The sequence below is a fragment of the Folsomia candida genome, unplaced genomic scaffold (genome assembly GCF_002217175.1).
Source record: "Folsomia candida strain VU population unplaced genomic scaffold, ASM221717v1 Fcan01_Sc002, whole genome shotgun sequence".
NCBI lineage: Eukaryota > Metazoa > Arthropoda > Collembola > Entomobryomorpha > Isotomidae > Folsomia > Folsomia candida.
Window position 1 is genome coordinate 13,729,781 of NW_019091194.1, and position 121,896 is coordinate 13,851,676.

Below are 121,896 nucleotides of genomic sequence, written 5' to 3' on the forward strand. Positions count from 1 at the left end.
CGAATACTTCCAATCCAATACTTGCAAGTGGGAAACAATGCAGCAGCTTTCCCTGGCTCCCCAACAATTCCACATCACATCCATTCCAGTAGTGTGAAAAGTGTAAATGTACATAGCACGCATATGAGTCTTATAGTACGTACATAGATGTACATAGATGGGAAAGGTCCTGGTTGGTGACATTGACATTGGCAATCGCCTGCTCTTTTTTCTAACTGGTGGCATTCCCTTCAAACCAATTTTATCCCTCGAAACTTGGCTATTCCCAACATCAACTTCTTTAAATTGACTCGACTCTGGATTTTCATTTGATTTTTATTTCCTTTGGCCCTCAGTCTTCAGCATTCGCCCTCTTTCCAATATTTTATTTAACCGTATTAGCATCTGGTACTTCCAGGAGGGGTTATGTGAGTCTCAACTTTCTCCTTGAATGGCATGTGCCATGAAAGCACGTTTTTTGAACGGCGATGTAAAAACCATTTATTATTCTTATCACTCTTGAAACTGCATGCACATGCAGAATCCATGTCAGTCCACGTCGAGTTGCATAACATTTTATCAGCTGAACCAATTTACTACCTTTCATATGTATGCCAAGTGAATTAATGCACATGCATCCCTAATCTAATCCCATCACTACTTAAAATTCAAACCATATATAAATTCTAGTGACGTTGATTGACTTAAAGGAAACACTAATTCCATACGTACATCGTACATGTATTTATGCACATTTATATTTGTGCATGTCATTGCTCTATAATCTATTCACAACATATCGAAATGTGTGGAATAAAACAATACACGTTATTTCATTACCTACGATTCCTTTGTTAGTCACTCTCGAGTCATTGGTTCTAAATATGTATGTGCGTAGATACATACATGTCATGATCAAATTCCCTTTCACGACATTCACTGCGCTCCTCGTTTAGCACACAAAATATGTTACAATAGAATAATCATCATTAGATATAAATAAATATATCATATCATTTGACACATACATATATTTGCATATTCTTAGTACTGCCGAATATTTTGTTGCAGCATAAGGCAAATTATTACACAGAATTATTATACACAAAGAGTATATGAACTTACACCACTAGTAACGAGGGAACTCAAATTGGTATTACTTATAAATTTCTATTTATTTTTGTAGCTCTATGCGCCTTCCTCGAAAAGAGTTTACTCAATAGAAAAATTCAATTCAAATTTAAAAATATAAATTACAAAAACTAACGACGCAGCGGACTGAACTCATTTATTCACACTTTGTGATACAAGGGATTTTGTGTTCACCCTTTTGTGTTCACGTGGAAGAAAGTTGGTTGAAAAGGTTTGAAACGATAAACCCACCAGCACCACCAGGTTGTGGTTTTATGACCCTTCTTCCACTACAAATAATGGAACTGGGAGAGAAAATAAAGAAAGCAAGTGAGCAACGATGCGAGGTGGTGGTCGGTCGGAGGGGAGAGCTGGTTGGCAAGTGAGAGTTAGCGTTTCAGTTTTCAGAATTATCGGGAGATTTGAGAAATTCAATTAAAAGTTTTCTACATCCCTTCCGGTCAGATAAAGTAGGAAATAGTCGGGAGGAGAGCGGGAGCTAAAAAATTCAACCCTTGTGCTATAAACAAGTGACATAAGTTATGGCCTTGTACCGAACCATGCAAAGGGGAGTCTAACCAAATCCTCATCCGTAGTCTCAGAGCTCAACCACTGGAAGAATAAGATGAGGCTGACCACGATGTGCCTGCCTATATATCTCCCTACGTACTTGCTTAGGTCCATATGTATGTATGTACATAGGTACGATAACTCTGCGGAATAACAGGTCTGTAGAGCTTGGATGGAGGAAAGAGTTGGTGATGGTTGGTGGTGCAGGGGTCGGAGGGTTAAATGGCACTTTCCTGTCCAGAAGTGCTGCCTTCAAGAATAAGAATTACGAGAACTATCACTGCTGCAAGAGAGAGGGGAGCGAACGATTCTTGCTTGACAAATGTCTCCAGGAATTTTTCCACTCAGAAATTACCCACTTCAACGAAATGTCGACGGAACTGGAGAGAGAGAGAGAGAGCGGAGAAAGATTCGTTGGTTCATACAATGCATGTATACTACGCAGTGCTGGACGGCGTGTCTGGTGGGACAGTTATAGAAAGTGCAGTCCTGGCAATATAAGACAATAGATCAGTCAGGAACTAAATAAAGACCAACTCTGAACGAAGCCATTCGAACTAGATTTACGCAACCGTTTTGTACCTTGAATTATTTTCTGTTGAACGGCCTACCTCTAACAAGTCAGTGATGTTTGCTTATTACGACTTGATTCAGTTCGGGCGACTCGGTATTTTTAAACGGCGTGTCACCAAAGTAAAATTTTTAAATTGTTGAACAATCTGTAGTCAGAATTTTGAACACTGTTCATATTCTGACAATTCTATACGACATTTGGATTCATTCTATTACAAGTGTAAAATGTCGGCCACGGGCAGACTTTCACTTGGGGTGACGGGTTATATCACGCTGACCTGTCACAATGAAAAGTAAATAGAAAAAGAGAGACCGTTTATGTTTTTTGCCAAGTTGGCATCATTTTTCCCCTTCTATTCGGCACGATGTTCTCATAAATTTGCTTTCTTTGCAGGTTGCGACTCACGATCAGCTCCTTTGGTAAAAGTAGTAGTAGTGTGATATATTTCCCCTATCGAAAATTCACCCCAGACTGAAATCTACCAGCAAGCAGCAACCAGTCTTAAAATCCATAGATCAGATCAGATCAAAACCAGAAAGGCTCTTTATCGCTCATCATGATATGATATGGAGTTGGGGAAGGAAGAGGGTTGTTACGCCAACTTGCTACAGATCTATATGCACACACTCTCATATATTTTACAATAAAATTTACTGCCCCCAAGATTGAACTTGCTCCAGCAAGGTGAAGTCTTCGAATTGATACATGGCGATTTTACTCTGAAGGTAATATACTGGATTTTACAAAAGGCGTTAGGTGATGGTTTTGACGAATTCGCGGGTGAATATCTCTGGCAGGGAGTAGAATTTTGAAGTGATTTTTGGTAGACTGCAAGATAATACTCTCAAAAAGGTATTTCCAAAATTTTAAGGTGATAGCTTCAAAAATGACACCTCCAGTGTCCTCAGAGTTGGAGGGTGCCGTAAAAACACTTTCCAAACTTAAGTACTCGTATAGCATAATAACCTAAGAGGTCAGAGGTGAATTATTCTTAATATTATAACCCTAGATAATCATTGCATGTAATAATAAAAGAATCCACAATGAATTACATAACGTTGGCCTTCCATTGTCAATGAAATTTTTCCATGAAAAGTGATAAATCGGACCGTGCACGGGAAAATTGACCTGCTGACCTTGAATGCAGACCCACTGGGTCAAATGAAGATTGAGGGTAAAGCTGGAAGTGTCCTGAGTAATATTAAACAAAATAGTTAAGATTTTGAGTAAACAGTCTTGGAGAAGGACCCAAGCTAATCAGCTGACGGGGAATCATAAAAAACTCGTAAACTAATTTGGAAAATTAATGGTCAAATTTTGTTGAAAATAAATTTTAATAACGTTTTTGTGTCCCCTGCTACAGAACTATTTTACCTACAAGGTACAAGTGACAAAATAATAAAATTACCAAGTTTTGGTTAGTTAAATTATTTTTGAAGTTCAACCTTGATGACGACGGAAACTTTTCCAAAAATTTTATTGGGTTTGATGAAAACTCATTTCGTGGGGTGTAACCACTTATCAAAATTTAATCAAAAATATTTACAGTGCAATATACTATATGTACCTTGGATAAAAACAACGTTAGGGATTTTTAGAATCAAAGTCCTAAAATGTGGGGGCCTTAAAAGTCGAGGAGTTGCGTTAACGAGAGCATTCCATTAGGACAAGTATGAAGCTAGACTACAAAAGTGACTTAAAAGATAAGCATGAGACAAAAATGGTTTTATATAGTGAAAAGTATGCTAAGTCTCTTGATAATACTCGCAAAGACGATTTTTGCATCAGGACCTAAGAAAAAAATCTTTTGTTCAACGCCATTTTATAAGAACACTGGTTTGGAAAACTAAAAAAGGACACCTCTCTATATTTGACCTTCCCTCATTTCGCAGAGTACACAAAACCGGAAGCCAGACATGTTTACCTATAGTTTGAGACACGGGCTTTCACATAAAAAATGTTAGAAATCTCTACAACTAAAAAACATCCCGCAATTAAAATATGAATTCGTCAAAACCATGTCCTAACGCCTTTTGTATTGGTAGATATACTGGTATAAAGTTAGTTGATAAAGACAATAAGTTTTGTATGGTATCCAACAATTTTTCCGTGTAAAATTCATATGCACTGGAAATTAATTTTGAGACAAATGTTAACAAATGCAGAGTTCATCATAGTTTTGAAGATGAATTAGCTCCATATTAGATACATATGACTTTTCCATTGAGTGCGTGGAAATCGGAGACGTAGTATTTAAATGACTGTTAGCAAATGATACACAAAGGTTACGCACCCCTAACAAACTAATGCTCGTAAGTATGTACGTAGCTTCCGTGTAAATAAGCATGTGCCTATTTTGCTGCTGTCACTTGTATTCTTTTTGGCTGAAAGGGATAATTAGATTATCGGGACGTGTTTGACTTGAAGGAGGTGGGGAAAGCGAGGAGAAAGCGCGGACACCATGCATGCACGAACGACCCGTGGAACCAACCACCAGGGATTATTATTATTGGGAAGATGCCGGCATGGCCAGCAGCCAAGTTAACACCACTTATAACGATCCACTCATCTCATGTGTCAAGACGAGAAATGACCGTGAATGAACGTGTCAGCTGCTGTCTCTTACTCCTCTCAACTCGTCGTAATTAAATTACATTAGGTGAGTCTAGTTCCCGGTGGACATCAACGACGAACATGGATAAATAGTGACCCTTCCGTGCAAACGATGATATTGGACCTTGAGCTCGGAGCGGTCTGCTTCTTTTTATCCGAGAAATGAAGTTGGTGAGGTGTCGGTCGATGTTAATGTCACGTTGCATTGGGCCTGGTCGAAATTGCAGATTCATCAAAGCGTTAAATTAGTCTCCGACTGGTCCGCAAAGGTAAAACTTGGCGGAATACTATTACAATGATTCTCAAACTTTACTGAATCTTCTACCTTGGCCAGACATCATTAATTCGGGTAACAAATTTATTTATGTAACGGTTATATAGTTCGTCGCATTCGATAACCCACACGCAGACAAAATAACATTATTTATGATGAATAAGTTCTTCTAACAAGACATGCTGTAAGCAATCATAATTCTGAAAAGTCTGAATAAGCAAATAGAGTGATGTAACACATACTTTGAACAATATAGTTTTGAACTAAATTTGAGATCATTACAGACAGCACAACAGCCAGAGCCCTTAAGAGTTTATGTACGTATGTGTACCACAAGTCCTCCTTCCCTTCCTACTTCAAGTTTAAATAACATTCCCACTAATCTTTTCCTACATAAGTCGGCTTATTAACTTCCATTGCCTTTTGTGCAACTCCACAGGACAAATGTAACAAAGAAACTGAAGCACCTCTAAAACTTTTCAGGTTTCTCCAACTCTGAATACATTTGCAGGAGATTTATCATTAAAATCTCGTCTTGAAGCTATTCATGCAAAGAGAGGATGAAAAGATAAAGTCAGACTTAATTAGGATGTTCTTTGGCAAAATGCAGTCTCGACGCTCGCTCGCTCCTGCCCACCTCTCATCTCGCGTGAAGTGAAAATGAGGGTGAGATGTATGTCCGTAGGTACACAAAGTTATAACTTCAGTACGTAATAAGTGTACACCAGCATGGGTATACATACACAAATAAAATAAGCTTGCCCTCAGCACCAACCTCATACAATCATCATCATCGACTATTAATTCCCTCTTCTTCCATTCCCCATATAATTTTGGACTTGACTTTTCTGATCTCCACAACAAGGCTTGAGAGGAATGAAATATCTGTTCTGCATTTATTACACACACGGGAACATAAATATCCCGATGAGCCTTTGCTGATGAGCTTGCACGCCTCCTTAGTTGCCTGCATGATTTTAAATTCCACGTTTCAAATCATAAGGGAGGTAAAGAGGAAGATAACGTATGTTTGTGGAGGGTTGGAGGTATCAGGATATTTTGACATGACACGTATCCCCTTACGGCACTTTATTCTGTTAATGGCACCGTGTGTTCATCCATTTTGCATATGCGCATATTTATGTATGGACAAAATTACGACCAAGACTTGATACAGTTACATCACACCTGTGCTGCACTAAATTTATTATTAGTGCTTGTTGTTGATTAAAAAAGCTCATTTGTTTACACTCTGAAATGTGGAGCCGCATGGGAAAATCACATGGTCTCGAACGTCTCATTAACGACATTGCTTTTTATGACTGACTTTTAGCCAGCCGGCAGAATGCTTCCCCAGTCAGTTCGTATTATGAAAATGCGAATAAAGTGGCGACTAAACATAACAGGACATTAATCGTGGGTTGTAGATTTTCCAGTAAACTCGAAATGACATAGCCATACAGCTTTCTATAGCGCATTAAAGTCTGGGGCATTGCATTTATCCCTGGTATCACTGTACACATGTAGAACAACAACGGGCTGCGTGCCACTCTCGGTCGTTTTATTGTGTGGATAAAGAGCGAGGGAGACTTGCAAGGCCGGATTCGGTACTTGATTTCAATATCATGGCTACCTTGGCTTGATTAGAACTTTAAATGAGATGACGACAACACACTAATGTTCGGCGTAGAAGGGGAGAAAGTGCTTTGGGATAAATTAAACCATATTGCGAGTGGCTTGTACATATAACAGGTTAGCCAAAAATCAACCCATGTGTACCGGGTACAACCCATATGTAAGTGTATACGCGTACCTACACATCCTACGTGGCCCATGTCCAAGGCGAGTACGTAGAGTAAAAGGTAAAACTACCACTGCATGGTCTTATGTGATGTGTAAACGAATGTGAGTGAATAAGGAACAAAGCCCGCACCGAACGCCGTTTAGTTGGCGAGTTAGAGTTGAATTTCATTTCTGAACATCACAAATAAACCTGTTCCCCGAGGACGTCGTTTGCACCGCTGTTACACTTTGCACGAATTTCATTACTAGTTACGCTCTCCTTTTGGTCCAGACTTTGGACCAAATGCCCTAATCGAAATGCTCCATCCTTCCCTGCATCTGCGACCAAACACAAAAACGTATTTCAGTGGTCGGGTCCATTGTACATTGTGTATAATAAGAAGAACGTGTGTTTTTCTCTCTCCTGCGACTTGGCAGGGAACACACAGTAGTCCGGCAAAGAATAAACGGACATTGTATTATAAACTGCATTGGGGCATTTGCTGAATGTGTTGGCGACAATGACAATTATCAAAGTGTCACTGCACAATTGTGAAAATTGTTATGAGGGAAATTAATTGCAGAGACGTTGCCGTTACTTTGATCATTTCATTGCATCCTGCATAGCCCTTCCTCTCCGTGCACCACATTCTGCTTGCCTAGAAAGCTGAACTTTCCAACTTGATTTTCGGAATTGGTCCACAGAAGAAAACATTTTGATATTTGCCTATACTTCATTTGAACTTTGAAGTTCGTTGAAATCTTATTATTTCATGAGTTTTATTATTTTTTTCCAAGTTCTTTTTTGTAATACATACCGAAAAATTTAATGGTGTATTCGCATGTCAAACACTCAAGTCATACAGGTTGACGTATATAAAAACTTTCCCATCTTGTACACAGTAAATATGTCCCTATGTTAAATTCAAAACGTCCTCAGGCATGGATGGAATATAAATGAAAGGCAAACACGGTGAATTTAATGCAATATTTACCCAACAGTTAGTTTCGAATCAAAATGAATTGTTTGTTGGTTATACGGTGGCTAATTTATAACAATTTTTGGTCAGCTGTCCATTTCATATCAATCTGAAGGCATGCGTTGGACGGATTAGAATTTTTAATAATACTAATTATGAATAACATGCCTAGAACGTTGTACGCTGTACCAACAAATATTTGTGTATTTTTACGTACATCACGTGAAGTAAGAAGACTGAAGTTACGTACAAGAGCGATATCAGAGCACCCATCTCGTTCCGACGTGAATGGAAAGAATAGGTGATAATCATAACTACGTGTGTCCCAATCTGTCTTCATTCGAGTTTGATTTATTGAGGTTTATGCATAACTTTAGTGCGTCAAATCTCAGCAGCGATGAAAACAACAACTCGTAATAATTTACCAATCTTGCGTCTTACGTGAAAATATTTATCTTCAACAAAATCAAACCTGAAAATCTCATGTAAATCAAACGCAAAAATAGCCTTCACATTATAAGCACTTGCACAAGCCAAACATTTATTGTAAACCATTGCTCACTTACAAATCATTTGAAACAATTTTCAATCTACACATGAAAGCAAAAAAATGAACCAATGGATGTAATCTTTCTTTGATTATGGGCAATCCGACGTCAGAAAGCCAGCAGGGTGGCTGGTTCATCAGACATGTTTCAGACAAGAACACCTATGCGCTCTGAGAAAAATCTGTTTAATTTGAGGGTCTCTGCTTGAAAGGAAGGCAAGGAAGAAACAACTGAAGCCTTGGCCTGAAGGGCTGCACTGAATTATTTTCCTGTACCTGGTGCCATTACAATCAAGTTAAAATTTTATTGGGAGGATGTGAGAATATATTCCATCGCTTCACCCAAAGGACCATCATTAATTCTCAGTTGGCTGACGGAAAATAGTCGAATGCTCACTAATTTTCTCCCTCGTTTTTAACTGCAACGATGAGAGAGGAATGTTTGCACCCAATAGAGAGAGGTGAGCTTAGACGTTGTTCCCTCAAAAATTTCAAAGAAAAAAAATAATAGAAATTCATAGAGGAACGCACTTTTAATTTGTGACTGCGTTTTAGATTGTCATGCGTATTTTATTTAAAAGCATTTTACATGATAACGCAAATAGTGAATGGTCAACCTTACAATCTTATTCAAACAAATAAAAATCCAAGTCAAAAATTGATATGATGATTGGCTGTGCAAGTCATACAGCAAAGTACTCGTAAACATGCATACATACAATGAAGACATTATTATCATTGTGAAGTTGTGGTTTTAGGTAGTTGAATAAAACCACATTTTTCAATTTGTTCCTGCACATCGTGTGAATATTGCAAAAAATAAATCATATGCGAATCATGATTATCAGGGGATAAGTGCTTGAAGCATTTCAGGAAAATTGGAAAACAAAATTGTGACATAGAATTGCTATATAGATTCATAATCCACATTTATGCATGTAAACGAATTCGTGCGTTTCAGCGAGAGTAACTCATGACACATGAGTTAAAGCTTTGCGTCGGAGATAAGTCAGTGTCAGAGTAAAATTCTGTCATTTTACAATAATCTGGAATTTTCTAAAATCCTATAAAGTGAACAAACCGACAGTTTTTGATGGATTAATGTTGTCCAGCAACCTCCATCAATGTGAAGGTTGTAGTTTAGGCCCAATTTGACACTTGTTAGTTGTACCCACCACACCTTATAACTATACCCTCATTCTGTTTGTAGCACGACACAGCATATGAACCTTCAGTGCAGGTAGTCTGCAGTACTGTTTGAGCTGACGGGTTAAGCAGGATTTAAATGCTTTTATTTTCACATTGTTCACGTCAGAATTTACGAAGGTCTAAAATGAGACACACATTTCTATAAAGGTTACAGATCGTAGCTTTAGATACTTACCAGCCAAAAACAACTCGGGTGGTACATACATACTTCGTCGATGAAAGTGACAATCTGCAATCTGAACTCACGCCCTGTCAAAATGACAAATCCTTCAAATTGGTCTATTTAAGCATTACTTGCAGTAAATAGAGAATCACACTGAACTCCGTTGTTGTTGGTTATACCTTTTTTCTCATTCTCCACCTCGGGCAGACGGGATGTCAAGATGGAACGGATGAGATTCTTTTCCGTGAAGAGTATTCCAGTTTCCAGTGCTTTATACTAAATAGGATGGCGATGGAATATGTATACAACTTAATGTCTTGCGGTTGAGAATTTCACACAGTTAACACATATCCAGACACGACATGCAACAAAAACTAGTTGTTTCATAGTGAAATTGGAGTTTATATTTTGTATTTTCGGTAGGAGAGATATTTTCCTCGGCAGGCGTGTAAACATGGCATAATTCCAAAATTCTCTAGTAATCCTTGAACACGTTTTACGTCGTCGCCGAAACATTGAGGACTCCAAGTAAAAGTTATTAGTTATAAACCAACTCCTTTATTAACCAATTCACACGTATTACGTTTGATCATTGACGGTTGTTCGCTTTTATTAAATAACGATTTTTCTTTTTAATTACCATAAACATTTGCAGATCCGAGCAGTTTATTTCGTAATTAATAGGGAAACATGACACATGATGACAGATAATGGGCAGGTTTGAATTCGTATGTGAACTTTAGTTGGAATTTCATATTTATAGGTATGAAGAAATACAACTGTAAAATCAAGGAAATGCATGAAATAATCGCATTTTTTAGTCATGCAGTAGGCAAACACATAAATAAAGAGAATGCAGCGAGAAGAAAAGCTACTGTTCACAAATGAATCGAATTAAAAACGCCAATCATAATAAATTATGTCTGCTACTCCCTTCTTGTCGTGAGTCATGATGTATGTGCATATCTACCAATGATAGACTACCGCGATCATATTATGTACAGTTTAGTCCGACGCTGTGTATGGGTGTACATAAAAACCAGTAACAATGCAGATGCTAATAATAAGATGAATTATTATAACTTGCTTTTTGATTCTTTTTGCCTCTACCATTACCGTATTAATTACTGCTACTAATCCTAAACGATTTTCAGGAGGTAAATACAATTCATGCAATAAGTTGGAACCAACGTGCTTAAAAGAGTCATAAAATACTGTGATATTGACCCTTGTGTAATCTAACCGTACATACGTATTTACGTATGGGACTCGTAGTTACAGGCTGGCCACTAATTCATTGTATAATGCTCATTAATTAGGCAGTTCTGTCGGTGATGGAGTTCCTTTTGCTTAAATGAATGTTGTTTCTATTTGATTAATTACCACACAATAATCATCTAAAATCTAAAAAACATTAAAGTAACAAACGAGTGTACTGGTCTATGCATATTGAGAAGACTGACGTAAAAAGCCTCTGGAATTTTTAATCTGTTTCAGCTTAAACTCGTGATATCCCAGGTTGAATAAGTTGTAATCATTATTATTATTTCTTCATCCTGCCGCAAACAAACCTGATTTTAGTCCCAGAATTCAAGGACAGATTGTTAATAAGATGACCACATGGAGCTGGCTACTGAATTATGGTAGCTTGAATTGTCTGGTGGTTATATACTTGATCCCTGCAGATATTAGTTTATGCGGGACAGTTGAAGTGAGGGTGGAAAGGCGAGTTGTATCCCAGTAGGAATCTGTACGATAAACAAAGGAAGAAACATGTTTCCATTACTCGCAGCAAACCAAATTGAGATAAGACAGTAGTGCGATGTTATCTAATTAATTTAATATTTTATGAGCAGTGCGCTACCTAATATCTCCTTTGCTCCTTTGCATGACTATCCGGGCACAAGTTGCTTAATTTTCTAAGCGTCACTCAAGTAGACTCTCTCTCTCTCCCTCTAACATGAAGAATTTAACGGCCTCATGTAGATAATTTCTCCCCGTATAGTTTACACGGCGACTATGTAAATACATTTTATGTTGGATTTCAAACTAAATAAAGTTTCACACATAAATTTTACGAGGAGACATGATAATTCAAATTCTGCTCCTGTTATACAACTGCTTGTTATATCAAATTCTTTGAATATTTATATTTGAATTAATTATTCAAACCTTGTGAATGTAGTGCATTGCATTTTAATAAACCGTCGTCAGAATTTGATGCACAGGGGAATACGACATCCGTGACAAAGAGAAATAGAATCTAATTTAAGAACTATTTGAAATTAAGTTCATGCGTGCAGCCAGTGCAGGTTGCAGACTGAGACTTGCTTACAAGTAAAGTAGATGAATGTGTGTCTAAGAATATTTGAGATTTATGCTTAGAGTATTTAATAATAATAACTAGAGTAGAAAAGCCCCCAAAATCAACAACTTTTTCTGTTCCGATACAGACAAAAATAAGGGTGCAATAATTTTTTGTATGACAACAATGTCACATAGTTTCATAAAAAATCATTCAAAACTTTGGATTTTGAATGAAATTCTATTTTTCGCCCTTTTCCACACATTACTTTTACGCTCAAAATGGGGAGAAAATTATTTTTTTTGAAACTATATGACATTATAGTTGTTATACAAAAATTATTGCACCCTTATTTTTGTCTGCATCGGAACAAAAAAATTTGTTATTTTCAAAATTTACCATGGGTTTTTCCACTCTAGATATTATTATTAAATACTCTAAGGATTTATGTACATATGTAAAATTACTTCACATTTTTTATTAGGATTGCCTTACTTGAAAATTGAACAAATTGCGAAAAATCTAGACTTGATTGTCAGGAGTAATTATTATCTTCTTCTTTGGATGACAGTGCCGTATATTTTTTAAAAATTGCATTTAAATGGAAATACGCCGAGACTTAAATGGACATTAACACCATGCATAATAAATGCAGCGTACATTATGACATTGCAACACATACATTGCGAGTGAAATGAGTGCAGTTTTTTCTAGTGATTGTACATTTCCTGCCACACAGGTAGAAGGCATCAAAGCACAAAATGTCAAGGGTCAAATTATGTTCGTGTGCATGTGGTCGGAAGGATTATTTGAATCCATTTCTAAACCTTCTTACTTGTCGCTTGTTTACAACAACGAGCTGAAATCGGATTGAGAAACTGAGATCGCGTGTTTGTTCAGATAAGATGTACACACCTTGTGTTTCGTGCCAGCGATTAGTGTTGGACGTTGTAAACGAAGTTGGATGGAAATCTGGAATGTTGTGTTTTATTATTTAGAAAATAACAGGATGAATCTAATAATTCTTTGCTTGCATGTAAACCAGGCCTTATTTGCTTTACTGCGTACTTTTTTTCTAAATTTTGTTGACGATTTTTGAGCCAATTTATTTACACAGATTTAACAAGTTGGGCCATTTTTATTAATGCAAGCTATTTAAAATGTGAGAAAGTTGGCGACGAATAATAATAATATTTACGGTGGTGGTGCCATTCTTTCCTTAACCCCTTCAATTCCCTTCTTTTTCATGGTGTTAAAAGGAGACTCCAAATAACAGCATTTGCTTTACAGTTACAGTTTTATTTTAAGAAAATATTGCCCTTCAGTACAAAATAGCCATTTAGTAATACATCCAACCCCAACAAACAACATGTTCAAATTAATTTTTGCCTTCGCAATTTTTGCCTCGCTTAATTCAAGTGTTCAGAGGTAATTTAAATCACAAAATACTTATCATACCAAATTTTTAAAAGTGTTTCTAATAATAAAAATAAATGTATACAAATTCAACAGCCTCACGAAAGAGTACAGCTCGTATCGTCCATTACCATTGTGCCGACCTTCAGATTTCGTTCGCTATCCTGAAACGATTCAAGACGTACAAAGCATTGTGCTGGAAGCTATTGCCAGAAACATCACAGTCAAAGTTTTCGGTGCTCGGCACTCGCAAACAGACATCATTTGCACGGAGGGGATTCCAGTTCAAAACATTGGTTTGAAATATTTTCAAATAAATGCTGACCAAACAGCAACATTCGGTTCGGGTGTCAGCTTGTATGAAGCCAATGAATTTCTTAGAGCAAATAACAGAGGGCTTAAAACAACGCCGGCTTTTGGCAACATAACACTCGGTGGCGCAATTGGTACAGGATCACATGGCTCAACAATTAAACATTATTCGTCCATCTCTTCGCAAGTTATTTCATTAGTTGTTGTGGATGGATTGGGTAAACTTGTCCAAATAACGGACGAAGCGGAGCTCAGATCATTTAGGATAAATTTAGGCCTTTTAGGCATCGTTGTGAGGATTACTCTGCTAACACAACCACTCTATAAAGTCATCGCACATAATTATGTCACCAGTGAGGACGTGTTGACAGATGGTACAGCGATCCAATGGGCAAGAGATGCTGATCAAATGTCAATCTACTGGTTTCCAAGTGCAAGAGAAGTGATCATTGCCAACTCTTTTTTAGATCTATGTATATACACTGTATTTATATATTGCATTATATATTGCATTATAGTAATAATAAAAACTAACATTTCAAGAAAGGAAACAAAGCAATTAAATTAGAACATTAAGTTCATCTTGCCATACGAGTCGCTACTTCGAACTGCATGTCTGGAATTTGCCATATGCTTATTGTAATATGTAAGAGTGGGATATTCAAGATTACATGGCAAGCAAGCATATCCTTTCAAATTGTGAATGGTCGCATGTGCATTAGTTGCAAGGTGTCTGTTATGTTCGATAGACTTATTTGTTGCATAGTTACATGGTGCGCAGCGAAATCTACCGAATGTATTTTTGTCCCTACAATAAGGAACATGAACATCGTACAACGTCTGATTGTATGTATTGAACATACAATGCGGGCATTTTTTTAGAATTATTGGCCCGTTACATCCTGGTTCATGTTTGTTCCCATCATGTACACTCCGGAATCTAGCACCACATTCTTTGGAGCAAGAGAAAGGTCTTTCACCTGTGTGGGACCGAATGTGAAGAATTAATGCATATGGGCTTTGAGAATTTGTGTGGCAGTATGGGCATTCATTATTGCGATCCACAATAAAAGGTGGACTGCATATCATTTTTGGTGAATCTTTGATGCTTGGATAATCTGGTGATGCAATTTGATTTGAACATTTAATATTAACGTGATCGCTAAGTGCCATATTCATAGTATACATAGGTTCTGCAGTCTGATTAAACTGCTGCATTTTCTTGGAAATAAATACGTAATCTAGTCTGCTTGATATCATACCATCAACGAAACCGGAAAAACCGTACCGGGTGTAAACATTATCAGGCCATAATTTCTCCATGACATTTAGAAATCCATGATTTTTTAGTGTTTTATCCAGTTTGTCGTACATTAAAGACCGTCCATCTGGTTTAGCATCCGATTTCAGTTTTTGCATATTAAAATCACCCAGCCAAACAACAAAGTAGTCAGCAAGTTTGGTCGACAAAGCATCAATCGTGGACGCCCAATTTTCTCGTTCAGCTGAGCGTCCAGGTTTCGAGGATTGACATGGAAAATAAAGATTGAGAAAAATAATTTCTGCATTCATCAAATTGCTTCTTACTTTCACCATCATTAATCTCTCAGGATTGATTGGAGATTTAATATCTGGAAAAGCTTTCTTTATATCAATATGCTCCACTGCCAAGTTTTTGTAGAACATACATGTACCATAATTCCACCATAAGTTGTTTGTAGGAGAAACCGTTGCGGCGTTGAATATACAATTAAAACCGTGTTTATTCAGTAATTCCTCAAACAACGACTCTTTAGTATGATCTAGTTTGGTTTCCTGAATAAAAACCAGATCGCTACTGATCCAGAAAGGTATCATGGATTCAACTTTAATTTTATTCAAACCATCACTATTCCAAAAAAAGTAATTCAATGAATTAGTATTGTCAGAATCTGACATTTTCATCTTTTTTTCCATTTTGAGGAAGGACACAAAGTCCTTACCTTTAACCGCACAAAGCAGTAAAGTTCTGAACCGCACAAAGCAGTAAAGTTCTGAACCGCACAAAGCAGCTTTATTAAAGAATAACAATAAATAAATAATTATTAAAATCTAAATTAAAAAAATAAAATCGAAGAAAAACGCAGCAGACGCCGATGCACCAATTGAAAAATAAGAATTCTGCAAAAAAACAAATCAGACGGTAAGATTAATTAATTTTTGTTAACCTAGCTTTATTATTAAATAATATGTTCATTACCCTATACTGCCGTTGAATATTAATGCCCCAAACGTTGATCCTTACCAGCATCCAAAAGAAACAAATGCGAAAACTCGAAGAAAAGCGACGACAAATCAGATAAACGGATCCCTATATAAATAATAAATTAATCCCAACTTTGCTAACCTAGCTTTAATTCATTTAAATGAATTTAACTTACCTTGGAGGGCACGACGTAGAAACGGAGACGATGGGGGGAAGCACGAAGTCGAATATTATGGTGATATTAACTAAATGTATAGAATACACGAATAATAATTATTATTAGGAGCTCATCAATTGATAATTAGCAAATAAATTACCAAATTACCAACTTTATCTTTGGAGTGAAAAGAAACGTCGACCCTGAATGCTCGTCCAGAAGAAATGAGTGAGTGAGTGAGTGAGTGAGCGAGCAGCAGTGGTGGTGGTGGTGGTGATATATAGTATAATAGTGCCGGACTTGTGGGATATATACTATATATCACCACCACCACCACCACTGCTGCTCGCTCACTCACTCACTCACTCACTCATTTCTTCTGGACGAGCATTCAGGGTCGACGTTTCTTTTCACTCCAAAGATAAAGTTGGTAATTTGGTAATTTATTTGCTAATTATCAATTGATGAGCTCCTAATAATAATTATTATTCGTGTATTCTATACATTTAGTTAATATCACCATAATATTCGACTTCGTGCTTCCCCCCATCGTCTCCGTTTCTACGTCGTGCCCTCCAAGGTAAGTTAAATTCATTTAAATGAATTAAAGCTAGGTTAGCAAAGTTGGGATTAATTTATTATTTATATAGGGATCCGTTTATCTGATTTGTCTTCGAGTTTTCGCATTTGTGTTGGCCATTCTTCGAAGGTAAGCTATTATTTTAAAAAAACTGTACAGATTAAAGGTAAGTTAACATGTAAGCAACCCTGTTGTATTTGTCGTGCAATTTTTAGATGAACTACATGGAGTTGAGCTACAAGGGACCCCCCGACGGCCTTCGACGCGCAATTCTCGGTGATGGTGGATTTCGGGGTAATCGAGGAGGACGTGGAACTCGTGGAAGGGGTGGCCGTGGGGGTGGAAGGGGATTTCGAGGTGGTCGTGGGGGTGGAGGTGGTTTTAATGGTGGCCGTGGGGGTGCCGTGACAAAGAAAGGTATATATGTCTTTTATTTTCAATACAATGCAAGATTAATGTCGATTTAAAAAAATGATCATAGATAAGCGTAAATGTGCAAAATGCAAGGAACGCGGACATATTGCAGAGTATGTATTCAATTTTACTTCATTACATTCGTTTAGGATTAGTCCAATTGGTCTTACGAATATTTCATTTTATTTTCAGTGCGTGCCCATACACTGAAGAAGAAGCCTCGTCCAGAAAGGTTGCCGCACTTCAGAAACACGCCGACGCGGCTGTCGCCGTTGCTGCCGCTGCTGCCGGGAAAACCGTAGCTGCTGCAGCTACTACTGCTACATCTTCCATGACTACTACTGACAGTGTTGATCCTGCTTTTAAGCCACCAGGATGGAAAGCAGGCGTCAATATTCCATGTTTACATGATGTTGCCATGAATTAGTATTGTTATTTTTATCAATACCATTTTGATTTTTTTAATAAATTGAATCCTGAATTAATTGTATTCATCAGTCAGAATGCACGTAAAAAATGGCAGTATTTATGACGGATTAGGTCCCTCTGTAATATGCATCACAATTTGCCCCTATTTCGTTTTATTAATTTTTTAGAGAAAGTAAAAATATCAATGCTTTTCTATAATCCTAAACTACAATCAATTCTGGTTGATGATGTCGACACTCCTGGCGATGCATACACAAATGACCATGTGCCATCAACTTACGCCAGTTTCAATATTTTTGCAAAAGCCATGATCGAGTTGACCTCAACACTCACGGAAAGCTCTTGTGAGGCGGCACGAAAAGCAGGGTTTGATGTGCTAACTAGTGTACAAGTGGTAACGCAAAAAACGTTAACTTCACAAGTGCCAGATTTTGTTCCAATTTACACAGAAGATGGGAAAACTGTTTTAAACCCTGCAGTGGGGTATTATGATAAAATGTTTGCCCCTATATGCAGCGATACCAGTACAAAAATGAGTTCCTTACAATGTCTTTTCTCTCATGGAAATGTGTATGCAAATATCACAATACTGGACAACGAGATGTCCGTAGACTTGGATGAGTTACCCAAACTTATCAATGCGATTAAGGATATTCTGAGTAAAGCTCCAGCTGCATTTCCATTTCAAGGCATTCTCCTGAGGTCAAAAATACTGTCTATGTCAAAATTGCATAAACTAATACAAGTTTCTCATTTAATGCTAATTCATTTATTTATAATACCGGTATAAGTAAAGGTTTTCTGCCAAATCGACCGATTTCATGTCCACATCTTATGGCAGAGACAGTGTTAATTTTGAATTTTATATTGCAAACCGCAAGAACATGTATCAAAAAGCAGCGTCAGGACTTGCGGCTTATCAAGCAATAATGCAACTCCTTGTAACTACATTTTTTCCTATATTTAAAATGATTACGTTCCGCGACGTCTAATTATTCGGTAATTTTATGATAGGCAAGACAATTTTCGGGAAGATCTCACTGGGGCAAGAGTGGAATGGTTTATCATAGCTCAGAAATGTTGGATTTAAAGCTTGATCCCTCTGCGAGAGCAGCGTTTATCGGTACGCACATTGCATTATGATAAACATGATGTAGACATTTCTTTCAATTATAAATATAATTTTAATTTTTTTAATTTCAGAAACAATGAACAAATTTGACCCAAATGAAGTTTTCATAAACAATTTTGGCAGAAGATTGAAAAAAACTTCTTCCAAACAAGATTTGCACCCTGCAGAAATTCATTGTGGAATTCGAGACAATTGTTTTTGTAGTAAAAATTCTGATTGTGCAGTTACGCAAACGTGCACTACATTTCCAAATTCGACTTTTCGGGTTTGTCAAACGATTGGTGAAACTCCCATAAATTTTGATTCTTTCATTCTTCTCAGTCCAGAGATGAACATAACTAATTAGTTAAGAGACACTGTTATAAGACTGACTAATTTAGTACAATATTTTACAACTGCTTTGGGTTGTATAATTTCAATTATAGTTCCTGAATAACACTATAAATTATAACTGATTTCAAACGTTTATACGCTTTTAATGCAGGTGGTGTAGCAAGTTAAGGAATATTAAATAAATTGCACAAAGCAATAAAAAACGAAACATCGCTTGACTTGGGTTGGATGATATTGATTAACGCTGTAGATAAGGTTTTGTTATTGTGACATTCATTTCCGTTGTGCACATTTTTCTTGCCCATCAATCAGAGCAAATATGACAAAAATGCCAGCATTTTATGACTGATTGGAGGGAAAGAGGGTAGACGGTCCTGTTATATTGGTCGAATGGAATCACTCCTCTTTCCCTTTGTGGTTTTATTTCGTAATTTTGATCTAAACCATTATTCGATATCAGTGATAACCATCAAAATTAGTTTGTCTCATCAAAGGAGAGTAACATTAAATCACAACTGACTGCAGCTCGGTAGCATATATTCTTTGTCCTTGTAAGCCAATAAACAAATGAGCCAATTAAGCCCAAAACAATGGTGGTAGTCGTGTTCGAACTCCAAGATGACAAGAATGTAAGCAGCCACTTAAGTCGTTAACGGTAGGCTAGTTCATAGCACCTCAATTTCATGAATAAATTCATTTTCGTTACACCAACAAAACCAGGTTGTGATGAGACACGTTGCGGATGATCCTCGTGCGCGATGGTTGGTTAGGTCGTTGGAGTGAAGGAGACTTATTAGATTGGGAAGGAACTGAGATCAAAAGGAGCAAGTCAAATTGGTTTCCTTTTGGCTCATTATAATTGACAAATTCTGATTCTCACAAGTCAAGATGCCAGTTGGGTTGTTGGTTCGAGTCAACGCTGTGTGTGATCACTGGAATCCATCTTTCGCTTGGTCATATGGATACGTACCGCTTGAGTTTCTTCGAACTGTTCTCTAAATGCCTTATTGCCTATACCCTGTTATGCACATAATAATACCGAGTCATCAGCGATCACCACGATTTCTTCAACTGACAAAGTCTCACTTCCTTTAGCAACCTAACCTAACCTACGACGAAGAAACCTCTCTTTCTTTCTTTCCCTTTGCGTCCTCCGTCGTTATACATCTACCCATCAAATGACGACCAAATTAACGAAGCAAATCAAGAGAAAGATTCCATTCCAATGCTGCATTTAAATGTCTGGTTTATATATTTGCTGGTGTGTATATGGTCTACGGAGTGATGGTGGATATCTATACACGAGAACACTGGATGTGGCGCATGATAACTTTCTTCGCATATTCATTTTCCACGAAATTTCATCTATCAATCTTCCCGAGACTTTTCTCCTCGTCGTCGGCAGTCTCCCTCTGTTTCGTTGCTTGATCTCACTGCAGAGAAATATTTTATAATATCGACTTTTGACTTTTCATCAGTAGCAAAACAGGGAGTTTCACTAAATTCGAGCAAGAGAGAAGATTCTCTTGAAAAGGAGGGTGAAAGTGGAGAAAAAGTTTTGTCAACTGCCAACTAATTTTAACTTGGGTTTAGGATGGCTCCAGTAAACTCCAACCAACCACCACAGTCATCAGTTGGATAAGTTAGATTTGTAATTTCATCGGGAGTCGTGCTTTTCTGAGAAAAGTTTCATTTGAGACAAATGTGCTGATGATGATTCGATCCCGTCCGTTGATATGGTTCAACTTTTGAACTCGGAAACTTTTTTATCATCAGATTCAGACGACGTTTGACTAATTTTTCACATCTATTAATTTTCCAAAAGTTAATCGGTATTGCATTTTACAGTTTTGTCTCGACGAATAAACAAGTTGTTTGACTTGACTGTATGTACATGTACCTTACATCTTACGGAGGAATAAAATATACATACATATACATTCATACATTAGACACTGTAAATGTAAATATGTAGTATATGGCTTCGCACTTGTCGTACTCGATTGTCATTTAATAAGAGGCTACGAAAAATACCTATATAAAGATTGCACCTGGCAATAATAAGTCTCTCTTCAAAAAATTTGGACAAGTAAAACGCTCTTTTTCCATCAATTTTCGAATATACACATACCGTAAATATTTAATAAGATGGAAACAGGTTACAAAAGCTTGAGCTTATTATTATCGCAACAACGGGCTCGCCATATACATATCTTTACCTTCGTCGTCCCAGAGCTTGTCCTCCGTTGTGAAATTCTTACAATTTTTCTACAACGCCGCTGTGAGGATAGTGGTCCCGAGACCTTTTTGATATTCCATAAAGAATACAAAGCTCACCACATCAGCCGCAACAACAACAACAAAACAACCTACGAGAGAAAGATCAGTCTCTCTCGTACCCTCAACTTCTGCATACGCGATATTACGTGAACCAGGCCGAGAAACTTGGCCACCCAACAACCTTCCCAACCTTCACGAACAAGCGAACAACCAAAACTCGTCGTCGTCTCAACTCTGCTCCTCGTCTCCAGTTCAACACCGCTTTTCGTGGAGTGAACATCGTCCACTCCTTCCGCTCTCTCACTCGCAGAAGAGTTTCATCGCACTTTCAACCAAGTGCTTTCACTCGGATTATTGCCTAACACAACCATTGCTCCTACCTTCGTCTGATCTGATTTCACCTAGTTTCATAACCATTGAGAAGGACGGCAAAGTGTGAAAAAGTGTAAAGTTTGAAAGCTAGTAGAGAAAGCGATTGTAATTCAGCAACAGTATAATTTTATTAAAGTTTTCGTGTTTTGTAAATTGTGAGTAAATCGGAATTCACTTGGTAGGTAAGCCTGGTCTAACTTGTTTCGCGTTGTACGTACGTATCGTAAAATTACATAAAATTAACTTTCCACAACTTTTCAAATCTCAAAACCGTTCAGGTGATGGTGCGAATAGGTGACTTTCTTATGCAAAACAAAAACAAGTTGGTGATTTGACTTTGTTTATGTGATTATATTTTTTTTAAAAAACGATTTTATCGCTGGAATTACTAAATTATGGTGACACATGACAAAACAAACCAGATTCTCGTGAAATAAATTTGTGGATAAATTTTGATGTGCATTTCCATTAATTTTAAACATATATATTGTCGTTAGCCAATTTGAAATTCCAGGCCAAACCGCACTTTACCAGCTTTATTATAACCTAAACAGTTGCAATTTAAATAATTGATGAGACGGGTCTCAATTAGTACGTCGTTTGATTCTCTGAAATTATTGGAATGAGAAGAGTAAACAAATCTCGTAACGTTTGGGATTTGGGTATTTGTTGCACACGAGAAAGGATTATATTAATGGCTGCAATTGCGGATTGAGTTTAATCGGATACCTTGGTTTGAAGTGGCTGATGTGAACCCTTTAATCATGCTGATGTCTGCTCCGATATACTTTCACTACTGGCAATTTTTGAACTTAAGCCATGAAATTGAATCCTACCAATAAACAGTATTATCTGTACTGGACGTGTATATAAATAGCTTATCACTGAAAGAGTTGCAACAAGTACAACCCATTCAAGACTTACGTAATATTTATAATTTGAAGCAGTTTTGGAACAATTTTATTCAATACATATGAATGTGAGTGAAAGTATGTATTTTCGATTTTTGAAATAATATGGATTAAAGTAAGTAAACATGGCAGAATTTTAGATTTCTTTCCACTCAGGATAGAATAGAATATTCCTCGGAAAGACTCACAACTCATACCAAGTTGACTGATTTGTGTGGTGCACACACACACTTGAGACTTGAGAATCCTAGTTGGATTAGCTGACCTGGCTCAATTCGATGCTTTTTGGTTGGAAGTTGCAGCTCCTAAGGTGGATGTCACACAGGAGATGAAAATTTTGTTTACGGAAGTTCCGTCGAACCCACCCACTAGGAGTTTGAGAGAAACACACGTGCCTCCCGAGTCGTAATCCACAATTCACTGCTGCCGAAATGGAGAAAGTTTTAAAGGATTCTGTCATCGATGTCTGGATGCACGGTGGGTGGGTGCATGCATGCTTCAGACAGGGTTCAGTCAGTTTATTTCCCATGATTTGTTTTATATCTTTCTTGGTGGCACACAGGAGTTGAAACTGAGAGGATAGAAGAGAAGAAGAAAGTAACCAATCTGAGAGAATTTTGACATTCCTTTTTCTAGAATTGCTCAACCCAAACAGGTCGTGTTGACTTTGAATAATAGACGAGGTGAGGTTGTAAATAAAAGATAAAATAGGAAACCAATCATTTAAATCCCGATTGTTTCGCTCCACAACTTGTCCGCCCGTACTTGTGGAAAAAGTTTCCACAATGGTTTATGCTCACTTGGCGAAAATAAGTATTTTAAAATAACTTTGGTGATAAAGCGAGTGGTTTTTCAGATTCCATCGGGAGCAATGCAGAATCAACGGATTGAAATCCCATTTGCATAATTGACAAGCCGTATTGAAATATCAAGCACTTTTAAAGTGTATTTGGGTACAATAGAATATTATACAATGCAATTAAAATTTAACTTTTGTGCATCTAATCGAATTTGCATAATATACGCGAGAGGTTCGGTGTGGGCATAGGAGACAAATTACTGTAACCCGAATATGCAAGCTTGCGTTAGTTTCAACTTTTTGCCATTGTTGCGTTGGAACGATTGTAAGGAATTGCAGTGACAGAAGGTTCGAGAATAAAGGTGAACTAAATATGTACGAATTCAGAATTCGACACTTGTAAATATTAGCTCGCCAAGGGAGACGAGATAAGTGTGCTTATGCTTCTTGATTAATTTCAGCGTTACAATTTAAACTAAAGACCACAACGCATTCAGTACTCGTACACATGCAGGTACGTGCACACAAATAACAACGGCTTATTCATGGCTTAGGATTACTTGGTTTGCAATTATTATGCGAGGCATATCCCACGAGTGTCATCTTGAATACAACGAATATTTTATTGATCACTGGATTCACTTGATTTAGTGATGTGAAGTGTGTACGCAAATATTGTACTACTCATACATGAATATTTGCTAAATTCAAAACAGTGAAATTTGCTATTCTATTAGTGATAGATTATGTGACAACTGTCATTGCGAGACACACAATGCCGAGAAGAGACTAATCAAGAATTCCAACTCCCATTTTGTACGCGGACGTTGACTTGTTTAATTCGCCCTCTAGAAAATTAGCAGTATGACTGTTGATGATAATTCCCAAAGTTAACAATGCCGTTGTGTACTTGATTATGTGTCTCTCGCGTGCATGCATATGTAGTAAGTTCGTATCTGCACCAACCATCAACCTCCACCTACGGTAGATTTAAGAGATGTCGATTAAGTTTTCGTCATTGTCCCGTTTACCGTGGGTCTGGAAATGACATTTGAGGTTTAGACAACAGTTGAGTAATAATAATTACAAATATATGTACAAACATGCTAGAAAATTTTGTGATGTGAATATATGCGAGACTCACACACAGCAGGGCCAGCATGCGTACATACTGTACGTCCCTCCTTCAATTGTAATCCAAAAATAAATCAAATCTGTGTACCATTGGTTCATTTGAATGCACAATACATCGTTTCATATCGAGTAACTGGAGAACAATAAATCCTCGAATATCTAACGTCATGATCATCGCGGCTGTTTATCGGGTGATATTAGTGTTAAAGTACATACACACTTCTACCATCTACTGCAAACCACTGCATGTGCGAATTTTGTTAACATATGATTAAGCTGCATTGTCAGACTAGCTCTCCGGAGCACTCTGATCTTGGGTTTCTTTAATGCAAAAAGCGTTTCCGAATAAATCGAGTATTGATCATGATTGCATTACTTTCACATTCAACATCAAACCAAAACGGAAAGAACTGTAGAATCTGCTGACTGGTGGTGGATATAGTTGTTCCTCGATATGTACTCTCTCAGAACCGTGTCCTCACCTCGGTCTCGGGGAAAGGATATCCTTTTATTGTTGGAGAATGTGATGTTTGCTCTTTTCTACGATGTCTGGCATTTCCACGAGAAGCGTGCAAAAATTCTAAGAATTTGTGAGAATTCCCAGCAGCATAAGAATTCAGCCTTGTGCTCAAATCTCATCCTTTTCTGGAAAGATTCGATTCTGGATATGAATTTCTCCAGGCTTGATACGTGTAAAGCATGCACTTTGAACCAACCAGTGCAAATTTTCCTCGTATATATATTCTGGGAAAATTCCCCTGTTTTGTGACATCACAAAGTTGCAAAACTTGTGGTTGATAGTCGCAACTCGCATACATACATACATATTTATGCACGTCCTTGCCATGGTACAAGCAATATTCCTACCTAACCAGCGCACACAATGCATTCTGTAGTCACACCCATTAGCATTATGTTCCGTAGCATTATTCGCACAAAAGTTTGGGTATGTCAGCCCAGCACATCCAGCAATTTATTTTGTATAGAATTATTCCGTAAGAACATGGGTGAAGTTACTCTTCTTACACACAAACTTTCACTGCTGTTCTTGTCTCTTGAGGTATCACATTGTGCAGCAAGAATTTGGCGAAATGCGCAAGGTGTCAATGAAATTTTTTGCAGTCACGCAAATTTCATTTTCGCATTTAAAATAAGAAGCGATCCACCCAGATTGGATTCGGTGGAGGGATTCATGACGAGCAATAGTTGGTTGGTTGGTTGCAAGATTTTATTTCTCTGTGATTTGAAAAGTCGTATTCCCATCGCAGATCTCATATAAATCGAGGCAACAACCCTGAGTCGAATTTTAGTTTGGTTCAGTTCACACTAACCATGTTTAGCTCACCAGCTCGCCACGATGATGGTTAGTACATACATTCATACATATATATAAAATGAGGTTCTGTCTCGGTTTTCTTCATGTAATTTCTCGGCATTTCAATGCATTGCCATGTTTGAACTTTTTATCCAGAATTTTTTATCTTATCATATCGCATCACGTACTTTTCTATTTTATGATAACCTCTTTGGTGTTACAGCACGAAAGTTGAATCGAAAATCAAACAAGCTCTTAGAGTCGTATAATGTCTGTATTATGTAATCCTCAAAAATGATATTTTACTTGTTGGCATGTTCTTCATAAAAACCCACCACATTTATATATGTATAGTGAACATTTGATTTATAGGCATGCTTTATGAAGACGAAATGTGCAAATTTAATTCCAAATGTGATTTGCAAAAGGACAATATGTTAAATAATGTAGCATCAGGAAATAACCGTTTTGTCATATTACAAGTTTCAATTTCCCTGTCACCACTCTTAAGTTCGAATTGCTACCTATGCACATAATATCTTGCTCGCGTTTGAAAATAAGTCGCCAGTATTTGTTACAAGTTATGTCAAGTCAACCAGATCCGCTTCTGCCCTTTCACTTTCACTTCACATTTTGTGTTGTATATTCCACAGGACCGAAGGACCAGTAGTGGGCACCCGACAAGAAAATTGTCCAAAAAACAAGATTGGAAAAACGTCTCCCAGGGAAGTAAAATAGACAGAAACAGTGAAAAAGTGGTTGGACATTGGAGCCCTCGAGTGAGAGTCCTCCTCCCTCCCAACCAAGCCGAGTGGTGAAGATCAGTATCCTCAAAAGAAGCGTTGGGATCCGTATCAGCAGACTGATTGATCGATTGGGATCGAGGGAATCAGCAGTAATGGGACTGACAGGGACCTTTCTTAAGTGAAGGAAGAGACTGCCGAGAACGAAGAAATCGTGTTACCCCACCCGAACAAACGAATGCGAATACAAGTTCGCGATAGAAAACTAAGCCAGACGGACACAACTACTGTACTCGTCGCGTATGTGGAGTGACTTTCTCTCCTGAGTGATCCGCGTCGTCCAAGTCTCATACAAGATTTAATAGCCTTCTCTCCTTTCCAACCAACAACATCCCTTCACGTTTGCCCAAGCCACGCCGAACCAACATACTGACTGAGGCGAAAGACACTTTAGTGCGTCTCTTTCCACATTTGGCCCACCGACGGAAAAGACGGATATTTAAATCATTGGATATACACAAAATCTTGAAACGTCGTCCTCCACTTACTGACAAACCCTTCAGGATTTGAACTGAGGAGATCATTGTGCTTCAAGTTTGTGGTCGTTATGTCATTGCACAGAAACTAGATTCGCATATAATTCAAGTTGGAACCCTCTGCTCGCACAAATCCCCTCCTCTGTCGAATGCTTGGCATGTTCATCTAGACTAAAGACTAGAAAAAGACACGGAACCTAATTCCATATTGCCGAATTAAACTCACAAAAGTATGCATGTGAAGATTGAGATTTGTTGTTGAGAGAAGGCAAATTAGTAAGTGAAAGCTACGTGGGAGGAGCAGCAGAACTGTAAACGAAAACACATTTATGTCAATTTTGTGCCATCCCAATCTGTCATCGTTCGTTGTTGCGAGGACGAACCGAAAAAGAAGGAAGGAAGATGCTGCTGTTGATAATTTAATGAGAACCATATTTCATGACAATCAGAATATTCTGAGCTACTCACCGTTAAATAACCAGTTTGAAAAAATAACCAATTTATCTCCTCCTCTATCCATACAATATAATCTAGTAATGCGCGAATAGTACTCGAATCGAAAAGCGACGTGTCCAACAACTTGAGTTTTCCAGAGTATTCGCGTATACATAGCTGGAAAATCTGGTAAATCCATTTAAAAATCAGTTTTATGCCGAGATAAACACACTTCTGTCAATCTGCTGAATCCTCCAGTGAAGCATCCTCTGAAAGGGAAATAAATTGCATTCGACTCAAGTGGGAAATTGAAAACCTTTCTCGAGGCAATAGTTATTAAAATATAATAACTGCGTTGCTTAAAAGGAAAATAATTTCAGTCCTTTCTTATTTTGGAAGTGATGAAGTTTTAAGGAGCAAGACAAACCGTCGTCCTCGCGTCTTAAAAATTTTACAACGTGTTAGTTCACCGAGTTAGATCGTGTCTACTTCAACAGGCAGAAAACTGGCAAGCACACACTACGCACATAATACAAACGCATAAGAGGGCTAAACAAATTGATTTATTTCTTGAATATTACTTGGGCAAGATCCGAGGACTTTGTGTAACGCTGCATCAAATAATTTATACCCAAATTGCACGCACTTAATAATCCCCAGAAGAGGTGAATTTCACCAAAATGTACATCTTTCCTGGTTATATCGTCTCTTAATTATATGAAAACTTGCTCCGGTCGTCCCGAACTGTGTAACACTATGCTATGGATTGTGCTCGTGTAAGTAAGTAGAGCTAATTATGTCGTGGTGGTGATATTGGTGTCTGTCTCAAGTGCGATGATTAATGGGAACAAATTTCTTGTTCATAATCCAGACTTTCACTCTTTGGAACAATAATAATCCCGATACGCACAGCTCACTTCACTAGAAATTTGCAGGGGAGCAGAAGGAATAAGCAGCAGCAAGTTATCGCCAAGCAGGCCAAGCTTGTGAATACACAATCTTGGGAGGAAGCACGTTTCCTGCAGTGAACCAATCTCTTTTATAATAAACGTTAAGATTATTATAATTCTGTGCTGTGGTTCGAAAAGTAGTAAGAAGAAGACGGATTAAAGGAGGAGACTCAATATGAATACCGTCTGGTTCCATTCAAAGATTTCAGAGTTTGAGTAGAAGAGTCGGACTTTTGCTTGATTCTGAACCACGCACTGTTCATCTCTTTAGATATATTTCACCTCCATCAAGTTGTCTACAAGTTCAGTTATTAACCTAACTCAACTAAATAACTGGCAGTTCAGTCCGTCTCAGCCTGGAGGTAAAACCATCGGACTTGCTTGCTAACCAACTTTTGATACTTTCAACATCCTTTTATCATCCTCATTCATAATTAGTTTCTCGTAACTCACCTCCACCAACCCCAGTTTAATCCAAAGCGCACTTCTGAGAGGACTACTTAATCCAGCGTGGAGCCACAACCTAATTTCATTAATAAAGCGACCTACTCACCAAAAACAGTCGGCAAGACCTAGCTGCAACGAACTGTGTACTTTTTCGTCAAATGCAGCAGCTCCATAGCGTTGGTTGAAACAATAATAATAGTCTAAATCTGACTATATGTAGTTGTTATTTGTATGACAATAATTGTAATAGAAGGATAGAGCATCAGCCTCTCGTCCTTGTGAGTGACAGACTATTGCGAATTCAAATCCAATCAAATTACAAAGTGTACACTCAATAAAGCAGCCAAGTGCCAGAGAGTGGAGGAGCAAGTTCATAATTGGAACTTAGTTTGAATTGAATAAGATCCAACAAATCCAACTCCAGACTCTCTCAGTGTCTCTTTCTATTGGAGTCGCAGCCATAATTTCATTGTTCTTCTGCGCCAACTTGGTCTTTGAGATTCTTGAAGGAACAGAAGGAGAAATGAGAAATCAAGTTGAAGTTGAAGTGTGCAAAAGCAATGAATAATGCGAGGTCCTTGTTTCACAAGTAGTGAAGCGTGGTAGTGGTCGTCTCCAACTTTGGATAGTTTATTATTATACCACCGGCTTGTTCCGTGTCCCAGTGTTGAGCACTTGATTAAAATGAAAATGGTGGTGAGTGGAAATGAACAACAAGATTGTGTGGTGGGGAAGGAGAACAGGAGAACAAAGTGTGGAAAGTCGGGAGGAGGATTATTGTTTCCAAGGAGGAAGCAGAGGACAGAGGAAAAGACATCCCAACAACACAAGATGATTTCGAGGATGGCAAAGTTGGCCGCAAAAGGGAAACAATGTCCTTTCAGCTTCCTTTTGCTCCTCACTCTCACAACCTGTGTCCCAGTTGTCTCCCCGAAAATCCTGGATCATCATGAAGGTACAGTTTTCTCTTTATTTCCCCCCTTTCTTTTCCCCTCTTCTTTTTGCACTTTCTCAATTCCTGCTCTCCAATGGGTCACTTTAAGTCTGCGTTTCTTCAATGCTGATATAATATCTGACCATTCCCTCTGTTTACAACAATAAGTGCCAGCTACCCTGGTCTCGGCTGGTCATTACTTTGCCTCAAACATGAAAAGAGAAAATGTTGCTACAACACAAAACTGAAATGATGGTGGTGGACAAACCGGGAGTAATATTGAGCACAGACTTTTGCTATTAGGTTTGTTCTTTTGTTATTAGTTAGCCATTCCAGCACGAATTGTAGCAAACTAATCAAACTCTTCTAGTGTGCAACCTTGAACGAGGCTTGGACCCTTTTAGCTGCTTGTAGTGTTACATATGTGCATTGTTCCGGTTTCCTACTGAAGAAGAAGCCATAATTGTATAGGTTTTTCTAGAATTTCCCAGCCTTGCATTCGTGGCAGTGTGCTTAGGCGATGTTCATTAGTTTGACACCTGCTCAATAGTGTTTGGTGTTTGAGCGGAAAACACTTTGGCAATGGACTATCTATCGTACGTACATACATCATACGCCGTATTGTTATTTCTTTCACTTTGCTGTTTGTCCCATATGTCAACTTCCTAAAACGTATCGTGTGCTACTACCCCTTTCCTTCGCTGCTATTATACCTTCGTCTTTCTTTAAAAGTGTACCGAGCTGTCTTTTCTTTCCCCACTTCGACGTTGAGTGTGTGAATGTTGGAGAAAGCTTCGGCCGAACTTTCTCTCACGTTGTTGGTTTTCCCAATTCAATGCACATCCGGCATGTACATACATGAAATGTCATGTGTTGAAACGATTTACGAACTTTTACTCTCTTTTTGTAGAAGGAAATAGTTTTATGTTTCCTAAATATAGTTCCATTGCACTGAAATTTTATCTCACAGTATTTTGTGTGCTACTCAGGGTTGAGTTAGGCTTGTTCCTTACGACATGGGAAACTCAACTGGAGTTAATTCAGTTTCACGAGTGAGTTTATTTTTTTGACGTAAAACTACACATGGGGAACGTGTTTTAAGAGTTTAACGGTTGCTTGCAAGGCTCTTCTTACTGGGAGAAAGCACAAACTGTACCCTTTTTTTGCAGTAAAAGCTAGAAAGATGCAGAATCATTAAACTTGTCTATATATGACAAAGGAAAAGAGCAGAGAATGCTTTACCAATTATGTTTTGGGCAGTAGCAGTGTGCCACTAATAACTGTACTTGCACACTCATTGACTTGACAGGACTTATCCCCTCGTTTAGGATTCTTTGCAACAGCTTTTGGTGCCTAAGCACGAGTCAGTAGAGTCAGTCAGTTACATTTCAAACTCTGAACTTATGTCCAAAGTTTGGTTTCCGGATATATTTTTTTCAGCATTTCAGAAAATCCAGTTTCTCTGCTTTTTCGGTGTCTAATGGTTGTCGTGAAACTTTTGTCATGTTGAAGTTGGGGTTCAAGGGCTTTACTTGCTATAGTTTATTCTTCCCACTTTCCTTCCATTGCACCAGAGCAATACCAGAGACGTTTGTACCATCAGCTTCCACAACCACACAATGATATATTTTCTTCACTGAAGTCCCTGAAAAATATTATGATTCAAGAATTCTGATTCAAGTTCAGCTCATAATCTCGCAGAACGAGAGGCAGCAAACTTATTATTTGTTATTATTCTTCTGCAATCTGTCGACACTGTTTAGTTCAGAGTTTCATTCGTGTTGTTGACGCTGCGATCAGTATACGTATTATACAGTATTCGGCACTTCTGTAAAACAACAAGCAGTTTTCTTGTGCATATACATTTTTTTTACCGATGCTGACGTATCTAGCTAGCAGCAGAGGAGTCCAAGCGTAGTCTGTAGTTAACATTTAAGTGTCAACTTTTGACAAACCAAGTGGTCCGACTGAGGATGATGAGTGGACTAAAAGACCCATCCATGCGTCTGGCTCGTTTCTCTGCTCTTGTGTGATTTTTGCGCTTTTCATAAGTTTAGAGTTTCTGACATTGACGGAGAGTGCAGTCCATCGGCTCTGTCTTTTTCTCGTTTTCGCTACACGCCCAGCTTGTCTAGATATTTCTAAAGTTTTGGGAAAATTTTGGTGCAAATGACAAGTGCGGGAATGATTTGGCAGATCGCACTTGTTTTTGAGCAAGTCACTGATACTACGAGGCGTATTAGTAAGTGTTAAATACCATGTTTTTGAAACTGGCTACATCCAATTTTACAATTTACTGAAATAAAATGGATCTTGGGTGCTCAGTGGTTTTTTTCTCTTCTTGGCACTCCCAGTGAATTCGTTAGCATACATAAATATATTCTCTGGCTCTTTAGCAATGACGCTTCTGCATGTACATTTCTCTTTGAGGTAAAGAAGAAATGCGAGAGAAACCACTTTACCACTTGTCCTATTCGTACTTTATTTTGTTTGTCATTTTTGAAAGATTTTCCTTCTGAAGTATTTCATGTGATAAATTACATTTTATCGTGCTGTGTATTTTCGTGATAGTGAAATCTTTCAAAAAATGAGCAAAAATGCAAACATGTACCGAGCAACATCCTGCACGCACCACAAAGTGTTTACAGAATCCATCTTTGAATTGGACTTGGAATAAAAGATTCGTGCATGCTTGGAAAATTGGGGAAGAAAGCTTCCATTGCAAATTGGTTCATGTCAGAGATATCGTATTTCCTCACTGCAATTTTCATACAACTCGGCTAAACTGGATTCCTCAACCAACATTGGAACTTTGTTCGAATAGGGGTTAGTTGAAGTTGTTGACTATGCCAAGTCGTCGATACTTGGTTGAGATGGTGGAGGAACAAAGTTTCGCAAGTCGGGCGTAATGTTTGTTGCACTACAGATTGCCTGGTGTGCTGTTGAGATTTGAAAGTTGAAAGCCGCAGATTTTATGGAATTGTGGGATTGAGAAGATGCATTAAGTTTAATGGAATGCAATTCCATCGTTTGCCTCTTTGTGCTACTTACTTGTGTGTACGAACGTATGCATTCAAGGGAGGACAGTATGTAGACGATCAAATTTCGTATGTGTAAGTTAGATCGCTCCGGTTTTACGGATCGAACAAGTTAAACTTTACCTAGGTTATTGGCTGGTTGGTATTGGTTTGTTCTGTTTTGGTGGTTATTTTGCAATACCTTGTTCATACATATGTGCATACAGGCACACACCATGCGGCTCCACCAGGCTATGCACAGACCACTCCAAATAAATAAATTCACTATTTTGCTTTCCTCTCACTCAATCTTTTGAAAGCTCATGTCCATGGATTGTCGGCAGAATTTAACACCACTCCACATTTGACAGAGTTCTGCCTTTGTTCAACTATTGTTATTGCTTTCTTCTATTTTTACACGGCTTGGAATCAGGTGAATTTCTACACGTTGTGTCATAAATGAATTCGTGACTACATAACCGTGTTTATGAATTGTAGGGATGTGCATATACATACCATAGCTTGTCGTACTTCATCTGCTTTTGTACTCAAAATACTACCTAAATTGAAATGGAATGTGTCGAACCTGCTCGAATTCGTAAATGAGAAAGTCGACTTTTCACGGACAAATGATTCTCATATGCAAAGCGTGAATGCAGGCAGGAAGGGAAGTGATGGGACAATTTACACGGCCGAAAAGACGTTTCGAATAGTCTACAAATTCGAATCTCGTGCGTATCGCGTGTTCAAAAATAGTACACAATTCTTTTCCATTCTTAGGCAACTGGGATGCCTTATGTTACTTTTATTCTTTACCATAATTTGGTAAGAAAGAATGTAAGCCTGTCGTGCCTATTTAAAAAAAGTGTCAATTACAGGTTTCACTATTTTACAGATTTTAGCAGTTGATCACAAATTTTCTAATCTACGATAAGCTATGTACATACTACAGGAGTAGTGGGTAAATATTTTCTTTATCATCGTTTACATAACCTTGGACCTATTAGAATTTTATAACAAAAGTCATGAACGAAGAAGACTAATTGGATTGACATCTTTTGTACCCGTGTTGGTGTTGCTGAAACTAGAGACGTATAACAAACACAATTTGAGCATAGATGCCAATTAGGAAAGTTTACATTGATGGTGCGGTGTTATCGCATTGTGTCTGTTTCAGAATTATATAATTTAGAAAATGTAATCCAAAACTTGGAGTAAAATGAAACAATGGACAGCGAGAAGTTCATTGTTTGGTGTTGTGACGTCATCTCTTCTCATAGAGTTCGAGCTCCTTATTATAATTATCTGTCTCCAAGCAAGCTTTCTTCTGTTCATCCCCAAGTCCACCGTATTGAAGTCAACTCGGGTACAGTGACTCTTGGGCGTCTGAAAAGAAAATCCATGTCCAACTTCAAATGAATTGAATTTTAAGATCTTTGTTTTCTCTCTTTCAAAATTGCGGTTTCTTGAATAATGCATTTTATTCTTGGAAACTATTTTGTTTTTGAGGGGAGTTGGGAATGATATTCTTCACCCAAGTGCACTGCACCGTCGTCGGATGAATAACGACAGCATGTTATTCTTTCGCTCGGAAATCTTTAGAATTTACAGAATTTAAGATGCAGGAGACTTCCGTCAGTCAGACAGCCAGGAAAAAGGAACTACTGGACTCAAACTTAATACTGTCTTCGTATCTAGAAAATTAAATGTTTGCTCTCCCTCATTGTGAGTAACTTGTTATTTAGACGAGGGGCTCAAATTCGTGGAAATATATAAGAAGGATCCCCGTATATAGTAGTCTTTCATTATTTGACAGTGTTTGTCTTGAACTGCACTGAAATTTTCCTGGGAGAACTGAAGACACTGCTTCAGCACCCAAACAGATAAATAAATGCACGCAAGGAATGGGTGCCAAGATATTTGCAAAGCAGAATTTAATCAGAATTTCAAGTGGGCAGCTACTTCACCAGATTTCTTGTTGTCTCGAGGCTTATTGTCAACTTAATGTATTAGATTGAAATATGCATGTAGTTGAATAAATTATACATTTGTAATGTAAAGTACAAATACCTGGTTTGAGGAAAAGGATTTTTTAAACGTGGACTTCAAAGTTATATTCCGAATGAAAGACTAGAATTATTAGTTTTGGAGCTAATATGACAGTAAAAGGAGTATGGGGAACCATTGTAAATTTCGCCCAATAACCGTACAAAGTTGGCTTGCAACTGCCTCATTTATATATTTTCTATAGTGCAGAAATTCGCGTTGTAGATGTGCACATCTAGTTACAAAAAATATTTTCATCTTCTTTTACAACTCTCTTTTCCTTTCTCTGAGTCGTATTGCATTCAATTTGCGTCCAACTCTGGAGAATGAAATTCGTCTCGCCTCCTTGTCCAGGGCTCCGTCGGCGTACTTACGATTAAAGTATCGATGGAGAGTGAAAAAATGCTAATAAATCCTCCGAGACACCGCAATGAACAGACAATGACTGGCGTGCTCTTATAAAAATCTCATTTGCATGAGCCCTTTGTAAACCCTGTTATTAAGATTATTAAAAGAAACTATTAAAATAAATTAATGCATTTTTAATATATTGTGATGATTGGTTTGGCGTCTTTACGGTTCGTATCCTTATTAATATTCTGACTGGGAGAGCAACATACTAATCTCAGGTTGAACAATAAACAGGAAATGATAAAGGTTTGATTTTATCAAATAAAACTCATAGTCAGTGGACAGTGGTAATCAGTTTTATTTTGTATGCACGCATCAGGCGGACACACTGAAAAGGATAATTTTTTCCTTCCTTAGCTTTGAGATAAATGATTTTTATCAATGCTTTTTAGACAAAAGTCACAATAACTGATTTGTTTGTTTCTATTAATTAGCATCAAAGTACTTATTTCAGTTATTTAAGTAGTTTATAGTCCCAATTGATGGGAAATAATCTCTCAGTAGCTACTACCCTGGCCTGTGACCTTTTCGTTATGTGTTTTGTAGATTTGGAAAACATTACTTCTACTGCAAAGTTATGTGCGAGTGTAAACAAATTATGCAATCTCTCTGGGCCGCATTGCCTTGACAAGTTAGTGACACAACAACGACAAAGTTGAGTAAATCCGTGCTGAGAATATATAAATCTTTGAAACTACTAACTCTGCGTAACTTCGTCTGTGTATTTCCTACCTGATTAACAATTAATGCTGCAATGGGATTAACTGTGATTGACTTTTTGGCATTTGTGTAGATCCGAATGTGGTTTATTTTCAGTCACAAAATAATTCAATTGCCTTACTTTCTGTAGTCCTTTATGCATGCAGTGAGAACATGTTCACAGTAAATAAACAGTAACAGTTGTGGGTACGTATGATTTTATTTGATAACTTGGGAAATGTGCAAATATGTTGCAGCAACTGTCTGGCGTCCACAAACACATGTTTAATTTATCCTTTTTACTTGACGTCAACCCAAGCTATTGGATTGCTATAAAAAGACGTCAGTTTTTTCTGTTTCTAATTTCGTTCTGAAAATTGCATTGGAACCCAGTTATCTTTGTCTAATTGGAGGACGTTATGCAATATTTAGAGCTCTAACCCACTCAATCTAATTTTCAGTCACGCGATAAAGTCCTGACCATACTGACCGGACTGTTCCATAAGAACATAAGAAATTCAGCATTTCCATAAAAGTTTTCATAATGGGAAACAATTGCTATGATGACATAATTGCTGTCAAATGTGGGCGGTTTAAAACGATTGTAAGGCAAGTCAGCAGTAGTACAATTTATTTAATAACACGATGAAAAAGTGGTACATTGATTAATCGACAGGATTTCCATTAATTGCAGCTGTGCGAATCTAACACAGCGTCATTCATTGTCCCCATGTGATCTGGTAAAATGTTCAAACTATGATTTAGCAATGGGTAGATTTTGTTGACCTATTACATTCGTTTTTATTAACCCTTCGTAACAAGACCCAAATAAATGGGCATGTCGAACGGATTGTTGTGCATCGCTTTCCTTTGTAACATTTGCGTAAATTTTGGGCATCCCCCCAGAGTGGCAGAGAAAGGGAGAGAGAGGAATACTCCATCTATGTCCCGATCCATTTGCTGTTTTTACTGCAAACAGCATTATATCAACGGAATATGGATCCCTGTCAAACGAATCGGATTGTATCCAAAGTTGGGTTTGGATTTTGATGTTATTGAGGTTAGTGAGGCGGATCTGCCCCACTTTTGCACATTCTACTATCCGAATATCAAACTTCAGTCTGACAAAGTTTAGTGATTTTAGGAGAAATTGATCCAAAGTTGAGGCGAAAGCAACCAACATTCAGGAACAAATGTTGCATTTACTGGCAATCATATATCATCTGAAAAAATCACATTTTTGATCTTTCTGACATCTTTTTTCCTGTGTTGGATGGAGCAGAGCAGATCCTTTGCTGAGTTCTTCCCAGCAGCCTCTACATAGAATACATAGAATATTGTGGTATAGATAAATGGATTTACCAATACCAGAGAACAAGTCGGGTATATAGGTATGCAGCAGAAAATGCCTTTGTGATTCCATCCCACAACAATAAAACCAAATGAAATAGATACAGAAGTCGAGTCAAGAAGACGAGCAGTAAGTCGAAGCAGTGAACTAATCCATAGCGGATGCTCGTTAGTTGAACTATTGGGAAGACGATCCTAGGTATGTACACATACACATACATATCTGGACAGCATTATTCGACTCCCTATCTCGCTCTCCACATAAATGCACTTTCGCGACTCGTTCTTCTCCAAGTTAGGAAAAAGGAGGTAAATAAATCCTAATTTTTTGCCGAGCTTCTCCTCATTGCAATTCGGTGATCTTTACTCTGACCACTCATGTGTAGTTTTAGAAATCCTCTGCTGCCAGACTACTTACTGCACATATCTACTAACCCACCTCTCAATGGGTTCCTTCGGTCCAGTGAAATCAAAAAGAGAAAGCATTATTTTTGGTCGCTTCCAATGCAATAAAGTGCCATTGGCCTGCTTGCCTGTGTATGGTTGAGATTATACTTTCTGCCCTCCGATGCTCCGATGTAGCGAACGGAGATAACTCAAAATGTCCTATTCAATGAAGGAGCAAGCTTCCAGTTTCTCTTTTCGGCTGTCAACATGTGCGCCTTATTTTTATTGCGAAAAGGGAAACAAAAAAACTGTCGTTTTCGGAAGTTGGATGTGAATTTGGATTTATTTGTTTGATACACCAAACCACCATTTCATACTTGAGATGGTAATACATTCCACAATCTGTTGGTTACTTGGAAAGTAATGAAAGCAATAATCAATATTAATCTTTGTATTAAGGTTACTATGTGCTCACAGCCAAAAAGCATATAGCAATGTATTTAGTTGTACTGGAATTGTGTGGAAAGGCAGCAGCAGCAGTGGTGCATAATGGCTGTGGAAGACCAGCCAGCCAGCAGATCCAAAGATGAAAATACATCTAATTCCCTGCTCAATATCCAGTAAAAGACGTTGTGGAGGTTTTGAAAGAAAGCCCGAGGAAAAGGACAAACAGCTCGAGCTACTTACGCGATTCTGGACTTTTTCTCTCCCTAATATCTCCTTTTTCCGTATGATTGGAAAGAGGGATCGTTAATAGGACTAAACTCTACTCTTGAGGGGCATAGCTACATAACTAAATTTATAATAGAAAGGGTATAAGTGGTGGCCGTGGTGGTGGTGGATCCAGTGAAAATGGATTTCCACCCCACACATAAAGCGGTATATGTAAGAAGAAGTATGTATAAGAAGAAGAAGAAGCAAGCAACTCAGAGAACGAACTTTGCCTGCAAGAAAAAAGTGGCCAAGTTGGAGCAAGTCTTTCAATTAATGAAACGGATTGATTGAGAACCCAGATATTGGAGAGTGCGGAGCCAAGGCCCAAATCGGAGTCGACGAAAGCTGGCTCATTTGGCGTAGAAACATATAATGAAAGAAATGGTTCAAGTTTATTTCTTGTTTCGTTCCCAAAGTTCTCAACTTTTAACAAACTATCAAACTGCTACTTACAACAGAGTCTGATTTAATATAGCTAATGTTGTTTATTGTTCACTTTTTTGCTCATCATTTCCATGCAATCAACCAAGTCCTAACATGACGATTATAATTTATACATAATACGCATATAAATATGTATCTACGCTTTCCTTGTATCAAGAAGAGAATCAAACTGACAAAGACACTTTTCCAGATCTTTTCTCACATTTTCTACATGTTCAGTTTATCTCTATTTTCTCCAATTTTAGAAATTCTAAAAAAATATCCGACTGCACTTTGCGTACATGTGTAACTCTCCGAAGAAGATGCATACATCTGTATATGTATAATAACGACCTCGTCTCCTTATATTATTCGTTACGCCGTCGTTGGTAATAATATTTTCCCCTTCTGGCAGAACCTAACAATCTCATATCACATCGTTAGCGGAGACATGAACCAAGGAGATCATCATAACTTGAAAAGATATTTTTTCGTCTCTTCGTTTCCTCGAATGGAGAGAAAGCTGGATTGGATTGGAATTCTTTGTGAATTTTAAAAATCGTGTTCGCACATTCTTCTTCTTCCCTTCTGCCCAGCCATTGGATAAAATGTCACGCCATGTGGGGGTGGTGTTCGGTTGGAAGCTACGTTCTCTCCGTGAATGCATGTACATAGTTGTGATTTGAAGTTTTGATGTAATGTAAAGTATAACGACGATAAAGTATTATTGTCCCAGTGGGAGGGTTTCGAAATGTACTTTTGGCAATTTATAACCTGGGCGAGAAAGCAGACAGGATGGGGGAGAGGTGGCATGGGGCTTTTGTCATCTCATTACCAAAGAAAATTTGAAGTATGAGAAACTCAATTTAAATGCGCTTTCCTATTTCCATTCTCATTTGTTAAGGAGGTATTATGCATGTGTAAATTAATTAATACATAATAAGTTTCTGGGGAAGTTTAAAGTGCATGCACGGATATATGTAGATATGCGTGCTTTAACCCGTCGAGCGAGAGTGGGTTGGATTGAACTGGAAAGTATTCTATATATATGTATGTATACATGTATTCTGGTGGGTATGCACATACATACCCAGCAGAATATACGGTGAGCCACTTATCATTTTTATCTTAACGGTGGAGGTGTATGTAGTAGACAAACTCAAACAACTGCTGAATAATCCACCCTTTCCTTGTATTTGTTTTCAAAGTTTTTGATATCAGGAGTAAAGTAAACGAATGGAGAGTAAAAGTCAACTCTGCTCCGTCCTCTGGAAAAATGTAATGTGAGTAAACAGAGAGGATTGGGCGAAGGAGAAGTGAAGGAACAAGGCAAACGCGACCACTTTCAGCCCAACCAATGCTCAGAGTGTTTTATTGAACTTGTTCCTTGTCCCCATGTCGCTGCTCTCGGGCTGTGTGTGCTTTTTATGCTCGCGTTCAATATCGATAATTGAAAGAAAATTCAATAGATCTTGGGTGAAAAGTTGGGTGTCTCTCAGTAAACATTGGTCAACCCTTACTAATGCATGTAATGTAATAGCATGAATGTAATTGAATTGGTTTTTTTGGATATGGTTTGGAGTATAAAATTGATATATGTAACACCACCATGGAAAACCAGGTAACTCTAAATCAACCCTTTTGAACAGTTTTGTCCGGCTTGTCGTTACGGAAATTATTTTCCCAGTTCTGCTATCCTCGACTTATCCTTGCTACTGACCATTCAGTGAAAGTTGTCGACTGTGACAGGGAAACAAGGAGTTTGACACCGTGAAAAGGCCGATGCTTTCCATTATTTCTATATCGTCCTGGTTTGCGTACTTGACAAAAGTCAACCACTCGTTCCTTTTGTCCCGTCTCACATGCTAATTTTGGCTTTTTTCCGTTGCACAATTTTACGCCACTTTTGACACCATAAACTTATTCCAACACTTCTCTGAGTGATAACAGTGAGGAAATAGAGTGCATGAAACGTTGTGTTTTCAGTTTTGTAATTTTTTGAGTCGTAGTCGATCAAATATTCAAATTCTATTTAAAGATAGTTCAATATTTACCTTTCCACCTGTCTCGTAATCCCACCGTACGTTGCATTTGGACTTGCCCTCGATCAAAGTTGGAAAGCCTTGCATTCAAAATTGACTTCAGATAGAACATACGCGCCCTGAACGAAAAATTGGGAAAATATTGTCGTCCAGTGGGCTGAACGAATAGAAGCTGAAATTATATTCATTGAAACGTCAAACATTGTTCATAGCGTGGCTGGTGTGATCGTAAAAACTATGGAATAAGAGCAGTAAGACAAAAACTGTCACACATAGTCCTCGTGACAACTCCATGTTCCGTACAATAATAAACAACCTCTGTTTGGGATCCTTAAATATTCATAACTGTCATGTGCGATCAAGCTGCCGCCCTCAGTCGGTCACCCTCAAGTCACAATGAATGCTTGAACGCCCACATTCTAATAGCAAATTACGTATACATATGTGTATTCTGTCAGCCGCCGCAATTCTAGGGCTGGATTTGTCATCATGATAACAGGTTGTGCAGAAATTTCGATTTTTCCGTGTATTTAGTAAAATTCCACGCCCCGATAATTTACTTTGTCATTACGTATTCGCTATATGCTCATATCTTACTACACTATGTGTATGTGACCGCTATATTGGGTGCATGTACGCCATATGTATATGTGAGAGAGATGGCATTCTTTTTGGCGAGTAGTATGTACATATGTGCGTAGTGCTTATTTCCATGAATTAAAGTTCCATTAGGTTGATTGCTATCTTGTCATTTTCTAACGTTACATCAATTTGTTCTGCGCCAATTTAATCCACAATTTAGGGCAACTATGCAATTGTTATTCGGTTAAATTGGGCAATCATTCAAGTAATGGCGCAAGTTTAATTGAACGTGTACCGCCCACAACTCCTCAGCATTTATAGTATATCACCTTCTTCATACAATTAAATGAAGACAACGCACGGACGTAAAAATGAGACAAATTTGTAAAATAAACTTAATGAGCAGTGTATGAATCACCGACCATTCAAAAAGAAGAGCTCGGGTTGAGAGATAGCCATGACAAAAGTGTTATTTGTCTGCACGGAAGGAGATTTTGAGGCGTCATTTCTTGTAAAGTGAGATGTGCTTGGGTTTGTTAAATAGAATGAGGAAGATCATTAAGAAATTCACTTGAGGTGGTAGCCTGTAATAAACGCTTGCCGCTCTCCTTTATACATCGAATGCTGAATAGCGCTCAAGTTTTTTGGATTGTCAGTCTCCTCTCGCAAAAAAAACTTCTCCTACTAATGCATGTACCCCACAGCCTCGTCTCATGAATGTTTCCCCAGCCACCTTTTAGTGAATTAATCGACAGAGCAGTCGTTGCATAAGGCTGGGATGTGGGGAAACATAAAAAGTGGAAGACTTTAGTTTTAAAACTGGCCAAAGTTTTCGTCAATCTGGATCCTAAATCTCGGAGGCTGTTGATCTAAACCAAGGTTCAATTTAGTTAAAGAGCCGTTGAATGAGGTTGATGGCTGATGTTGATGCTGACAAGGAGAAAGATGCGGGTGGTATAGTGGTAAATTATATATGCTCCCATCCAGTGCAGTCAATTTCTTCTCGCCCTCTCCTGTCTAAACAGTTTAGTTAGTGTAACCCAAAGTAATTGGATGTTTGATGAAAATCATTATCAAAATTCAAAGAATGTTTCAAACACCTCTTGCATCAACAACCAAGCCAACACTTGCTTCAAATGTGTTTTGGCAAACACCCGCACTTTCATGCAAAATAAATGTTGCAGCATCAGCAAAGAATTAAATAAGGTTGGAAATTGTCTTACGTGTGTGGGTATATGTATGTTCCGAGATTGCGTGTTCAAATGAACACGATACGTTCATTTTAGTTCATCTGAGAGAGAGAGAGGGAGAGATTCAATTAAGTGAAGTAATTATCAAGAGTTTTACTCTTGCGTGGTTGTGACAAGTTATTAAGAAAGAAGCAGAGACACAAGTACGTACGTACAGCTTTCCAAATAAAGTGAAAGGACACTCGACACTATAAGCAGAAAAGTCAACTTTACTTTCTCCGAGAATCTGACAACCAAAGCAACCATCGTCGTTCTCTTATTCTGCCACCATGATATGAACTCTCTCATCGTGCAGCTTAGAGGATATAGTGACATGGCTTTGCTATTATTATTAAGCTGGTGCTGGTGCTGGTAGGATGAATGACGTTGAGTATGAAGAGGCACGAAGAGGAAAGATGAGAGGGTTGAGTAAATAAATTGGGACAACAACAGTGAACAACATCATTTATCGTGGGGACTATATACCGCTCGTGATACTGGTGGTGGGAGGAGGAGGAGGAACGACAAATCAGGGCACAGTTCCATCAACTCCATGCGCGCACTGTAGTGTTTTCAGAGGAAAGATAACGAATTTAGTGTTTTTATTTAATGAGTTAATTTCCGAGAGATGTGTCGAGAACTTTCAGTGTCTAATCGTCCAATTTATATTGAATGAAGGCTTCGTTTTAGTCTCTGCCCAATCTTACCATTGGCATCGCATGACCTGAAGGGAAGAGTCATCGTCTTTGTCCTCGTCCCATTGTTGTCTCACGGGTGATGGTTTCTGCTGCTGCTGCTGTTGGATTAAGAAAATGTCTGCAGGATGGGTTCAATTTAATGTAATTGAAAAACATTTGACAATGTACCTTTTAAGAGCGTCTCGCTCGTCGTCATTTGGCTGAGTTGCTTCTGTTTCATCCCCATTAAGTTGGGTGACAATCAACTGAAGCAAGTCAAAACTATGCTAGGATAATAATGATCCTTGTTCAAAGGACGAGTGAACAACTTTGTTAACTCAACTTGAACTGGGCGAGGTCCAGCATTCTTCTTTATTTATTCAAGGCCAGGGAAATTGTCCAATTGAATTGACTCGTTCCAACTTGTTCTTTAAGAGCACATCAAAATATGTGTACGCAACATACATACGACTATTTTGTACATGCATGTATTTATAAGTTTGTCAGAAATTCATACTTTCTAATGTTTGACTGGAAGGAATGTAGGTTGAACTGCTGCAGTAATAGTTATATTTGCATACCCACATTTATTGGTATTCTCGGGTCTTCATGAAAAGCTACACTAAATTCTAACTACTTGCATGCATATAAATATATAGCTGCTCAACTTGTTTTTCAGAACGCGGAGAGTAACACTAACTCATTCGGAGGAACATTATCATAACTTTCGGAAGTATGCAAATGAATTGAATCAATAACAGTTTAGACTCGAGCAGCAGCAGCAGAAGCAGTAGTAGAACGTAGGTTCTCGTAAAGTAAATACCAAAGAAATTATTATTTGAACAGGGAATTCCGGCAGTAAAAGGAAAATATGTATGAACATGAGCGATTGAAGTATCGGCTCCTCATCCATTTCTGAATCTTTTTCCAGGCAATACACACACACACAACATGCACTTGAAGAGAATGATAATCTTGATGTTTGATGGGAAGCAGAAGTGTTATTTCTATTTAAAGTGAGGCACTGGAGACTTAAAGTCTTGAGTCTTGATTTTTACGAGTATTTCTCATCTATTTTACAGCACCAGTTTATCTCTACTAATGCACCCCGTCGTGCCCAAGTCGATAGAATATCAAACTCATTTCTTTAAAAACACCTGCTCAGCCAAGCTTATTTACCATCACATCTTCTCGTACATACTACTTTATCACTTTACATTGCCCTACACGTTACCTTCAGTTGCGGTGTCGTGCTTGTTATAGTTGTAGAATTTAGATGCCAGATAAATTTTCATCTTTTCCTTGGGAGCGAAGGGATTTGGACGGAAACAGAGTTGGTGGACTGGATTTGTAGATAAGTGTAGGCTACAGACGCTTGGAGGCACATCACCATAATATCTCAAAGTGAGGCGAAAAGTCCAGTTTACAGCCCTCTGAATACTACGTACGTAATAATAGAGTCCGAGTTCCGTCAGGTCTCAAAAGTCTCAATCGTTTTCATTTTCAGTTTAGCAACAGCACCCTGCGGCTTCTGTTACTCTTTTGTTGATATAATGTTACCTATGGCATTTTAGGACGAGGATGACGCGGGTTGTTGTTGTTGTTGTGGTCCTTAGTTTATTTTTATACATTTGTATCATGCTAAAATTACACTGAATTTTAGCAGTTGAAACCGTTGCAGACTTGCAATTACAATCATCTAAACTGTTGATTCAAGTCCACATGCAAATGTACATACAAATCACAGTTGGATAATTGGTACATATGCTACAGGGATACTGGAAAGGACAATCAGTATAATAAGGAGGACTTGTTATTGAAAAAAGGTTGACTAATTAACTCGACAGAAATAAAATAACAGATCTCTTTTCACTCCCAATGTGACGTTCTCATTACGTGTAATTGGATTTAGATTTTCCTTGTTGTTTAATGCAAAGTATATTATTTCTGTTTTAAACATGAGTCTCATTTCAGACTAGAAACGAGAATTTATTTCCGTCTCTCCAACGTGATGAAATAAGATGTATGTGAAGCTGGCAAGACAACTTTTTATCATGTTCTAGTCCAATTAGAGGACTAAAACAAATTCACGGTGGATGTTTGGCATTTATTACTTGTTAGCTGATCAGGGAGATAGAATAGTGCTGCTAAAACGTTCAATTGTTTATATCAACTTGAATAATAATACCACCTCACAGTGAATCATGTTTTATTTGACCAATTAACATTCTCTATCCAAATAAAAGATGAATAATAATTTCTGCTCTTTGTGCTGGCTGGATATAAATCCTGTTCTGGTTTTAGTCCAGTTTTATTGAATAAAAAAACAATAAGGTCGAGACGCTCTTTAGGAGCCGTATACTTTTATCCTCTGAAAGCAGCATGTGAAACACAAGCTGTTGGTGGCATCTTTTAAATTCAATGTCATCCACATGCACAACCCTGAATTTTCCTTATACTCCTAATGAAATAAGGGCAACAGTTGGTGTCTTCTTATATGATTTTGGTGTTGAATGGAGATCTCTCTTCAACACTACGCTGTCTAGTCTGGGTTTATATACGTATGATATATACGCTTGCTTCTGGTAGATCTGATTTCTTGAATTTAGTTTCGTTGGTATTCATTACTGACAAAGGGTTTATTGTTGGCTCACGTAGCATGAATAGAAGTGAAAATCTGGAAGTTCAAGTTGAAAGTCAAGCATAACTATTATGCTGGGAAACTTCTCGTTTTGACTTGCACCACATTATGCGATTCTCTCATCTTCACCAAGATGAAGGGAACGTATTTACTTTAAGATGTGAATTGGAGGGATATGCAGAGACGAAGTTGATCCAGAGAGCGTTTGAACTAAGCCTTGCATAAGCAAAACGTGTTACGTATTTATTTACAGTTTGAATTTGATGAGTAAAGTGTTGAATTATTATAAAAGTAATAATGATAATGAGACTGAAGGACCAACCAACCGCAACGTTTCTAACAATAAGTAATCAATACTAATACTACTTACGGGGCAATAATATCACAGCGGATGGGCAGGGTCTCATCCTTAGAAGCAATTACTCAAGAATTCGATGAAGGGTTAAGCAGCTGAAAAACCTCAGTGTTCTCGATGGAATAATAAGACTACAGGTAGAAAGATTGTATTCAGCATCTGTGCAGTGTGTGAAGACGTGGAAAAAGAAGAAGGTGGAACGGTTCCTTCCCTTCTTGTCTGGATTTTAGGAGGTGCAGAAGATGCCCAACGATCGTACACATAGAAATACCTTCCCTTACCTTGCGTAATGATCCTTTTTTCCTCTCCAAGTTGGGGCCCATCGTCGTAGTGTCGAATCTTAAGAGAGCTTGTTCCTCCTGGGTAGGGACAGGTGCAAGATTTAGGTGAAAGAAGCAAGCAGTAGAATTTTGAATAGAAAAACAATGTTTTGAAAGGCAGCAAGCCCCAGAGAGACATCACAGCCTTTAACGAGCAGGATTAAACTGATTTAAGTTAACCCAGGGAGTTATAAGTACCTACTTAATGTACGTATCTGAATTCATACCAGGAAATGAGAGTGTTCTGCTCATCGGTTTGACGCAAAACTCTTCCAATGCGAATTCAAATATATCACATTGTCAGAGGAAATCGAGACATTAATAACTGTTTACTCTTAAAATAATATACATAGATCACCACCCTGTTGTCAAGCTTTGGAGAGGAAATGGCGCAAAATAAATTACTTATTAATCTATATTATGTATTCGAGGACTTGAACTCTGTGGAGTTATGCGCATCATGCATAGGTGTGCATAGTACATACATATGTTGTCCATTATTCACAAACTGCGTGAAAATGTAAGAATGACCATGATGTGTATGCATGCACAATGGGACCCAGGACGACCATAAACATAATAACCAATTTGCACATACTAGGCACACACGCAGAGCAATTATCGCGACGACGCACACTTTTAATCAAACCTGCTACATAACAATCCAATCAATGCGTGATTTACATTTTGCTTCATTCAAGGAAAATAAATTGCAAGCCAGCGATGGTCACTAATTACTGAATTACCGTAATTCGCTTCAATTAATTACAAGCGGTAGTAAAACTTGATGATGCTTGTGGAATCTGAACAAACCTGCAACTTGTAAATATTCATAAAGCGGGAGTGAAAAGAATTGGTCCAGTCCACGGATTGTGGTTTTCGCTCTTCCTGCAACTTCCCTGCTGCTGCGGAAGGTTCGACCTGAATACTTTTGGATGCTTAGTGAATGCAAACCCCGAAATGCGCTTATACATTCATTGATGACCGAAAATAGGAATTTTGTGTATTCATTGAGCGTTTCAGCGTGTGAAATATGGTGTTTTGGTTAGAAATTTATCAAAGGCTTAGAGTAGTTGAGTTCGAGGGGCTGAGGTTCCTCAGTTGTTCTCCTACCGTTCCTCTCTCTCTCTCTCTCTCGTCTCATGAACGGTGGTTTTCTTGGTCGCAGTGCTAGCTGCTGGCGTGAATCCATGTTAACTGAATTACCGCGGGGGAATTAACACAATGCAGGCCTGAAATATGTTTTACATGGAATAGGAATAGGATTTGTGGAAATTTGTCATTTGCACTCAATGCACGTCCTGCTCACTCATTCTTGGCTTTATGGCCCGGTCGGTCCTTCGATCACTGCGACTGACTCTCGGGTGCTACTCTGCTGAACGGTATATAGAGGGCTAAAAAGCGGCGATCCCACTGCTCCTTCTTGATACCACATTATATTGTGCTTGGCCTATTCCCAACTTGGATGCCATTGTGCTACGAGGATTTCCTTATGCTGAATGTCGAACGACTTCAGAGATACTTGTTATTCTGAATCCAATTCGGTTCAACTGGGTGCTGTTTAGGAAAAAGCTAGTTTTCCTTCTCTCCTCGATTCGTGACTGCAGATGAATCGTGGAAAGTTGCTTAGTTGGTCGGCTACTAAGCCTTCTCCGATTTCCGCTATCCAAGAAATATTTCTCCTCAACCTGCATGCAGTTTAACCTGACAGTGTGATCTATTTGACTTTTTGTTTTCAATAGAAACTCGCTCAAGACATTTATCTGCCTCTGCTGGACAATAGCCATCGTCGTTCGTATACTATGCTCACTAGCGGTGGGGTTGAAATGGGGGGAGCGGGTGGTGTGTGCATGAACTGGTAAAAAATCTCTGAAGGCTTTCATTTCAAAAGAAATTAATTACCACACGCACAAACGTATGGACACATTGAAATACAAGTTGTATCGTGGTTATCGTGGTATTAAGGGAACAATGAGAATGCATAATACTCTAAACAATTAATATTTAAAATGTCATCCTTCATCATTGTTGTGTTGGTTCCATTTTTAGGATGAAAATTTATTCCGACGATGAACTGTTGTTATGTGGTCGCAGCACGTGCGTCACCAATTTAAACTTCACGTTGTATAGACATATTTATGTACGACGCTGACTAATTTTGGATAGATTCAGATATGTATGTACACATGTGCAAGGCTTTTATCTTCACAACACAATAGATCCACTTATGAATGTCATGGTATGATTTCTCATAATCGAGGAAGTCGGGAGAAAAAACCAAATTGCTTTACTACAACAATGGTTAATCTTTTCAAATATTTTTCTGCCGAGTTGAAGCCCAACCTGCGGAACAGCATATTTCCTTAATACACAACTCGTTCGTAATGTTATTTTATTTTTTGACACAACGTTTGCCCAATGATGGCAGGGATCTTTTTAGTGTCCCAGAAACTTACAATAATTTATCCCCGTGATTCAGTCCTTAAAATCTTTAAGAAATTTTATTACAAAGGGCAACATGTAACGGCAAAGTGTCACATTTCTCAGGTATGGTTTCCTGTTCGACATTAACAAAAGAAAGGACCTATGCATGATTGTCAGGAGTCCCTCATAAGAAACTTTGTATGCGTTCTCTGAGGTTGTCGATGGTGTTACATATTTTTTTCAGTTGAGCCAGCTCCTATTTGTATTCGACAGTATTGTGTACTTTAAGCACATCTGGAATTGGGTAGCCCACACCCACCAATATAAAATATTGAATCGGAAGAATAGTTTATCAAAGAATTCCAAGCAAGACGTTCATTTTTCATAAATCATTCCAACCTTAGGAGTGACATCATAGTGTTATATAATATTTTAAACTTTTGCTTGCTTCTACTACAGACAGAAGTGCAGACGAAAACACGTCCATGGCTACTTGCAAAATAAGTTTAATGCAATTTAGATTCTTGTGTTCTCGTCACCCGTGCAAGGCTTTGCTGCCACTCTTCTTTGTCTTTCTCTCATTCAAGATTCTTTGTCTCATGACTTTTTAATATGACAATCATGAATAGAAGTGTCTGGAGGGGAGCCGTCATCTTCTCCTCGAGATATCTGATAGGCCATCATTTCATTTCATTGCTTATTCACCTTTCTCGGCTCCTCTAAGAAAGTGGGATGACGGGTGAGATGGGAAGATATCACACATACGGCATAGTTTTCGAACTGGGTGAGACGCTCCATGTGCAGTTTAGCTGGATGTATGGACTATGGAGGAGAGTTGGTAAGGGATGAAAATTTTTTATTGAAGAGGTGGGAGAACAGGCAAGGTATCAAATCTTTGGGTTGTTTAAAGTGGTATCAAATATCACAAAGTCGAAGTAGTCGTCGTCGTAATCGTCATGTGTGACCATATGAAAGTCTACTTCAGCCCCGTATTATTATTCTACATACCAACTCAAGTGCTCCTCCTTTTCCTCTTGACTTAAGTAGCAGTCACTGCCAATGCCAAATGCATAAAGTCGAATTGTAAAATTGTCCTGGTGAGAATGTAATATCGCCCAAGATAAGAAATTGTCCTTCACATGGAGACGCCGCCGCCGCCGCTTCTGCCTCTTCGGGCTCCCATGAATGCATCCGAAGAAACGTGGAAAACGGGGAGAGCTAAGCAAGCAGGAAGATGTGAAAGATTCACTCGGTGTGCTCGCTTACTCAGTTGGCTTGTATTTTTCGAATCTGGTTGGAATGCCTGTAAGCAGTGAAACTTTCAAATGTGAGCACTTTTCTCGAGGAGACAGAAGTGTATTTTAATGAGATTTCCTCGGCTTCGACTTCCATTTCGGATTCACCTCTTGAAGCCAAGAAGAGATACCCTTTTCCTAGTTTCCATTTTTATTGGAGAATGCTGATGACAGATATTACGCAAGAAGAGCAATCCCTACTCTTTTTCTGCTTTGAGACAAACGAGCTCTTCCCCAAGTATGAACGAAAATTAACCACCCCGAGTTCTTGTTCAACAACTTGTACTTTAGACGATGGGATATTGGACAGCGAAACACTTATCGCTTTCCAAACAGAAAATACCAACTTTTTCTATCATTTTTTAAACCGAAAATACAAATGCACTCAAATATGCAGCAGCTACCAGGGATTACATATTATATACAAAAGACACACTGATAGTAATTCACTAAGGACCGTGACCTCTATAATTATTTATAAGAAGCATACTCATATCACTCTCCTCATATGTATTAATTCGCTGTCTGTAACAAGTGCAAATACCACAACTATTATAAAAATCATCATCTTTGACGTTTTAAATAAATGAATAATAAATCCTGCTTGAAAATTAAGCCATATAAAATTGGCTGAAAAAATTTTAAAATACTTACTCACAATACTGACTGATTCATTGAAGACAAATTATTAAACCTGGTAACGTTGATTCAGCATTTTTTTGAGCTGGTTGAAGAGGTCGGTTGTGAGCTTGGATGCAACAAACGGCTTAATGCAAATATGTATGAAATCTAAAGAGAACACTACGGGCAGTTAGACAAGAAGCGGCAAGCATCCGTGGCTATATGGTGTTGGTTCTTTGCAAGTGTCAGTCAGTCATTATATGGAAAGTGATAAATGAGAAGTACTCACTTTGGTGAACTCCAAGCAAGCCCTGCTACACTCTCCAGTCGCCTCGTTGAAAATCAATTTAGCTTTCAAACATTTTCTCTCGTGCCTTGTCTTTGAGCTCCGTTTGGACTCTCATTTCACTAAACTTCGCTAGAATAACCTCGTTCAAGCAACTTTTACTGCCAGGCCCGACTGATATTCTTACCCATGACATAAACGGTACACGTTTTAGCTACCATTGGTTCGAACCTTTGACTTTATTTGTTTCATTGCATTGTGTGCATGTGAGCTGGAGAAAGTTTAACGAGTAATTTTAAGCCTTTCAATTTGACTGTTTGAATAGGCAGTATGCATCCGTATACATACGTAGTCGCCATGCTGACAATCACGTACTATTTTTGTGTTGAAGCTGATATGCACTTAATTAGTAACTCGCGTCTTTGCATGCTTCCTGTCTTTCATCAAGTGCTGATTCATATGCAAAATGACTTGTAAAATGTAATTACGAGTGGGATGTTCAGTATGGCCGTTCCTGATGGGCGTTGTCAATTATGAGTATGCAGTGATTGCATTAATTTTACGGTCTAGCTCCGTTGCTGAGTTCATGCGCATATATGCATCTATGTACATATGCATATTAGGTAGGACAGTTTTAGTCGTTAGATGAGTGAATCGTCTGCAGTATCTTAAACCTATCTCAAATCTGAGTCAACTTCCGCACTTCATTTGACCTAACTAAGGATAAGCTGTACATGTTGGAAACCTAGAATTTTGACGACGGATAGATGACTCAAAAATATAATAATATACATAAATTTAGCATGTATATACATACTTCTATTCTGTTGTTGACTATGCATTGGGATTCATAAAAAATTAATAACTACTGAGCATAATAAATTTAAATGCAAATTCGGAAATTTATTGCTCATAATCTATTAACTAATTTTACGACAAGGTGTAAAGAGATAAGTCCATAATAACTTTCGTATTTATCAGTGTCCGTAGCTTATAGGTGCATGTGTATGCTAAATGATGTGTGACTGACTTTTCAAGAACAACCCATAGTTTCAGTATTGACTTTGTAAACAGAGCTATGTCAGAGGCAAACGAAGGTAGTTTCATGAATGTGATTACTTTGAGCACTGATTTATGTCTCTTTCGAATGGTAGGGCATGTTCAGCGTGTATGTCGTACAAGAATGGGCGACGACTCTTTCTTGGGCAAGAAATCGTAAAGATGAGGCGAGGAATACAATGTTGACATTAAAGCTCGGGTTGAATAATAGCCGAGTGACAGTTGAACTGTGATAAAATATTCTTCTCCAATTTTACGTGACATCTGTAAACAGTGTTTTTCTGATTAGGCCACTCTACCACCAGCACCACAGGAATTGCTGATCCGTGTAGGTTGTCAGTAGAACTATCGTTACATGTGCTGTGATGTGTCGAGAACCCATGTTTTTCTGAGCAATAAAAGTGAATGAGGTCAATTTTATATGTTTCTTCAAATTCCTGTCATCTACTTACTTCTCTGTGTTTGTGTATGTAATGCATCCTCATGGTTGCACTCCAACCTTGTCATTTTCTGGACACTGAAGTATTCACAGTCAGATTTAGTGTCAAGATTGGTGGTTAGTTGTAATTTTGTGTCCGGTCATTCAGGTTTTCCTTGTCTGAAAGAGAAATTGTGACATTTATTTTGTAGGACTGTCTGTACACATTCTCATTTAGGATACTTTAATGAAACTTCGTGACAAAACGAGCTCAACCCAAGCAATACTACAAGTCCGTATTCGGATATATTTTTGTAGCCTTATCTCTTGTTGTGCTGTTTTGGATTGCACAGTAACGTCGTTGTAACTTGACAATAATATTACCACCTTCTCACTGCTCCTGAACTTTTTAATGGTTTCAAACTTGGTAGTTATACATGCATGTTTCTTCTCCTGATTTCTTCCATAAAGACTGGACACTCAAAGTGTTTACGGAATGTAGAAACTTGTGCAATTATTTGACATTTTACTATTACTACTATTTTTCATTTTGTAAGTTTGAATATTTGAAAATTATTAGAAAGGTGCCGGTAGTTGAGAAGTAAGTATTGTAAGGATCTCGTATGTAGTGAAAGAGCAACTATTAATATCCTATGACCGTAAGTATATAGTAAAAGGAGGGAACGGAACTTCTTTCTCCCTGCTGCTGCTGAGTTAGCATTTGTAAAGTCGTATTTGTACGACATCAACCAGCAGCCATCAACTTTCTCCAGCAGTAGCAGCAGCCCTAACAAGAACGACCAAGAATTCACGACATCCCATATTACGAGTCATAAAAATTGACCATAAACATTTTTGCGAATAGTAAACTCTCAACTTTTGCCAACAGTTCAGCTTAAGTTTACTCGAGTTCCTTTCCAGCCTCGTGGCTGGATAGGATTATACACTTGTTATTAGGCTCGAGTGAGTCTATCCAGTTCAACGTGCACTATTTCCTATTTGTTTGGACTGTTTGAAAGATATAGTGCAGGCCATTTTGATGTGATATTGGACAACTTCTCCACGATAACCGTCACAACGAAGGTCGCTCTGCCAAATTGGCTACCCGAGAGAAGGATGATATGAATAGGAGAGGGTGATATAGATTAAGAAGTTGCTTTCTGATTGGAAAAGTTGTCAAAGAAAAGATAATACGGTCAGCGTAAAATGACAACGGATATACATTTTACTCCTTCCTTGGCCGGATTATTTAGAGAGACGCTGCTGAGGTAAACATTGGGTCTTCGCAGCACCCACCCTGACAACGCGTCCTTGTTGCATTTGCTTACTTATCGATGTGTGTGCATACATCTGCGTAAATGCCTATGCGCAATTATCATTTTAGTTTCATGCTTTCCAAAGCAGTCGTTATTGCGAACGTTTTGCTTTTTTGCACATAAACGGGAACAAGAACAATGGGGAGAAGGGGTTGTGGTAGAAAGTAGACCACTGTTGGTCGGTAATAACATGCTTCCTCTGTCAAATTTCACTTGATGTAGGAAGAAAGTCTAGCCTAAGTGGTTGAAATGGTTAAAATGAGACTGAAATTCATGTCAAAAAATTGGTGCTGCTCCAAAATTCTGTTGAGTTGTGTGTGTGGAACATTTCTTGTTCGTCCTCTTTATTTTTCCTCCTCTTTGAAATGGCAGGCTTTTATGCTCAAAAGATACTAATCATATTTCAAAGGAGAGTATAATTTAGAACTGTCTTCTGTACATTGGATTAAGAGAGGAAGCCCATGCAGCAACCTTATACCCCGCTTGCCATGAGTTTTCCGTCGAATTTTAATCCTATCAAATAGGCAGGATTTTCATTCGAGTAAATTGAGATCCTTGAGTAAAGTAAACCCCTCATTCCTTCTTCGTCTCCTTTTAGTTCTCCTTATACAGAGTCCGTTTTCCTGTAGTCGTCGTTCTACAGAGCTGCACAGAGACCAGAAGCAGTCTCCACTTGTTATTGGAAGAATGAGGGCGGAGAAAACAGCACTATTTCCTTATAACCAGGCAGCCAAAGGTTTGGCCGGACTACTAATTTCCTTCCATCTCTCAATGTTCTAGAATTTTGGAATAAATCTAAAATATAATGAATTATACTTGACTCTGTACTACGAATTGAACATTAAAATTCTCCAAATTAAATCTACCAGATCTCCATTCATTACGATGCCGAATTTGTGCTCCACGCAAGTAATTACTCGTGGTGAGGGGGGAAATTAAAGACGAGTGGAAACTAATGCTTTATAATAACTAACTAACTACTACTGCCACTTCTACTTACATATAGACCGGATTGAGGGAAAGCGGAACTGAGAATTCCCAAATGAGAGAATCGTACACATCCACTTGCTACATTTCAAGCATTGGAGGAAGCTATATACATAGCAAATGAGCTTATCTTTTGACTGGTGCAAATTGTATATGTTTGGGAAGTGGAAATCCACAGTGTTTCCGAATCAACATTCCCCAAATTGGAGTGAATAAGAGACTTTCGACATTATTCCCGAGGAGAGAGCTGCCGAGGAGGGTTTACTTATTTGGCTTGGCCAGATTTGATAACTAATTTGTTCGATATGAAATCCACTCTCTCAGACGATTCGCATTTCCCTTGGATAAGTTACATAGGTATTGGATTCATCATAACCAACCAACAACTGTACGGAGAGTGACGAAACCGAGGCCGTGAAGATTTAGTAGTGGTGTAATAAAGAGTGGAGAGAGCTAAAATTAAGCAATTTACCCTTTTGCCCTTCGGTGTGCAATTATGTAGTGGAGGTTAATTTCCTTTGTTGAATCAGAATCCATAGCCCATGGCTTGGTGCAGAGTTCTGTGGTTCTTCTCCGTTCATAATGGCATACGTGCACGAGGTATGATTTGCAAACATTAAATTACACCTGCGATTACTGCATTAATACATTGAACCAAAGTTGAGATTCATTCAAATCATGTAGCAAACATGCAATATTGACATAAAACTTTTGTCATTAAATTTCTCAGAAACCCACCGCAACCCGATATTGACAGCAAAATGTATGTGTTGTCAAATTGGTAAACACGCATTAACTCGGCAATAAAAAAAGTCAACCAATTTATACGTAGTTATCTCACTTGTTACATCACATCATTGGCAACGGACGTGTAAATGCTAATCTGTAACACGATCTATGTCCGAGTAATAATAAAAACCATCCTTCTTCAGTAACAAAATACTTAACACAATGCGGTTATCCACTATTACTGCCAATGGTTGTATCTGCCAGTTCATTGCAGCAAATGCTGATATCTCGTTTCCAGTCGAGCCACCAAAGCTGATGTTTATGAAAAATGAATCCAGAGCAACGACAGAGATATGAAAATATGACAACACAAAGACGCAACTTGGTGGCTTCGCTCCCTTCAAACGAGTCGACGAATTTGATTTACTCCCAAGTGCTGGAGCTGTCAACGGATTTTTATCAAAACAAAGGGGGAGATTTGGTTGTAATGAAACATGAGAATTATGGAAGTTGGGTTACAAAAAAGTGACAGCAATTTCATTTTTCTCCAAAGTCCGATTGGCGCACACACACAGACAATGAAAAAGCTTCTGCTTATTCCACAACCACATTATTATCTCTCAAGCATTCTGTCTTGTGGTGGCTGTTGCGATATTCATATTTCTCGACGTAAAATATTATCCCGTATCAGCGTCTCCTATGGGGCTCCATTCATCACCAGACTTTATAGAGAAACTCTTTGACATCCAAATCTCACTTGTGTACATACGTACGTATTGACTTGTTGGATATATTAATACTTATAGCGCAGTGTTTGGTTGGCTCAATATACTTTTTGGCTCAAATTAAACAAAGGAGGAAACTGTAAACAATTGCATAGATGCTGGTTTGCAGCGGAAGTGTAGGCAAATAAATAAATACCTATACATGTCAACCTTAATGCGGTACAAATTATTTGTCTGCGTATGTATCTATCAATGGTAATGATGAATAATGGAGTTTATAGACTCCCACGGTCGTTACTCGAACTTTGACTTGCTTTAAAATTGTACTATTGTCGTTTAATTATTTTTTAACACACCTCTTTTAATGGGACATGTTTATTTATGGATATAATTCCTAAAATAACGTACATTTAAGTATTGTTACAATAACAAAGTCGTAAAAATCTTGATTAATGTTTACTACTTACTACAACAGTAGTTTGCATACTTGAGCTAACCTACATTTCCTCCATTTCCTTACGTGATTACACATGATAACGCAAAACGCATCAGAGGCAATGGGAACAGGACTCTGTAGACCCATTCTCCGCAATCAGCCATCCACTTTACCAGAAGCCTCTCTCTCTCTCTTGTTTGTAATCTAGTTTGGTTAGTACGCTCGCTATTTGTTTTATAACGAGGAAGCTAAGTGCAAACACAAAATATCAGTTGGCCACAATCCTTTCCCATCTCAACCATCCGGCCTGGAGCAGAGAAGACTTCCAGTGGCTGGGAGAAAGCACCGCCGTCTTTTTGCGTAACAACAGACGAACTGTGCAGTCTGGATATCACCTACCAAACCATCCGCATTTATGTGTATCTACGCCTTGTTGTTGACTAAAATTTTCGCCGCTACTGCCCATTCAGTGAACTGGTACGCAGACTACAACCTGTGTCCAACAGAATTTGCAAAGTGAAAGTGTTTGTGAGTGCGTCCACACACACCGCAATGAAGGGATTTGCTTTTCCACACCACTATTCCGAACATCGCCCCAGAAATGCGTTCTTCAGAAGCCCCCTTGTGTTTAGCAACGTCATGGGAAATATGATTTCCAATGATAAGAAAATGTGTACGGCCTTAATACCTACCGATATATACCTCAGCATCATTTTATTAAATGTGAGCCGCACAAAGGAATTATGTAGGTTTTTCTGATATTTATGAAACATGTTCTTCGCTGGTCGGCTTATAGTAGCATCAATCACAAGAGAAAATGTGTTTCTTCTCAGTTGGTCTGCGCTCGTCGCTCTGAAAGTGCTCGTGGACTTTCTGCGGCTCTGCTGGTACTTATTTCATCCTTTCCCTTCTTCCTCTTCTTCACCACCTCAATGATGGGAAGCCGAAAAATGTGCAGTCATAATTCAAAACACTCACATTCATTGTCTCACGTTCTAACTGCTAACGAGAATGGGGGGTTTTCGTTTCAGGAGAGTATTTTCTCCTCAAAAATTACGAACAGGTCCCACTATTAATCAGAATCACTATATTTTTATTATGTGTTTTTAATCCGAAACAACAACTCGAGTGTTCTGCTGGCGCATGCATTCGTATTCCGTCCATAGCTTAATCCCATATGGGAGAAAGTCAGTCACTGAAATTCGAGAAAGTCGTTTGGCTGTTTCGAAATATAGAGGAGGAAAGCTTGGCGCCTTGTTAAAATAAGTTCACATTTAGGAAAAGGAGAGTTGACTGCTTCTGGTCTGGTCTACTCGGTCGGGCGGCTGAGTGAGGCTGAAAAGGATTGAAGTTGAATCTGAAGTCTGTGAACATTTTCGCAAGGAATGGATCGATGTGGTAAAAGCAGAGACTTGTGCGAGGCGAGTTCTCAAAGAGATAGTGCTGGTTGGTGGTACACTTGACTAACAGAGTACGCGCTGAGTTGTGGTAAAGAACCTTCGCTCTTGTGCAGAATAATGTTCACCCTCTTCCTCGGAAAATACACATCTTCGCAGAGCAATTCTAAAATATGGTATGCCTCCACATTCAGCCAACGAATCTCGGCTGCTCACTGGAAATGTGCTGAAGTGTGCCATAATACAACTCACCTTGCGCTGGCCTACCAAACCCACATTTATATTATATTATTATATCATCTCACATTCCCACCACTCTTACTCTCCATTACCACGCTTTCAGAGGAAGCCCTGAGAGAAAAGGAGAAACCGTGTATCCATCAGAAAGCACTGGCTGTTGGATAAGAGTTGGTATAAATAAATAGATGAGTCCCACCACCATCATGGTTCTCCTTCCTTTTGCGCCTTTCTCTACGTCTATGCATGTATGTATGTACATACATTTAAATTGGTACAGATTTGTACATCTAGGTAGTTCTACTCTAGCTCACTTGAATGAAAACTTGCTTGACGATCGCAGAGTAAAAATTAAACCCTAAAGCTTTTAGAATGAAACCGAGAAGTTTTCTGATGCAACTAATCCTAAGCTACCTGCCGTCTCTTGACGTACACTTTCGCCGAGCGGTGTGTGCAACCTCATCTAAAAGTTTTTAAGTCGGAGATGAAATCGGAGGAGAGCAGTTAAGGTGGTGGCGAGATGTGGAGCCTAAGAGAAAATTAGAGAAAGGAAGTTTTTTTTAGATATATTATCTGTGTCAAAGTCCTTCTTATATGTAAAAGTTAAGCCCCAGTAAATCGCAAATCCAGTTCCGGCAAGAAATACCTTCCTCTGCTTTCTTGACTTTTGACGTTATTACTCGTTGCTCGGCTTAGGCGGTGACTGTTTTATTGGAATTGGATTGCATGGTTTGGTTTGGACGGAATTTGTTCTCCTCTCGGTGCCATTACCACCCGCTAAGTTTCATGATTCTTAATAAAACGCGAGTAGCAGAGAAAACTGTGTCAAAGTTCGTCACCTGATTATGGCCACTTGAAAGCTTAAACTTCTCCAATTGAGATTTTTGAAGACTTTCTGGTCCATGCTTTCTCTACAAAATTTAGAGAAATATATTAAATCATAAAGATAAGTGCTGAGATTGACGATAAATTGTACTGTTAATATGCATATTTAAAATTGGACCGCTTTGTTAATTTTTCTGATCTTCAGTTTTAATTTTCGTTTGTATTTTGTCTGGACCATTGGAGAGGAGTTGGAGAGTAAAATGTCAAATAATGCTTTAATACATTTCACAAGTCTAATTTGTTTTTTTATCAATTGCAGGTAAGCAGTGCTGCAGCTTTACTCTTAAAAGTTGGACCTGTTGTCTCCTTGAGTCTGGATTGTTGTAATTTCTTGTATATCAAACATTTGTTTACATATATCAATCTCTTCAAATGGACTTTCTTTTCATCTTAGAATGCCTAAAATAACAAAGCCGCACAGATGTTTATAAGAACATGCGTAGGTTTAGAATTTCATGATAAACTGCTACCGGTAATAAATCGTACATTGATAAATGTACGAAATCTAGGAGGGTAAAAAAGATCCACACTGGACGTATTTTCCATTTAACAAACTCCAATAATACGCACAACAAAGCATTGACAGATTTTGTCTGGCCGTTGCGTTGTCGCTGCGCACTGCTCTTAATATATTGGGCATCGAGGGTAAAAGTGCAATGATACCATGAAATTCTTCACGACATGTCATAGCGTCTTTACGATCTTTCTCTTTCGTCATGGCACTGGTCCAATCCAAGCCCTCCAGCTTTGGATCCAGCCCAGCCAAGCTGATTACAAGAGATTCGCCCATTCTTGTTGGAGAATGTCTCAAAATTTTAAATTCTTTCCAGCCCACATGGTAAAGCAATACCGAACAAAGCAAAGAATGGTGGGTTTTGTCCCGTTAAAATAGAAATGGCTGCCTACACACTGCTACACACACATACGTCCACGCCGGCCGAGCGCACTTTCACTCTTTACGATCTCTCCGGCATTGTTCACAGTTCATATCCATTGCAAGTAGGTGTTTGAGTTGACCAAGTTGCGTAGTAGTTGGTGGATGGTTTTTAGTGGAGACGAAGAATAGGAAGCTAGAGATCACGGGGGCCATTAGACCAGAAAGTATGCCCAGTAGAGATTTTCTCGGGATTGGAAGATTGGATTATATCAAAAGTCCAAATCTTGCACACAGAGTAAGAGGAATTTTGCTCATGTGAGGCTGGGAATTTTTATGGGGAGTTGAATAGCATTATTGATTTCATATGGTCAAATCTGTGAACTATGGGGAAGAAAATGGGACTCAGTCGTCCTGCTCAGAGTCATTATAAAGCCTAAAGCGGAATGGTACGTATCTGCTGATAGCTCTTCCGATCAATTTCATCCAAAACCCTGCAATCATATTGCTGGGATAGTTTCTCTTACTCGATTTACCCTGGAAAATAAAACTGGAAAACAACCCAATAGTACGGCAAGTGTCATTTATTGCAATTTAAAATTGGCATATTTGGCAGAAATCATACTTGGAGTAAAAGAATTTCAAAATTAAGGCCCATTAATTGTGGTTGCGCCATCATACATACATAATTAGAGCTTAATATCGTTAACCTCATCCGAAGGGATCAGGTGCAACAAACTCTTAACGAGATTGAATGCCACTATTAAATTGTGTTATGCTATGTTCCCAAGGACGCACATCCCATACACCACCGCGAACAAGCAGCAGCAGACGAGTTCAATCTCTATCTCTCTTTCTCACTTTCCTCTAAAATCGGGATTTGTTACCTCTCAGACTCAACAAACTGTCAGAGACCGTCCTCAGGAGAGCGGAATAACATTTCATTTGTCATTGCTGTAAAGCGATGGAAATTCCGCTATGTCCGACTGCTTCGGTTTCACTTTCATTCCAACGGCAGAGGTAAACATAACGAAAAGAGAGCCAGCGATCGAGCGAGCGAGGGAGAGATGACACATTTCGCAATCCATGAGCATAGACGCGACTAAAATTTATAGGGACACAGATGGTCACATAATTTTCGTATTTTCGTCCTATCTGGTTCCTCTGTTGATATCTGCTCCCTTCTAAATACGCGATACCCCTGTGTTGCTCCGCTCCACTAAAACATGAGTCGGTTTGATATGCACAGGAAACTGTGTCGGTATCAATAAGCACTGTACGTCCTCATACTGACACTGATCGTGATATCAATGAAATGAAACCGAACTGGGTCGATACTCGGTGAGTCTGGGTTTAAAATCTAGAAAGTCTCTCGTGACCTGCACATGGATCAAGAAAGACTGCTCGAGTAACAGCAAAGTTTCCACTCAGTTTGCAAACGCGGATATTTCAACAAATGCCAGATTTTCTTGCTTTAAAAGTCAAAAAATTGCACAACTGGATTTGAGGTAGGAAGTAAAAGTAAATTTAAAAGTTGGACTCGAACGCACAACTTTTATAAATACGTGAGACTTGGCATAATACGTACGTACGGGTGAGGGCAGAGTAGAATAACCGCACTCACTATACAATGTGCCTTCATAAAAGTACATATGGCAGGTGATAGGATGTGAACGAGACAGTATCTCAGCATACAAATTCTGGCGGCCGATAAGAGTTGAATCGCTTTGATTTCCCGTCCTTTTACTCCTGGTCACTGGGGCGTTGGGTGGAATTCTGCAGTTGGAAACAAGGCATGTGGAAAGTACGATAAGCAAGCGAACCATGCAGATATCCAGAATTGTGGAAATGCTGTGTTTTGTCCGTTATGCGATTTGCAGCTTAAAATTCTCATTCTAAAAATAAATCTGCACAATCCATGAAAAAATTTTACGAGATCCGTTTGGAATTATCAATTAAAACCGTAATTTCATAGCTATATAAACAAATCAACAGGGCCCAATTTTCACTATTGAAAATTGTAAATCAACTTTAATCACTGTCACTTTAATAACAAGAATGGTGTTTCACTGGGTAAAGTTACTTGGTAAACATAAATACATTTGCACAACTTGGAAGATATGTACGTGTGTTGAAGCTTTCACAAGTTGTCACCCATAGACTTTAGTATTTACCAAAGTGTCACGTCCGTACGAGGAAAACGGAAAACAACTCACTTACTTTTGAGGAAACATTCAGAAACAATATTTTTATGTTTAGGTCCACCAGGGATCTCCGCGTGATTCCCTATAGCACTTAAGAAGCAGTAAATATTGACATCCAACTATTTAAAACTTTGTGAAAGCCTATATTCTGGAAACTCTTTTTTGTTGGTTGTCAACTCTGACCTCGATTTAAGTCCCATTGCACTGAAAATCTGAAGCCCCTCTTGGCCGTGATTTCTACCCTTTGTATGTGCATACACATACACAGACCACACTGTGCCCATTGATTTTACCCAGTCAACTGAGGAGTCAACCACCCACCAGTTCCTTTCATCCATAAAAGTTTTCGAAAATGGTATTTATACAGGGAAATAAATTATGAAGAGACAAACCCGACAAAAGTTTGTCCCATACCATCAGCACCATTGCTGCCAGACTGCTGAAATCGGAATAGCAATTGATAACGTATTGATGTTTGAACTGTGCTCAGTCAGGGGAGCGTAACTTTCCAGGTTCCTACGCAGACCTCGAGACAGACGAGGGAAAGGTAGCTGGCGGAGTGTGTTTGTTTTATGTGGGGTATAAAAATGCATGTGTAGTAAAACATGCATGCCTGCATACATTTACTGTGTCTTTCGAAAGAAAGTTTTTTTATGCGAGGAAGTTGTCTGTGTATCCATCCTGCCAGGAGGAGGACGAGAAAACCGGTGGTGGTGGACTGTCACTTGCTTACTTACTTTCTCCGGAGGTGAATTCTTCCTTTGCACATCAAGGTTGGGTGGTTCTCCTGCATACGAAGAACGAACGTACATATGTACACATCACATACACGATGATGGGGATGGTAGGAAGCTGTTTAACTTGTTCTGGTAAGTGAGTGAGTAAAAGAAGATGTCCAACCTGAGTGAAATAAGAAGAAAAGGAAGAGGATCCTAAATCCCACGAGGCAGTTTTAAAAGTTTGGTATTGAGATGTGTCAGTGGGGAGTGACTCTGTGAATTGAGAAAGTCGAGGTCCCGGCCGACATGTTTTGCAATATTTATACCCCGTCCCTTCAAATATATTTCTATATTCACTTGTTCGTAATTTAGTTTATCAAAATAAACTTTTTCGTCAAACCTTTTAGATTTCAATCAAGATTATTGTTTAATAATAGTCGAGGTTTTTATACGAATCGACATACTTTTGTCATATCAACTACACGTCTTTCTCAGTATATGTATCGATGTGGTGAATTGCAGCAATGTAGTAAAAATGTGCAAAAAAGTAGTGTGAGTGAATCTTTTTGTAGCATAGTTAAAATTTGTGATGCAGAATTTAGAGCGTGGGATGAATTTTGGGTTATTGGGCCTACTCGAGTGTGGCTCGAGGGTTTGGAGAAAGTTTCAATTTTTCACTCGACAACTTTGACCTCGTCCTATGCCACTCTGCTGGACTCAATTTCATTGTCTTTTTCATCGACCAAGTCCCGCGTGGCGCTGATTGTGAGTACGTCGTTGAGTGATCCACTGATCCAGAGAATGAATTGGTCGAGTATTTCTCCGGCTACGGAAAATTTTGGAGTAAACTTGAGCTGAGCCTTTTTGTTGGTTAAACAAAGAAGAAAGTTACTTTGTCGTTTCCCACTTAGCAATAATGTAAGTACGCTTCTTTTTGTTTGAGAGATGGAGCAGGTACTTTCCCATGTTTGATCAGTTGATGTGCACGAACTGTTGGGATGGGATGTGACTTTGTCTTCTTTTCTCCTGTCTCACTTTCCAGCAGGGTTTCTTTCTTTACTGAAGAGCAACTCTTGACTTAAGTAGATCAGAAGGTAAGAAGGTAAATGTTTCGGACGATATTCATCTCTCTACCACTCTCAAAAGAGCTTATAGCATCAAACATGGCACCCTTATTAACTGATCAATCAGTGGTAAATTGATTTAGGAGTTTTCAATCTTGGTTACTTCACGTTTTCACTCGCAGAACTCTGCATTGTACTTTAATCTTTGGCTACTGGGTTTGCTTCAACATTTAAAAGCTGACTAAATGCATTTCCTTGTACAAAAGGCTGAATCCCTCTTCTCCTCGGAATTCTTAAACCTACTTAAAGATTCATTTTAATATTTATCCTTCCCACCTGAGTAAAGCTCGTCGCTCTCTGGAATCTGCACGATGAGCCCTCCTCGCTCTCTCTCGCTATTCTTCAACAAATCTTAAATCAGTTTCCACTTTGACGGAAAAATGAAAAAAGAAAGTCGCTTCGCCGAATCTTCGCCTGCTCCTTCAACCTGTCTTCGCCGTACATGGGAATGAATCTCAAATCCTGCCTCACTTACATACGTGAAGCTGTTTGAACAGTTCTCTTCAAGTTATTTCACGGTGCTTGGCTTGCAAGGATTCTCGCAGGGCTTTTTCTTCGACAAATTATCTCATTTCAGTTTCTTTTTTGCTTCTTGTCGTGGCAAGGTTGATACGCAAGGCGGGTTGTGGTTGTAAACAACAAGGGCTTGAAAATCGTGGATGAAAATTTGAAATGCTTTTTCTCTCCCATTTATCCGACACTGCGTATGCGATACAAAGTTGGCCAAGAATTTTCTTCTCGACCTAGCCCAGACCTGGTTCAAAGAGAGAAAACGTAGTGGTGGAGGGTACAAATGAGATCTGCTTCAAGGAGCTGATGGGAGTGGCGGAGTTTAAGATGAATGCCCGTGGGCGTATATATTTTCTCCTTCCTCTCTTGGGCAGTTCTCGTTACACTCTGAAATTGTAAGGAAATAGGGTGAGTTGGTTGTAAAAGCATTATCAACATCGTAGAATGTGCTAAAGCGACAAGATTGTAGGTTTTATTTTCAACAAGACAGGCTAAATTGGATGGCTAAATTGAACTCCAACCAGCAAGCACAACTTGTAGCAAGGCAAAATAAAGGAGAGAATAAGTCGGGCAATGGCTAACGCAATAGAAATGTGTTGCTTGTATTTTTTTGAAGTCAATTCCTTTGATTTTTCTCGATAGTACTTGCCGTTTTTGTACGTACGCGTATAAGTAAGTAGGTGAAAGTTATAAAGTAGTGGTTTCTATCCTTACGTGTCAAAACCTCGTCTCCTCCGTATCAAACTGCTCGCCGTAATATCCATCCGCCGTGCAGTTTGACAAAGTCGTTTGCCCAAAAGGGTTGACACGGGGCGAGGAAACCGAAGAAAGTGAAAATGGTTTGTCACCAGCCGACTTGGAGCTTCCTGCGTACTTGAGGGTATGGATGCACGCGATGATGAGATGTCGAGCCGTCGGTCTGGAGCGAGTTTATTTCATACAATCTCGGGATGATATAACACTCATCCACACCCTCAAAGCAGGCAGCATGACACACCAAAGAGCAACAGTCACCACAACACTCAAACTGTTTTGTCGCCCACGTCGTATGCATGCACATCCTGGAGAGAAGCCCGAAAAGAAGAGAGGAGGATGGCAAATCGCACGCTACAGCAAAGGAGACGATGAGTGCATGTACGTACGTATATACGTACTTCTGAACGTCCGTAGTAGTGGGACAAGTTGGAGAAGCTTGGCTTGCAACTTTTCTGACTGCATTGCATATACTGTCTCCAGAGTATAATAGCCGTTTCGCAATTTATATGATATTCTTCCAGCACTTGCTTTGTACTTTGCTCCACCCTACACGATTTACGTCCGTGAGAAATGTTGCTCGTGCTAGAATTTTAGATACGTCGCGAGAGGATGGTGCAGGAGGCTGGAGAAAGTGGGAAGAATGAGCATGAAGCTGTTTCACTTGCTTTCTCCGAGTTGTCTTCCCTTTCATCATCCTCGTAATGGTCTTTTTACCATTCTATTACACCACACCCAATCGTGTGGTGACATTTTCCTTCGATACCGGTTAATACTCGAGCTATTTGAGGTGCTGTTTCACCTTCTTCGAGAGACGACTCGTACTGATGTACATACATAAATGCCTCCCTTGCAATACTCGGGGTGCACAAGGCAGTCTTCGACGAGTGGTGAGAACGATCAAATTGAAGTGCTCTTTTACGTGCTATAATGTATCACATTTTACTTTGTAATAGCTTTTCAGGTCCTGATTTACAATTTTTATGGGTTTTTAAAGTTGCAATATTTCTTGGAACTACAATGCAAGCGTTGTGCAATGTGTACTCACTTGCTATTATTGGGTGCTTTGTATTTCTTGTGATGGTATAAAGTAATATTTCAATTTTCTTTAGTGGTTCAGTAATAATAACATCAAGATATCAAAATTGCTTGATATTTAGTTGTTAATTGGGGATATGTATACAAATAAATGCACAGGATACGCAATTACATTGTTATTAAGTAGTTTTATGGCCGAGAGGGTAAAATTTATTAAATATGTATAGTCGTATCACTTTGTTTTATACCTAAATAGCTTACAACGTCAAAGGAACAAAAGTACGGAATATGTAGCATCTGTGAAACAATGTATATTACTTATTCATAGATTCGTGGGAGCATAATGCATGACATGGAGACGGATGGGCAGATTTCTTAATATAGAACAGGCGTATAAAAATAAGAATACTTAAGTTGTCATACTCTAGTTTCTTGGCGACAAGGTGATATTGAGAACTAGTGCCCATTTTTGCTTATTTATAACTCTACTTTATAGCTCGAGTTAGGGCTTATGCAATCATCGTGTCTGTCTGTCCATATGTCCGAGATACAATAAAGCTAAAACGTCTGAACCGATTGTAGTCAAATTTTGAACGTATATATGTTAGATAAAGTCAAGAGTAAAGTCGAAGATGAGTAAAATTGGTCCAGTGATTGACAGGTTATGTGGGTGGGTGTCCCATACCGTTGTTTAAAATTGCTATTTTCAGTTGATATTTGACGTGGAGACAACTAATAACTTCTGCGTAGCAAACACAACTTTGAAGTTCACAATTTAAAAGAAGCAGCTCCACTGGTCCTGTGGTAGTCAAAGGGAAGGGTATGAATACTTAAAAAATTTTGGTGCGAAAGAATAGAAAATATTTAACAACATTCGACCATCCCCACCGCAGGCGGTGGTAATTATTCAGTCAACTTGGACTAAAATTTATCGGACTCTTTCCCTGACTCGGGCTAAATGAATCCTGACGATGTACATAATAAGTAGGGTATTAATATAAAAATCATTAGTGAAAGTAGCATTACCATTCATTTGGCCGAGGTGGTTTGTACTGTTATCACTCTGGTTCACGTGACTGATCAAAGTGCCTATAAGTCGACTTCCATTAGCCATAAAACATTGTAACTGAATGAACGATAGCATGATTACTCGACATTGGTTGACACAGTTTGCAGCAGTGAAGCGTTTGTCATCAGCAAAAGTAGGTTTACTTTAGAGGGAATCTTAGTATGCGGGATATATTTGCTGCTATGGATTCAGAGTACAATGGTCGAAATTATTGAAATTCTAAAGCACCAAATTCCACAAGAAAGCTACAGCTAAGCAATTACTCCGACCGCAATAAGTGGTAGTACATAGTCGCCGTCCCTCCTCTCGAGCAATGTTCCTGACTAATTCAACGATGAAAAAGCGATGATGCCTTGAAATGGTATAATTTAATGTAGTTAATGACCACAGTGTACCACAGTGGATTCAGAGTCTCATTCTCATTAAGAATTTCCATTTAAAACGAAATGGGCCTGTGTGGAATGGAATGAAACCCATCTCTCAGGGAACGGGCTACATTGCTAAGTCTTGTAAAAGATATTTTTGTACAGCAAACATGGTCCCACTGGAATTTTTGAATAGGTTTGCCCTTTCTTTTGTAGGATAACCTAACATGGGAATTCACTATTTGCCCCAGTTTTCTCCAGGTCTTTTCCCCAACCAAATACATGGGAAGAGTTGCAGACCAGCCATTATAAGACTGGGAAAGTTTTCTTCTGCGACCTTTTGGCAGAGTTGCGCTTGTTGTTTGTAGTTGAGAATGGATAATGAGGAATAACGACTTGTCGAGTGAGAATATTAAAAGAATTGCCGTTTTCCTCGTTTAGTGGCTTCCCTGGCTTGGCGTTAACCGTTTAACTTTACTCCACTTTTAACGACTCTAAGAAGGGAATGACTTTCTACGTTTGCAAAAGTTTTTAGATTCTTGACAGCGTACTTTAAGCAATACAAATGCCAGCCAAATAGAGACCTACCATAATTTTTATGATAAACGTGCCCTATAAACAAAATGAACGGGCCGCTGTCCCAGTATTGTGGTAATAAGTGTGTCAGCATTTGCCACCACCCATTGCGAATGACTCTGTTACTCGAGTTGACAACAAAAATATTAACAGCATAATAATAAGAGTGAATTTTACGACCACTGATTTTTATGAGCTCCGTGATTTCATCAAATGTGCACGTGCCACAGTCAAATCCCACCCAAACTGCTTCCGTCGCATGGATAGACGACCAACACAACGTACTCATTACACAAGACCTAAATAAACCCAGTTGTGAAAACATCCCGAAAAATGGGATGGTCAATAAATTTCGGTATTGAAAATCATAGACTACAGATAGTGCCAAACGCTAGAACTAGCAAGTAATCCAGTTATAACTTTAAGAACTTGTGTAGAAATGCATACCTCTGGTTTTCCCAATAATTGTATAGAGAAAAACTGATTGTGAAATGGAATCACGTAATAAATACTGATACGATACATAATGCATCATTGGAATCGTCTTTGTATCAAATTGTGAAGAATTTTGAAAGAAAAGTCCCAACAATATCCGTCTAGAAGAACAAATGTCTGTTTATGAAGACAAAAATAAGGAAGAACATTTTCTCCATGAAATCTGAAATCTGCTACATCGTTAAGTTGAGGTCGTAAAATATAGGTTTTCGTAGCTGGGAGAGACTGCAGGACATTTCATATTTGAGGATTATACGCCTTTCTATACAGATAAATACACATACGCAGTTTGAATCGCTGAATGTGTTTCGAAAGGAAAATTTTGTTCGAGTGTACATTTATACATGGGAAGAAGAATAGTGGAGAGAAGGACAGCAGCAATATAAAATTGTCATGGCTTGGATAAAATAAAATGAAAAGACATTTTGCAAAGTTGCGAAATCTTTCATTTACGAATACTTCTTGGCAGCTAGCAGCAGGCCAGATCTTTGTCCGGAATGAATCCCGTCATAAAAGAAGACTCTTCCAGATGGCAAATGGCAAAGGTCATAAACTAGAATTGGCTGGAGTTTAGCAAAATTAAATCCCCTGAAAAGTGCCTTCACCTCATATTGTACGCATTTACCACCACCACCACCACCACTAACTCCGTCCAGACCACTGTGTTCAAAGATTTCCTGTGTGCTACTCAAACAACCAACATTATTTGACTGACGGAATTCACTAAAGTTCTGCTCTGTCATCTTCTCTAAACCTGTCTTACAGAGATATACGTTTTACGTCCACGTGTACACACATATCTACACACAGTTTCCATTTCTTCCCCATTTATATGATTTCGACTGAATGACTGTAGCGAGCAAGCCTCCTCATCCTCGGATATTAAAAACTGGCGGATATTAATGCTGGTCTGAGATTAGGCCAACTGGAATTACCCAATCTTTAGCTTCCTTTGTTAACTTTAAACCTCTTTTCGTCCCAAATGTGCTTTCGGATCCTACGCAGCTGTCCAAAGTATTTAAATTGTACTTCAGGTTGGGCATCTCTAAATATACGTGCACAGTGTATCTGTGCCTGTGAGTTAAGTGGAAAGAAGTCTGTCGAAAAAATCCACAAGATTATTATTTTTATTCGGTAATTCTCGTTCGACAGGTAAAAAAATCAATTTTGGGGCGTGTTTGAATTTTTGCATGCTAAACTTTAAGTCCATCAGTGGTAGGTAGACGGTGGTTGTGAAACTGTGTAAGGATTACTGCGGACCTGATGGGACAGACCAAACCCGCAGTAATCTTTTGTCTTTGTTTGAAGTGAGTAAAGTCGATTATGCTGTCATCCCACAAGGAATTTCCCTTTAGTAAAGTGTTACTCCTGAAATTGATTAATGTTCCTAGTTCATAGTTTCCAGAAGAAATGAGGAGCGGAACTGAACCGCAACCAAACTAGGAAACTCTTGCATTGCCATGGCTGGATCTTTATGATGAGACAACAGAAAGGAGAGAGTCACTCTCGTGAAAGGACTTTTGCACTACCTAATGAACCGAAGATTGCATTATTAGTAAGGAAATGATGAGACCAATATATGTATTTTAGACCCTCTTTGTTCTCATGAACTGGGTGAATGAAAAGCAGCACAGCGGTGGCAGCAAGTATATATGCCTCCATATCCATACTTTGCATCGGTCCCATTCCACATCGCACCGCTGAGGAGGGGAGCTTGCGAGGTTGATAATAACAGATCTTGGTGCCCTTTGGATATGTGGTAGGGACCCATGAGTGTACTAAAACCCTGAAGTAGTTTGACTCCATGGCCACATTTACGCCCGCCACACCCACTCAAAAATGCCCAAAAAACGCTTTCACTCGAGTTTTCACTCACTCAAATCCACGTCAAAAATCCAATTTTACTCGGATTTTGAAATTTCTTTCACCATTATACTCCCAGATAGTTGCTTTCTTCAATCCAATATCAAACTCAATTTTATTGATGATTATTTCGCAAACATAATTTGTTTTGTTGATGACTACAACAATGCTCATTCAGAATTTTAAATTTTAAAAATACTAAAAATTTCGAAAAAATTGAGTTTGATATTGGATTGAAGAAAGCAACTATCTGGGAGTATAATGGTGAAAGAAATTTCAAAATCCGAGTAAAATTGGATTTTTGGCGTGGATTTGAGTGAGTGAAAACTGGGGTGAAAGCGTTTTTTGGACATTTTTGAGTGGGTGTGGCGGGCGCAAATGTGGCCATGGAGTCAAACTACTTCAGGGTTTTAGTACACTCATGGGTCCCTACCACATATCCAAAGGGCACCAAGATCTGTTATTATCAACCTCGCAAGCTCCCCTCCTGAGACTACATGGTTCCAGTTACTCCCCCGAAGTCGAGATAGCTGATTATACGATAACTTTCTTGCCATGAATTATTATGACTTGTGAATAAGCCGGACAGACGGTATGTGCCGTACGGGCTAACACATAATTAAGATGAGGAGGAAGTAATAATTACCGTGACTGGAGGCATATATAGAGAAAGGCGAAGACCAACTTGTAGACTCTTGTGCAAAGTTTCATTAAGAACTGGGCATAAGTTCCAGGTTCATCAGAAACTAAACCTGCCTTCATTCAGCCGTTTGATTTATTCGGTGCATAGGAACAGTCAGTTGTGAATATTTGACCAGAATATATAGATGAAGAAAATGAGGACTAATTGGCTTCATGGATCTGCTACAAGTTTCAAGAAACGAAGTTGGGTGAGACTATCGACTTTCGACTGTCACCCACCATTCCATTATCATTAGATGAGAGATAGACTCCCGCTAGTTCTTCTTCACTTTGTGCCTTTAGTGACTAGAATGCTGTCTGTCAACCACTGTCGTAACCTAATTACCTCACATTTCGTCTTTCCTTCGCTTTATCGAATCTCATACCAAGAATGAACTGTGAGACTTGGAAATAGGCACTAATTAGTTAAATTAAGGCACCATTGTTTTAGGACATTATAACGCCCAGCCTTCCATGATGCGACACTGTTTGTCCTTTGATTTTATTTTATTTCAATGAACACGTAATTCTGGATGGTTTCTGTTAGACGAAATCCTAAAGGTCTTTATAAATATATTTTTCAAGTGGTACAATATAAAATTATATTTACATTAGCTTACAGCTAAGGTAACACTTTTCTAAATATTGGGAGGATTCGTTATTTCTTCGTATCGTAAAATAGTTTACGAAAATAAAACGACTTTTACCCCCTTCAGGTTTCGTAAAAATCGTAAGCATAGCAACGCGTTTTTCGATGACAAAATCTTACGACGCTTACGAGATTTTGTAAGCGTCGTAAGATTTTATTTTACGATACGAAGAAATAATGAATACCCTCTTTGTGTATCTATTTCAGCATGCATACCGTATAAGTATAGAAGAGCATAATATAAGGAAATATGTAATCGCATATCAAAATTAGTAGCGTTTTATTTGGTTGTATCTGTATTGTACCACTTACACCACTGCATGTCGTGATCGGATTGCTTTTTACAACTGCTAAAATGTTTGTTCTTGATGATAAAATATAGATAAAAGCCCAGTCTTGGCCTTTTAGGAAATGAGAGAAGGAAGTGCTGCATTTCCTAAACGTCAATCTCCTTCAATCCTCACTTTTTCGTCCGTCTCCAACGGCCTGCCGGGATGGGAACATGCCTCGCGAAAAGAAAGTGGGTCAGTATAGTCAGCATAATATGATTGACTGTAGTTGCACAGTTAAAAGTTTAGTTTTTTAAGAAAAACTGTTTCAAACTTGTTCAAGATTCTGGTACTTTCCTCAAACTTACAAAAAGTGACACATACTTAACAATTTTGTAACTTTGGAATTTCAGTTTATTTTGAACCGTTCTAGTTAATTTACCTCCTCCTTTTGTATGATTAGCAAAAAATATGGTTGTTTGAATTAAAGCCACTCATGAATTAAAGTATCTGAAACACCAATCTTGAAATAAACAACGCTACATGTGGTAACTACATGTGTACTTTGGACGCCGTGGTGGGAGCACAAGATTACGTTTGACCACAAACGAGAATCATGATGTCATTCCATATTTTTTGCTTTACCAAAACCCACAACTACCGCGTTCACTTTCATTTCCAGCAGGTGTTGATCTTGCGGTAATCTAATCAGCAACATGTTTTAAGGTAATAAAATACGTGACGATACTACCAACGCCTGTTATGATTTTTTCAGATTATTTAGAGCAAAGAAGACGACGTTCTTTAGCGATAGGATTATGAAAATTATGTATTATTGTGCATTGCATGCAGAATGCATAGCATTTCCAAGACCACAGATGCACAGTATTTCAATCGCTAATTTCGCCTGTTGCTGTTTGCTACTCTTTCATGGCAGTCGCAAGCACGTTTCGTGTTTCAATGTTCGATTCCACATTTGCATATATTTACATTGACATTACCATTAAACCATGGTTTGCGTTGTTCTCTACACTTTCTCCAACTTAGACGAAATACAACCACAAATACCAGGGGCTGTGGTACGGCACATGAAATAATGTAGAAGTAGAAATGAATATGCATTACAACCCGTGGCCCTTGTCCAGCAAATATTTTGCTAGTCGTACAGACCGGCCACTGCTAATCCCTTTGTGAACTTTCGCGAAATTCTGTATAATCCATGGCCCTCGCGTTCAAGGCTTGTAATTATACAAGTTCAATTTGTCGGATTATATTGCTTTTCCCGTTCCTCAATTCTCTTGCTAAGAACGGCAATTCATGGAACTGGATGTGTCCTTTGTTCATTGATTTTCGAATAAATGGTTGCATGATGTGGTGGAATAAATCCTACCAAGGGTGAAGATTAAGATAGGTTATGCTGAGGAGCATCATCCACAGTAAGTATATTACCCTTTTGATGATATTATCTACGCCTAGCTAGTTTAGAACGTATCACTTGCCAGAAATGGCCAATGGCTCTTGTGCCTGGGGAAATCGGATACATTTAAATTTAGAACCGAGAAGACTAAATAACATGAGAAATCTGTAGTTGGAGCTATCCAATCAGAAATTATGAAACTTTTATTCCTTAAAAATCTCAATTTGCGATGGCAGAAGGAGGGGCAGTGTGACCTTCGTTTCACACGAGCATACAAAAAAGTATGAACTCCCTGTAATCTCACATTGCAATATTGTATCTGCGTTTTGTTGTTTTTCGTTCCCTTACAAGCAGAAACCCAAGTCCAAATTATATCTCTCGTGTAATCACATGATTCCTGTTGTCAGACAAAGATTTTAGTTTCGCTATGGGTGTAGAATTTCGTTTTCTCAAATCCTTCTTTCTCATCATCAGATGAAACCAAGAATTAGAGTTGACCGTGTAATGAGACACTAACCAAATTATGTATAAGAATATGTATGCAAAGGGGATGTTACACATACAGAGCAATCTTAGTCGCTGCAGATTTTGAGGGCGGTTTCAAGAAAGCAATAAAGATAAATAATTTATAACACGACTGTCACCAACCGAGAATAGTGGTTGAACAGCCAAGTAAATTACTTTGACTGAGACAAAACTTTTTTAGATTTGATTTGCGACCTTGCTTTTAGTTTTCTTATCATTGTACGGAAGAGTGAGATCGTTATGTGGGATGAAAAAATCTTCTCAGAGCTTAATATTTCCAGGAGAATGAGTAGGTAATTGTATCAGAAGACAATTCTCATTCGAGTAGTCGTGAAACTAATCTTTTTACGTTTTTCATTTCCTCAGATTAAATTTCATCAGTTTTACTCATGCATTATACTTTTAAAAGTAAGTATGTGTTGTTCCCAAGATCTTCAGCTTTAATAAAAGGACATGCGCTACATTCCGGTGTAAATCTTTCTTTCCGAGCTCTGAGCATCATAAAGGATTAAGTTCAGAATGAGATATTCATTATCGGGAAGTGATTTTATTCGTGCACTAACTACGAGTTATAGTTCAACAACTATGCATGTGCTTCTAACAGTACTGATGGTTGTCCTTTGGTATTTTTGTAATAAATAATTTTAGATTAGGAATCCTGCCTGACATTGAAACTCTAATTCTTAAAAATAGACGGCATTACACATACATTATTAGAATGCATCCAGATTCTTGCGCATTATTTTCACAATTAATCTTCCCAGCAGATTTGATTCCATTACTTTATGCACTATTTATTATGCATTCTTATTGTGGTTGAGAAAGTGGTCGTCAGAATTTATTTAGCGTGGGTTGGATAAGAGTCCGAATCTGTTTCTGCTGCAGAATTCCCTCCGTGAAAGTCCACAAAGGTTGAAGAACACGAGTATCCACTCTTCTCGCTCACAAGTCTTGCTTTGCCAACCATAAATCTTCATCGCTCTTTGCATCGGGTTTCCAGTTTCCGTCGGATTCATCTCTCCTCCTCGACTTATTTTTTAAGCTGTCCATCCCATTGTATTTTTACCCTGGGGCTGTCCGTGAAATTCGTCTTTGCATTTCCCTTTATTTTTGGAAAGAGTCGTTTTGAAAAAGAAGTGGTGCATAATAATACAAAATGTTGCGACTTGTGATAGGCATCTTTTTTTTGTTACCAACAAACAATCACATCACAGTGGCTTTTTGTTTGTCATAATAACAAAAATAATACGTAGCACTGTATATTATGAATGCTAGGTTTATAAATGCGTGTTGTTGATCAAGAGCAGAGGATTATGAATCTAGTAACAATATTTCATATGAAAAAACGCAGGCTCTTTTTGCGCTAAATACAAATACCAACCAATTTTTTGGTTTGTGATGTTATTCATTAAAATTAATTCGTGACTAACACTAGTTTGAGACAACAAAAGAACGTGAAACGAAGGCTTTCAATTATTCTTAGGTAAGGCAAAGCCAGAAAGTGGGGCCTCATTCAGAACGAAAGAAGAACAAATACATTATCAGGTGGGGTCCGGTGTAGCCGAAATATGCATTCAGCCTGACCACTGAAAAACTTTTAGTCGCGAAATTAATAGCCGCACCTAAGACCGTATTGTATTGGAGATATTTCTTTTTCTTTTTCACACGTAAAAAATAACTTTACTAACTACCAAATAAGTATGATAAAATTAATCAGATAACCCATTTGAACGTTATTCATACTTTATGTAAAATGTTTTTGTTAGTAAACTTTAGAGTTTTTTTTGAATAATTGAAGGTTGGTCTTTGTATGTTAAATACATATAAATAGCTTACAATTTAATTTCCTTCCTGCTCTTACAATAAGATGCTTCTGAAATGTTTGTAATTCTGATAGATTTAAATCTGGAAAGTTGTTACTTTTGCATGTTTACTCTACAAATAAAATAGTAAATATCTGCATGTTCTAGTTTTGGTGTGGTGTAAGTAAAAAGTCAGTTTCATATTTACAACCCGGGTTCGTTTTTTTACTATAAACAGGAAGTAAAAATTTATTTTAAATTTTACTGTTTTTGTTTAGTTGTAGCAGATATTTTCCCATAGCACAGTCTGCAACTTCGGGATTCTAGATATGTATAGTTTCTAACTGAAAGCGTCGAATGACCATGTGGTACCGCACACGGCAAAGTGAATAACGCAGAGGATTTCGAAGAGTCTCATCTTTGTCCATTAATTCAATGTGTGGGCTCCCTAAAATGTGTAAGGGGCAATGAGAAGGAAAGAAATGAAAGTCTTCATTGTGGCAGTTTTTCTTATCTACTTCATCCAAGTCATGTCATTACGTTAGTTATCTCGCCTAAAAATCTAGAGTTGTGACCTCCCTCGTAGCACTCTCAGTGTTTTTCGGTGCTTCTCCTGTGGCAGAAAAAGAGTTGAAGAAGCTATAACCCTGCCTGAGATGGAATTCTTGTTCATTGTCGCAACGTATAATCTCTCGAGGAATATGTATGGATATTCGTTCTTATATGTGTTTGTATCCATGGGGCTGTAAGGATAATACGACGGGGAGCGAATCTCGATATGAATCTCCGTGAAATCTACTTCTCATAATGACCCCTCCGAAACGGAAAGATTCCGATGCGGATTTAAAAGACTAAAAGTTTCTTGTTCCTAAATGCATGTACGTACATACGTAGGATGATTTTTACAGTTAGCGGAACATACCGCTTTATTGCGACCCTTTAAAATTAAGTTTTTTCAACAAGCTAATTACGGTTTAAAAATCTTGTAAATGCACATCCTTTACCTCGTACTTTTGTCATTCTTGGGCAACTTGTGCTGTGGATGTGTACAAAATTGCGATTACTATGGTACGAACTAATATCCTTTCTTTTATACTAATGGATTAAGTTTTTGGTTTCGTGGCCTTGTGGTACAAAATAACTGTCTCCAAAGTTAATGTAACCCAGTCTGACTTTAACTGTCCAATTTGGAAGAGTGAACATGGCTTTTATCATTCAAATAGGAGGGTTAATGGGTTGTGTCAGCATTTCTGAGCTCCTTTGGACAAATACTATTTGACGTTATCCATTAAAGATGAAGTGAAAAAGCAGGTCATGATTTACATGAAAAATTCGACCTCGTAATGTATTTGCGTGTGTGATGGAATTCAAATTCACCCGTTAAAATCCGAGTTGAATACGATGCACTTCAAGGATATATGTAGCTAAATCTACTGCGTATAATACGAGTCCAAGACGCATATACATAATTATGTACGTTTATGTACAGTATCCTCAGAAATATTTCATGAAGACTTGAGAAACCACACAGTTTTCAAGTTCACGCAGGCATGCTATGTCCTGAAATTATTAATTACTTATTTACTTGTGGGAGATTAATGCTGGGCAGCTGCACTGGTGCCAGAAGTAGGACGATTATGTAACGATTCTAGTCAGATTAATATTTCAGTCAGGGATGGGAAAGCAATTCTCTGTCCATCTGGACTTCGCGAGAGAGCACAATCTAATCGTAAGACAATCGAAGAAATGCATTATTTGCATAGTAAGGTTACGATCCGAAAGTTGGTTACCATAATGTCCCTCGTAATTTATTTATCGATGATCTACAATCCCAATCGCATTATCACGTCTAAACTTGCGCAATTTAGTTGTTTTGCAATGCGGAGGCTTATTACATTGTGGAACATACAAATATTATCTCTGCAAAATCGAATTTTATTTGGATAAACTTGGTATTTGTTATTTTTAGCTGGTTTGTAGATATATATTTCTATTTCTATAAAATATAAAACAGAGATTTTCTCTAAACACTAGGCTGCATAGAACTTTTCAATACCTGAGTCTGAGCTGAGGATGGCATGTTATTTTATACACAATCCCTTTTAATTTAGCCAAAGCTCGACGTAGGCCAAATTTACAAAAACCAGCGTCGTGGTATAATTTCACTCAGGCAGCTTTTTGTGTGCGGAGGAACCAGCTACACAGCACTATATGCACTATTAGGCGAGACTAGAGGAACGTATTTGTAATTCGAGGTGTTGGTGAATACAACGGGATGCGGAATGGAGATTGGTCTGAGTTTCATTTTCAGGAAAAGAGAAGAAGTGAAGCCCGAGTTGATGTTTGAGAAATATAGAAGAGTTCTAATTAAAATTCCTAATTAGCACGGGAGGCTCGCTCTTAATTCGTTTGCTTATGAGATAAAAGTAACTTCATGATATGAAACTTTCTCCTTCAACTTCCACGCTCGACGGCACACACAGCGCAGCAGAAGCAGCAAGCATCTTCCACGCCACACTTATTTTCTTCCTCGGCCTCGTAGTCAAACTTGGCCACTCTGCATCTCCTCAGCCTTGCATATCAACCAACATTCCCACGTTCTTCCGGGTGGTGGTAGTGCTTCAAATTTCCTTTCATTTCTTAACTCTCTTACATATTCCAAGCCAACCTGCCATCATCCATTCTTACTGCTTTTTCCTCTAAATGAATTTAGGAGGACGCTCCTCCCGAGGCTTATAGAATTTTCAGAATTCTTTGATTTTGAATTATGAGAATTTTCTTCCAAGGAATGCAAACCACACGGCTTTAAGCACCTGGAAGGGGCCGAAAAACTTGGATTTATTGCAGAATTTTAAACGTGCATTGGTTGAGGCAGATTTAATTTCTCCATAATGTTAGGCTTTCAAGACTTTATAGTTCTGGGCAATTTCTACGTAATAGCTACATTACTAATGTTCCGAAATATATGTACATGGGAATGAATGAATGGGTTGAGCAACTTAAGTTGGCTAATTATTCCCGAGGAAGTACATGACAGTCAGCTACTCTATTGCCAAACACATTCAAGTTGTACATACGTAATCCAACTTTTTAACTGGCACATAACAAAGCAGATGCACTTTCTCTAAAACAAAAGCAGCTTCCCCTCATTTCTTTCCAAGCTTCGTAAAGTACATTAATATTCCCTCAAGTGAAAACCCTACCACGGTCGTCCGCTACAACAACAACAGTTTTTGATGCTTGACGAGAGAATATCTCGCGAGGGAATTCCCAATTTCCTTCCCTTTATGTACAGTTGTAGCAATTTTCGTATCCGCATCCTCCGACCACTCTGCATATCTCCCAGCAAAATATACACATGCGAATAAATAGGTTCAAAAGTTTTCAAACTACACACAAAAATGAACCTACTTTCTTTTTGGAGTAATGTTGCTCCTATGCTCGCTGGTTACTTGTACAAATTCCCACGGAACATGAACTTCGTGGGTACGACTGCTGCCTGCTCTGCGAGTGTGACTACATTTTGCCATAAAAATTATGAGTAAAACATGTTCAGTAACCGAGACCAGACTCTGGACTACCTACCGACATACTTGCATACCTTATGAACACATATGTATGTCGACTTCTCATCTCGATGCTTTCAGAATAAAATATGTGAGGTGAGCCGAGTTGTAGACTGAATCCATTAACGAAAAAAGGAGCGTTTCTGTCAAAACCTTAAAAGTGTAAATATGTCCAAAAGCACCACTCTACTTCACACCACGCACATTACCAAAACTTCAAATATTATTCCCATGGCGCTCTTTATACGGGAGTATTACATCTTCTTTTCTGAATCCCAGCTACCAAAATTAACTCGGAAACTATTACTGTAACGAGTGTTATAAAATTTTGATTATAATTTTGGTGCAAGGTTGATGATTATGCATAAGGAGAACGAACCCATTGTCCAAATCTGATACAGCCCAACTTGTATAATAAAATATTGATTTCTTTTAAGTACATATGTCCGCTAGACGCTATATTTATGTATGTAAAGAAGATGTATAAAAAAGAAAAAAAAACACCCGACCATCACATGACATTTTTCGTTCCCACGCGCAAATACTTTTATATTTCTCTTATGAAAAGTAATGTTAGTGCAAAATCCACGACACATGGTTGCAAGCGACGACACCAGTTAGCATTGAGATTTATAGACTTCAGTCGTAATAGAAAGTGAATATGGGGTGACGTAATGTCACTGACGTTGAGAACATCTCAAGCTCACTCCAGGTTTGCAGAAATGGAATTTCACTGGCACTCTTTCTCTTTCTATAAAATTGCATGTTTAAATTTTTCTCCTTTCTAACTACGTAGGATGACAATTTTACAGCAGACTAGCCAGGTTATTATTTATTATAATGTGCTATTTACACATCTAATATAACCCACGCTAAGGAAATATTACAAATTCTATAAATCTTAAGATTGGGCTAAATATTTACAATCAATAAAATTCTAGTACATCAATTAGTTTTGAACAAATCTCAGAAAGCTTGTTAATATTAATTGCGGCAATTAGCAACTTATTGTAGTCTGAAACACCTATAAATTATTTTTCATCTGTCACGCATTTCAATTAGTAAGACAAAGTTTGGTACAAATTTAGCTTGATTGAAATCAGCTCGTTATGATGTGTACCAACAATTGCATAATTCAACTGTCGCAAGAATATAACGCATTTAGCAGGGATTTTAGATGTGCGCACCAAAGTTAGTCATAATATTATCACGCCTACAGTTTTAGTTAGCTGAATGGCAGCAGAACCGCAAGTAAGTAATAGGAAAAGTTGGTGGAGAAAGGGGGATATTTGGGTTTAGTAAAAGTGGTGACTTTGTGTGGAGCAGTTGATAAATGGCAGTAATTTATTAAACAATTTTAGGTCATTACGACGACAGAAGTTGCTTGGAAACCTGGAGTAGAAATAAAAGTTTCCAGATTTTAGATTATGCTTGCAAATTTCCAGACCTGCTTCACTTCTGTGTTGACTGCTCCGTATTTATGTCGGACCATTCCTTCATCACTGCTGTAGAATTGCCACAAGTAAAACTTGTGCGTATTTTCTGCAATATTGCTTTCTCCAGGACTATCACTTATGAGATATATCTTAAAAGATATGTACACACACACATGTACAAATGCACATGTTACAGTAAAACAAAAAGTCTGCACAAACTTCCATTCCTAAACTGGGTCAAATAACCAACCACAAGAAAAATTGCGATTCACTTAAAGTTTTTTATGCATTTTTTATGATAAAGATAAAAAATCAAATGCTAAGTAAACAATGAGCGTTGTGGAGTCAAGGCTTTTTATTACAGCGAAGCAGCAGATTACAAGAAAAAGTAAACTATGTGAATAGAGTTTAGTGGAGAAATTCCCAAGATGAACGAATCGCATTTCCAAGTACATACTGGTTTGTTTCACCAACGCTGCTTTTTTGGTTGGGAGGGAAAAACGCAGGATGAATGGAACGTATTTATCTTGCTGTGGTCCCGAGTTTTGTTCTGAGGAGAGGTTAACTGAGGAGAGGCAGGAAATGAAAAAATTGGATGGGGTGGGCGGATAATCATAAGAAAAAGTGGGGTAGCTTAGTTTTAATTTTGCTGAAGGAAGCGCTAATATATGGTAAATTGAAGTAAATTACCACTAGAATGTTAGTATGAACTAGAAATTCCGCCAAATATACGTATGTATGCGAGTTACCAGTGAATATTGTGATACTTTGTGTGCTGTTGGGTGGCAGTGTGGAGTGATTGTTTGGAAGTTAGTTGGTTCTTTTTCGCAAGTACATGGAAACTTAAACAACGCTTTTCGTATGTTCTCTCAACTTGCAACTTTAAACGATGCGATGTCTTCTTTTTCTATTTTTTCCAACCAGTAGAGCTCTACGTAGTGACTAAACTATTAGATAATGGTTTATTATCAGTCCCAGACCCACAAAGTATCTTGGCTGCGGGAGTGAAAGTTTGTAAAAGTGGGTTCTTTGAGAAATTTTTCTTACTTTGTACTTTTGGTTTGATGTTGCATTGCTTTTGTTGTTGTTGTGAGTGCTTTATTGTGGCTTGAAGCCCATGTTCGCAAGACGAAGAAATGCATATACCCATAAAACCATACACGTATGTACATTTTTTTTCTCCATGTGTTTTCTGTCTAGATGCGAGCATGTACTTATTTACCTCGACTCGTGGATTCTCTGCATATTGGTATTCTTCTATTCGATCGAAATACAGTAGAATTGGAAATGGGAAAAATATGTAAGTATGCGGCTAAGTAGAATGGTTTTAGAATGAGGACGTATAACTTTGTTAGAATGTAATGGAAGGTTGAATCAATATGGGATGAATGTGATCGTGTGGATTGTGGAATTAGATTCCCCTGCTGGTTGCTTACCCCTGCACTCCTCCGTCAGCACTAACTACTATGAGCCGCCTTATTTTTTCTTCTTTATAAATATAGAGGAACGGGAGAAAATGTTCATTTCGGTTTCTTCCTCCTCAGTCCCACCACACACCACAATGTCTGTTTTCGGGGTAGATCATTACCCAAAAAAGTAGAGGAAAAAAGTTTCCTCGTTTATTTCTCCTGCCCATTATTCTCCATTCGCTTTATGAGCTTGTGAGAAAGTGACGGTGGTCCGGACCACCATTCGAGTTTGCCAGGATGATTTCAGCTCGATAACGGGCCCACAAGCAGGGAAAGCGCAAACAATCGAATTTTCAGAACGAGGAATGTGTATGTGTGTGTTTGTAACATGTTCCTCATTCATTCTAACCATGTGGAATCAAAGGAATGTATATGGGTACGATTGCAAAAGGGAGATTATAAGGCCAAAGAATAACAATGTGGCAATATTTTGCGCACACAAACACTCATCAGTTGTGATACTTTGTTGTGTTTGTTGGAAGGCTGGTGGATGTAGCAGTTGGATGTGATGTTTTTAGGGCGATGTAAACAAGAAGTGCACACGAGGTGGCGACTTTGCGTGATTAATGGATTTAATTGGAGACTACGAATTTTGACAATGTTTTATATATTCTGTACACAAAGTTTTTTTGAGCAGAGTTTTAAGGGAGGCAGAGAGCAGGTTCAAATGAGTTGCCACACCAATATTATTCTGTTGGAAGCACTCGTAACAAAATAAATGAGTCGATATTACTTTAGTATTTCTTTCATACTTCATACTTCACGAGTATTTGACAAATTCGAAGTTCGTTTTAGGGTGGACATCGTCGAAAGAAAGAATTTTTGAGGATGTGGTCGTTTCAACTTTCATCCGCTTATACAATCCATAAAATATCCAACTTTTTCTTATTCCATCATCATGATGGGCTAAGGATGCTTCAATATTTCATGAAGACGTGGATATCTCAAACTTTCATTGGAGTTATTGTCATCTTGTAAAAAACGAGATCGGTGGAACATTTCACTTATGAAAAATTGTTCCTTTTTCATACGTGCCCATTCATATGCAACTATACCTACTGCAAAAGGTATAGTCGCCTCCTGTTCATGTATTTATATGTATGATTTCCGGGTAATATTATTACTCTGGAAACAATTTCATGATATATGACCATATCCGAAGTACGTACGTAAGTATGCCGAAGGGGAGGCAATAGGGAACGCTGTTTAAATATCTTGGTGCTATAAAAGAGGACGAGGTAAAACTGTGAGGAATGCGTTTTCTACTTCCTACTACTCAAACAAATCAGATTTAGTATGTGCCTCCTGGACAATGAATGGAGGATCGATTGCCACTGCCGCCGTCCTGCTGCATTTTTCTTGTCCTACACTGGTTTCCACTTTTTGAGTCGTGATGTGACTTTTACATTAGAATTCTAGATATATGATGCAAAAGATTGAAAAGACAAAGGAGTTCACTTGACTCTCATGATTCGAATTGGATTGGTTTTGTGATGACGGTGGTCGTGGTAGGCGAGGAGGGGAAGACAATAGCGAGACAGCGAGTTGACTCCGAGTGGAGAAAGCTTGACAGCTCTTTCAAACTTGCTTCACAAATCTGGCTGAGTGAGTTTATGCTCCACTCACTCCTCCGCAATGTCATTCTCATTACGAGCATGTGCAAAGTATCCACTTGTATTCTGCACGTGAAGCTTTTTACTGTAATTAGCATCCATTTAAGCACAACTTCGAAACAAGTATCCACAAGTAAAGAGCTTACAATGAATTATTTCCCCATATTTCGAGGTGATAATAAATATGGAATATTCATAAAATTTGTGCCAAAATATTTTCCATGTGTACAAGATGCAGGTAAGGTTGCTGATGAAATTCGAATATGCTAATATGTGCTGCGTAATACTTTTTAGGGTATTATTGTGTGTGTAGGTTGATTTTAAAACTTATTTGCTCCAAGCTCCCAACCTTACGAACGGGGGAAATGGCAAGAGTTTTTGCAACTGTCAGCATTAATTGGGTGTTGTGCCAAAAGTTGTTTGAATGCGGCGTGCTCTTTCTCTCAGATCGTGTGTACATGTACAAAGTCTCTCCGTTTCAGTATTCCAGTATCAGCACCGTACATCCCACAAGCTGCAAAAGTGGGGAAAGTCTTATTGCGTCTCCTCACCGCACACATAAGCTGAGGAGCAGGCTGTGCGATGCTATGCTGAATTTTGACCCAATGCACCACCAAAGAATTCGTAGGGCGTATTTCACTTATCTAGTCTAGCGTATCATCGTTACGACCAATTTCTTCCGACTAAACTTTCCCCGCGTTTCAATTTCTTTCTTCCCTCTCGCCCTCTCTCACTCTCTTCGAATGGGGGTTGATGCTCCACATCACATTAGACGATTGCATTAGAATTTGCCTCAATGAAACCTGCCTGCCTGCCTGCCTCTGATATTCCCTGTGGTGGTGTACATTCAACCTACAAAAATGTTCCATCAACGATCAACTTCTTTTCTATTTTGGCCATTGGATTGGAATGACTAACAAAAGGCTCGAGTGTCGAATTGTCGACTGGCAATTGTGAAGAGTGAGTCTGCTATCCTCTCATGGGTGACTTGGATTGGGAGGAAGCTAAAATAGGCCAGGCGCCTTTTTGTGTTTGGCTCACTACAAACGACTCAAAATGAGTTTTTTTCGAGGTGGGAGGAATACCTTTGTTCCGTAAATTTAGAGAATGTATATGTCTCACCAGCGGATGAAAGTTTGTACATATTTCCCTCTCGAGTGTAGTATGGTGCACCGACGCATATGTACAAACATACTGTTTTTACCACTGACTTTCACCGACACTTGTCATTCCCTATAGATTTACATTTTGCAAATGTTTCGTCTACCGTAAATGCTTGCCATTTTCCAGAGCAAAAATCACTATTGTTTAGAGTGTAATTTAAATTCAATTAGCTAAAAATTCTAGTCGGTTGAATTCAAATGATAGGAGACAACATAATATATAGGACAACAATACAATGTTTTAATCAACATAAGTGGTCAATAATCCTGATCTCTGTCAGTCCAGACTAAATGGCCCAAGTACTAATTGCCTTTTTTATTGTGTATTTTCAGTCGTGGCAGATCAAGTGCAGGCTGTGTTGGGAAACGTAAGTATTTTAATAGATATTTGTTGTAACGTAATTGTGGACTATTTTATTGTGATTTTAGATTGCCGAACTGCCCTGTGATTTAAATGTAGCTTCCGGAGATAAAATCCGACTGGTGCTTTGGTCAAGAGATACATCCACGGTGATTTACAGGTAATTCGATCACATGTAATTATTTATTCACAACGGAGAAGTAGTAATCTCGTGTTATACACAAATGTGCATGGGCCTAGGTATTAGTCTCCATTGAATTATATATACCGAGTAATACATAAATTATGCCATGTTCTATGTTCGAGTCGCCATCCTGCAAGTAAGCGGCTTTGAGATTTGTAACTATAGCGATGAACTTATGTGAGGAACCTCGTCATTACAATCTGAACAAATTTAAGCTAACCAGCAAAACGTACGAGATACGAGCACCTTTACTTTAATGTTGTACCCAGTTGGATACGTAACAAATACGTGGGATTGCTCAATACCGGATCAATGTCTTCTCTTCATACTCTAGCTAAATAATAGGCGAATGGGGTGTAAAGTCATTCAAAATTTTATGACCGACAATCACTATTTTACAGTCCTGCTTCGGCTCAGATATCACGCAAATTATTGAACCTGGGATACAATAGAAATGTTATCAACCGTCGCTAATAATTGTGAGTGTACATAGAAAAGGCTATAACGTTCTCCGATTTATAGGAATTTTAATTGAGTGTGGTTTATAAATGTTCGTTATCCAGTTTTATTTCCTGACTCAATTTCTCTTCACAATTCATTTCACTTGTTCTTTTGGGTCCTGGATTCTCGTCACAGTCATCACATTTGAATTTACTACAATGTTTTCAGCGTACGCAAGAAAAAAGCGGATGAGCGGGATGACTTTCTCCCCTGCGAATTCTACTATCAACCATCAGGAGTTGAATTTTATGCATTTCGAACCACGTGCAGCAAGCGTTTCGTTTCTTTCGAGAGAATGGAATGCGAGTGACTGCGAGCGAGCTGGTTGGTTAAGCAGGGCTTTCTCTTCGACCGAGAGGAATGCCTAATTTCATAATCTCGTTCCCTTCCTGCTCGCTGTGGATGATTACCATCAATTGTTTTTGTCCATTCCTCGACATTTTGATGCTTACATTTTTCATAACTTTTGAGAGGATACATAAACTAATAAAAACGCAAACTGCTCGATTTAAATAGCAGGCACATTTTTGAGGAGTGCTTAGTTTTGACAACAAAAATGTTTAACTATCTACGGCGTATCCACTGGTGACTGGCACCACTCAATCACTCAATTCAACTCATATTGCATTTTCTACAAATACGCAACGTGTCTGGCCTATATACGTACAAATTCCTTTTATGACTTGTGTCTTTCATCATGACATAAAATAAGCGGACTGTATTTAGGATAGTCAGAAAATCCTGTTTTTCCCTCACAAGTTGATGCAGATAAAAAACACTAGTTCAAAATGTGGTACTGAAGTAGCAGTGAAATGGTTCTGTAATACAATCCTGACTACTTGAACCTTATCTGAATTTCCAGCAATGATATGCACTCAACCAACTTTATTCCTACCCGTTGTTCCATTCCAAATTTCTCGGTTGGTCTCGGCTGGCATTTGAGATCCTGCTGTGAGACAACGTATAAATAAATGAAGGAGCGAATGAAGTTGACGAGCCATTAGACAGAAAATTGGCATGCAAAATTCAACTGACTTGGGAAATTCACAACTTTGGTTCCTCATACGTAATGTGCTCGCCTGAGCTAGTGGAAACTTTCTCGCTCTGTTTTCCTTCTTATGTAACTGACAATCCAAAGACACGCAATAATATGCCCAGACTGGACAATTTTAATTCGTTCACACCCGCATAACCATTAAAATTAGGCGTTTTTTGCCAAGCAGGGTTATCTCAGCGTTATTTAAATATTTGCACGTGATATGTTTCTGGGCAGATATCGTGAGCAGGGTACACATAATTTTATGTATATAAATATTACCTATTACACTACTTTCATATTCTTCTCGTCTCTGCATTTGTTACTTTTTCTCTTCATTTTCTAGTTCATTGTTTCTTATATTCCAAGGTGCAGGGCATGTAAATATATAAAATGAACAAGATGTGAAGGGCTGCCTTTTTTCCTTTAGCGCTTTTACACTGCCGGATCAAAGGAAAGGAAAGATTCTTTCACTGGTTTTAGTTATTCTTTAGTTTTTTAGCCGAAAGTTCCTTGTGATCTAGAGTGGAAATCTAACCGGAGCATTTTTCTTTTCAACATTCAGCATGCATAGGCTGTGCTCACTGATCTGGAAGAATGTTGAAAAACGTTCTTTGAATCCAATTCAAGTCGGCAAACTTTTCTCGTCCAGTGACAAGAAATACAGAAACAGTTGGTGGGTGGGTGGATGGCTGGATTCTAAATGGTTCTGAATTCAGGATGCAAGAATTTTAACATATTGAACATTACATTTTTATTCAATATACAAATTGCGGTTTCGGTCAAGATTTTCGTTCAATTATACATTTTCTCCAAACCCTTGCAAATTAAATACATATGAGCCATCAAAAGTGAAACACTTTAAAACGTTGCCGACATACTTTAGTAAACGGGTCAAAAGATAAAACAAAAGAGTTCACTTTCTCTTGCATCAATTTTGTCATTCATCAAAATGAAATTACACCTTTCAAAAAATGCTCTATTATTGGAAATCTCTGGTCGCGTGGGCTGGATAATTTTGAAGCTAGCCATTTTTTACATGTTGCAAAAATTGAATTTGCAGGATAACGTAGCTTTCACCAATAGGTTGCCTGAAGTTGATGTGAATTGCTGAAATTTATAGTTTGACTACTCCACCATTTTTCTTGGCTGACACAGATCTGCCTTCGTGCAGAGCTAGACACATACACGGAGCAGCCGCATATATGGCACATTCGACTTTCAAACATAAGACGGAAATAAATGGATTGAAGAACAGTGTGCCAGCTGAAATGCTGAGTCCAAGTTGTGAGCAATCAATTGAGTGTATAAAAATACGAAACTAGAAAATCGGTATTATTATGGAAAACTTTGGAGTCGACCGACCGGTGGTGGTGGTGGAGGCTGCTGTCTGTGGGTATTTTATTGAGCTAAAATATGACTTTCCATTGTTACACTTTTATTCTCCAGTCGATATACCAAGTGTGCCGTTACCACTACATTGTACACTGACGCTGTGGTAGATATGCTATTATTACGTGTTTAATGGCTCAACCAGCTCAGCCCAAGGTACAATTTTTTGCACGCTGAGCCAAAATTCTAGTAATTGTTGGAAAAAAGTAGGCAAAGGCAAAAGAGAAAGCAAGTGTTCTGCTCGCCGTCGTCTTCTTATGGGTTGGCATCATTTCAAAATAATTCGTTCGATATTGTGTGAAAGGATAAAACATATGCCTGCATTCCTCTCACTATTTTTTTAAGAAACGAAGGGGAAATATGGATGATGAGGTTGTTGTGTGTACCCAAGTGAAAAATCATATGTTGGTTTGCTGCTACAAAATTTCGATTCCTTGCTGTAATAATGATTCGATTATTTTTTGCAGTTTGGACGCTCGGGAAAAACAGATCGAGGAAGCTCAGCATTGGTCAAATGAACAGGCATTAGGTAAGTAAAACATAAAGATTGGTACATATATTTATCGGCCTGTGTTTAAATACTGCTTTTCAATACACCATTTAATAGGAGGACGTGCATACTTTCGTTCGTCTGCTGACCCTCCGAGCTTAATTATTGAGAACGTGAAGGAATCGGACGGGGGTTTGTATAAATGCAGGCTCGATTATAAACGATCGCCCACTCTTTACCACAACGTCAACCTCACAATCATTAGTAAGTCCAGCACATTTTTCAATTTATTAGAGTGGTTTGATCTACTTTTGGATTGCGTTGTGTGATTCCTTTTATTCGATGTGCTACGGCTTTTCACATTTCTGTAAAAAAAATACGAATTGTTCTGCTAGCCTTCTTCATGTTATGATTGCACTGTGTGGACGACGACAATGATGATGATGATGGCGACCACAGTTAGTTAAATAATATGCTGCTGTACTTTAGCGCTAGCTCAATTTACTGAGCAGAGAGTTGTTTTCATTTAGCATTGTGTGGCTGACAAAACATTCATCTCCGTCACTGTGTGATGTTCAGTGAGGCATGAGACAGGAAACAAGTCCAGAAATCATCAAATCTCTGTTCCTGAGATTACGAGACGCATTGTATTTTACACCCATTTGGACTTGCCATTCTTTTATTAGAAACAAGTACAGATTTGAGACTTGCTGCTCCACGCATTTTTTGTATGACTCGAGATTTTCAGAGAATTCATTTTTTTATAAATAATAATGCTACGTCGCCTAAAGCCTTGCCCCGAAGTTGAGTAGAACGACAACGCCAGAAGACTTGGCTCTAATGGCAGCAATCGACAAAGCTTTTCTTCGACAGGATGTGGTGATTGGGTTGGGAGGTCTAAGGGTTCCGTTTCTACTTTTCTTTTGGCCGTTCGACTTGTTTCCAATTTTTTGCACTCCTTCTTGTATGTATTGTTGTTGTCCACAGCAGTTGATTTCCCTGACTGCCTGCTATGCCAAACTACCCGGCAACCAACTTTAACGCGAATGCTCTCCAGTTACTGCTGCTATTGAGTTAGTTATTTTCCCCTAGAATCAAGTGTGTACTACATAGTTTGGCTTGTGTTTGTGTGTATGTGTGGTCTGTGACCATACAAAGATCTGTGTGTAACAGTGTGTGGAATTGCTAAGACAAAGTCCAAATAGTGGAAACTCATTCATAAGGGTTTGGGTCTGGCCGTAGTGTCTCCAATGCTCAATTCAATCCTTGTTCGATGTCATGTTGAATGCGGTGGAAGGGAAAGACCAAAGGGCAGAAAAAATTGGAGAATTGCTAGGTCGGATCTTGGACATTTGGTTTTTGGCTTGCGTTCGACTGGACTTCTCCGGTTTGAGTGGACTTTTTCTTAATAGTTCGAGAACCACGAGTCACCAACCCGCAGCACCGCAAAAAAGGGGATAAGTGTGTGACTTGTAAGATCCGATGCACTATAGTAGCAAAGATAAGTAGTTATACTTATTTCTATGTAATCAGCGTGTATATCTGACATAGGCGCATACATTTGTATAGTTTATTATTAGGCTCTCCAAATCTCATTCTTGACCCATGACTGTCGTAAGTATATAAATATACCCAATTGAACAATCACACTCAAGAAAATTATCTACTTTCCCCTAATTCCCTCCTACGTACATAGGTACGTATTTAAGTATGAGTAGAACTTAAGAAAACTTGCTTAAATCCCCAAATCTATAAAAGCTGATAGGAAAGTATCCGACAAATTTCACGATAAAGCTAATGTTAGCGTTTAAATGATAGATTTGATGGAACTGATCATTTTGAGTCGTCTTTGAATAGTAGGCAATATGAAAAGTGTAAATACTGGTGCCAAAAGACAAATGATTGTGTCAAATGCAAGTGGGCATTTCACTACTACTTGTCGGCATTCCATATCTACTTTCATCCAAGCCCCCATATTTCTCTCGCCGTTTAGTTAGAACGTGCAGGAGGATAAAGTGAGAAATTGTTTTCACTCTTCAGAGAGAAGCTTTCTCCTGTGAAATAAGTGGACGTGACCGTCGTGTTGAATATTCAACGATCGCTCCTATCGCCTCACCCTCACATATGCTCCGCCCAATCTTATTCATTCCCATTGCACTTTGTCTTTCAAGCGATTTATTCGCAAAGCATGTGTGAGCGAGAGCTACCATCCGTCTCTCTCTGGATGCTCGAATATTAGGGAAATAAATTGCACGTGTAATTTTTGTGTGACCTTCAGTGACGCACGTTTGGTGAGTTTTAGGACACAGTCACTGACTCGAAATGAGACTTACACGAGTACGAGGGCTGAATCCAAATTTGAGACTGAAATCTATTATGCATGTTGCCACTGAGAGCTTTATTTTCTTCAATTTCTCTCGTTCGTAGGGATACGACGATCTAAAAAGCCTCATCCTTCCGATGCTAAAACTATTTCGAATGGCAACGCTGCTTAATGCCGACTTTTTTTTTCCTTTATTGTAAAATCCCAAATTATCGTCTCTTATTTTTTAACGCGAGTCTCGTCTTCTCAAGATTCCCTTGGCCGGTACAAATGACGGTATAGAATCCAGCTTAAGATTCGATATGAGATTCCAGTGGCAGGCCTAGTCACTGAATTGCAAAGTAGGGTATATCTTTCTCAGCAATGTCGAAAGGAACATGAGCTTTTGACGAGAGTCCAGATAAGTTTGAAAGATTGCGTTGCATTAAGCTTACGGGAGCACTTTGTCACCTTCTCTCTTTAAAATATTTATTCTTGCAACATCCTTTTTCACCCTCACTGCTTGAATTCGAGATTAAACTTGCTACGGATATACTTTTGGAATGTGGAATTCTCTCCTGGCTCGTGTGCTCCGTCCCCTTACCGTCTGATAACAAATGCTCCAAAATGCTAGGAAAAAAAATCTTTCTGAAAAAGCACTTTATCCTCCAGGCGAAAAACTGTGGATTTGAGACGAGGTGTGGGAGCAGGAGGTGAATGGATTTTGATTACCCTTGACAATGAAAGTGAACAAGCAGTATTTCATCTCGATGACGTTTTTGGTCTATTTGTTATTTGGTCCAGTGTCAAATTTATATGACGGTGGTATAGAAAATGTGATATATTTATCATGATCTGAGCATATGCGAACGTGAGGAAAAAGCTAAATGAACAAGCAAAATGTCGATGCTGCATTTGATGCAATTTCTTGTTGCGGTTGAGAGATTCTATTTTTACGTAAAATTTTGTTAATATACTGACGAATTGTGTATGATTTGAATCAAAATCATGCTAAAACTAAATATTTATTGGACTCACGGTGTAATGTTAGTTTATATTTTGTAGCAAGAATCGTTAAGTATCTGGTTTTAATATTTTTATTTTGGAAGCATTCCAAATCCTGGCTGTCAGTTTTTGTATAAATTTTTAATAATTGGAGTCATTGATGGAAATATGCATGCATGAAAAGAGGATCTCTACTTCACTGTTGCAGGTTTGAATTAATTCTGGTTAAATTGATTTACTTGCCAAGATTTAAGTTGTAGCTTTTATTCCTAAGCCATATTTTATTGGCTTTTATGTCACTCGTCGCATTACATTAGCTGGACCTTTAAGTTAATGCTTACAACCAGTTGCGTAGCAAATAGCAAAAAAAAAACAACATTGATATTTTTTAATCCTGAGAGTTCAACGAGTGTGCACATGCAAAGTCTGCATTGCAGACGTTTCACAAGCAGTTGTGTTGCATCTATCCAACATTTTAGATAAAAGTCTTATAATCCTCACAACCTATGGAATGGAATTTCTCTGTTATGTCGAGCTACATTTATTAGATAATGCTGACAAATGCTCAAGCGTATTGTGTTGACGAGTTACAATTTATGTTATTTTCATCGTTTACAATGTCCTAATGTCTTTATCACATCAATCCTACCAGTCAACCTCCAGTTTTCAGGTTTCTTGTAGTATTATCGCTCTTATAATTCTTGTAAGAATGCACAAATTAATTCTTCAGAAATTGTCTGAAACCCATTTCATGGAAGTGTGAATTTCCGTGTCAGTGTCAGGTTTTTGTTGTCAGATATCTGAATTAATATAGGGTACGGAATTCAGAAATCAGTTCACAGGAAGAAAATTGAAAGGTGGCGATTACGATAAGGTGTTCCAGTAATAATGATCTGGCAGACAACTTATTTAGGAATCCCATATATTTCAACTGTTCACAATATCGTTACCCCTCATAAATTAAGAATCCACGGGGCCTAAAGGGTTAGACATTTTACCTTACTCTGCTCTCCGTAGGAGGAATCTTGCTCCGGTGGGAATGATTCGGTTGTAGGAATGAAAGTGGGTCTGTCGGAAGAAGTTGCAGCACAGCCTCTGCGTTGATCATGGTCAGCTCGTTTGATGATGCTGCTACATTATTTTAGTAGTTTGAACTAACGATGGTTTCATTGTAGTGTTCCGCCACCCGGACAAAATATATTGCTTTCCACATTCCCAGGGAGAACGAGGGGAAAGGGAGTGTCCAGCTGTGCCGGTAATAATTAACGGCACAACTAAGAACATTTGGAGTCCAATTTGTCCTCGTTCTGGTCGTATCAACAAACATTACTTATTGTTCTTGTTGTTAAACACCATAGTATATTAGCCAGTTAGTCGTACTTACTGCACAAATAGTGACTTGCACTTATAGAGAGGAACTAGATGTGTACGTACATAAGTGTTTATGTGGATGTGTACTATGTATAAGCATATGTACCTTTGGGATATAATTTTGTACTGAATACATACATATATAGTGCGTGCAGTGTTTAAAGTAGAATGAAAAAAATTAACATGAAAATACAGAGCAGAACCAGAATTTTTTCAGAAATGGGACAAATCTGTTTACATAAGCAAAGTCATTATCAATTAGTTCTGACTGAAAGAAATATGATAAAGGAGGGAAAAACAAGTAAATACATTAATCTCACAAGATTTATTTGGGTCTCACACGAAATGCATAACATAACATCGGACCCTGAACCCAACAAAATTACTGCATCACACTCCTCGTTAGCAGCACAGCATTATCCTCATTACCAAACACCTCTGCAGTCACTTCTTCATAAACTATCTACAAAATTCTGGGGAAAGCTCGAGCCAAATATTTATGCATTTCACTGCTGCGGACCAGTTCTCATTACAAAAGATAAAGCAAGTTCAGATTTGTCTTATTTAGAAGAAAACAACGCAGGATTAAGCAGCGTTACAGTGCATTTTGCATTTATGTATCATGTTCTGCCTCTGGTGTAAGATCATGAAATTGAAATGAGGTCGAGTTGGCCGAGAGCAGAATATGCGGTGGTGGAGCGAATAAGGCTTTATTGAGAAATAATCCCAAACTATGCATTGACATGCACCAGAAACATTTACGGCACCGAGTTCCTAGTCATCCAAGTTCAAGTTCAGGGCATTATTAATAATAGATGTTGATGTAGATTATTTCCGAGGAGGAGGATGTTCTACGGTTTGCACAACACGATAATGCTTTCACACTTGAACACAAAATCTGATAGTGGGTGATGATCATGATTAGTGGGAAGAGTGCATCTACAGGAAACGAAGATTATATGTGCAGAAGAGATGAAAGGGAAACCTCATGTCTGATTTTGAAATAACTAATTCATGATTAGGTTCCTATTGTGGCGAGTGAGTTCATGCCAGTGACTGTGGGTTTAGATTATATAGTCACGCACAGACCAGAAGGGACGCCTACACATTGTTTGTTGGTGCAGCGTACATTTCGATGCCACACGATAATTCGACGATATCAATGAAATTCCGTGCTGATGAAGTTGTGTACAGCGTGTAACAAGGTGTGAATATTTTCTGTTTAATAAGATGATAATCATTTCTTGATAATTTATTATTATAAAACGTCCAAAGTTGGCGACTTGGAGCGAATAATTCAAATTTTTATTCACGATCCTATCCCTGATAACGATGAAGGATCTTCTTACATGTGCTACAAAAAATGATAATGTGCAGAAGATAAGGTTTCCTTCCATGCACTGCTGAAAAAGGAATCGAGACAAACAGGATGATAATTCAGACGGACGGATGGATGAATGAATGGCAAATGGAGAGTTCCGATTTGTGTTGTCTTGTTCGCCACGTGTTGTGTTTGCAATAAAAATGTAAATCCCAAATGTAAATTTTTCCATAAATTGACTGCGAACAGAATGTCAGATTAGCATTCGGAATTTGATAAATGAAAGATCTAGATGTGGAAATCAGGCATGATAAAAAGGGGATTATTGAACATGAAGGAAAACAATCTTCAAGTTGGGGGAACCAGCCCCATTTAGTAAATTAAAGTGCATTGTGTCAAAAGTAGTAAGGATTTATTGCCTGTCTCCCTTCTCCGTTGTCGTCTACTACTCACTCGGCAAATTTGTGCTGAATTGCGGAAGCAAGCAACCTATACATACACACAAACACCATGCATAACAACATTCACCATCTTCATCGGTCGGAGGGAATTTATATCATCACATCAAACCAACAGAACATCATAATCTCATTCGAAAATCCAGCAAATGCACACACCCTCGATCGCCGTCATCATGAAACAAAAATACCAAGAGAGAGATTACTTTCTATTTCTATGGGTCGTCCGTCATCTCCCTTCGACAACAAGAGCCAATCACTCAAAGTATTCAGATACTACATACAAAAGTATTCTCCCCTTGAGTAAAGCTAATAAAATACAAATTAAGCCGAAAAATATGTATTTTAGGATCTCTTAAAAATTGTGCAGAAATATTGAATAATTGATATTGTAATTTCTCATTTTGAACACGTACAATTAAATGAGTGATGCACATAATATTTATATCTATCAAATCAATTTATCTTGAATTTTTTTATGCATAAAAAAATTCAATGGTATAATTCTGCGCATTCAAGTGCCCACATTTTCTTTAAGAAATTCTCTGTAAAACTTTTAGGATGGGATAAAATTTTAATAATATCTTGCTTTAGTCGTAAACAATACATTTCAAGTTAAAAAAAATGAGAATATGGAGACGCACACACACACTGGGGCAGAATACGTGCATGCATATGTAACATATAGCCAGCAGGGTTGGATGAGGACCGTGTGTGTGCAAAACATTTTCGGATTCTCACCAGAGCCCGTAGACATTGTCTTGATATAATATTTTACGGCTTTGTCTTATCCCCATTCTCCCAAATTTGCGTGGTCGGTATGAGTGCGGAAATGTTTCGCAGTGACTCGCATTCGAACGAAGCGAATGATAAGGATTTCGCCTGAACAAATGGAGAGATGTCCCGTATGTATTCATATATTCCTTTCTGCGACGTCTATGATATTATGCTAATATATGATGGGCGACTGAGATGGAGTAATATAATTTAGCCTTATTTCATTTCATTACGCCTTGCTTCCTCCCGACTCGTACTTTTCTCTCCACGAGAGAGGAAAAGAGAAAGCACAAGTGAGCTGAACAAAGCTATTTCCTCCCAAAAGTCTTATATGTTCTGCTGATGGCTTAGTTAGATGGTGCCAAGTCCTGTCTTAACAAATTCAGGAATGGGTAATAAAATGAACCGACAACCAAGTCATCGAGGCTTCGTCGTCGTCGTCTACTCTGTCATTCTCATTCCGTCCGTGCTTTCCCCTCGCGCTCCCCACCACCGTTTACCCACGGCTTGCATAAGAAAATAGAAAGCACATAAGAAGTTATTATTATCATCTTGTCGAGTTGCGAGCAAGATGACAACCATGTTTCCATTTCCTGAAGGGACAAAAGTGGTATTGGTGACACCAGACCACACACACACACAGCATAGAAAAGACAGCATGCAGCACTATTTCCCCACGACCAGACCACCAAGTTGAGCCTCCGTGATCCCAATAATATGGGTAGTCTTGTCTTATGATGTTGCCAACAGCTCGACTGAATCCGACAAGGCGAGAGTGACAGGTATGCAATTAGTGCAGTTCTGACCCACCGACGCAATTCAATGAGTATGTCTAGACACACTCGTCTGTAAATTAACATAATTGTTTATAAATATTTGATAACAATAAATTCTAATTATTAATATTGCAGCTTGAAAAATGTGTATCTTTTGTCATTTACAGTTCCACCGAAACAAGTTGTTGTGGTTGATGAGCGAGGAACAGAGATGAACTCCATGATAATTGGGCCGTACAATGAAGGTGAGTATGTATGCACATGCATGCATTAAATAAACTCGCAGTTTTCGGGGAAATCACGTAATAATGATGCTTTTCCACCTGATTTACTGAATTTGAAACACTGGAGCCTGAACGTTCTTTCAAATGATCACTGGCTAATTGAAATAATTTTATGGTTGCAGGTTCCTCATTGAGGCTGACATGTGTCTCAACAGGAGGTATTGTAAACATTTTATTGAAGATCGCATCCAGCGAATCATTTGGCTGCCATTAACTTACCATTATGCCACGATAAATTACACGCTCGTTAGTTAGTAGCGTTTCCACTATTTCCAGCTGCTTGATTTGATTTTAAGTCGTTTTTAGATGCAGTTAGACATTATAATCCTGCATGTTAACCACATGATGTGATCATCTTACGTAATAATGGCTGAGTTCGTATGAATGCTTGTGTATTTATGTACTAAACAGTTGATGGTAATAATGTATGGTAAGAATGAAGAAAAGGTCCGACAGCGTTGTAACTAATAACTTAGCTGTTAGCTTTCACGACTAAAGATGTTCATATTGGCATAAAAATGAGACTCGTGAAATTCGTCATGTAATTTTCAACCTATAAATATGACGAGATGATACAATGAAAACAAGAAGAACGCAATCTCTATCGTTCATTACAATAATTATTATTAATGCAAATGCAAATGGTACTTGAATATGTTGTTTATTAAACATAGTTGTCTACATGTTGCGCTCAAAAGAGTGGTGATTTCCTTTGTATAGCATCATTTTTTATCCATAAAAACTTGACAGGGAAGAAGTAAAACTGCTTAAATGTCAAAGTGAAGTCTATAAATGTGTAAGTTGCGTTGGTTTTATGTAACACGTCAGTTGTTACCCAATGGCTCAGTTGGGGATCGTATTGTTTTGCGTAGCAGGGACTTACTTGTTATGATCGCAAGCAAACGTTGCAGTCTTGTGTTACGAGGTTTTTAGTTAATAATGTTTGGCCTGCTGGTCTATGGCTGCAGGGAGGTTGGCGTATGTGCATGTAAATATGTATGAATGTACATAGGTGCCGAAGGAGGAAAGTGTTTGTCTGCATCATTAATGCATATTATTTAAGTGCTTCGACTCGTTTTGACTGGAAAGTTTGACTTTTTCACTAATTATGGGTTTTGTTGGGTTGGACAAGGGGTATTTCAGTCCAAAATGCTAGTTGACGTATGCCTGCATAATACTTTGCATGCTGAATCGAATCTGTCTAAAAATCTATGACTGCCAACTCGATGGATGACGACGAAGAACGCTTAGCCAAAAGACTATATAGGCATGTGAATTAGATAATTGCTCTCACATGTTTGGCTTCAATTGTCGTAACAATTTATTAACCACGGTGAAAGCAAAATAGGTTCATACGTACACGAGTATGTGCTACATATATTCATTCATTTTGGATGGATCCAAATCTGTCCAAATCTGTCCAATCCAATGGATGAATCTACACTATGCAATAAATTTATGCACTATCGACTAATTTTTAAATTTGTAGTATTGACACGTAAGTATAAGAACCCTGATTTCTGTTCAATGCAGGTTCACCCTTACCAAAGGTTAGCTGGTGGAGGGAGAATGCTCTTTTGGACGACACGTGGGAGGTGTCTTCGGAGCATGTAACTTCAACCGTGGTGTCAAATACACTGACGATCAGCCGTTTGCAGCGCAGCGACCTCAATGCTAGATTGACCTGCCAAGCTGCAAATAGGTAAGTTTTACTGATGGTTACTACTTTTATATGTGATCAAGCCTAATACATGTGTCATACGCAATTGTGATTTATTAGCAATATCAGCGTCCCTGTCTCAACCACAGTCACTCTGGACCTCAGTTGTAAGTTAACTTTGGTGTACTTTCACTAACAATATTGTAAGCAATACATTCCAAATAACCGCAACATTTACTTTCTGTGGTAATTAAATAGTTGTACATAAGATATGGTAGATATGCACATTGTATGTGCTGGCTATTATCGTATTTGAATTTTAGGATGAAGGAAAGTTGTTGTCGACAACATTTGATAGTTAAAACCACACATTTACTACTTGTAAATACTATCGTTGACACTCGAGTTGAAGCTCTGTCATAATAACAACATTTTACGAAACAAGAGAAAATTGTACATCTACTGCTAGAAAATATGTTGGTCTTGACTGTACAATGTGGAAATTCGAAGCAGAGAAGAAAGTAAACAAGTTGAGCATGTTATTTGTACGAGTATATGCACAACGTACAGTCCTCATTGATATCTTAGATTCCTTTTTACATGATTGGACACAATTTATTAAAAAAACATTTTTAAAATTTTAAAACCTGGTTATGCAAAGCTTAAGAGATACATATGCAGATGCAGCTTAGAAAGAATTAATCGAAAATTTAGCATGAGCTGGCAGCTCCTTCAGACTGAAACGGTAAAACAAAATAGAAGCCGCAGTAGTGCCATTAATAACTAGGGAAGAAAGGAGGGAGAAGGGGCAGGACGGGTGAATAATTTAGACTTATGTTATCATCAGGTTTCTGGAAAAATAATCTGACGATTTTACACAACTGCTCCTAGCTTGATACAACCATAACCATAAATCAATTTCACCGCGTGGGTGAACTGCTCTCGTAGACTCTTGGCTGATTTTTGTCTTAATCCAAGATAAAATAAGAACATTGAATACTCCGTTGGTGGTAAACTCCGTTTTCAATTGAAATCTTTGTACGGAGCACGACGAGAGTCTTTACCTCCTTTCTTTAATCGTTCGTACAAAAGGGATTTCTCTCACCATTCTCATATCGTGCGATGTACACGAGTATAAATACATACCCACACACAACCCTGTTAGAGTGGAGCGTGTATAGCTTACTTTTGTCCTTTTTCTTCTCCGTCCGTGCTTTCTCTTTCTTGTTCAGACATCGAGATGTGTAATCTCGGATTTCTCGTGTTTTCACGAAGGCTTCGTGCTTCCGCTATTCACTACCTTTTTTCCTCTTGTTCATTATCATGAAATCACAAGTTGACAGGTGAATTTTGCTCACTCATGTCGAGGAATTCTGCTCCTGCAGGAATTGATTGCAAAGAAGCTTTGAGAACAGAAATCAAATTATTTGCAGGGGTCGTACCAACAATAAAGATTATGATTTCAATCCGGAGGCAATGCAGACTTTGTGGTTTAACAACGGAGGTCCCCTCCATAATCCCGTTCAGCCGTACATTTGTGCTTGTACTGTAGACCACAAGTTTCAGGTCTAAGTTTATTAGCATGCATGCAGACTCGCTGACAGATCTATGAATCTAAAAATAGCGTGACTATAATCCATTTTTCAGTAAATAATACAGATTACTTCAAGATATTCTTTGAGTTTGAAGTTTTGGAAAGAAAAAGTAGAATAATTATCATGATCCGAGGTGCATTCACATAGAATAAACCAACGAGGACTAAACTGATTCGCTAGATTATGGTTTTCTTATGTATCTGTATTGATGTTGTTTTTATCTCGTGATAAATATTTAGGCTTCACTCTCGATTGATTGAAATGGTTTTATGGTTCCTTCTACTGTACCAGATATACATAAGTAAATAGCCCTTACATACGTAGTTGTGGTCGTATAGTTTTTATATTTCTTTGAATGGGTTGTTGGTCAACAACATTGACATTAGATTAGAATTACCCACAGAAAACAAAGCTTGGCAATACAAAGAAATCCTTGTTTTGCCAAAATCTATCTAGTGTTTGCTATTGTGTGTTTACTAATTCCTGAGGGTAGCAAAACCATTTTTTTCTGTGTAAAACAGCTCCAGCACTCTTACGTTTTATGCGAGTGCTTAGGAACCACTATATTGAAAAAAACATGGAGAATTAGGTCGTCTCCAATCTCGGTCCAGACTAACGAACTAACAAACCAAACAGGAGTTCAAAATGCAATAAAAGCAGGATATAAAGCAAGCGGGATGCAGAATTTCGCCAACTAAACCAAAGAAGGGAGATTGTTAGTTTCACTACATTAATTTCCGCTAATGGCTTCAGGTTATTACCCAGATTTTTCCAAGTTTGGCTCAACGTTCTTTTTCTTTGTGACGAGTGCTAAAAGAGCCAAGATGGTTGTTGTAATTTTCTCCTTGTATGTATTTTGTTGTATAGCAGCTCATTTATTTTCCGCCATGGCAGTAAAAGTTGGCTCAATTCACGGAACAGCGCAGAGAATATATTGCATGATATGCCTCCATGGGCGAGGAACTATTGTGGACGTAAACATACTTACGTCCCCGTCAGTAAGATATATACGGCCAGCTCCTACCAGTCAAATTACTAATCTTTGAATGGAGTTAATTAAAACCTGCTGAAATTGATGTGAGATTCTGTTATTGCCCCATTTGTACTTATTTGTTGGCAAAAAGGCCTGCGAAATTAATACGATGGTTGTGTACAATTTAAAATCTTGGGAAATAGAAATAATTGCCCAAATGTTGACGTACATAAAGACGTACTTGTTTGTTTGACTCGCTAACAATGTATACGTTTGAAGTAATAATAATTTGTGAAAACAGGTGCTAAACAGGTCACAAATATTCATACTACTCTCGACTCTTAGCAAGAAAAGCGTATGTACCATGCAAGCTCAATTTAAAACTATATGTAAATTATACCATTACCGTAATTAGCATTGGTAATATACCACTGGTGTTACGCCAGGTTTATGATCCGGGCTTGAGTCAATCTGAAACCAAAGGCCATGTTTTGAATATGAATGACCAAATAAACTCGCAATCCATTCTGACGGAATGCCAAATCATTGAATATGAGTCTTGTTAGTTCATTACGCTGTTGCTGCTGTTGTTCGTTGGTTGGTGCTTGGTCTACATTTTGCGGAGTTCAACTAATTTCAACTCACCCTTTCGAAGCCCTTCCACCACGTAAACTTCCCCTCGTTCTCGCACCGCCGAGAGAAACAACATTTAAGCCCAATGGAACAAACTGAGCTAATGACACAACTAGCATTGAGGTCACCTCTCACATGAAAAACGAATTAGGCCCTTGTTGGTGTTCTGCGGCTTGAAGTACAAAATGCAAAATTGAACTGTGTGCTCAGAGTTAGTTGTTTAGAGTTGGAGCGTCATTTTAGCAATTGCTGGATGAAAGTGTACGCAGGCAGATTTTGTGGAGGTATCAAGCCACTGAATACATATATATCCAACGAGGCTAAAATCGTCGTCGTCGTTGTCGTCCTATCTGCAATGAAAATCAGCTCGAGGATGCAAAATACAATATGAGAGATGAAAGTAAAAGCCGGCGTCCTAATTTTCAGTTCATATACATAAATTTTCGTGAAATATTGCTACACATGGACTTCGTAACTAATGGAAAGAGTAATTTCGTTGGAACTGGTTGTTATACTAAAAACTTGCTGGAAAGGTTTCCCGATTGAGAAGACTGCATGTGAAGAATATACATTTATGTATGCCTACATACTTACTTATGCGCAATATAAAATTCGTATAGTTTTTGGTTCTGGAGAACTCATGACGACTTTTATAATGCATGTCGACTATGGATAGCTATATCGACTTTGGATATATCGATGGCGTCGGTTAGTTGTGGAGTCGGCAGACAAAACTTTCTTTTCAGGAAGGAAACAAGACTCACGAGACATTTAATATTCCTTATGCTGGGACGGTAAAACTAAAATTAATCATAGCCCGTGGTACAACGCTAAGGTTAATTTCGACGCTTTCCACCCAATATGATTATTACCTATTAGGCATTTGGCACTTGGAATTTTTACTATATCTGCCCTGTAATATGTGGGATATACGTATGTGTGTGTGTCTAGGGCGGCGAGATTAGATTGGAGAGTGGATTGAGAGAAAGCAGTAAAAGATCGTACGCACCTCAACTAAATTTTTGTTTGAAACTTGTCCGACTAGTCCAGATAAAAGTGATGGTAGGATCGTGAGGATGGACAAGTAATATTTTTGAGACTGGGAGCGTTGCGCTGCGTACTTTCTCTGGGAGAAAGAGAGAGATGAAGTATTAGCAGAGTTTGCAGTCAGAAAGAACCAATTCCACACATTGCATTTAGCGATGAACGTTAGTGGGCATTATATCATGTCCAAACATTTTAAGCTGCTCTCTCTCTCATATCGAAAATGTTACATGGTTCCCAGGACTCATAAATTCCTTCGTACGAACCAACTGTCCCTGTGCCCATTTTCTATATTCTCACTTCCCTTGCTGCGGTCCATACCACGGCCACGACTACTCTATTCAGTCCAACAATGGGTAAGGGGATCGGAAAAATGGTACTATTTACTTACGTATATATTTCACTACCACACATGTAAAGCGTAGTCGAGTCTTAAAACAATTCAAGCAAATATATTCACCAGCACTGTCTAAAATCATACGCGGTCTATGTATTATTTGTTTTGTGTCTTGTGCTTCCATTCTTTTCTCCATCTTTTAAAGTATCAACATAATTCTGTAATACGTATTTGGGGGATCATTTATTGATCCCTTGTTGAAAAAATTGGATGACCAAGCTATGCACATGTATGCATTATATTTCAATCTATGAATGGTCTAGGATATGGAATCATATATGTACTTGCATATACAAGTGCACGATGTCTCTCTTTATGGTATTTTCATTAGTTCAAGGAGATTTTTCGTTCGGGATTAAACCTTAAAGCAGGATCCTTTCCAATATATTCATATTTATGTACGCATACACGAGGGCTTATTAGACATTCTCATCACTATCAAGTTAAACTATTATTCCTTCACTTTCCCTGATTACAGATGTAAATCTCCAGCTCTAAACTGAATTGCAGATTATGCTTATTTTGAAAACAAGAGGAAATGAAGGGAAAGAATATTCATGTGAAGTGTATGTACATATCAATGTACTGAAGAACCCAGTTTAGAAGAGCCACATCCAAATAATAAAAGTTTACTCAAATACTGGCAATATTTTAGTAAATGGACTGAAGGAAATGCATGTTCTTCCGTTGAATCAAATAAGCTCCCCCTAAAAACGTCTGCTTTTCCCTCTGATCAATTTTTCATTTCTCGAATTCATTTCCAAAATAATTGAAATGTCCTGCTTAGTTCTGCTTGAGAGCGAGGGGTATGTTTCGTTTGCATTTTGCTCTTTACTCTCCACACAGTGAAAAGAAAGAGAGAAAAAACATTGAAAAGAGCTACAAATGTTTCCGTTCCACCCTCACTCATCGTCCTCCTCCCAACAACACGGACAAATTTAACTGATACTTTTACGCACCACAAATTTCGGGCTGCTTATAGCTATCCATTATCCCCCCCCCCCACCTCTGCATGCATATGTAGTAAATCTATCTGCCAGCTTGAATGTAAATTGACTCAATCAACCTAAAAATGTCGTTGTTTGTTAGTGCGCTACGAGACAAGGTGAAAGTACTTGCTGGCATATTCATGGCGTGCGTGCATTTCCACACCAAACCTTATTTATCAGTGACGTTAAGCTATTTTTTATGATTTTAGCTTTATTATCCCCTCATTTCTCTCGGGAGTTTTTTCCCTGCATTTGAATGTCCAGACACAAAGGACGAGGAACATTATTATACACCGTGCGTTCCCGGTATAACATATCGTGTTAAGAAGGCCTGGTTGGACGTACAATTTTAGGCTGGAGATAAGATACGATTCAAGCTTATATAAGCATTTACATACATACATACTCGTTACTGCTTTAAACAACTTTCTTCCTTCGGATGCTTTCTAGAAGGTATGTATGCAACATTATTCCCTTGGTTGGCTATTTCCAGCGCTATTTATAGGGTACGAGTTTGAGGAGGGGAACAATTTTTCCCTCAATTCGCTGCATTGAATTGCATCATCATTGCATTGCACCGGTGTTTGCATTTACAATTCAATTTGTAATCCATTGCAAGCGAAGTAGTCTAGTTCTTGGTCTGGTCTGCAATTGCAGGTTTATATTATACATACATACGAGGTATTACGAGTCCACTGCATTTAAATGGCTTTTATTTGCACTCTGTGCTGATCTTCTACATACATTTGGAGAGAAGAAATGTGGTGCAAGTTGTACGTAGCTGCTGTCTTATATTTTTTTGTATTCTGTTTTCGTAAATCTGGGAAGGATATTTGTTACACAATGAAAATAACTTTTTTATAGTCTTATTTTTATGGCTGATGTAGGTTTCCATTGTTCACTTGCAGCGAAACTTGAAAAAAGTCTGTTGCACGCCAAGTTTTTAGTTTCATCTCGTTGCACAAATATGAACTTTATTGGCATGATTAGTTTTCCACTTGTTATACGTTAAGCATACAAGTAAGCTTAGACTTTCAAGACCCTGGAGCAATCCGCACCAGAAAGTGAACTCGTATGTAGCTTTCCCTAACAAATTGTAAGACTCATTAATTTATCTCTTCTTGCTACAAACAAGTATTGTGCTTATTGGAGTCACAAAACCCAAACAAGATGACGACTGAGGTATACAAATTCAGCCTGAGGAAATAATGCCTATGGACGTGTAGGTAGGTATGTAGTAGTTTAATGCGCACGTGAAAGTCCTAGGTGGAGAAAGTGAATAAGATGATATACCTCCAACATCCAACCAACCTCCTTTCAGATCATGTATTACTAATGCCCTCATAAATCATGTTCAATGGTCCCCATACAACATCACAACATCGTGACTGTGGCAGTGTTCTTAAATTAAGCACATAAAATCTGCAGACAGTTAGGGTTTGGCAGCAGCAGCAGCAGAAGCGGCGGTGCTGAGCTATGCGGCTAGGTTCGGCAATTTGTATTTATTTCGCATAAATAATTCTTGGGAAATTTTTGCTGCAAACGTGCTCATGCAGAGGATCCTCAGAGACAAACGAGTTAGAGCTGTTTAACGATAAAAGCAGCCCTTCGACACCGTACAACATCCGTTGCTTCCTCGCATGTATTGGTGCCAACGTGCAGTATATTTCTCTTTGCAAACAGTGTGCTATTATTTTCTAAAGTAAAATTCAAGTTTCAGAAAAGCGCCTCTTTCCTCCCAAACACATAAATAAACATGTATTTGATGCCTCCGAAATTCATGTGATGTTGGGTTTCAACTTACAACACCATCGCAAATACGAATTTGGGTTTGGTTGTTGTTCTTGCGGAGGAGTCATCCTCCTTTCACTACAAATTTTCTCGAGCGATGCAATTTTCGCGTGGTGCAGAAACGACGAAAGATTGGTAGCCTCAAACAACACCAAGAATGGTGGTTGGTCGTTTCAGCATTCTCGCTCATATATATCATGCAATAAACGGGAATTAACTCAATAAATACTTGGTGTAATCACAACTGTCTCACACAGCCTTCGACACAACATTATTGCTTTCACTTCAAGACTGTATATACAACTTTGACGCAGCAACTTTCATGAATTGCCTTTGTGCGAAGAATTACTTAACCAAGTTGCTGCCGACCTAAACGTTAGGATATGTTCTTACGCGTAGTGCTGCATTTCTCACCAGTATTTAAAAAGGATATATAAGTATTTATTTATTTATTTATTGAGGTCAACCATTTTGTTATGCTGTGATTCAGTCAGAGTACGATTTTCTCTTGAATTTGTGTTGAAAAGTAAATGGTTATATCTTTTCGCTCTAAACATATCAAATTATTGAAATGGAAATCTTGTGTCAATAAGACAATCCTTTTATAAAAAAGTGTCGCATTTGATTTATTTGATGAAAATGAATGAATAATGACAATAACGAGTTCTACCTCTCTATTTGTCAGTTCGTCCTTTGAATGTGAAAATTTTGGATGGGAAACCAGCCCTGTCTGCAGAAAAGGAGTACACCCTCGACTGCCAATCAACTGGAGCAAGGCCCCCATCAGTGATAACTTGGCTGAAAGGGAGCACGCGTCTCAAGCATCACAAAGAAACTGTAAGTTTGAGTTGTCTGTCAATCAAGATAAACTCCATTTTTTGGTTGTAGTCTCTCTCTTCTTGGTCTCACTTAGCAGTGCAAGTGCTGAATATGGGATAAATGCGCCTAGATATTTTTTTATATTTTGTGTGCCATTTATGTACACACAACTGTACAGTATGCTCACTCTGAGAAATAGTGACGCTCAATATTTTAGAGTTATTGGGATTCGTTCGTGATAAACAATATTAAGAGGAAGGCAATAGTTTCACAGCGGTTGGTCGAAAGCAGCAGTTTGCGAAAACCCGCAGTTGAGTGAGTTACTTTCAGTAGAGTGCCAATTTGAAATTGCCAAGTGGAGTGAAAATTTAATGTATTATTTGAGTGAGTGAAAGCTTTCCTTTCCAAGCAATTTACACCCGTCCTCTTTCCATAATGTTGAATCCTGAGCCCGTTACTTAGCCCGTTATGTCAATTTCTTGGGTAGAGCTTTTTGACAGTCGTAAATGAAAGAAGTATATGATTATCGTAAGCCTATTCTCCGCCCTGTGTACAAACATAGCTGCTCAAATATGTCCCACATCGTGCGCATCCTTACTACCTCAAAGCACTAAATGATAAATGCAGAATGCTACCTTCTCGTACTTTATTGTCCTATCTTGAATTACATACATTTTTAGGTTGATCCTAAGTATCCACTTCTTACGCCGGATGAAAAATGAAGTTATTATTTGATACAAGTAACACGATCCTCAATCACCCAATGACTGATTTTACTGTATAAATGAATGGCTGTAAAAACTGTTTTTTTTACGGCCAATAGAAGTCTACGAGCAATAACAAGAGTGTTAGATTTGCATACTCAGTTCTATTTTTATTTGGCATACAAACGTCGTTAATGCATTTGGTGAAAGTCAGTGACTCGCTTTTATGTATATGGAATTGTTAAATATGTATTTTGACGATTACTTTGCAGACGAGCTCTGATGGGAACGTGACAACTAGCCGGCTGACATTCATCCCGACGATGGAGGACATGGGGAAAACCTTAATATGTCAAGCAGAAAACCCCCAGATACCTGGGAGCACAATTGAGGATGGTTTCAAAATGGATATTCATTGTAAGTTGACGCCCCAGGCTCCTTTTTTCCTTGCTTCATCCTCTACATGTAGAAAAAACTGGGAAAATTACTTTGTAAACTTTCTCCGGCCACCGAACCAAACTGACTGCTACTTTTTTTCTTGGTTGTGTGTGTGACAAAGCAAACTTTGTTCACAGCAAATGTTGTTAGAATTGAATTGAGGTAAACCAAAGGGCCCAGAAGGATCAAAGGAAAAATTTATTAAAATATTAGTGGAAGAGGAAAACTAAAATCTCGTAGCGAGAGTGAGTGAAACCCCGTGAATGCTGAAATACTTTATCCCACCCTCCCGCCTCCTCGCTCCTCTCTCTCGTGTCGTCTTTCAATTGGGAGAGATTTGATGTAGCTTTTTTTGGTTGATCCTTCTTTCACTTCTTCTTGCTTAGTTGATGCTCGAATTCCATCACGAATAAATTCTGCATCGTTTGCTCCGATTGGAATAAAATGAGGTTTGCTTCCTCTCCATACCAGTGGGAAAACCAGCAGCAACGACTACTCAAAATTGTTGGCGAAGCTGCTGGGGAGTAAGTACGAGGAGGAGGTTCGCGTCTGCTGTCTGCGGCGGCCGGTTGGTCGCCACCAATTCCCAAAGCGTTCAGACAGAGTTTTGGCGACTCCAATTGTCAGAAACTTTCTCCACCACCACCACCACGACGCTATGCCACTACTTGGGCCTCTACGTTTTTGCAGATTACCAAAGTTTTCCTCATTCCTGCACTGGAACCACCAGTTTAGTAAGGGATACAGGAAAAATGCAAATGAAAAAGAACGAGAGGCTTCGATGAAAGTAAATACTAAGTAATGGTGGATTCAGTGTTTGCAACTTCTCTGGTTTGCATTGTGAATTTGAATGAGTATTCTGCTTTTGATCTGGTCCTAACGGAATTTGTGCAAGTGCGTCAGAAATAGGAAAGAAGGAGTTTGCGAATTAGTTGGGAGAAGGAGAATTTTTCCATGGCTGTTGTCGACCTCATAGCGAACGAAATTAGGTGTTCGGAGGTAGGGGGATAGGGATCATTCACTTTGAATTGAATAAATTTTATATGTGAAATTTAGTATCAATTTGGGGATTTGAGGGCTGTGATTTAAGAGAATTCTTAGGTTGTCCTCGTGTTGGTACTGAATATACGTACATATGTACGGGACGTACGTATGTATAAGTGAAAGGGATTGTATAGTTCGTTACTGCTGAATTCAGCAAAAAATTTGCGGGATTTGAATCCATTTTCTCATTCTGGATACCGTAACTTTGGGACTGTGAAACTTTTCACTTGTGCAGATTGAAAAAAAATGGAAATGCTACTAGAATTCTTTCAACACAGTTGGTTTCCTACTTTGAATCTCAGTTTGCAACTGTTGTTGTGGTTTGCAAGTTGCAACAACAGTTTGGCTTGTGAAGAAACCATTACACAACTTCATTATGTGTTCTGAAACATTAACCCCCGATGTGTCGTTGTTTACTTGTTTCCTTTTTTCTTCAAACAATTCTTCAAGTCCTGTGGAGGCAGGCTGCTGCGGCTGAGATTCTTATTTTTGAATCTACTATTATGATATGTTCGCTTCACCAGATTCTCATCTTTGTTATCCTCCACGACAGCCATGCACCCAAATTGTTTTCTTTCAATGGAGCTTCTGACACTTCTTACAAACGTACGTACCTATTTACCAGATACCTATTTGTGTAAATATGTGTAGGCTGTACGTACGTTGTTACTGCAAGATTCCACAAATATACTAGCACATTAGGCACAAAATTATTATCATGTCACGTGCGACGTTTTTTTTTGCATGGAACACAAACAAAAATTTACTTTCAAGTATGTGAACTTTTATTGTTTCTTAATATGGGGAAATAATAATGTAATACAAGATGCATACACGTTATCTACGAGTAATTCCCAAAGAGTGGTGTTTTAGTCTTCACCAAAATGTGGCCATATTTCAAGGAGAAAGTGGGACAATATTTGGCCCGGATCAATGATTATAATGCCTGATCGATGGTAGAGCAGAAGTGTTACTCGGAATGGTTTGTGTGTTCAGATTTAAGTCGTTACACGTGGATAATTGCAGGTAGTACTACAACTCCCACACTCTTCTTCCTGTCTGCGAAAACAAAGTTATAAGTATGTACAAATGATGGTTTCTACAAATTGATGTTCCTCGCCTCGCTTGTATGTTTATAGATTCAGCATATATCCCAGTAAATTCCCCGTAATTGCGAGTTGTGGCATTGTGAAAGTAAAATGTAATTAGGGACTTTTGGAGAGGGATGTGGAGCGGAATAAACCATCTTTTAGAATTTAGATGACCAACTCATGTGTAAACTTCAGGGGAGTTGGAAAATCGCATTTACATTTCGCCACAGTCTCCTCAATCCGAAACCCAGCTCCCTGTCGTCTGACGGCTCAAGCAAGACCGAGTCCAAGGCGAGCAATCTATCGTCGTCGTCTGTGCTGCTTCTTCCTCCCTCGCTTCCCTGCTTTCACCTTGCTTTCCTCTCTCCCTCGGTCGTCGTGGCGGTGTCATCCTCTTCGCCTCCTGCTCATCCCTGGCTTTGTGTGCGGCTTCATCTATTTCGGTCCCTTCACTCGCTCTCCCTGTCGCACGTCGAGTTCTGTGTGGAGGAGGTGTCCCAAGTATTTTAATTTCCGAGCCTTCCTGTCGCTCTCTTGATGACAGTGGGCAACCACGTTTTATCTCTGTCATTTGCGGAGGATTAGGTGAGTAATGTCTCTCTGATGAGGTGTGTGGCCCTCCATGGCGCAAGAGACAGGCTACATCCGCATTAGGATGAAACAACTTTGTTTTACTCTTGTCTAACCACAAAATGAAAACACATGTGCGTACTTACATATGTATGTATTTGCATATTAGGGAAATTTTAAATCCATACGTTCCGTTTTAGTCAAATATCTCTGGATAAAAATTAACAGGAAGCTAAAAATCGTATCCAGTTTGGGGTTATGTACTGGCAGCGGGATTTACGGTAACGGAGATGAACTTTCTTCTTTGTGACATAACCAAATAACCATATACATAGTTTAAACCGGATTTGTATGCACTCGTATTGATTCTGGAAACAAATTTGCAACATATTTAGATACCCTTGGTTGATACTCTTGGTTTCGCGTTCCGATAATTTCTATTCAAATTCATTGCACCAGTGTCATATGAGCTCGGGATTTTCAATTTTCCACCCACTGATCTCTGTTGATGGATTCCACAAAAAGATGGGAGATGATGGAATGGATTGTTGACACAATTTGTATATTCTTTTAACACTTGAGAGCGCTTTTATGCATACAAAGCACACAAAGGACATCGTGTGCTCTCTCAGGTGTATTTCAAGTTATGTTTGCCTCACTGAACAACTTTCTCCTCCTGATTATCCTTCCTCCCTTCCTCCTCCTATACCTACCACACGTCAATTGAATATGAAAATTTGCTTGAAGAAAGTTGTACGCAACTACGAATAAGTTTATGAAAATATGTAACTAGACAAATACCACAAAATATCTACAGCATGGTCAAATCATTTATTTTCATAGCTACATATTTAAGATAATCAGATCAAATGTTGCTCGAAATTTCATATAATTATCATTAGCGTATTACATAAGTTATTTTCAAAATTATACAAGCAAAAGAAACAAATGTGGTTCAGAGACTGTTTCGAGTCGCTGACTGTTCCAATCCAACTATGAGTTCTGCTAATATTAGTCAACTTGTGTAGTCAAAGTTAATTTGTATCTTTTTTTTGCAGACGTCCCTCAAGTAACTCTGGAGCTGGGAAGCACTTTGAACTCGTCGTTTTTAAGAGAGAATGCCGATGTCTATTTTGAGTGCAATATAAAAGCCACACCGTTTGTTCAGAGAGTAACTTGGAGGCAAAATGTAATTGGCTCCGTCTTTTCCTTGATATTTATAGTATCTCTTTCATAAGGCCGCGGTAATGTTATTATGAAATACTTGCAGAATTCTCATTTTGTGCCTTAAATTTTTTATATAACGAATAAACTTTTTTTTTCATCCCGTCCTCGGGAATGTGCTAGTCGATCGGTAGTCGGTCAGTTTGGCGAAAACACTTTTGGCGAAAAACTTTCGCCAAAAAATAATCCCATTTGGCGAAAAACAAATTCCATGCATTTCACCGTACGTTAGTTTTATTTTATTTAAAGTACCTTTTGGCGAAAATAATGTCGCATTTGGCGAAAACGAGGATTTTGTGAAAATCGTTACTCATGGTCATGAAGAGTGTTCACCCCTCCGGGGACCATCGGATACATGGATTTGTGACGGGACGTTTAAATCATGTCCAAAAATATTCAAAAGGAGTGGTCAACTTTACGCAATGCATTGCATTTAAGAAGCAATTGACAACATAAGCCGAACACGCGGACAATGCGTTCCAATGGTTTATGCCCTTCTCGCTAAAAAAAACAAAGAGTGGTACAAAATATTGTTTGAGTTTATAAAAGCTAACGTCAGAAACTATAATCCTTCTCAAATCCAGCCTTCGAGGCTGCGGCAATTGATACTATAAAGTTCGTGTTCACAGAGACATTAATTGAGTTGGTTCCACCTTTGTCAAAGTATTCTTAGGAAAGCTCAAGAATTAGGCCTACAAGCGATTTGACATAAATAAATGCGAAATTTAAATTTCGCCAAATGTACTTTTGCGAATTATCCACTTTCGCCAAATGTGACAATAATTTCGCCATTTAGTACTTTTATGACAATTTTTTACCACATTGGCGAAAATATTTTTTTCGCCAAACTGGCTTTCGCCAAACTGACCGTCAATCAGTCGATCAGTTATGTAAGCTCTAACTTGTGTATGCATGCTCTGTTTGCAGGCACGTCTTTTGCATCATAATGCGTCTGCCGGTGTGATAATAAGCAACCAATCTTTGGTACTCCAATCAATAACACGAAAATCTGCAGGATTATACACTTGCATAGGCACAAATAAAGAGGTGACCTTCATACCCACATTTATTGACACAGATGATGCAAATTATTTATAAATGCAATAATTCGCTTTCACCATTTCAAATAGGGGGATGGCACTTCAAACGCGGTATCACTCAACGTGAAATGTGAGTTATGCTCTCATATTTAAAATTTGGAATGAATGTCTGATCGTGTGTGCAAAATATTGTGGTAATTTGTGTGGAGTTGGACGGTGTTGATGTTATATTGCAACGCAGAATGTCGCCTGTTAATTCGCTCGAGGATGATGAAATGAGAGCACAGTCCGAATATCGATTAATTTTTTGTGTCTATTTCTGTTATAGATGCTCCAGTTTGTAAAGTTCATCAGCAAACTATTTACGGGATAGCTAGACAGGAGCAGGCCAAAATTCTTTGTGAAGTTGATGCCAATCCAGATACAGACTTGCATTTTCGGTTCGTTATGTATCTTTGTTGTACATGTCTTTATAAATGTCTCGTTACGCGACCATACGGATGGTAACCGTTGATCCAGAAATTCACAATTGGTTTGATCTCGACAGATGGAAATTTAATAACAGCGCTGAGAGTATTGACATCCAACAATCCCATTTTACGATAGAGCGACTCCGTTCCACATTGACTTACAAGGTAAAAATATATCCATATTACACATACTTTACTATAGACTAAATCATGTTGTAGTTCAGAGTGTTGGGCAGGAATAAGCCGAGTAGCCCTGATCTTGATAACCCTGTTCCAACTTGTATTAGTTGTCCTAAGCATCACAAATCGACTCAATTTTTTCTGTCGAGTCGAGTTGACAATTCGAATATTGATGATTACGAGTGAGAATTCAAGTTCTCGACACGTTTACGAGTCGTGAATATTTATGATTCTTAATTATTAATATTGCTGTCCTTATGATTATTGTTCATTAGCCTATGACAGAGCTGGATTACGGCACAGTTCTTTGTTGGGCAAGCCATGAGTCAGTTGGGGCACAAAAGGTAAGTGCGTTATTGTCTAATTTCTTCTATGCGGTGAAAGTTGACCCAAGTAAAATATTCTTACTCACCCTTCGATACTAATAAGATAAACTAATATTTACTATTTTGTAGGTTCCTTGTGTTTATCATATAAGTAAGTATTCCTCATTCTTTTCAAAATCCATGTAGTGAAAGTGAATGCAAATTTATAATTATTTGTTTTAGTTCCTGCCGGAAAACCCGATGCCGTATCCAACTGTTCAATTTTAAAGTAAGATCATGAGTCATAGCAATGAACGATTCATGCATTTCACAGTGTACACTTGCGCAGCATTCTTTATTAGCTTTAATGTCCTATGTTTTTAATCTCCGCAGCACAACGTTCGACTCATTATTTGTCTCGTGCGTGGAAGGGTTCAACGGTGGCCTGCAGCAATTTTTCGTCATTGAAATTTGGGACAGGGAATCTCGCCAGGTTCTTAGAAACTTGACAAATCCACGACCTGTGTTCCATGTCCGAACATTAGAACCAGGGAGCACGTATGTCATCAGGATATACGCTGCCAACAATAAAGGACGCAGTGAAACTCAAGGTGAGCTTTAATGTTGCATAGTAATTATTTGATATAATAATTAAAAACTGTATTTTATTCTATCAAGTTTTACAAGCGTCTACTCTCAAAGGTTAGACCACACATACATATATTCTTACTCACTTATTACATATCTAAAAGCGAATCGCATGTGCAAAGTGCATATGCACTTACAGTCGTAAAGATATAAATAGAAACCATTATAAGAGAAGTCCTTGAAAACTTAATAACACCTGGAAATATAGCTTCTAATGAATCTGGTTCAGAGACCATGTCTCTGAGATTGTCTCCATCGTGTCATGTGAACCATATTGAATTAGTCTTATCTGCTGTTAATGCAAGTGATTCGCTTTCGGTATATTCTGATTAATGTCATCGAATTCTGATTACCATCAATTAACCCAATGTTGTATTTTCTTAAAGCGGCTGAAAAGCATACCAGTATTAACGCTGGTGAGTTATACCAGACTAAATAGTTTGTAATATAGCACGTCCTGACGTGAAAACTCATGTTCTTAATACTTTTTCAGAGGCATCTTCTATAAAACCCGCATTCGGATTCAAGATGATCCCAGTGCTCGCAGTTATTGCTGCCATCATCGCGACTATCATTATTGTAGCTGGTAAGTTCCTTAGAAATGTTGGACCATTCGCATTCGTGCACAAAAATATCACGACCTTTTATTAAAAAATGTATCCTTAAAAAATTTAGAATATTGAGATAACCACAAGTTTTTGCAGTAATTTTGAAGCTTCACTGTCAAGTAACAACTTGTTTATTATGTTTTTGCAGTAGTTATTGTTCTCGTAATTCGAAGTAAGGGGCATGGAGGAGAAGATAAGAGACTGCCTAAAAACAATGCAGGGGGGTTCAAGTCCAATCCAGACCATGACAATTCAGCTGTTCCTCTTAAGAAGTCAATGGATGACATCTTGGATCCCGATGACAAAAATCCTGACGTTGTCCCACATGGTTCAGGTAATTATGGTTTAATGAAAATACACTGATTCTTATAGTATTACTATACTCTTACATATACCGTAAATGGAGGGAGGTTACAGGGTGCCTTATTGTATGAATAAATTAAATTACAGATTAAAAAATAGCACATTCATGAAAGTATGACCATCTCAAATGTGTAACCTACATATTTAAACACATTTCTTAATTAGCTAAATCCCTCATCTCTTATGTATATCGATTGCGAAGCCCAAGTATGTAGATAAAGTTGAGATGTTAGAACTTTACTATGTCGACAAAGCGTCAACTGGGTTTGATTTTATTATGCATCTAATTGTAAACTAAAGCAGCTATATTAAATACGATAGACAAATTATATCGTTTGCTAGGGACGGATTATAACTGTGGCAATAATATGTATATATTTATGATGTTTGTTCAAGCAGAGATCGATGGAATGGATCCAGACGAGAAGGGTAAGATATTTTTATTTATGAGACCTTATTTCCTAACGCTCAATGTCTGAATTGATCATTTTTTTGCTAACTTTCAGTATTTTTGGAAAGGTATTCAAATTACAGATTTATTCTATTTCATGATATTAAACTGACTTTCACTTTACATATATTGTTTCTTGAAATTGACAGACTCAACAATTCCAGTCGCTTCTATGAAACCATCCCACGAGCCGTCAGGACGGTAGCCGCCAACCGCCCTGACGCCAATTCATCATCTGAATTAGTCAATAATGTAAAGAATCGTGTCCCCAGAACGGTATGTACGGCTATAACGCCATACTTATATAGCCACATATATGTGGATCAAGTCTTTTCCTGTTTGAATTATGTATTAGTGTGGGACCCAAATCCCACTAATTGGTGTCTTCTTCTCATTCTCTTGTATTTGGCGTATTTATTAAGGGACGAGAGGAGGTCACCTACGCCGAACTATCCCTACCAAGCAGTCCAGCATACCATACTCATGGGGCCCCGCTGAGACAGCATCCAATGTCTCAAGAACCTATAATCTACGCTCAAATCGATCCACTGTTAACTGCTCAGTGCATTCCCGTTGGAGTTCATGAGCAGCAAACACAAACCTTACCAAACTACCCTGTGAGCCACCCTCATTCGTCTTCCGAGGTAGACCCTTCGAGAACACCTTTACTTTCCCCGATCCACCAGATTCCGCACAGAGAAAGCACGGTATAACCAATCAATCCCGATCAATGCGTTGCTTTGTTTAATTTTCCACTGTTGTACTTTTTGTTATAATGCTCCGTCCGTATACAACTTCTCCTTTGTTTAACACCCTGCTCACACTGGCCGTTGTACCATTTATTTTGTTCTCAACGTTTCATCTCAATAAATTGTATTTTATTAACACGTTTATTTTTCTCAATCTTTTATATTTACTTTTATATTTGCATGTTCTCAATACTTATTACCATGTTTTTGTGCAGAAATTCCCTTCATATTTGTTCCTTACGTATGTATGTACAAACAGTTGCATGTGCAATGTGTATGCCTGTATGCCCCACTGTTTCATTAGTGTTTCGCTAAATCTGGTGTAGATTCTCGGATTTCTTAGATTAAAATAATGCCCACACACGCAATTTTGTCATTACTGTGCAAGGTTAATAGGCAACAGGCATCTTATGTGAGGCCTGAAAAATTGTAAGCCTCTTTGGAATGCCTCAAAAATTGTAAACCTCGTGTTGTACAAGAGGAGCAACATGAAAGTGACCAGTCGTCCGTTGTAAGTGATGGACATTTCTGGCAGTAGTTTCTCCATCTCGCTATCGACCAGAAACCATAAACGGGAAATACATCGTTTCATATCCTGCTCACTTTTTGTAACGAATGTTTATAGCTAAAATTGAATATGCAAATTCAATTGATTTTTTTAACTCGGAAGTCTTATTTACTCGACCTTTTCAATTCCTTATACACATGGTTGACATTTAAAATTTCATGCAGCTATTTCATTCTTATTGCCATGTCCATGTGAAACTGAGCTAATAATAAGGTCAACATATATTGCACGTTTTTCTGCTTTTGTGTGTGTATGTGTACCTTTGGAATTTTAACAAGATCCTGGCTACCCTCAAATTACATGGGTCGGGTTCTCATTTCCGATCATAATAGCACAAGTTATGCATGAAAGATTTAGTGGTTTGTCACGCATTTCTCTACACCAATTTATTCAACTTGAAGGTTAGTATGCATGGCATGCATGTTGATTTTTCCAATGAAGTCTGCAGATTGATGGCGTATCAGGAATGATTTAGTCGTTGCATGCTCTGCAACCCCTTCCACTAAACTCTCAGAAAAATGCATTCTCAGCCTTCTACACGAATACACCCGTTCCATTAAATTTGCTTCCCTGTATAAAGTTTAATTGTTTAATGTTGAAACCCTCACAGCAAGAAGAATATGTTCGATGTAATATCCGACCTGAGAATACACACGCAGTTTACTCCAACGGAAGTAATAATATGAGATTTTGATGCGTCCGGTTCGAAGAACGAGTCGGAGTTCTGGGTGAAAGTGGAAACTACTAGAAGACGGACTACGCTACTTCTACAATAAAAACTATAATGATCGGTGCAAAAATATTTTATACTGAATATATAGCTTACAGTAATTAATTCTACCTTATATTCTATTAATATGTGTAAATACATATGTATGTCATGTCAGCTTTAACGTTTTTAAAACGCTCCAAATATAAATATTGGAATCTTATTGTGTTACATTATGGTGGTCTTTTTTATAACGGAATGAAGATAAAGTTCTTGATAGGGATGTTAGAACATAGTTTATTTTTGCAAATGCTAGTCTTTCATAATGTAATTTGTATCATGTAATTATTATTCGGCTTCTTTTTGGTATACATAATTATCAAACCGTATCCGCTACTTGATTGGTCAACTCAGCCACCATCACTTTACACACATTAGGAGAAGCTATACAGAAGCCGGGTACACTACCAAAGACTAATTTTTGTAGGAACCATGTGAAACATACACGGTTGTAAAAAAAACGTACCATCAGCTAATGGATGGTACAAGTAATTAGTAGATTTTTGTTGTAAATACGCAAGTTATTTATACTCAATTTTCTAAAGGAACTATAAAATATTCGTGTTATTTATTTGTTCAAATTGTATGGAAATCTAAACTTGAATTATACTAGGTTACATTTTTGTAAAATTAAATCTCAATGTGTGTAATTGTACCATCTAGATATGTATAAGTATATTAAATAACTAACAATAAGAATAAATATATCGGGACCTAGATCAATAGCTTTGATGATAAGTATTAAAAACTGTGAAATTCAAATGAATTTTCAGCTCAGATAATAATATCTTTGCTGTTACATATTATTTATAAGGTTACAGAAAACAATAAACATTCCTATTTGAGTCATGAGTTGTGTGGCGTCAATTTTATTCGGGTAAAGCAGAAAGTTGTATTCAAGGAAGAAATCATCGGGCATCGTGGCAGCATCCGCCGTCTAGTTTACAAAGCCGAAAACAAGCAAGTTTGCCCTCCTTCCGGTGGAAGCACGAAACTTTCTAGCTTTCCATGCCCAGCTTTTCCCGGGTGAGAAGAGAAAGCGCTGGTATCACGAAAGTTACTCCTCAACCACGTCCAACCCTCGCTGAACTTTCTCCATGGACATCGTTTGCGATACGCGATACGAAATATTTCACAATTTGGGTCTCATATCTGAAATGGGATTATGCACAATAATCTTCGTACATAAGAGTACATAGATGTACACATTGCATTCAACCTTTATATAAGAGTAGGTTATTATGAATTACTTATTGTAAGAAACCGGTATCCGGTTCTTGCGTGGACAATACAAATGTGTACAGGAGAAAGAATGGACAGGCGAAAACATGGACGTAAATTTAGGGGACGAAAAAAAGTGTACAACCTAAATGTGTACAAGGACAAAACCTCGACCTTTTTGAGACATATTATATTATTTATCATATGTATATGTATGTAGTCATTTTCCAATCGCAACGGCTTTCTTGCATGTGTTTTAGTGGCAACTTTACATTTATATTGGGTATGCGTTTGAGTTACGGGTTGAGTTGCCAGAAGGTCGTTGGGTTCAGGTTGTTAACCCTATTCTGGCGTATTTTGTTCCCACATGACACATTGTGGACAACTTCATCCAGAAAATCTACCAGTTCGAGGGATGAATATTTCTCTAGATTTTTTAGCCTTTCATCAAGAATAGTATACTTGTGTTTACGAGTTAGAACTTTACCATAGATTATAGATTCGTAGGTGCATTGCAGCAATTGTTTAATTCTGCTCCTTTTAAGCAATGCAATAATTCCGACATTTCTAATATTTCCGACCACTTGGCCTTGATTTGTTACAAATATACGACTGCTGGTGGTGCAATTTATTTTCACCTTTTTGAGGTTTACTATAAGTGCCAACAATCTAAATGCGAATTTTCCATGATATTACTCCTTAGTAAGCGCATGAAGCAGTTGAAATGTGTGTAACTGAACTGTGCAAAACTGAGGAGGGACTCCGGTCTCAATTACTTAAATGTCTACTTGGTACACATAATGTCTCTGTTATAGCTCTGTCCATCTATTCTACTGTCCCTTTTTTAACTGTACATAATTTAGGTGTACATGTTTTGTCTGTACACGTTTGGCCCTTGTCCATTATATTATTGTCCGCGCAACTGCCTAGCACCTAAGAAACCCCAAGTTGAGAGCAGCCATCTCTCCGTCGCTCTGCACGGGTATCTTTTCATGATAACAACGAGGTTGGTATAAATAATCACAATGAAGGACGCGTATGTGTAGCGAATTTGCTATTTTTGTCACGAAGCAAGTTTGCCTATTTGACATTTGAATCCAATCGAGATCTTCATCTCCTTAGTTCAAAAATACGTCACGGAGGTGTTTACACAAGGCCGGAAGTTTTCTGTATGACATTATCCTGCCTCTTTTTGCCCCTAGTGTATAAATATGTATATATATTGTGTATCTATGTATATATATTTGTCCTTTGGCAGATGAGACAGCCTTTTTATGCCGTCAGAGATGTGTAGCATAGCCTGATTCAATGCTTAGAGCGATATCACTTTCTCCTCTGCATTTAAATCTCCTACTTGAATATCCTTTGGGACTGAAGCCATACATATGTGTATTGCACAACAAAT

The 121,896-nt window shown here is 38.3% G+C and overlaps 2 protein-coding genes and 2 long non-coding RNA genes across 6 annotated transcripts; 3 read left to right on the forward strand and 1 right to left on the reverse strand.

Moving 5' to 3' along the window:
• Positions 1-13,332: 13,332 nt before the first annotated feature.
• On the forward strand, positions 13,333-17,678 carry LOC118434352 (D-arabinono-1,4-lactone oxidase-like). Its single transcript, XM_035847647.1, has 7 exons — positions 13,333-13,555; positions 13,640-14,328; positions 16,768-16,837; positions 16,997-17,003; positions 17,053-17,254; positions 17,319-17,364; positions 17,444-17,678. The coding sequence occupies exons 1-7, from the start codon at positions 13,497-13,499 to the stop codon at positions 17,676-17,678; spliced, it is 1,308 nt and encodes a 435-aa protein (XP_035703540.1). The 5' UTR covers positions 13,333-13,496.
• Positions 17,679-21,669: 3,991 nt separating this feature from the next.
• Positions 21,670-120,119, forward strand: LOC110843474. 3 transcript variants are annotated; one of them, XM_035847679.1, is made up of 30 exons: positions 21,670-21,979; positions 26,610-30,022; positions 86,223-86,257; positions 86,319-86,410; positions 89,831-89,892; positions 89,971-90,117; positions 98,031-98,108; positions 98,270-98,305; positions 99,681-99,849; positions 99,928-99,974; positions 107,915-108,066; positions 109,025-109,169; positions 112,954-113,084; positions 114,047-114,166; positions 114,250-114,289; positions 114,488-114,599; positions 114,707-114,794; positions 115,085-115,153; positions 115,265-115,286; positions 115,358-115,403; positions 115,508-115,725; positions 115,793-115,816; positions 116,149-116,178; positions 116,256-116,348; positions 116,519-116,704; positions 117,133-117,162; positions 117,240-117,252; positions 117,334-117,460; positions 117,607-117,891; positions 119,112-120,119. In XM_035847679.1, exons 2-30 carry the CDS (start codon positions 29,752-29,754, stop codon positions 119,193-119,195), a joined length of 2,952 nt encoding a protein of 983 aa, XP_035703572.1. In that variant the 5' UTR covers positions 21,670-21,979; positions 26,610-29,751; the 3' UTR covers positions 119,196-120,119. The 3 variants fall into 3 exon arrangements, with proteins under 3 accessions (XP_035703572.1, XP_021945132.2, XP_035703573.1); XM_022089440.2 differs by having other exon boundaries at positions 117,607-117,828; XM_035847680.1 differs by having other exon boundaries at positions 21,670-21,975.
• Positions 36,564-39,120, forward strand: LOC118434363. Its single transcript, XR_004833955.1, has 2 exons — positions 36,564-37,833; positions 37,911-39,120. It is a non-coding gene; the product is annotated as an uncharacterized LOC118434363 (long non-coding RNA).
• LOC118434362 lies at positions 43,489-43,899 on the reverse strand. The gene is made up of 2 exons (XR_004833954.1): positions 43,768-43,899; positions 43,489-43,697 (listed from the first exon to the last, which is right to left on the reverse strand). It is a non-coding gene; the product is annotated as an uncharacterized LOC118434362 (long non-coding RNA).
• Positions 120,120-121,896: the final 1,777 nt, after the last annotated feature.

Bases quoted from the DNA above. Each gene is read 5' to 3' on its own strand.
- LOC118434352 (XM_035847647.1), top strand. From the start codon at position 13,497: ATGTTCAAATTAATTTTTGCCTTCGCAATTTTTGCCTCGCTTAATTCA. The intron at 13,556-13,639 runs GTAATTTAAATC...CAAATTCAACAG, and splicing joins CTTAATTCAAGTGTTCAGAG to CCTCACGAAAGAGTACAGCT. The intron at 17,365-17,443 runs GTATGTATTCAA...TTTTATTTTCAG, and splicing joins GAACGCGGACATATTGCAGA to TGCGTGCCCATACACTGAAG.
- LOC110843474 (XM_035847679.1), top strand. From the start codon at position 29,752: ATGAAAATGGTGGTGAGTGGAAATGAACAACAAGATTGTGTGGTGGGG. The intron at 115,726-115,792 runs GTGAGCTTTAAT...TATTCTATCAAG, and splicing joins AGGACGCAGTGAAACTCAAG to TTTTACAAGCGTCTACTCTC. The intron at 116,349-116,518 runs GTAAGTTCCTTA...ATGTTTTTGCAG, and splicing joins GACTATCATTATTGTAGCTG to TAGTTATTGTTCTCGTAATT.